Source organism: Erithacus rubecula (assembly GCF_903797595.1).
Source record: "Erithacus rubecula genome assembly, chromosome: 12".
Taxonomy (NCBI): Eukaryota; Metazoa; Chordata; class Aves; order Passeriformes; family Muscicapidae; genus Erithacus; species Erithacus rubecula.
The window spans coordinates 17371539-17513883 of NC_136664.1; the positions used below are offsets into that span (position 1 = coordinate 17371539).

A 142345-nucleotide genomic window follows, 5' to 3' on the forward strand; every position below is an offset into this window, starting at 1 on the left:
AAGCTGTTCAGCTGATGGGTACTGACATGACAGACAGCTCCACCCACCTGGCTGCAGCTGAGAAAAAAATAATGGAAGAAAATAAAGAATAAAGAAAGAATAAAGAGTAAACAATGCAGTGTATTTTACTATAGTACATTCTTATAGAATGAAGAAATCTAAATGTAGTATCTCATACAGTATTAGATACAGCTGCAGCTGAACCATAATTAACTGGTTATCTTATCTTTCCTCCACAGAATGAAAGATAACTTACAGAATCACAGAACACCCTGAGTTAGAAGGAACCCACAAGGATCACAGAGTCCAGTTCCTGGCCCTGCACACACCCCCTCTGAGTTCTTCCTTCTAGCTAGTTTTATTGGATTTGTCTTTGATTAGGCAGTGGTATTGCCTGCTAGGCAATTTAGCTCCTAAAATTAGCAACTTTGTTAGTGATTTTAACAGGACTTTTCTGTTGGTTTTTATTTTTCCTTTACGTCTTAATCTTGCATGTTTTAATAAAAAAACATTTTATTTCTTTCATAAGAATATTTATAAGTGTAATGCTAGCCTTTTAATGTTTTTTCTAGTCCTACAATCAATGGTCAGCAATAAGCATTATGTTGTGTACTTTCTCTACATAGAAATGTACTAAAACCAAGTGGTTTAATGCAAGATGGAAAACATACAGAGCATAAGATTTATGTTTCATCTGAAAGAGATTTACAGGCAAACCAATTCTTTTAGCTGTTAATAAAAGAGAGAATCAACTCTTTTTCCTGTTGGAATGAACTGGAGGAAAGCACTTGTCTAATTAATCATCAATTCTATTTGAACAACACTTGGTACACTTGCAAATATGTTTACTTTTGCTGATCTTTTACTGTCCAAGTAGGTCAAATGGGTTCATATGTATTTCAAATATGTTAATATGTATTTAAAATATCCATAACAGGACTTTTGTTATGCTAAAAAAGTGTTCCTGAGCCACAGAAGGGCTTTTTCATCCATGGGACATAACTTTTTAAAAGTTTTCTTCCAGTGGAAACTGGGCATGGAAAATCACCCAGGAATTTGATTAAATGTAAGTTCATTTGACGTCATATTTTAATGATATACAAATGGCAAAGTAACAGTGTCACTGTCAAGGTGCTGTCCCCCTTTGAACCATGTATTCAAACCTATTCTAAAACAAGAAAATGGGCAGCAGGTGAGGCAAAAGTACAGTTCTAAGACATTCCCAGGTCACTTCAGTGGAAGAACAGTTAGGCCAATATTAAGAGTTTTGAAAATCTTGCCTCTGTTTCTAAGGAATTACCAATATAATAGTTTTTCCTTGTGAAGCTGTTTATTTTTACAAACTCTTAAAACATACTCAAAAGGGCAAATAAAACTAGATGAGGATAATATTGTAAATATTAAATCAGTTCTGAGATTTTATTTGCATATTCAGAGATTCTTTTATATATAAAAATATGACATGAAAGGTTTCATTTTCCAAACCTGCCTTTAAAAACATGAAAAGCTGTGGGTATGTATGTTTGATGCTCTTCCAGAGTCTGCATATCTGCAGATTGGAGCTAGTGTGGAAATGAGAGAAGTGTGTATGCCTGTCTAACTTACCTGAAGAGGTATTTCAGACCTGCTACCTCAAAACAGGTTTTTTTCCAAATTCAAGGAAGACAGGGGACAGGACTGCTTTATGATAGACCACCCCCATGACAATTTCACATATTAATGAGTTATTTAAGACTGTGCTTGAAAGTAGTTTCTGGTTGTCATGTTGAAGCAAGGAGTCCTAAAATAATCAAGTGGAAAAAGCAAGGAGAATGAAAGGATTCAAAGGTGTGCCTCTTGTTAAGTGTCTGGGCAGAGACCAAAAGATGTTGTTAGAGAGCAGTTCTGTTAATCAGTGTCTTAAAGACTATAGCATGCTGATTATCTTGATGACCTGGAAAGGTTGTTGCACTCGTTTTATTGCTACAAAGGAAAGTAATTAAAGCACATTTTAAAATCTCACTTGCAGATATGACTCAGCTACTTTCGTGGTTTCCCATAATCAGGGTAGTATCTGCACTGAGATTCCCCCAGTGCTTTGAAAGTCTGTAGATTTTTAAACTTTGCTCTGTACTGCAGAACCTGGCTTTGAAGCTGTACATCTACCTGTCCCTGAATATCATGTGCTGTCCCCACCCTCTCCTAAATAAAGCTATTCTGCTGGGTCATGGCCTTAACCCTGAAGGAAATTGCTGCAGGAACCTTTCCAGACACAAACATTAGGTATTTCTTTTAGTATTTTAACTTGATTTTCTGCTCCTATTGTTAACTTTGATCAAAGCAAATGAAATTCTTCATTATTTCTAATACTACAGAACTATGAGAGTTAAATGTTTTTTGTATGTATTTCATTATGAAAATTAAGCAAAACCAAAAAGCTGACCCAGCAAGTTATATGTAAATCCAAAACAAAGTCACATCATAGTAATACATACTACTACCGAGTTGATGTGCAATATTGTGAAAAATCAAGAAATCTGAAAGCTAAGACAAATAGACATCAATAATCTAAAGGCATATACAATAACCACTGCTTTAGAGAATACCTTGGGTGGCTTTTAAAGCCCCTGAAAGTGAAGAAGGATGAACAAAACATCTGGAGGAGAGCTGCATCCTGTGCTGGCAGCTCATCCCCTGAGCAAACTAATGGTAGGAGCTTCCCAACACCTACAGGGATCCTGTAAATCTCCACAGTGGACAGTTGTGCATTCAGGCACCAGCAGTTGTCATGAGGATCTTTCAGTCTTGTCTGCTCCACAAATTCTGTCGTTAGGATGACAAGATTTTTGGCACATGATCTAGAAGTCAAGGTGCTTCTTCCTGAGAAAAAGTACAAGCTACACTTTTTTTTTCAGCTTGGATCACACTCTATCTGGTGCTTTAGAGAGAATTTGCCAAAACTTGTCCTTTTAATTTTAACAAGCAATGTCTTGCTGTTGTTTTGTGGCATGGTGTGTGTCTATGCTAAACATCAGGCTGACCAGCTCCTTATCCTCTTAACTACTTGTCTTTACATGTAAACTTAAAGCTGTATCACAGGAAGGAATAGCCTTTTCTTCAAGTAGCAAAATAATATTTTAAGCTGGATTTACATTATTCACAGTACCAATAGAGAATATGCTGTTGTCATTTTGAATACCTTAAAAATACACTAATATTGAAGACAATAAATATTCCATTACACCTTGTTTTGCTGAAAAAGTAAAACTCAGGCACCACGTTCTCTTTATTGGATGGGATGCAGATTGTCATCATGACATTCTTGCTGAATTTCATTTTTAGCAGGGGATGAAGTTTTCACATCACAATAGCTAAAATCATATCCATAAACTAGGTCCTTCTGAGAGTATGGTTCATGAACTGTGGCAACACTCCCCATGTCATTCTTCCTCAGGGATTTATGTAAGAGTTCTCTCATTCTTCTGTTTTCTTTGGTTGTGCATTCCCACATGATTTCAAGTTCTCCTTCTGTTTTCCTAAGAAAAATAATAAGAGAAGTCTTAACTTTAACAATGTTTCAGCAGTACAAAATTACACTATGTGGATAAGCAAATTAGAAATGGCCTGTATTTAAGTACTTGACATTATCTGATTGAAATTCATTCATATTTTGTTTTGAAAAAGCTCATAAACTGTAATGCTAAACAGGATATGACCAGAAAATTTCCCATTATTGGACCCATGTAACAAGTTGGATTAAGTCTGCACACAGAGCAGGGCATGTGAGACCCAAATACTCTGACTACCACTCTCCACTGACTGGAGGTTCCTTGTGACCACAGCTCTGCTTCCCACATCACACTGCCCCTCCTGTCCAGAGCCCTGTCACACTCTGTGCTCAGCTAATGCATCCTCGTGGGAGCCAAACAAAAGTGACATAAACGTAGAAGGTAGACAAAGCCCAAGAGTTTGGGTTTCCTTTGACTCCTAGTGTGGACTCCAAAATACAAACCAATAAGGAAATGAAGATCAATTGATGTGGAAAGTATAGCTGAAGTGATGAACCACTTTTGATAGTACCAGACACAGTACCAGCCCACTTTGTGCTTCACCTCATGATTGGATATACAGATGGGAGATTATAAAAACCTTATGGAGAAGGGCTCAGGATAATTATTGTACCTAATGCTTGGAATGAACTTTTGTAGTGGAGAAGATCAGTCACCACTGAGAATGGAATTAAAGCAAAATGAAGCAGTACAATTGGCTAATAGTTCAAGACTCTATCCAGCAATGTGAGCAGCCACAGTTAATGAGTTGGACCTTTCCATTTCTGCCAAGTCACTAGAAAACCATTATGAAACAATCTCTCATTTTTGAAACACCAAAACAGTAGATGACTTTGCTCTCACAAAATATACTTCTTGAGATGGGAGAAGATTGTCTAATCCTACCAGTGCTCAGAATATGCTTCAAAATGTTTTACACAATGGCATTTACCATTACCCTCAGCCTACCTTTGGGGGAGATATGAGGCATATATATTATTTCATGACTGAACTCCCCCAATTGGCAGTCCTCAGTTTCACAAACTGGTGGAACTCTGTATTGCGATGTTGGAAAATTTTCAGCATCTTGTTTTTAAGTGAACTTGTATATCTTGATAGAGACAGACCCCTGCTATCTGTTGTCCCTTGTCTCAAATAGGAGTCTTCAGGCACTGTGCACAGCACTCTTATGTTTGACAATTAATACAGGAGAGCTTAATTTGGTTTATCATTATTGTAGTTCAGGTCATTACCAGGGTTTATTTCATCTGTTGATTTCTGAAATTGAGACTTCTTTGGCTTTTTAAGGTTTTTTGTTAATGCTTGCATGAGCCTGAGGCATAGAATATTTGAAGTAAGATTATGAAACTAAAGGTCAGCAAGTTCTGAATTATAGTTTAATGCTGCCAGCATGTCTGACAAATAGGATTGACATTTTCAGTCCATACATTCAGTTTAATGGCAACTGCACTGATTTTAGAAAAAAAAATTAGTTCAAAGATGTTAGTTTAAAAGTGTCCTCATGGTTAAAATTACTTCAGCAGCAAGAAAACAGATGCCTTTGAGGTTTAACTGAACTCTTCCTGGAGAGCTGAGAGATGCAGAGCCAGCCAGTGCTACCTGACTTGGCTTTGGAACGAGCACTCAGAGCACATTGCTGCAGAGAAAGTGCAGTGCAGCTGCCCCTGCTGCAAACACAGCACACTGCAGTCACAGGTGAGGCTTTCCAGTGTGGCACAACTGCTTCACAGCCCAGCTGTTTCCCAGGTGAGCATCTGAGAAGCAGCAGTAGCATCCCATGTGTAGTTATACAAGGGGATTGTTGTTTAAAAATTTTGACCCGGTTGAAATTTAAAAATGCATTCAGCAGAATGGGTTGGGGAGAGAGTGTCTTCATTTTTGCTAGTTACAACCTCCCTTTCTTTAAGGAATTTGGATTACAGAGCAGCTTGGTTACTACAGCTGTACAATTTTCTTAACACCAAGATTTCCTTGCCTCTACATCTGGTTTGCCTCTTAAAACACAAGAGGCAACTTGCCACTTGCCATTTAAAACTAGATACATGCTCAGTTTAGACACATATGCTGTTTCCAGGTGTCTTTAGATAAAAGGCATTACATTAATTACTTATTAATGTTGGCTATTATTAATTAAGTAAAAATAAAAATTTCATTCAACCCCTAACCTTGCCAAAATTTTATAACCTGTTGAGAGTAAGCAAAATGCCAGTGCCCCACTGATGTTTGAGGATGAAAAAAATTACTAGAAGTAGGTTCTGAAAGCAGATTCTCCTTTAAAAAAGACAGTTTTCTGCCCTCACTAAACTAAATTCATTTAGCCTTAATATCAGAATTTTATTTGGGCTGGCTCAAAAATTCATTTTTATCTATCCTGTAACAGTTTATTTACATATTCCTTATCATAAAGGTTAACAGCTTTTATTAGGGTTATAATTTTGTATGTGACCTCAGAGGTAAGAGAGCTCCCCCTTGCCTATGCACAACTGCAAAGCTTTTATGCTGTTGACCCTCTTCCAAGGACAGTTTAATGCACTTTCAAACTAATATTCTGCATCCAAAGCACAGCAGCTGTAACTACTTCAAGGTACTGTTTCTCTGCAGAAGTCTTACAAAATCAACTCTGACCTAGAAAACACATAAAGGTAACTGTTCTGTCAAATAAGACTGGAAACATTTATGAACATGTTTTTTTACCCTAGGATCACATCATGAACTTTGTTTATATCTCAAACCTCTTATTTAAGGAAATGTATGTGATATTGATATCTTTTATCACTCAGTGACTAATAAAAATGTCATTATCAGCTGCCTGAAGAACAAAAGGCTATTGCTTTCTCATAGCTGCTTTAGGTGAAAGGCTGCTGTGAATTTGCAATACTGTCTAGCAAAGGCTGTAATTACTGAGAAGATTCTGCAGAGCAGCTTCTAGGAAGGGAGCTTTTATTTATCAAAAGTACTTTTTTTTGTTTCTTTTTGTGTTTCTTTTTGAAAACCAAGTAGAAAAATTCTCATCCCTTGGATGCAATGGGTAAGCAGTGGAACTCCTGATTTTTGTTATGAGGTGAAAGACTGCAGGAGGGGAGAACATTTCAAAGGTAAGCAATTTCTGTTATGTTTGATGAGAGCCCATGCTAGTTTGGATGCAGACTTGTCAAAAACAGAATGAAAGGAACAGCACATATATCTCTGTGTACAGATGACTTCTGACCATGCAGTGAGTGCAGCAGCTCTGCCTCTGGGCACACAGGGGCTGTGCAATGTGCAGTGTGCTGGGACCTGCCACCACACAGCTGTGCTGTGCTCCTGCTCACATTACTGGGGTGGGGCTCATCTCTCAGCAGGGTCTCACTGACAGAACACTGCTCTTTCCAGATCTGAAGTGGGATTTCTCTTTGCTTTACAAGAAAACTTATCAGCACAACAGGTACAGTATGCTTTTATGATGAAGAGTTTCATGGTGGTAGCTGAGTCAGACTTCCTAACTCTGCATTATTAAACTAAATGCAAGAGAAAAAGAAATGATATTAAATATTTTTTCAGTCTTCACCTGCTTAGAGTGATTCATCATACCCTCAGCTATATTTTAAAGTAAACTGGTTTTTCTGATTAAAATGTGGCATGCCACTCTCATTTTCATTATCTAACAGTGAAATTAGGAGAATAAATTAGAAATTAAAGAATATTTAGTGTACGCATTTATCTTAATGTCTATGTAGGAATTGTGCACAGAAACATTATCAGCTAGAAAGTATTCTGGACTAAAAATCTTCTCTGCAAATAGAGCTAGTTACAATAAATCTAAATGTTTGGTACACTCCTAGCACTAAGAACTTTGGTTGCCAAGCTACAGATGATGAGCAACATCTGAACTACAAATAATTTAATAATTTTCCCTTCCTTACTCCAGTGACTTTGTGGAGGGAAGGGAGAGAGATAAAAATAAGCTTTGTAAAATCAGAAATACCAAAGCTGACCAAAATACATGTATAATTTCTGGCTGATAGGCATAAAAGAGCAGATACATATTTGGATTACCTTAGGAAACTATTTTATATTGCAGTGCTTGAGAAGGATAATGGAATATGAAGAAACTAGTTCATAGTTTCTGACTGAATAGTATCAGTCATGGTGCTAGTTGGTTTTATTGATTTTGTTCCATAAGCATAAAAAACTTATTACTCCTTATATAGGTGCAGAATTCAGCTGACTTCTCTGTAACATTTTTTTTTTAAATCTACACTTTTAATATAGTAATCAAAGGAAAATAGTGAACCATCAGGTTCCAATACTACTTGGAAGGTGACTGTAAAAATTATTTTTAGCTTTTAGAGTTGTGTTCATTCTATTATATTCTAACAATCACTGTTAAATTTTAACTATCACCAGAAAAAAGCAATGACTTGTTACATCATTCAGTAATGTTGGAGACTACAGAAATGAAAGCCATATCTTGATGGGGTTCATCTTGGGTTTGTTTCTATAAACCACTTTTCTTCATCATCATACAGTTAAATGGACTACAATGGTGTACAGTTACAGGTACAGATCTTGTTTCTTAAAAGGTAGCTCCAAGTATTAATTGTGTGTGTTTAGTGAAGAAAAAATGAATTCATTTAGACTGAAAAGGTAAAAGTGATTTAGTATATCATATGAAAAGTGTAATTAATTCTTTTACACATCTTTGTTACATCAACTAATTTGCCTGCTTTGAGGTTAAAGGGTAAATTTTGAATGATCCATATTATGGGACTTCAAACTATGCTCTATCCTATGTTGGAAAAGACCCTCTTTATTTAATTGCTGTTCTCTACAGTAAAAAATTGTAACGTGAGCCCAGAGAGATTAAAGTCATTAAATTAGTTTAAAATCCTGGATAACTATTTCCAGAGAAATGTGGATCAGTTCAATCTGATTTTTAATGCAAATATCAGAGATTAATGGAATGTTCATTGTACAACTTTGCTGCTTAAACCTGTTTAACTGCACTGTATAAAGTAACTGAGAGGGACTGTGCTGATATAAGGTAGATGATACAAAGCCCAGTTTTTCTATTGTCTGTTAAAATCTATTTAAATCTATTATTTCACAATGGCAGTGATGACTTGAGAAATGACTGCTTATTCCTTTTCTTCAGTTAACAGTTTTTGTTTTATGCTGATAATGTGAATGTGCTATGAAGCTTTTCACCATCAGAGGGAAAAATACCTTTAAAGGATTCTATATTTAAAGGATATTTCAACACTGCAGTAATAATCTTCTATAAATCTGTTAAATTTTCTTCTATTTATTTTGCACATAGCAAATCTAAATCACTTATTAATAGATCAATAAGATGGAAAGAAAACAGATCTTTGGTGTACTCATTAGATACCCTTCATTTCCTACTATTCTGAAAACTGTTGGGGGTGTGAATGGGAAAGTGTTCAGCCATTAGCAGAAAATGCTATTAAGATAAATTAACATGTATCTCAATTCATAGAATCCTTTCAAATTATCAAAGATCTGTTCAGATTGATATCCTTCTCAAACTGATACCCTTCTTAAGAAATCTTAAGAACAGCAATAGCCATACAAAATATATTCCTCTTTGAAAAGATCTTCCCAGGAGCTGGGAATCATGAGCAGGGTTTCAGCACTTTCAGTACAGCCAAAATGAGTGAGAAAAGCAACCCAGAACATACCACAGGAGACTCTGCTGGAAAGTGAGCACTGGTGCCTGTGTCAGCTGCTTTCCCTTGTCCCTTTACGTGTCAGACCTACTTGGATTGCTCCTGCCTGTGCCCCACTCACCTGTTTTGCTCCAGCACTTCTTTGAGAGTTTCCTGTTTGTCTTGCAGTAGGTGCTGCAGGTGTTTAATTTCTTGCTCGTACTGAGCAATCTTCCTTTCAAATTCTTTCTCCTTCTCAGTCATCTTGAGACTGATATCTCCAAGCTTCCCAGCTGCTTTCTTTTTATACACCTGTAAGTGTTAAAGTTAATAAAAAAGTGGGATTATAGGACAAGTTATTACCAACAAAAGAAACAGTTAGAGATACTGATTTTCAGTTGAATCTTTACATCAGTGCTGCCTTGCTTAATTGTGTCAGGTAGATTGCATTATGGGATTTTTTTAACCTATTTGTTAAACTGAAGTTGTTCATTTTGTTCTGTGTGTATACACAACATACTGTATGTTTGTTTTAAAGTGAACACAGTTACCTGCAAAAAAAGGATTGTTTTCCAAGATACAAAGCTATACTTTACAGCACATGTTGCTTACCACTTGCTGAACAGTCATACTTTTCATACATACCATGAAAAAGTGTTTCTGTTTTGTTAGCTGTTTATTCTTAATACTAAGAAGAAGAAAATAACTTCACTTGCTGCTTCACATAACAGTTCTCTTGTTCAGTGAAGCACAAGTGATTAATGGCTAAAATAACTAAATGGTAACTAATGACCAGTCTCATCTCAAAAATAAGTTATTTTTGCACAAAGTAACTGCTTTCTGAAATAACATCCCCATTAAATTGCAGAAGTACACAAGAAACTGAAAACTGGTTTGTGTATTGTTACACATTTCTACAGACAGCTGCTCTTGACAATACCAAAATCTAGTATTACTTATTTTCTCATGGTTACAAATAGAACACTAAAACTGTTATTCTCTCTGCAGACTATGATGTTTCCTACAGGCTTTAGAAGAGAGTTTTGGGATGGAAACAACTTCTTTAATAAAAATGTAAACTAATTTAATGAAGCATTGAAAATACTGCTATTTATGTCTTGCTAATATAAAGTTTTATTTCAGGTGTCAATCACTAAGGTGTTATCTATATCTGAATCAGTGGAGAAAGATTTCAGTTTGCCTTTTGGAGGAATTTAAAAAAAGGCATTTTTAAATGTGCTGTATATAAGGCTATATAATCCTTTCCACAAACTGTTTCCTTTTTTACTCTTGCAAAACTGTCATTGTGAAATTTAATTTTCTAGAGGTAAGGTAATAAGATAATAATAGATAATATTTACCTATAATATTAGTAATTCAATATTTCAAGCTGACTTACATAGGGTTTTTATCCTAACTTTTCCCTGACTTTTTAGATTCCCCAGACAAGTCTTCAAAATGCAGAATAATATTATGGAAGGCTAAAAGTAAACAAGTTCCTTCTGAACACAAGGTTGTTCAGAGCCAGCCTAGAGGAAGTGCAGAGTATAATGAACAGCTGAACCTTCCCCTCTGTCAGTAAAAGCTCCAGCACTCATTAGGTGCAGGACCTTAAATGCCCTCTGTAGGTTAGATGTCCATGATAATTCCAAAGTACAAGTGAAAACTTCCTCTCTCCATTTTATCACAAGAAGGCTGGGGAATTGTAGCATTGGTGAAACCCTGTTTTCTATCACGTGGTCACTGACCATCCAGCTACAAGGTAGACTGTGTTTTAAGCTGAGGTTTGTGTTTCAAGCTGCACTCTGCCTGAGATGCCTCAGGCCTCTGGCTCCTCCACACCCCACAGCTGCCTCTGGTGGCTCTGCACTCCCACTCTGCCAATTGAAGCTGAGTGCCATGTGCAGAATGGTTGCAAAATCAGAGGGCAAAAGTGCACATTTTTCTTATGGTCATATGATTATAGTCTGAAACTAGGTATGACTTATACATTGTTCTGATCTTGCCTCTATGGACAGATTAGAATTAAGTCTGTGTAAAATGCAGCATGGGCAGGTTGGGATGGTTCTGGGCACAGTGACACCTGCTGCTGGCACTTAGAGATCCTTCACAGCAGGCTACTACCTTTGAATTGTTCAAGATAACCTATTAATGTTCTCTGAAGTGAAGCAGATAGCAGCAAACAGACTGGTGGAGATGACATTTTTCAGGAAGAGGATGTTAGCACATAGGTGGAAGTCACAATATTTTCCTCTAGAGCTGGACAGGGTATGCCATGCCCAAGGTCATGGCATCCCATGTACACAGGAAGCAGGATGAGGAATGATCATGGATGTAGGTGCTGGTACTGCAGAGGATGTAATTTACTCCCATCTGAAGTTGTTTCAGGAAGGTACCCTCTTCATCACCATTGTTCTGTTACACCTTGTGTATTGAATTACATGCTGAAAGTTGGAGAATTCTGAATAAAGAGCCAATAAAACATTATTTCTACAAACACAGGGTGCTGGGTATGATACATGTAATGATCTGGTTATTTGTTGAAATAACAAAGCTATTTTCTGTCAATTGTGTTTTCTCCCATCCTTAACCAGTAAAATCAGTACTGCTATTTCCAAAAGAGAGCAAAGTTCTATCTGAAGAAAACTGTCCTACTTCTCTAAAAAGTGTTGTAAGTCTGATCCTCACAGAATAGCCCTCTAATGTGAGTACTGATGAAATTTTTACTGGGTGCTACAGAACACTTTTCTCCCATGGCACCTAACAACTCACTGACAATTACATTCAGGGCTGTGTAAAAGAATCATATATGTGGGCTGGGGGAGGAAATTCCTTTTCAGTAGTAGACGATACCTACAACCTTTCCAGTATAACTGGACTGTGACTGCAGAAAAGAGACAGCCTATTTATTCAAAAGGTTTGGTGAAAGTTTTGTCACACAGTACTGTGGTGTTAATAGGAAATAAAATACTTCCTCTATTCTCAGTGAAAAAGATGCAGGCAAACTGCAGAAACTTTTTAATTCAAAGCCAACATAATCAATGTTAATTGTTTGAGAAAAAGTTAATCTGTAGTATTATGTGCTATGGTTAGGCTTTCTGTTTTCTACAGACATGGCTGACTCTGGGAAATAAGCTACCTAGTATACAAAATAGTGATATACACCAAAATAATTTTGAAATTATTTGTATACATCATCTAACATCACAAAATGTGAAAGATTTTGAACATATGAAGGGAATGAAGAGAATAAATGGGAAGGGAATGAATGAAGGGAAAACAGATGTTGCAGTATTATATGCTGTACTACATGGGCCCTTGAATTTCCCAATTGGTAACTTGGGACAAAAACAGGGGTGAATTCCTGCCCTGATAATTAGAAGATTTGGGAAAAAAATAGTCAATCCTTAGGACTGACAAAACAATGGAAGCAGTTTCTTAAGTGGCTGCATTTAAAAAACCAGCAATGCCCCATGAGTTTTCAAGGGTCCCAGAGTGGAAAAATCTAGAGTCCAACAAAACACAATTAATACTCTGAACAGAAAAGCCATGTATGCAGCAAGATTTAACACACAGCTCCTTAGTGATCAGGTGTTGGGGCCCAGAATCCTGGGAGTCTTGAACTTTCTGTGCTTTCTGAGAATGACCTCCAAGGGAACACTGCTTTTGACTTGAGGCCCTGGAGAAGGGGCTTCCAAATTTGAGTGACAGAGTTGAATAGAAGTGTGTGGTGTCACATGGTGAAGGGTTTGGAATTTGGGGTTTTTAGAATATAGTAATTGGTATGGGACAAGATATAGGTTCTTGGGTGTTGTCTCTGTTTTCTTCCTTCCTCTTTATGTTTTCAGGGACTAGTTTTTGGTTGGATAGTTAGTGCTGCACTGAGAGTCACAGGGGTTTGGTTATTGGGTCAAAAATATAAATAATATAGATATTAGCTTTTGATTGGTCAGTTTAGCTTTAAAAGACCTTTTAACTTGCTAGTTTCACCTCCATTTTGATCACTTTTAGCTGGTAGCTAGAAGTGTGGCAGAACTCTCTGTACTAAGATAAGATTTAATAAACAACTGAGCCCAAACACAAGAAAATTCATCTCTTGTGCATTCTATCCTGACTCTGAGTTAAGGCAAAAGAAAAAGAAGACAAGCCACTAATAAAGTGGTACAAGAACATACAATCAGGAAGTGTTAGGAACACATCTTTACTGCTTTCTCTTCATCAATGACAATTTTGTACTCTAAATGCAATAGGTAGCAAGATGGCAGGAAAAAAATTAAGGCCAAATTAGTAAACTTGCATGAAAATGAGAGCTGTTATAGCAGAGGATCCTAGATGGTAGGTATCTTCAATATAAAGGTTGTTTCTGTTTTTACTTAAACCTCATGACTAACAAAATTATTATCAAAGATTCAGGATCAATTAACTTGTTGTATTCTCAATTCTTTTTTTCAGTGCTTTCAGAAAAACTGAACAAACTTGACTTAATACAAAGTCAAGTAAAAAAGTAATTACTTGATATATTACTTAAAAGTAATGTATACATTACTTTCTAGATAAAGAAACCAAAATACCAGATATCTTTCTCCTTTCTTTTTTTAAAGATTACTATAAAAACAATTATGGTAGCACCAAAGATGCTGAAACGTAAATGTTTCAATATATTTCACTGTTATATTGCAATTACATACTGTGCTTTTTATTTGTTTAGAGAGTTGTAAAGGTAACTTATAATGTATTCTCTAACTAGGCTGGATGTTTGAACATCCTCTGAATTTCTCAACCTTCTATCTATGGTCACAAGAAATTACTTGATGGTAATTGTACACTTGACATAATGCTTTTAATTCTTCCAAATCTAATTGTAATGGACTTCAAGTTGAAGGAGTAGTACAGACTCAAAAAAAGTAAAAGACAGAATACTTCTGTTACATTATAGAGCAAAAAATTAAATACAAATAATGTTTAAATATTATTGGAACTAGTCATAATTCTCCAGGTAATGATGTAAATGTGATGATCTGGCAGATATGCAATGCATAAATACAATGGAAGAAGACACTAGTGAAAATTATGATGATCTATTTTGTTTTTTCAAAGTTTTTAAAGATAATCTACACATAAGTCTTTCATAAAACATTGACAGTAGATAAACATTGACATTGAAAAGGAGATTAACTACTTTTCTCATTAAAAAACCCCAAACATTTCACAAGAGATATTTAGCTTAGAAACACTGCTTACCTTAACTTTTTCTTCCAATCTGCCTAAGCGTAGACTGCCTTCTACGATTTTCTTGAGAACACCATTATTTTCATCTTCCAAACATGTGGCCTGCAACCATGCAGTACACAAAGCTACATGTAACCATCCTGTTTGTTTGTCAGGGCAGACAAAATGTATACATTGAGGGAGACACAACAATTCCAATTTGAACTCCAACAGTCTGAAGAACCAGCATGGATAAAGAGTGCAGGAAATTATTCTCAAAATGGCTCTTTAACAATTTGTCAACTGACTGTGAATACTATGAAGCAATATTATTCTGAAATGAAACATACTGCAAACCCAACCAATTCTGTGTTTTTTTTCTACAGATATATCTATGCATATATATATATGCAAATGGGATCCCATTTTTATGCATGAGACATCCTTTGGGTCACATTTAGCAATCTGCTTTCAAACAAGCCCTTGAAATTGGTAGGGGTTCAGGCAAGAATATTTAGAATATGATATGCTTAATATTTAAAAGTAGATATCCCAGAGATTGAGACCTAAGAACCAGTTCTCCTAGTTTCTAGGAGACATTTCTTATAAACTGGCATTTACTGTCACTTTGACAATCCTGAAGTCAGTTTGTAGTGGACGAGGATTTGAGTTGTGTCACCATAGCTCCTCTTCTAGAAATAGGAATTAACTGCTGCATCTTTTTATCCAGTGCTGATGACAACCTGTCTACTACCTGAACAACAAGTAAAAGCAACTTTTAACAACGATTTGTGAAATTTTTCAGATTCAATTTGAAGAGTATGAATATGAAAAATTGAAATTGTGCCCAATATCTTGTAAAAGAAACAAAATGGGCTTGCAAAAAGCCCAGAAAACTCCATGCTAGGTACTTCCACTGAACAGAAGTAACAACTTCAAAACTCTCAATCAGCATGTCAAAATGACTGCTAACCAATAAAGAGCAATAATATACACATGCATCCACAGCAGAAGGTTCATACAGATCACTTCAAGGGTAACAGTCTCCTCTTAAGACTCAAAAATAAATATTAAAATTTTATGATTGTATGCTATTTTTAAACACATGTAGTTCAACATCAACTTCTAAAACTAGGTTAAAAAAGAATCTTTCAAACTTGGTAAATGCCATTGCAGACCCTAATGCTCATGTGAATTAAGGCTTAATTATAAGACCTCCAGAAGTAAGGGTAGTTGCTGTTAATTACTCCTCTAGAAAAAAATCCTTCACTGTTCCTATCCTGTTTGCTGAAGTCTACCTAAATACCTTAAACTGAAATTACAGCTTTATTCTTTGATAATTCAGATTAATAATAACTTGTGCCAGTAGCATAATAATTGTGTGAAATATCAATTATGTTAATTATTTAAAGGTAATTACCCAAAATAGAAGATGATCACGTTCCTTAACTGTCTTCTCCACCAGCCCAATAAGGTTTGTTAGATAGTAATGGGCTGCAACTTCTTTTTCCATTGCTTCCTCCAGCTGCACTTGCAAAAGCCCTATTTCCTTCTTTAATCGTCTATAAAAGAAAAAGGGGGAAAAAAAAGATTGGCAATTAGTAATGGCCTTAAAAAACATATATCACATGTGCAAATCAACATGTACAAGTCTCATACAATCATACATACTGCTAAAAATGCACTGGCTCAGAATATTTGCAGTGCCACTACTAGCATGTTCCAATTTTTGGGGCTGTTTCTTCTTTACAAAATGTTCTCTGAATAACAACAGTAACAATCATTCAAAAGAACAGTATGTGCAATGGCTACAAGCTTGTATTTCTTAAGGTATGCAACAATAATACTCTCTTTACTTTTTAAAATATTGTGAACTCATCTCTAAGCAACCAGGTGCATGAGAAGATCTGCAGACCTATCTAACTGCAAATAGTGTATGTCTACTCATTTTCAAATGAGTACACCTAATGATTAATTGCAATAGCTAACTACTGACTAGTAAATTAAAGATATATTCTTAATTTGCATATAGACACAGAAAAGTGAGCATGAAAACATACAAAGGTTAGCAAAACTTGGCAACCACACCTCTAGACGTGACAAAGATGTTTTTAGGAAATAGGGTTTTTTTGTAGTTGGTAGAAAATACACATTATATCAAGTAAGATAATATTTTACAGATATTTATGTTGTTTTTAGAAATACAAGTATTTCTGTAGAAAAAAATGAGACTGGTAAGACCTGTTTGTCTTTTGAGTCATTTGCATCTCAGTTTCCAGCATCTTCTTGTCAGCCATTAAGTTATTTTTCTCTGAGAGCAGTTTCTTGTTTTCAGTTTGCAGTGATGCTATCTTTCCCATTGCAGCTTCCACTTCACTGTGCTTTTTCTCCTGCTCCTGTTGCAAACAGCTGCAGAAAACAACATCATAGAACAGGTCATACATCAACAGATTTACACCAGTAAAATGCTAAGTTACAGGAAGATACCCAAACTGAAGTTATGAAATAAGATACTCCGAGAATGCTCAATGTTCACTGGTAACATCAGACATACATTCTCATATCAAAGTCATTACTAAATTATTCAAGTGATTCCTTCTGACTGCACTTTATTTAAATTATAAAAATATATAGTCCAAATGTAATCCCTTAGTGTTTTTTTTTTTTCCAAAGAAATAACTATCTATGTCAAAACACAAGGTCTGAGGACTTCTGAGGATGGCATTGTACCATGTAACAGTAACCTGCACTATCCAAAGGCTTGAAAACACACAAATTTACAGGATGTCCACAGAAACATTGCTCTGCAGATTATGCTGCAGGAAGCACTTTAGACTTGTGCCATTTTGTGTAATTTCCATATCACAACTGAAGAAACTTACTTCTAGTTCAGAATTACAGGATTCTTTAGACATGTTCCAGTGATGTGAACACAAGAATGACAATGTTGTAAAATAGTGTTGATAGAAGTAAATAGATTTGACAAAAAATAGTATTTTTAATCTTCCTTTTCTACTCTTTAAAATGGAACAATTAGCAGTAGGTACTCTATGGTAAAAACATTCTACTAATGTGTCTAGAACTGAGATTTCCTTTTGTAATTTTAAATGTCTCTAAAACTTCAGATAGTATTTTTCTAATGCTTCTTTCCCTTTCTTTGTGCTTTGGTAGTTACCCTCCTGGATTACCAGCATCAGTTTCCACTGGCTTCCTACCTACAGGATGCAGCTCTGGTCACATGCATGCATGCACCAAATGTAAATTCATACCTCTTTAATTCATTCACCAAAGCCAAGTGCTCCTCTGCTGCTATTCTGCTACCCAGTTTGGCTTTCAACTCTTCACATGCAGAACATAAAGCTTCTAGCTGCTTCTGGTTCTTTGTTATTTCTTTTTCCTGAATCTGTTTCTTGTTTTCTAAGACTACTATTTGTTTGGTCAACTTTGAAGCTTTTGGAAAGAGGAAAAAAAAAAAAAAAGTCAACTGTGTACAGCAGAACTAATTCAACCACCCAGTGAAACTTCAACAAAACCCTTAATACATTCATTCTTAGCTGTGTACAATATTATGTAACAGAGGATTTGTCAGTTTGTGTTTTAACACTTTGGACTTGATTTTTTTGCTGTGTCAAGCAACTTATTTTGGAAAAGTGCAGAAACTTCAAGACTACTTCCTTTCAAGGCTATAAGCTCACTGAAATGTCATTTTACTCTGAAAAATTCTGATTCAATTTAAAGTGCTCTTCAATTATGCAAATGACTGTACTGCTGTTTAACATTTCTTTTCACTTTTCAGAAGAAGTAAGTCAAAACTGAGTATTTTTTATAGTGTCAATAGGTGATAATGATATTTTTTAAAACTATCAGTTGACATCCAGATCTTGATCTCCCATTAATGTTACCTACATTCAAGGATACTTTTTAGGTATATATCAAGTTGCAGAATAAACCCCAGCCAATCAAAACCAAGACTCCAGCAAGCTTGCCAAAACAAAAATTGACAGTAGCAAAAAAAACCAAAAGCTGCAGTTCCAGTGTAGTCCCAATGACTAGCAACTGAAGAATTTTACCTTCTTGAACATGCTGTCTGTGACTATCTTTTGCTTTAGCTTGTTGAATTTTGAGTTGCTCCATCAACAATCCATTTTCTTCCAAGACCAGCTTGGCCTGAGTTTGCAGCAGCTGCCTGCAATGATAACCAGCTTGTAAATAAAATATAACTCAAATGTTATGTCCAAAGAACAAACACAACTGATTTCCAACAGTGCTAACTTACAAAATTGTATTTGAACCTCTTTAAAAAAACAGATTAAAAATCCTTATTGAAAGCAATACCAGGACCAGGGGTAACCAAATCTATAGATATTAACACCTGTATTTCTGCCTCATTGAAAGTATGTCTATGACACTGGGTGATTCTGCAGAAAGACTTAAGATTATGATGCATGTTGTCTCTTCCAAAGTCCTCCTCATGTAGATACTGTGCCATCTGAGCCCTGGCATGCAACTGCTACCTGTGTCATGGGTGCAGGAAGAATATGTCCACTCATACTGGATGCTGTTCCAAAACCTGTTACACTGGTTAGGTATTATCTTCCATTTCCCACTTTAAGTTGGCTGTGGTGAATGAATACCCAGCTGCTGTTCTGGTAACCTGTGCTAAGTACCATAATTGCAGCATAAGAATTTTTTGTATAAGCCATGTCTCCTGTTCCTGCTGCACATAGAGAGAGCAACACTGTCCTTTTTCAGCCTTTGCTGTATCTAGGACAGAATTACATGGGCTTCCAGTGCAAAATTCCACATTCATATGTAATCTTTACTCCAAAATTATTCCAGGCATTGCAGATCAGTGTTGCTCCAATATGACAATTTTGATGCCATTAATTCTTCAGAAAAATAATGTTAGAGGACAAAAATATTTTCCTTGAGGTCTGTAATTTTAGAAGTTTGTATGAGATAACCAAAATAATTTTTAACTTTTAAATTAATTTCTAGTAAAATAACTTGCCATTCTGTAGGGGCAATGAAGTTATTTAATTGCTCATGCAGATCTTCATTCTCCTTCACCAACTCTTCAACTCGTGTTTTAAATTTCTTCATATCCTCCTGGAAGACAAAGGATTTAATATAAAATTCTTTATAATTATTTGACTTTAATTTTTACATCAAGAAAATTTTTTATAAGTACACATGCTTAGGTGCCTTCTAGTTCTTGTAATAGAATGGAATAGTAGCCTCATTACTCATCTCTAATTCAGGTGTGCATATTTGATTTCTAAATTGTTTCATTAATCTAGTAATATTTGATTAAAAATAATACTGATATTGTGCCACATTTTTGCAAGTTGTAGACCCCTAGAAGATGTGTTTAAAAAGCTGAATTCTGAAAATTACTGGATGATACTATCCATTTTCAGTAGGAGTGACATGGATTTGAATATGGTAAGACAATACAGTGAATTTATGGTAACATAAAAAACTCTTGCTGTTTTCTGCTGGTTTTTTATGACTTAATTTTTTGAAAGAAATAAATTTATTTTTAAAACCTAGGGAAGTTGTACTCTGAAGCAAATAGCTATTTTTCAAAGATAGAGTGACAAAAAATACTTCAAAAAAGCAGGAGAACCCATACCACAAGCATCTCCAAGAACAGCTTTACACAGCACTGAGTTCCCAGTATGAATGACACTTGTAACTCACTAGTTTATGGTTTGCTCTATTTTTACAGCACATCTTAGTCATCTCTGTGTAGTGCATGCTCCTAAATGTGAACAGGCTGACTAAAACAAGCAAGCCAAGTAGGATAAGACAGCACAACAACTATGCATGGAAAAGTAAAACCAAGTCACTTTAAATTTTAGGCAGACAACTGGCAAATCCCTTTAGTAAATTCATTAATTCATTTCTGCTTTAGTGTATATTTTTTCTAAATGACAACTTGCCTCATGTTCAAGAATAAAATCCTCCTTTTCTCTTATTCTATCTTCATATGCCAACAGAAGAGGTGACAAATACTTCATATCTAACTTTAAAGAAAGTTTAAAAAAATATGTAAATTAATGACAAGCCATAATTTCATCTGTATTTTTTACTTTAGCTATACATTTTTAGTTTGAAAGCTGTTAAAGGGGTTTCATACATGACTTGCAGACTAAAATGCAGAACTTATACAAGCATGCAGACCACCATATGCACAACAATGCTGCAGAAATACTTCATTAGTGCTGTGTTAGCAGCAAGCTTTGGAAAGGAAAAGACTGCATGCTTCACTTGCATCTTTCTTCTAAAAAGCAGCTTTAACTTATTGCTATATGTAACACAGAAAAATATGGATGCAAATGAATACAAAACAAAATTCAAACACTATAGTGAGTATTATTGCTAAAAAAATTATCCCAGATTAATTAGTAAATAGGAAAGGAATTTTTACACTCTCAAATCTGCATCTTTAAGACTAAATACATACGTATGTGATTACTGGCTATTTTGGCTAAAAAGACAGAGCAGGAGAACTTTCCCATTCTGCATAGCTCTCAGTAACAGTGAGGAAGGAAAATAAAAGATCAAATTAGTATTTCAAGGAGAATTTCAAGGAAATGCATTCCCTTTCACAGACTATTTGCCTTCCCTTTGTCAGAAATTCACAGGCTACTACTGGATCCATTTCTACAATCAGAAATATTGCATTTTCTTTTAGTATAATCTTAAAAGAGTAACAGCACAAGATTGACAACTAAGGTTAACAATTAAGCAACAGACCCTGAAGCAAACTATACTCTAGACAATTCTAAGTGAAGATGGCATTTATGATTCTCAGTGTAACAATACTTTTCAATAGTTTTCAAAAGTTTATGACTATGTGTAGTTTGTAGCTTACTGCACATTGAACTTGAACTGCACACATTCATGACAAAGTTCTGCCACACATATTTTTCTGCAACAAAATAAATGTTTATAATATTCTATTAGTAGGTGATAGTTCAGCAGATTAATATCTGAACACTTTGATTCCAGTAATGAAATTCTACTACTTTACTTAGAGAGGAATGAATATTTAAGTGAAAATATTAGTTGACTTACCAGCCATGGTGGCTGTGGTCCTTTCATGGGTAAGCTTTCCAGCTTTAGAATCTAGGGTAGGTATTTTTAAAAGATACTGACATTATTTCCTGCTTTTTGAAGCACCAGAAGCTGTCCACTGCAGTCACTATCACCCCAAACAAGCTTATGTTTTTTTACATGTGTAACATATGTAAACACACCATATAGAACTGAAAGGTCAGTATCTTACCGATACAAAATGATACTGAATTCTTAATATTACATAGAATTTATGGCAAATTTGGAGAAAAGTCATGAAAACTCTAAGATGAAATAACAGTCAATGGGACACATCAGTAGAAACTGCCTTGATAACCAAGATTCTCACCTCTTCTTGGGACAACGACCTGAATTTAGTTTGATAGCGACTTAATTCTACATTTAAACGATGGACCATCATTTTCAAAGCATCATTTTCATCTACCAGTTCTTGTGCTTGCTGTCTGAGAGAAAGTAGTTCTGCTGCTTCCTCTGCTAAAACAAATATCCAACAAGAAAGTTCCATTAAAATTCAAGAAATGTTCACAACAATTTGTTAATTGTAATAAAAAGAATAAATAAGCTAAAATAATAACCAATAATGTCTCTCAAAATACTGTTAGGGAAAAATCCCATGAAAAACTACTAGCAAAAAGTCCATTATATTTCAAAAAACAAGCAAATTTTTTTCTTATCATGCAGTTATTCCTTGACAAAATTTCTACACGTGTAGAAAATACTGTTTGGAAACTACTACAGCATGCATACTTGCCTAAATCAATGACTTTAATCCTACTGCTAGAGGAAAAGGTTATAAGAAATTAGAAAAATTGAAACAAGATAATTACAGAACAGTTTATATGTTTCTCCCACCTTCTCTATGTGAGTTCTCTGCAGCTTCTTTAAGTCTTCTGTTTTCTTGTTCTAGTTTCTTCAGCTTTAATTGCTGTTCTTCTATATGCTGCTTTGTTCCCTCAAATTGTTGCACCATAGCTTGGTATGCCTTGTTCAGAGACCAGTTTTCTTGTTTCAGTTCTCTGAACTTTTCTTTGCTTATATTTTCCCACATTTGCCTTGCTCGAAGAGACACATCTGTAATGCCACAGAACAAGGTATTTAAATGGTATCCAGACTGGAATAGGAGTTCCAGCAAATTACAACCCATTTCTGCTAATATTAACATTATATATGATTGATACCTTATAAGATCTGAATCAGCTCATGGCTCCCAAGGACAAGACCAAAAAGAACAAAAAAAAGTGGATTTCTCAAGAGAGCTATGGAGTGGCTGCAAGTTCCCATCATTTCTCTCAGACACTAAAAATATTCCTTCTTTTAATGGAAAAAATAGTGTCAGCAGATCTCTCTCTCCCAAACATCAGGGGATGGAGAGGTAAAACTGAAATATCCACTGCAATAAGCAAAGCGTTTGTGCCCTGCATGGACTAGTCACCTTTCTTGATCCCTATAAATTTTAATCACCCACACAATGAAAGCTTTAAATTCCTTCCCACTGAACAGTTTCAGTGTTACTGAACAATTCTTAGTAAAGTAAACTTTTAGATTATCTACAAAACTGTAGATCTATTTTTGCATCCAGTAATAATGGATGTCACTTTCTAGTCTTCCTTTCCATCTATATAAACAGGTGAAATGAAGGCAGAGATTTTAACCTTACCAGCACAACCTAATAGCATAAAGGCATCAATAAAACTCAGTGCAGGACAGCTCCTTAGAATAGCATATATATGAAACCCAATACAGAGCTCTCTCTTGTACTGGTGATGTGTAACAATTTCATATGTTTAGTAATATCTCAGGTAATTCTGGTCACTGTTAAATTCCTGTGAAAAGGTGTAAGATACTTGGACAGCACAAAACCCCATGAACTCAAAATAGGCACATATCCCATCATGAGACACACAGAGCTCAGAGGTCCTGTGCCTGAATTGTCAGGTGGATGCAGAAACACACAAATAAGCTGACTAGACCATGTATCTCATTACTCTATGTTTACAATTTCAGCTGCAATAGGATACTTATAATGGTGATATCTTCTAGTGTATTTTGCACTTAATGTATTGGAGAGGTCCAATATGACTAATTTCATTGCATCATTTCACAATGCTTTATTTACTTTATACCTCAAACTGGAAAATAAAAACAAGTCTAAACCACTTAACCTAAAAAGCTTGAAACTACTGCTTTTATACATATCACAGAGCACTTTCTCATCTCCTGTACAGAAAAAAAAAAAATTACATACACACACACAGCCAAATCAAGCTTAGAGAATATAAGCAGGAAAATGTGTTTTCATGTACACATGCATATGAATAAAGTGAAAATGTGTAGCAAAGTCACAGAAAAATCAAAAGTACCTGGGGATGGAGGAGGTTTGTCATGTATCAGGTTTTCAGCTATTAATTTTTCCACCTAGGAGAGAAATAAAAAATTAGACAATTTGCTTTAACAGCATCCCTGCTGGAGAACTTAAGCAATAAAACTGAAGTTTTTTTTATATGAACAAAATTGAAGGTTGGATTCACTGCTGGTAATACACAACTTATCACCTACTCATCTAGACATCATTTTGTCAATTATCACTGCCATCTGTCACTTGTGGACACCTGACACTCACTATTATCTTTAATAATCAGAAATGTACAGTTCTCAAAGCAATTTTTTTATGGCTGACATAAAAATCACATAAACACAAAGTTTCTTTATGAAACAGGAAGGGTGTTACTCCCACTTGTGTAGTTTGTACAGAGTAACACTTTAAACCAGTCAATTATGTCAGTCCCTGGGTTATCAGCAAATCAATTAAAATGTTTTTCAAAACAGAAGAACTTTGTTCTTGCTTTACTGGAAAAAACCACAAGTATTTGTACATTTTCAGAAGGTTCTTTCACCAGGAAAGAACGACAATGTCATTTATGCTAATGTATTTACTTGTGGTAAAGGTGATATAGAGACTTTCTCCAAGTTTTCATGAAACAGCAGTGAAGTTTTCTAGGGATATGCTGTCATGTTATTTACCACACTGATGATACTGAGTGACACCAGTGACTAAATGAGACAAAACTCATGAACAATTTCAAGGAAAAACATATGTGGTTAAGAACTTGTAGAAAATAATGATGATAACAATGGAAGAATTTATCATTTTCATAAACAATCTTCTGGCAAGCTGATCCGAGAAACTAAATTTTTGGGTATGCATTTTCAAGCTCATGAAAGTGGACAGATCAGCTCAAATAGAAAACTATAGAAAATGCAGTAAAGTCAGACTCAGAATTTGAAAATTAACAGTATGAGCTATCTCATACTATAAAAAAAACCCAATAATTTTTGTATGACCCATTCACCCATATAGACACGTTTTCCTCCAGATTTTTCTCCAGAAGAAAAAGATTCCATAGTGTCAATAAATGAGTTTTCTTAAATGCATCATAAATCAATCTTTATATAAGACTTACCTTTAAATTCAAGTCCAGATTTTGGTCTTCTGTTAAAGAAAAACAGATCTTTCAGTCAATTAGAACAGAAATTATTTTAAGTCCATAAGCTCTAAGGGTTCATAAGGATATGTATGCACACATATTATATATTATACATGCAAATAAATGTAAGAAAATCCTTCCCAAACCACAGATTAGATCACTAACTTTTCACTAACTCTTTCATGGTGTATCAGGACACTGATGTGAGACCTCACTTTACCTCACACTGGATAGGTGCAAGTGTGGAAGAAATGAAGCTGTATTGTTTGGCTTCTGTTCTGAGTTTAGAATTTGACCCAAGAACAAATGAAATATTTTCATTGATTTTTATGGACTCAACTTCTATTGCATCCCTGAACAAAACAAGCGTAATTCTGGCAGCTTTCAAAACCTGCAGCACTTACTATGTAGGAGAGAGATTAGAAACAGTGTATATATCCCTATATTTTTTCAGTTTCATGCCTTCACTTCCCAAATGGTTTTATCAAAGCAACCATTCTTTCTGAATATCATCCTCTATAAAACTTGTCAAATTACTGCACTGAAATTATACTGAAAAAATGCTGGGATCCAACATGAATAAAATTTAGAAAGATAAATTTTTTTCAAAATTGACTCAGTTTTGCTTCCTCTTTCCTATCCACTAGCTACAGAGCACTACCATCTATGGGAGTTTAAAAAATCTTATAGAATAAGGGCCTTAAAGCCTCTGTCCACTTCTGTTCATTTCTGTCACTTCTGCTCACCAGAATGCAAAAAATTATTTGTGAAACTTAACAATTCAATGCTTAGGTTGATAGCCTCAGACTGATGATCATGTTTATTTCTTTGTTCTGAAGAAATATCCTGACAGCAATAATGATACAACTTTTGTAGAAGGTATAAAAAACACTACTACCATGCCATTTGATTATTTAAACATCAAGAAAGTTTTACTACTGTTTTTTAGACATTGCATTTTTTCATACAAGCAAAATAACTGAATAAAAATATTTTCCTCTATCTCTAAGGGTTTTTTCCCCAAAACATTGCTAGTTTCTATAGTTTCTACTTTTTTCCTTTTTTTTTTTTTTATTTTTTGAACACAGTAACACTCCCAAAAGTTCCAGATTATAAACCTGACTGCTTCTGGCACATATATCAACAAAATCATAGTAGAGAATGACTGCACTTGACAAGACAAGAGTTCACAAAACCTTCATCCCTGCCCCCTCATTTTACAGTGGCTGAGAGTTTGTTCCACAGTGAATATAGACCTATCTTTCCTCTTCTGCAAATTTTTAATTTTCTGTAACTATTAGAAATTGCGAAGTATTTAGTAGCATTTCAACTGTCCTTTTGAAAAATAAATATAATATTGCAATACAATATTACATTTATTTTATAAAAAAAAAATTTTCCCAATGTTATTAAAAGGCATGACATTTTGACTTACTTTAAGTTTACTTACCTTCTATTTGCACACTTGACTTATCCACCACCACCTGACACTCAGTTTCATGGGAAGAAATCTCTTTCTTGTCAGAATTAGTAACAGGAGATGATGGAAACTCTTCCTATGTAAAAATAAAAGACAAACCTCTGTAAATCATGAGATCATTGTTAAAACAGCCCATGTGCCTTGATATCTGTATGACACATTTAGTGTGTTAACATCCCAGCCACATTGAGAATTGTTCACTAATATTTTATGATAACAAATTGCAAGATTTGTTTCTTCTCTTGTCATTGTTTTCTTGGGGAGTTTTTGTGGTTTTTTTGGTGTTGTTGTATAGGGCTCTTATGTAAATAAAATCTAAACCTTACAATGATCAACAAGAAGTTAGCAGTATGAAGTGAGTAGTTCACACACCAAGTATTCTCTGTCAAATTACTTGGTTACAAGAGTCAATTAAATTATTTTCTGTTTGGAATAATGAACCATTTTTAATATTACTCTTGCTGGTTTTCCCACTGATCACACACCAGTGTTCCATACATTCCATTCTCTTTTTTCTTTCTTCCCCTTCCCTCCTCCTACCAGCTACCATCTTTTCACCTTGGGGTGTTTTTTTGATTCTTTCACATTTTGGGATCTGTGGTGTATATTCTAAAACTAATGGTTCTTCTTTACTAGTGCTAGATTTTTTTGAAGAGGCATTTTTTAAGAGCTCTTCCATTGCCTTTTTCCTACTCAGGTACTTCTTCCTGTTTGTTAAATTTTTGTATAGTTTTTGATTTAACTTTGAATGTGCCTTAGGAGTATTAAGTTCATTGCTGGTTAAGACAATCCAAAACTATAGCAGACAAAAATTCCCTGGTCTTCAGGATAAAGTTAATTTAATTTGTTAAATGGTGATTCTCCCAATTTCTATATAGGTCTGTGCTCATTAGCACACTGAACCATTAACTAAACTTTCACCATTTAACAGTGAAGTTACTATATACTATGTAAGTACTACACTCAACATAAATTACTGGACATTTTACAAGACTAAATTATGCATGATAATTATATAGTATATCAGTGTGCTCCTAATAACCAAAGAGAAAGACTCTGTGACAACCAACAAACCTACCTAATTCATGTAAATGAACCATAAAAATTAGCATGTAAAATAAATATTGAATACATGTCTGAAGAGAAAGAAGAGAATACAAAGCATCTGAAATATTAACATGCATTAATATATTACAACATGGTAAAGGAACTAATGCATTTAAAAATCTTACCTTTTTAGTTTTGCAGGGAACAGCATAAATAGCATCAGTGCTAAAGCTCCCTTCCCTTTTCTCATCACTCTGACCACTGGACTCTGCCTCTTTATCAGCATCTGACAGGAATGTATCCATGTCCTCATCTTCACCATAATTGTCTGATATTTGCAGGGACTGGAGAGGAGATCTGTCACAACCATCAAGCTTCCAGTTAGATCTGCAAAAAGCAATTTAATGCCTGCTTCAGCACTGGTGAAACCCAACACTTGTAAAGTAGAACCATCAGTCTTACAACATACACAAGTCCAAAGAGACATATAGACATGTAAGCTTCTGTTAGCTGCAAACAAGGAATGGAGCTGTCTTGCTTTTGAGACAAAAACACCCTGGAATGAGTGTTTCCTCTAAAGAGAAAGGGCTTTGATAACTCCCTTTTCTTCTGCCAATGAGAGAAATGGGTATCAGGGGATGAAAGTAAAAAAACTGTTTATTAAAAAAAAAAAAAAAAAAAAAAATAATAAAAGCTAAATTTGAAATTGTGAAACCCTCCCCCCCAAACCCAGTATCAGCCTTCCCCGGGTGCGGCTGTGACTGCACCAGCGGGGCAGTGCTGCGGCTGCAGGGGGCGCTGCGGCGCCAGTCTGCCCTGTCACCAAGGGATGGAGACAGCGCCTCCTTCAATTCCAGGGGAACCAGGCCTGGTGCCCCTCTGGATAGAGAAGGGAGCTGCAGCACCCAACCTCAGAAGCAGCACGGCAAGGCAGTACTATAAACACATGTTATGGTACTGGCACAAATATTCAGGTAAATAATATATGTGCAGTGCTGAAATGGATTTTAAGATAATTTTCTTCAGGAGTACTATAAGCTAATAAAGTGTCTTTGTAATAAGTAAACTACCTGCTTAGTTAAATAACACCCAGTAAAGACACCTACTACTAATATACCAATTACCAGCACCAACCATCTGTAAAAATTGGAAACCACAACCCAAATTAAAACCAATTGAAAAAATAAATTAAAACCACAGTCAAAAAACACCTATGCTCTAAAAAAAAATCAAACTCAAGAAGTAGCTACGTAAAACAGTTCCTAAAATATGGAAAATAGTTTATAGAAAAATTTGAAAAATAAGTCTATGAATATGCAACAGGCTGATGGTACTACCTTTTCCCCTCCATCTTAAAATGCCAGCTTAGACATAGAAGGTTCCTAACTCTACCAAAAAAACATTTTGAAATAATGCATTTAGCACAAAAGAAATATCTTACATGTAAGTTCATCACATTCTATTAAATTGATCATGATTTGACAGAAATAGTATATGATTTTACTTATGACTGTTGTACAATCAAAATCTGCCTCTCTGAAGATTGTATGAGTGACAGTACTTCACCAGAAATGGAATCATGATTGTTAGACATTTCAGACTGAATTTATGATGTGGTAAGAAAATAGTAAGTAGCTGTAACAGCAGGAGTTTGCTGTCACTCTTTGGTAACATTGATGATTGTGATATTTAATTTCTAATTCAAAATAGCAAAGAAGAGAGTGTACAGTACCGTATCCTGAGCTCTGAGACTGTTGCATAGGGTTCCAAACACTCTTGTTGCAAGTAGGTGGAGTCACTTTCAGAGAGCGATCGCTGCCGGGGCTGAGGAATAGCAACAGTGCGCCCGGTTAGTGCTGTGGTGAGGATGGCTGCTGCTAGAGCAGACCTGCAAGGAAACACAACAAAGCAAGGAAGCAACACTGATGCTTTCTCTGTGCTCCACATGTTACATCTTTTCCTTTGCAAAATGTCTTCGTTATTTAATCAAAGCAAAATGTTCACAGTTAACAAGCATAAGTACCACTGGATGCTATGGGACTGGTTATAAGCTGTAACCTCCCAAAGTAAAGCACAAAATGGGGCAAAGCTATTGCAATGCAGCTATCCAAGAGGAAAGTACAGCATCCATTGGTTTTCCCAAATCACATGCATGAAAACCATGGAATATGCTGAGTTACCTTCCCAAAATTCACATCCATAATTTACAGTATTTGGCATTTACTTTAGCCATAACAATACCACCTAGAGTTGTGTTGAAAAGATCTTCCATATCTCCATTTTGTCTCTATCATTCCCTACTTTAAACCTTTTACTGATGACACTGAAACTGTTAATAAATGTTGGCACACTGCAAACCAGGACAAGCAAACAAAAGTGCCTATTTGTGTGATGCTGTGGAGTACAGAGAAGGGTATGATGAAAAGGAAAGTAAGTAGTAACTAAGATTAAAGCAGTGAAATGCTTTAGGAGAACTGAAAAACGAATGACAAGAACTTGAGACCAAAAAGGAAAAAGAAATTAACTAGAATTAAGTAGGAATGTTACAAGCACTAGAAAGACCATGGAAAACAACCAGAAATGAACTAAATGCAGTGAAAACATAGAATAAAAAACTGTAAGAAACTATAACTTAAAAGAAAAATAATTAGCATTTTTCTAATCTAGCGTGGTTTTCCATGCCAGTTTTTAAAGTCCCTGGTATGGTAGCAAGATGTAATTTATGTTTTTTTAATGAGCTAATATTTCCTGACTCACAGCATTAGTGCTGCTGCAGTCCTACACTCTCCTGTAGCAGCCAAATTAAAAGTTACACTAACTTTAAATAGTCCATTTAAATTGGCTCAGATAAGTTACATGTTCATAACAGTTATTGTCCTGAATATTTACCATGCTTAAGAGTGGGGAAACTACCCCCTCCTTAAAAATATATTCTTTTTATGAAAAGTTTTGTAAATATTGTAAAGACATGCAATTCTTCTAATCAGGCTTTTCTAGTATGCTACGATACCTGATGAAACAACAAAACAATTTAAAAATAAAACATCAAAACATACCTGGGCCTTTCTGGAGAAGGGTTTGGACTACGAGGGGGAGGGGTGCGGGGAACTGCAGGTTTAGGAGCTATGGTAGCAGCAGGGACCAGGCCATGAGCTATGTGTTTCTAAATGATTTAAAATAAAATTAGTTGACAATGACTTCAAGGATCACAATGAAAAAAAACCACACAGGACTGAATGTGCACAGAAACTAACAATGCAAAATAATATAAAAAGGAAGAACAATTACATGCAATTAATGTAAATAGAAGACTTGAAATGGCATTTCATTCCCCTTAAAGTTAGAACATCATGTAAAGCTGGAAAGTTCATTTAACATTTATGAACAGCTGGTCTTCAAGGTTAGAAATGTAATTTACATGAGACCCATGAATGCATGTCTTCTATTCATTATATCACAATTTGCAAAAGCATAATTTTAGCATAAGTTTTCTCATCAGTAAGCACAGCAAATTTTTTTTTAATGTTATAATATTAAATACCAGCTCAGAAAAACTGAGACCAGAGCTCCTACAAAAGTTCTGTGAAGGAAACCATACTGATGGAGGTTGGAAGGGAGCTCTGGGGACTGTCTAGTTCCTGCTCAGAGCTGGGTCAACTGTGAGAGGGTTGCTTGATATCCTGTCCAATTTCTCCAACCTGGTCCAGTGCAGAACCACTCACAGTATTTTATTATTATGTTTAACATGAATTGTCTGTGTTTGAGTTTGTGTTCACTCCCTCTTGTCCTCTCTCTAGGCATCAGAAAATACTATGTCATACTAAAGTCCACCACCCTGGGGCAGGTGTTCCATTCTTATGGAGTGAAACAGGCTAAGTTCCCGCTATTTCTGCTACAGATCTTTTTTCCTCCAAGTATTCTTTAATTCACATCTCCAACAGCAGAATGAAGATCTGAACTGGGAAATATTCCTGTTTTTATACGAAGGCACACCAAATAATTAAATGGTGCATTAAAAGACTGTCTTTTTACCCGGTCTTGCAAATGCACCGCAAATGTCTGTCTGGCATGCACCGTTCCGTTTAATACAGGCTGTTGTATGAATGATGCTACCATAACTATCAGAGAACACAGCTGAAGCAAAAAACATTCCACGGAAAAAGCAGGGCAACAGAAGATCAATACTTTCATTCTAGTAATAAAATAAGAAAACCATTTAGCTCCCGGAGCGGCGGCCGTGGATCTGCCCCCGCCCCGCCGAACCCCGGCGCGCCTGAAGGAGCCAGGCAGGCCCGGGACTGAGGAAAAGGAACGCACAGAACGCCCAGACACCATTCTGGTTTTGCTTGGGCTTCATTTTTCTCCCTGATTTTCACTTCAAAGTGCTCAGCGACCACTGCCATCAGCCGGAGGGCGCGGCCGCCTGCCCGGAGACCACCCCTGGTCCCAGCGGCGCACAGAGCCGCGCTGTCCTGCTGTCCCCGCGCTCGGTGCCGGAGCCCCGCGCTGGGCGCAGCGATACTCACGAAGGGGCCCCTCCGGCCTCTCCTGAACAGGAACGGCATTAGGACGGGACGGCTCCGACCAGCGCCTGACGGCCACTTCTCGCCGCGTCCAACGCTTCGCCCTCGCGACCCGCCTGCAAACAACGCGGCGGCGGATTGGCTGCAGGCCCGCATCCTCCAATCAGAACGCGCCTTACTCAGGCCCTAGCGACCTATCCACGGCGAGCCCGCCCCTCCGCTCCCCACCCGCTCGGGCCTGCGGGGCTCCAGCTTCACAGCCCCGCTGTGCGCCGGGCTCGCTGCTCCGGCCTGATCTGCTGCGGGGCTCCAGCTTCACAGCCCCGCTGTGCGCCGGGCTCGCTGCTCCGGCCTGATCTGCTGCGGGGCTCCAGCTTCACAGCCCCGCTGTGCGCCGGGCTCGCTGCTCCGGCCTGATCTGCTGCGGGGCTCCCGCTTCACAGCCCCGCTGTGCGCCGGGTTCGCTGCTCCGGCCTGATCTGCTGCGGGGCTCCCGCTTCACAGCCCCGCTGTGCGCCGGGCTCGCTGCTCCGGTCTTATCTGCTGCGGGGCTCCCGCTTCACAGCCCCGCTGTGCGCTGGGCTCGCTGCTCCGGCCTGATCTGCTGCGGGGCTCCCGCTTCACAGCCCCGCTGTGCGCCGGGTTCGCTGCTCCGGCCTGATCTGCTGCGGGGCTCCAGCTTCACAGCCCCGCTGTGCGCCGGGCTCGCTGCTCCGGGCCTTGTCTCCCGTGGAGTTCCCGGTTCTCGGCCCCGCTGTCCGCCCGCGGCCGCCCCGCAGCCTCTCCCCGGTGCTCCGGGCGGGCTCCGCTGAAAGCCTCCAAGACTCCCAATTCCCCTAAAATCAGAACACCACGTGAAGCTGGCAAACCTGGAAATAATCTCTCCCAGCAGCTACCTTTTAATAATTGGTCTGGAGACTCCCACCAGCTGAGGGATGGAGGTGCCTCTGGAGTCGGCTTTGCCATTCAGGAAGGTTTTCTCTCAGCAAGCGTGGATGCAGGTACGGAAAAGGCAATGTGTGTTTTTTCACCATCTGTGTGTTTTAATTCAGGCGTTTTTCAGCCTGAGTGGTAAAGCTGAAGGTGGAATTTGCAAGCCAACACAACAGTGTTAAAGTGAACAGAGTTGCTGGCTGATTTTAATATGTTCACCTTAACTCTAAGGAAGCTTGAGGAAGGAGATAGCGTCTCTTCCAGAATATTGTATCCTAAGCTTATGATTAAAATTTATAAGCTTGGAACAGGTTTGTAAAATGTCTTGCTAGTTTTCCACATTTCTTTTTAGGGTGTAACTGCTACCGAAGAAGCATTTTAAAGGAGGTGTGATGGCAACAAAAGCAAACTTGCCTGTGACAGCAGGATCTATAGTTGTCCCTTATGGGCATGTGATTGGAAATGAGAAGTGGAGAGGGTCAGAGGTTGCCCAGAAGCTACAAGGTAAGCACAAAGTGGAAGATGAAAAACAAATAAGGCAAAAAATTCCCCTCTGTTGCCCAGTAATGTTAAGAACTGCTGGAATATGCTTTACTCAGTACCTGACTGTCCCATATCTGTGATACAGACTATGGTGGCAGGCTGGAAGGTCCCTGTTTGTTATCTGTGTGAGCAGCTCAGTTCTCATAGTTGCAGAGCACTGTAGGGAAACAGCAGAATCTGCAGTTGGGGCTTTGTGGATATGCATCTCCACTGAACTCTCTTCAATTTGCATGTCTACTCTGCTGGCACAACAAACTAATTTATGGTGATCCCTCCAGAAAAGCATGTGATATTTTTGTTTAAGTCCAGAGTTTATTGAGCAGCTCTACCACTTTTAAATCTGTAGATTGGAACTGCTATTAATTTGCATTATGATATGACTCAGTAGTTGGGACTGCTTGTAATAGATTTACTTAAAGGGAAAGAAGGTTTTTTATGAAGTTCATTATGAAGTCACTAGAATTATTGACACTTTAGGAAAGCTGTGGTGTGAAGTAATTGTTAATGTATTTTTAACTACTGTATTTTTTTCTTCTAATAATTTCATCCTAAGGGAAAGTTAAACTCATCTTTGAAGATGGCTTGGGACTGGTGGACTTTCATCTTTCAAACAGAACTTGCATTTTACTTATTTCTGAAGCAGATTTGGTTGCAGGGGATGAATTCAAACGAAGATTGGTTAAGTTTAGAAATGTAAGTGCTATAAAAAAAGTTTTCACTTGATATTTGCTTATTCCATGCTTCTGAAAACATTCTTCTTGTGTGTTTTTTAAATTCCATTGGAGCTGACCTTTTGGGATAATTTTCACCTGAAAACTGAAAAATTCTGCAGCTGTGCGATAATGCTGTATTAAACCTCAGACTTGTTGCTGCAACTTATGTTCTTCCTCTGATTTGCTATTGGATGGCTCATATTTGAAAGAATTTGTTACGTTGCATTAATTTGTCATTAACAAGTTTTTTCTAATATCTTTTTCCTTTCAATACAGGTCAGCAGTCTTAGGGGAATTGTAATTGTAGAAAAAACCCAAATCAGTGAGCAGTACTACTCAGGAGTACAAAAACTTGTTGTGCTTGAACTTGGAATGGTGTTGCTTCCTGTGGCAAATCAAGGAGAAGCTTCTCAACTTATTATTCAACTAGTAAGTTTTTGTGTTATATTAAAATATGGCATGTATAGGAAAGCAGGTAGATCTCAATGATCATTTCGGAGAGAAAAATAGGATCTTAAAGGAATACTAAATCATTTGAATGTAAAGAATAAATCTGCAACAGTGATACAGTAGTATAGTTCAGTGGAAAGAAAGATCATTTGGGAACAGAGAAAAAGAAGAATATGATCCTGGACTTTTTAAATGTAGTCTTGTACTGAGGTACCACTAGGTAGCATTAAACAAATGCTACTGTCAAAATCAACTTGATATTTTGCTTTCTTAAGGCTAGGAAAACTGTTTTTAAATTGTTTCTTTTTACCCTTTCTCTGATTCCATCAAAAACGTGCCAAAAATAATTGTTTTCATTTGCTGTTGCTATTTAGAAATTGTTTCCTAGTAAGATTTTGTGGGACTGCATGCAGTAAGGGCGCACGCCTAAGGAGGGCGGTTGTTTTTAAGACTTGCTGGGTTGCATGGCAGTGTTCGGGGATGGCGCCCCGCTGAAGTGGGGGCAGAGCTGTCGAGGAGCGCTGGGTGTGGCTGACACTCTGTGTGCCGCAGGTGCGGGAGCAGGGCCGCGATCGCGGAGCCAACCCGTTCGTGGGCAGGCGGCGCTGTCAGCTGGCGGAGCCGGCCCTGCTGCAGGCGGTGCAGCGCATCCCCGGCCTTGGGAAAGCCAAGGCGCTGCTCTTACTGCAGCGCTTCGGGAGCATCCACCGCCTGTGTAACGCACCCCTCAGCGAGCTTCAGCAGCTGCTTGGACAAACTGTAGCACAACAAATTTATACTTTTTTGCACTCCTGACATGCATGTGCAGTCGTGTTCTGCAAAACGAAAACTCGGGGTTTTTCTTCTAAATGACAACATTTTGCTTTTAATAATCACGTGGTATGCTAATTTCTGTATCATGGCTAGCAGGAACTGGACTCTGATGCTTCTTTTTCCATCTGCTCTGTTCATATAGATTAAGCACTGCAAATTGCTTGGAAAGAAGTCTTTCAAGTACTTTGCATCTATCTGGAACAAAATAAAAAACCCAAGAAAAACATCTGTGTTAAAAAAGAGCAATATGCTTACTTTGGTCTTCCAGAAAAAAAATCCCTATGAATGAATATGTGCATAGTAAATTCTCAGTAACTGGAAATATGTTACAGGTGTTAAAAAAGTTAACATATATTGCTTTATAGTAATATAGTAACTGCTTTATATTTTTTGATTTATAACTTTTTATAGCTCTTTATAGTTTTTTTTTTTTATATATATAACATTTTGGAGATCCTTTGGGAATACAGGTTTGTCTTTTACACTAACTTATTTCTCTGGTCCCCCCTCCAGTTCACAGGGTGTTGACAAATTTATTCCCTTGTGCCTTGATACCCAAAATACTGGTTAATTCATGTTGTCCTTTTGAATATAGGTTGACATAATAATAAACTGCAAAATGTTTTGATACAGCCTTTAATATGTTAATTATACTATCAGTTACACTGTAATATACACTACAAAGAATATGGGAAGCTTTGACCAAAAATACTACTCTTCTAGTATTAATAGTTTGAAAATTTGCTTATAGAAAGGATTGGTTTTCCTGACATCTTGCATTTTATTTTAAGTTACATTCGTGTTCTATTTTCTAAGGATAAAATTGCCTTCTTCCTTGACAAGGTGTGTGAAAAACATCTTTCATACCACTTGGGAATTTGGATCACAGCACGAAGGCAGCTGAGTAGTATTTTCCACTCCCTTCTGGGGGATCCTTGGCACTGCTGAAAGTCATCTCTTGTACTGGTTAGCATGGATAGCAGGTAGACCTGTTATTTATATTGATTCTGTACTTGGGATGAAAATTTGTCTGTGACTTAGACATAATTATTTAATTTAGTGAATAATAAACAGCAGAATTTCCAAAAGTGCAGAAAAAGTACTACTTTTTCATCAGACAACTGGGAGTACTTTAAGCTTCTTTATGCATGGGTTGCTCAGATTTTATTCCCTCTAGGGTTTTGTCACTTTGCTATGAAGACTGGATTTCACATCTAAAGGCATGTGGCTGTTATGCTGCAGGATACACACCTTTTCCCCATGGCACATGGCCATCTGCTCAGGGCATTAAATAGAGTTCAGCTGAAATAGTAACAGTTAATATTAATGGAATTACAGGCTGAACTACTCATCTATTGCTGACCTTTCTTTTTAGGGCTTTACAGCAACCTTATACATCCTCATGGTAGACACTTGTTACAAAAACTCCTGTGGTCTGAGCAATATAAAGTCACACACTCATTTCACTGCAAGTTAAGTTAGCTGTTGGCTACCACTCAGTGTAGAATAAGCCTTTAGTTAGCTGACAGAAAATTAGGAGTATTTTTATGGCATCTGAGAGGTCCAAATTTTTACTTGAATTCAGGGATGTGTTTTAAATTTAAAAAGCCAAGCTTTACCCAAAGACAAGTGAGTGTGATGATGGGAAGGGACAGACAGTTATTTAGGAGCTAAGAGGGAAAGTCTTCAGGAAGACTGTCAGAGTGGTTAAAGAGAAATGAAGAGCTGCAAGGGTGATTGGTGTGACTTTGCTGAAGGTTTTGTTACTTGGATAGCAGTTTTAGCACACAGGTAAAGTAAATCTCATCTGCACAGAATGCTGTATGGCAGGGGTGTGCAGATCAGTGTCTGGCTGCTGCTTGTGTGTGTGAAAGAAGCAATATTGCACCAATACATGTAAAAAGTAACTACTAAAGGATAAGAAGTCACAAGTAATTTACAAATTATTATTTCATATAACCTTTATAGGGAAACTAGAAATATGTTTACACTCTTTGCAAGGAAGTTGGTTTTAAACTCTTTGTTGGTAGTAACTTTTGTTAAAAGTTACCTAGATCTCTGTAAGCAATATTAGAGAATGGCACCAATAAACAGCAAAAACCTGTAAATTATGCTTTCTCATCCAGGCTGCAACAGAATCAAAGAGCTACTACTCAACAGCAGCATCTGATTTTTATTCTTAAATAAGGGTCATCAAGATATTTACACCTACTAAATAAGAAGTTAAAAATAAACAACAGCTTAAAAGTTTACACCAAGATGCAGATTTTCATGTAAATTTTAATTATCTATCTACTCTGTAGATGGCGATGTTAATTAACACTACAGTGTTAGCAGTCTTTAATTAATTTCAGGAAATAGAAGAATGTCAGAAATATTCAGCAGTTATTTTTTGTCCCCTTCCTAACAATAGATATAGCTTGCTCATGAATTTTTCCAAGGGCAGAAGGATTTTTTTCTTGATGTGATAGCAAATAAATATCCTGGCACTTAGCACAAGCACTTATTTTTTCATATTTTAAAGAATCACTGCAACTTACATGCCCTTGAATCAATATATTCTATGTCCATTTTGAGATTTGTTTCACAGCTATCCATTTTATCAAGACTAGTGAGATACAAGCCTTAAGATAAGTAGGTTAAATAATGTTTGGAATAAAGCCTGTTCTTAACAATTGAATCAGCAGGCATTTAAAATGTTTCCTAAATCAGAAAAAGAACAGAGTAAAAGCCTTCTGGAGTTCAAAAGATCTTTTCAATTTTAAGCCTTCTAATTCTCTTCCAGAATTAAATAACTTACTCAGTAGGCTACACCTAGTACTCTGAGGAAGCATCTCTATGACACCAGCCCTTAGTACAAGATTAGTTTCTCTGAATAATATTATTCTCTCTCACCTGTGGTTTCTTAAGATGCTTCTTTAAAGTAGTGTTAAGTGATTTACTATTGACTCTAGGACCAAAATCAATCTTTAATGTGGCCCCTAATATTTTCATTCAGCATCAAGTTTGTAATAAATAACTTTCATCTAGCATAGTTACAACCATTTTTATGAAAAATCAGTCATAACTGTATTTTGACATTCCAAAGGAATCCAGTCCTCATGTAAGCAATTCTATAATCTACATCTTGCTACTGCATACCTCCCAAACCACTTTGTTCTAACCCTCAAATACTTCAGTTTTACAGCTTCTGACCATAAGTGGCTCAATGTACAGCAAACAAAGTCAGCAGTATTTGTCTGGGTTTATACATATGCAGACAAAGATAAAATTGATCAATATTTCTATCTACATTTTAAACAAAAGTCACATTAACAGATACTTCTGAAAGATTCAGTACAACGAACTTTCTGAATTCAAAAGTGTGAAGGGAGAAAGCTTCTTCTTATTCTGAGAACTTCCAGCCACAGCTGAAGGAAGGCAGAGTGTACTTGCAGCTTTCTGTCTGTTTTTAGTTCCCCAGCTTAGAAAAGGGAGTTTTAGTGGGGCTTTCTTGGTATGATCAATTTTATCCTCGTCCATGGCTAAACAGATTAAGGAGTATGTCTTCTGCATTCCCATGGAGTAAGTTGCACTCTTGCTATGCTGTAGGAAAAAGAGAAGCATTGTAAGAATCAGTCATCCAAAATGGGTCAAAATTTGGACAATAACAAAAGGCTACTGTGCAAATAGTTTTCCAGGGCAGACTGCAGCAAGCTTTCTGTGCTTCTGCCATTACTAACTGAGCCAAGGCCCTTCAGAGTGCTGTGATCCTGGTGTTTTGCACAAGTGCACTCAAGGGTACACTCTGCAAAGCATAAAGAAACTTGTAACTTACTGGCTGCTAGCATAACTATTTAATATACACACTAACCTCCCTACAAAGCTCAAGTATAGAGTTCTTGCACAAATGGGGAGTTCTTTTGTTGTCTTTGGACAGGTTCTATGTTGATCACAACTGTAAAAGCTCCTGTGTGACACCTTCTTGGGATACCCAAAAGGCACAGCCTTCTCTGTCTTCACTTAGCTTTGCCTTGAAGCAATCTGATTACATTCTAGCCTTTTCTTTCCAGTTGCAACTTGGAATGGCAGATGTGCAATTCCTTACTTTCAATAAGGAAAACCAATTTTAACAAACCAAGAAAACCTAACAGCAGCAGGGGCACCTTAATAGCTTCTCAGGCTAAGACACTTGAGTGTCTAAGCTTGCCAGGGAATGTTAAAAGCATGAACCAGTGGATTTAGCTGAGCTACAGGTTATTTCACACAACTAATAAGTTATTTAGAGCTTAGTATTTTTTAATCTTGTGATGACTTTCCCTTAGTCTAAAGCTTATTCAGTAGCTTAGTAACTGACTAGACTGTTAAAAGTTCACCAAAAAAAAAAAAATACATACAATAATCCCTGGTCTAATACAAAAGTCATCATTTAGAGTAACAGTGCATAGAAAATAAATATGTAGTCTTGGATGTTCTATTTCATTCCATTATTGTTTCATTATGGTTTTGGTTTTTTTCAGTGCTGAGCATGATAATGCCTTTATCCTCTGGGACAAACTTGGTCTTGAAATTTTTCATGCCATTAATCTAAGTAGCTCCACCACCAAAAAAGCCCACCCAACTATTCTAACACAGACAGACTACTGTAGCATGCTAGGTCACAGTGGTTTAAACAGATGATTTAAAACTGAACACACATCTGAAGGCTTTATATATTCACAGGTTGAGTGAGATATCTGACTACATGAAATTAAACATTAATCAGGAACAGAAGGTAGACAAGTGAAAAAGCTCTAGCACACCAAATCTGCAAAACCTATTTGCCTCATTACATACCAAAGATGCCGCTGTATCCTGGCAACTGATAACCTCAAGCTCCACAGGCTGCTTTCCCACACTGTTCAGTTTTTCCAGCACCTCATTCACACCAAGCCACTTGCAATCCATGCCACCAACTGAAACAACGTAGTCACCTTCTTTTAGACCTGCTGACTGTCAAAAAATTGGGCACAGGTTATTATCTGGAATTACAAAGAGCCATGAATGTTTCTCATCATACAGTATCTGCCCCAAAGGCATTTCACTCTTAGATGTTACAAACCCATTCTCTAGCCACACATGTGCTGGAGAACTTTTTCAAGTACACAAATTACCTCTTGAGTTACCACTGATGTGATTCTGCTATACTCAAATATTGGCTGTTTTTTTATTTTTCACTTTTCTCCTTAAGTAAATGAACCATGGGTTTTGCTAAGCTATTTTTTGCATTTTCTGCAGTGTTTATTTCATTTTCTTCATAATTTTTATTTATACTTCTGTGGTTACTTCTGCCTTTTCCAGAAGAAACTGGTTATCACTGCATGCTGCTTTATCCCTTTGGATTTTCCCTGAAAGATCAACATCACAAACCAATAAAACATTCTTACCCCTCTTTCCTTGGGAAGACACTACACCTTCCATTCCCTTCCTGATCCTTATTCTTGTTGCTACTTTTTAAAGCATTTATCCCTTCTAACTTCCTGAATAAGACAGGAAGTAACATTTGCTTTTATTATTTGTGACTTTTTAACTACTAAGAATGAACAGAGAACGAAATCAAGTCTAGTTTCATGTGATGTTGGGGATATGGGATTCTTTAACAATCTGCAGCATGTGCTCAAATTATATGAATTGACTATATGTATAACTCAATAAATACTCCATGCATGAATATGAACAAGCTGAAGGTACATTTTAATGCTAGATTCTGCAGAAAAATTTTTAAATCACACCAATATACTTACTGCTGCAGAACAAAGTGGATCAAGACAATAAACCTGTACTGGAGAACCTCCTTTTAGACTGAATCCAAGCTCTCCTGCTTCAGGGTGGAGGCAAATGGTACGAGGAGCTGTCCACCTCTGCTTGGCTGAGAACACTGTCAGTGGGCCCTGGAGGTCACAGCAGGTATATTATGGCTTACTGTCACTTGGAAGTAAGCAGTTCTGGTTTTGTAAGTTATAATGCTTTAAGTTCATCTATTGTAGATTTTACTCAGGTTAACTTCCAGCTAATTCCCTGCAAATGCTAAGTCCTGTTTCTTGACTGTTCAGTTGGTACTTCAAACTGAGTGGGATATAGGCAACTGCCAAGTTGTTCCAGGATCTCTGTTAAGGTGTGCACAATCTTTTGGCTGCATAGGCTGTAAGGCCCTGTATTACCCCATTTGAGAGGAGATAAACTGATTCATGGAACACTGCATATTCTGATCTTAACCATAACTCCCAGTTGCTTTTGCTCACTGACACACAGAACCACCTGAAAGACTGGCTGTGTCACATGCAAGTCACATGTTGTGCATGCCTGTCTCCACCTACTAGGTGCTTCTCCTCCCCCTTTAAATTGTGTGCAATTATCTGTTGAGACTTCACAGGATTTTTATGAAGACTTTCAACACTGCTGTGCAAGCCATACAGAAATGGCACTTTTATTCTTTGCCTCTCTCAAGTTGACTTATACTTCTAAAGTTAGGAGTGATTTCTCCAATAGCTTCTAGAAAAAGCTAAATTACTACAGGATCATTTTTTCAGGGTAAAATACTTGTATCTATCTCTTCCCTCACCTTAGAGTGAATTTATAGTTGCTACCAACATGGCAGAGGTTGGTCAGCATTAATATGTTACATACCAGCTTGTGAAAGAAGTCTTTAACCTTCACCTTGGAAAACTGAGGAGCAATTGTTTCTATTTTATGTTCTGTTTTAGCTAAAATAAAAAGAAAACAAAATTCATTTTCTTAGTTCAAAGACATCAAAATTTATTTTTCTTACATTCCAAGCTAGATAGGAATTTGTCCTAAATTCTTACTGGGTTGTAGAAAAATTAATTTTTGTGGAAGTATGTTAGATACTAGAACTTCCTAAAAATATCTTCAGAGCTCACAGTATCAATGTGGAAAACTTAAAAAAAAAAAATCTGTCTGAACAAAATTATGCTATTCCCATCTTTAATTTATTTTTCTTTGACAAGTTCTTAAAACCAGCACTCATAGTTTCCTACTGCATCCAAAGAAGAAAAAGTTGTATGAGCTGGACTAAGGTAGAAACAAAAAAGCAGTCGAGTTAACAACTCAGTCTAGAACAAGAGTTGGGCTCAAGAAACAGTTACTGTAGTTTTCCCCCATATAATTTTAACTTTTCAAGCTTCCCTGGTTTTTTGTAGCTCACAAAGCTGGATTCTTAACTAGCCACCATTGTTATCTACTAGCAAAAAACAGCATTGCTAGAGACAGAAATACTGTAAAACAGATCTAACAAAATATATTGACCCAAATATATTGATCTATGATTGAGGAAATATGGAAGGTATCTGAACTCTACAAATGTACAGCACATACATGTACATTATTTATGTCTGGAAGCACATCATGTATGTATTGACATATATAAATGAAAGGCCCATCCCCAGGAAAGCCACATGGTTAGATATCCTTTGTTTCTGGCTGTGCACACTCACGGAGTATATGTGGAGCCTGAATCAGACTGAGGAAGTCATCTTCTGTCTCTTGCTGAGCATATTTGAGCAGGGAGCGTTTATGTGCAGCTGCCAGGACCTCCTGCAGGACCTCAATGTTGCGAAGCTTTTTGCACAGCCCACAGACTCTCAGAGCCTCTTCGTGGTAAACGATGGCTCGGCGCAAATGTGCCTTCCCTGCAAACGTGAAAAGCCACTGCCTGTCACCCACAGGGAATGCCAGGTAATGGTCACAGGGTAGCTGTGTCAAACTGGCACTTACCCAGTTGTTTTCTCTGAACTTTGTCCTTTAAAACAGCAAGAACCATCAGCCCTTCAGGCAGGGAGTCATACAGCTGGGACAAGGCTTTCTCCTGCTGATCTTCATCATCACTGGGCTGCACTGCAATAATGCATAAAAAACATGAACTAGACACATCTCTTGGTCCCCTCTTCCTTTAGGTGTATTATTGTGTAGTTATTTCTACATCCTTTCCCCATGCAGCACATTATTTATATACATGTATATAAATATATAAAATAAGAATTTCAAATTTTTGCTTTGAACATCTACAGTATGCAAGTAATACTTGCATGCCAGAACATATTGATAGCATCTGAACTATTTAGTAGCATATAATGAATATGTAACTTTTCCATCTATGAAAATTAGTTTACTGAATTTTCACATTTTTCTCAAAAGACAAAAAGAGAATGGCTTCATATTTGAGTGGAGAAAATGACCACAATTTAACATATATTGAAGCAACAAAGTTCCTGGCTCCAAGACTTATTCACAGACCAAATTATAACTGTTGGTATATTTAATAATTAATTAATTACTTGTTTATTCAATTCTAAAAATTATTTATTTTTATTTATACAAACATATAAAGAAGTATGATTCTTACATTCATGGTCACACAGAATGGTAGCAATGAAGTAATGTGCCAGAGCTTTGTAATGGTCTGATTTTATTTGTGCCAGCTTAGACCAGGAATAGGGAATATTTTCTTTCACTGGTTCCTGATTCATTGCAGTGTTAACCAGCATGTAAACTTCTCCCACCTAAAATAAAGCAAATAATTGAAGTATGAGAACTTAATATGAGGAATTAGGAACTCAAGAAATGGATATCATAGTCAGGCTTAAAATAATTTCACGTACAATCACATCAAAAAAGATAAAAATATGGTTAGGATGGGTTGAAGTTTGGAAAAAAATTTGAAATGTCTTTTCTGATTTTTCCCTCACAAGAGAGGTAAATAAATTTTGTACAAGAACTGATGAACTAAGTCAGTCCATCGATATGGCTTCATAGTTAAATGAAAGCACCATGAAATAAACATGTCTTCATTTACAAATATAGCTCATTAATTCAGTTTAAAAAAAAAGTAAAGCATATTCAAACAGTATGTTTGTGCTATACTTTTAAACTGTGGAGTCATACATAGCCTTAAGTTTGTGTGGTCTAGTTAAAACTGGGATATTACCCTTTATACAGAGGAAATAAAACAGTTTTTCATGCAGTGAATGCTGCTTTAATGGATCAAACTAATGCAACTGACAGAATCAACAAATCTTTCCCTTGCAGCTGATCAATCCTACACGTCATAGTGGCTTTACAAGGTTGGTATGAAAGGCTTTGCCTGATTTTCTAGTATAGAATAACTTATGTATCTGCTGCTCTGAAATAATTGAGAAAGCACAGGAATATCTTCATGGCACATTTATTTTTTGGTACATCCCTCAATCAAGTATTAACACTACCTTCTGGGGCAAGCCTATCTCACCATTTCCTGACAAGTCCCAAGAAAGCTCCTCTGCAGGTACCAATTTTACTCTGTCAAGGTCCTTCCCTCAGTTACAATTTAGCTGTTCTTTTGGATTAAGCTTTTTAGGTTTGCATACCCTTCCAGCAGCTGGGGAACAAGACAGGTTGTGTTCAATACTTAACAGGGAATCACACAAACAACCCATGGCCTTTCACCTGTAGTTCTGTGCATGAAATCTCTACTGTTTCAAAGACCAACATATAGCTTGTAAAAAAAACTTCAAGTTCACTGCCTATTTCTGTTAATCTCCATTCATTATCAATTAAATAAATTTTGTAACAACTCTAAAATACTATTTAGATTTCATCTGTTCACTGTAAATTTCATCTTCTCACTGTAGTTTGTGACCTACCCCATGTTATTTTTGGTTTCCAGTAATGGCTGTTAACATTCACATTTAATAAATTCAGTTAATACTACTAAAAGCTGTAGTAATAACACAGCACTGTAAACAGTTATTTTAAAGACTAGATTGAAAGTTTTATATTTTACCTTGGCAACTTCCTGTGTCATTTTTACAAGTGTGAAAAACTCGTTGCGTATTCCAGAAAGACCAGTCTTCTCAAAAACACACTCTCGGGCTTGGGCAAGCATCATTTTCACCAGGACATTCAGCATGGCTGGGCTCATATCATAACTTGGTGTGTGAGTAAAGGTCTCCTTTAAGTAACTTAAAACTCCTGCAATTATAAAATGGTTTTGTCAGCATTACAAAGATAAACAAGTGAACTTAATTCTAGTATGTACCATAACAATTAGAATTTAAAGGATATTTTCTAGTATTGCACTACAGCAATCTGAATGAATTCTTAGTGCATAACAAGTTAGACTGACCTACAGGTTTTGCTTTGCATTGCAATCAACCATCCCCAAGTACAGTTGCCAAAATTACACTTCAGAGGAGCAACAGAAACTGCAAGTTTTGAGGGCACTGCCTTCTGATTTGCTTGTAAAGTACTTGTGACTGACCACAAGACTGTGCTGAACTGAATGTGTGGGAGTGGCAGGCTATGGCTTCTACAGGGGACAAAAAAGAGAAAAATCTTCACAGCTATAAGGAGATGAGAGTAGTAGAACCTCTGGAAAGAAGGGAAAGACAAACATATAAGCTTAATTAATTTTTTTTTTCAGATGTTGCTAAGTCATTGTGTGCCCCACTGAAAGCTTTGTTCCATGCCTGTAAACAAGACTATTTATAAATATATTTAACATGGTAAAAATAAAATTCTTCTCTAGATATTTGGTTCCACCAAAATATTAATAATTTCTATCATGTATCAGATTTCCAACACACACTAACTGTAGTGCAATACCAGGTAACAGTTTCATGGATGGAAGCATAACCTTCAGCAGGCATGTCATCCAACTGGTTTAGTGAGTTCAACAGCTTGCTAATGCTGACAGTCCTGCAGCAGGGTAACAGTAAGACCTCTGCCTCTGAAGTATTTCAGCTTCTGTAATCTTATTTTTTTGCCACTACATGCAGTTCTGGCCATGTTGTGCAGTATTTTCCTACTAAATGTTGTCTGTGATTTTTGATTTTCCATGTGACACTCACATCTGAATATTTAATATGCAGTTAAATGAATTTGAAACATGTCCATCCCTACCTTTTTGCACTAAAAAAATTAATCTCATGTCTACCAGGCATATCCCAAGTACTGACGGAGTGCCCTACTGAAAGGAACTGAAAGTACAGGAGGAAAAAAACTTGTTCCCAACAAATTTCTGCTCATGTTGAGGACAAATTCTGTGCAACATCTTTCATTCAGCACTGGGAAACAGTTAAAACAAGCAGTTAATTCAGACTCTCTATCATGCCTCTGCCAACATAATGAAGTGTTACAGCAGCATGCACAGGTACAATGAAATGCCTCCTGAGCACGTTGCTTTGGGGCCCTGCAAAGGTAACTGTGAACACCTTTCCAGTTTTACATCAATTCTGTTCTGCAAACATGTTGAAGTGAAAAGCAGTGATTTTTTTTTTTTTAATGGAAGGAGCAGCAGTAAAATGGAGAAATTTCCCAACTACTGAAATTTCTTTTAGATAAAATACAAAAGTTGAAATATAATTTATTTATTTTAAGTATGCATGAAGAAATACTACACTTTTTTTGACAGCTGTGTATTCAAAGGAGGGGATTTATGAAAATTCAACTCTGTGCTCCAGTTTTTTGCTGATAAAGCTACTCATACAGTGCAAACTAATAGTCACAGATGTTAGTACAGAAATAAATCTTACAGTACATATTAATTACAAAGGACATGTCTTTAAATATTCCATGTAGCACAGATGATGCTTACAAAACAAATTAGAAAATCTATTTAAAAGCCCCCAATGAAATCGAAAGACTTCACAATATATTAGTTCAAGGGATAGGATTCCCTGTATTAGAATTTCTATATCCCCATGTTTGGGACAGAGATGGATTATATTGAACCTGCTTGCCTTGGGAATCTATGGAAAACAGACAACTTCCAATGAATTGCAACTTTTACCGGAGGAAAAAACAAGATTAATTTTTAAGACCCTCATATGCAAAACAAGGCTTCCAGGGTTTATATCAAACCTGTCAGTTGTCTCTTGTAGAGATTTGACACCCATGTGCTATCACTGAGGTAAAAGCAGCTATGCCAGTGAAACAAGGAATGAAGTAGTTAATGCTAGTGCTATAATTCTGACCTTTGAACTGCAGTTCTACAATGATTAACCACAGTATTCACTATCTTATCTGCATGTTCAGACTACAGCTCCAGGTTTTGAATTGAAGCTTCATCTGAGCTCTTCACTAGGCTTCTTGAATGTCCCTATTCCTCCTTTTTTGTGTAATCAGGCCAGTGGAAAATGCAGAAATCTGTACATCAGAATGACAATGGGGACATTTGCATGAAGACCTTTCCAGTATTTTATGATGGTAGGTACCTGCAGCTTTCTGAAAAGCATCAACAGCATTTTCAAGTCCAGCCTGGGTCTGACGATTGCATCTTGTTCCAATCTGTGTGTAGAGAGCTCCAATGTTGAATAAAATACTGGCTTTTTCAAGCAACAGATTTTGCTGACACACTGGGACACCTGTGAAGGAATCATACCTTGGGAAACAAATATTACAAGTGTTAATTTAAGATTAGCAGAGTCCACTGAAGAAACAAGTACTTTCTGTTTTTCTAAATGAATAGTGGAATTCTTAACTGTTCTGCTACAGTGAAAACGAAGATGGACAGAAACACCTTTATGTTCTGCAAGGACAATCCACATAATTAAAGCCAGGGAACACCTTTATTTGGGACAGTTTTCAGCAGGTTTTACAGTAGAGCCTCCATAAGGTCATTGCATTTAACTCAGAAGTGCCCATAAAACATTATGGGGTGAAGAGCACACAGGGAAGTACCCACATGTGCTACATTCCTACTTAGATGCTGCCCAAGATCAACCACTGGCATGGTCAGATCCTCTGATGCTTGTGTTTAAAGTTTTTTACTTACAGTTCTGACTAGGAATTTAACAGTTCCCCTTGGCTATATGGTAGTCATCTTTTTCATAAAAATCTAAAAATTTTGAATTCAGAGTCAAATTTTGTTCACAGATCTAGTAAATACTTTTTTTATATAAAGTTATGTTTCTCCTTTCTCTCTTTTGACCCAAGTGGTGTTCTTGAAAAAATTGAAGGAGGGAAATTAAGGTCTGACTCCACTCCTCCTCCTCACTTTGTACACCTGGGTTCAGAATTCAGAAACATCTGTAGCTGTCCAAAATGAAGATTATTTTTTCTCTTTCTCCCTTGTGCTAACCTGTCACCCAAATCATAATCTAGCCAATGGTTTCTTTCTAAGCATGTAAAAGATGTAATTTATTCAGATTTACTCTTTAAAAAAAAACCCAAAAAAAACCAAACACAACACACACTGCAGGGATTCAAGAGGAGACACGCTGACATACATAGATTAAAAAACAGTTAATGATTAACCAATGTTCGGGGAGGGGGGAAGGCTGAAGAGAAACACAAACTCCACACTTACCATGTAAATAAAACTCCAATGTGCCTGGTGGGTGGGAAAAATCTGTTTTCAACATAACCAAGTTGCAGGAAATAGCTTATCAACATCTCAATGCCAGCTTCATCTCGGCTGGGAGTGCGGCAGGCCTTGAGATACAATGGATTAACATGAAAATTAAAATTAACTGCATTCTGGTGAGTTACAGGATGGGTACTGAAACTCCAAAGACAAAGCTCTGCTTCCCTTGGACTTCTGCATACCACAGAAATGTGTGAGATTTGAGAACAGTAAGCTTAAAGCCATATGGATTCATGACAAAAGTTTTTCAGCTGCACACAAGTAGCACATTTTTTTAAAAAAAGCAAACAGTCTGTTTGGCAAGTCTCAAAGTTAATTAAACAAAGATTGTAGGTATTTATGCAAGCTACAGAGAAGGTTTATGTTTCTAGCATAGTTAGACACAAACAATAGTTAGAAGTAGCCACCATTCTACTACAGTATTTTGCCAGATTAATCCACTTCAACACTCTTCCTGCTAAATTGAAAATACTTAAAAATAAAAAACAGTAGGCAAAAGAAGTCTTGGATTAAGAAAATTTACAGTTATATCAATAGCTCAGTCATTTTGCATAACTTCATCTGTTTCTTCACCAGATTGTAAACATCTTGGACAATGGAGATTCATGCACCATGTCCCAGAAATGAAGTCAGTAAGAGTATAGTAAGCTTTAAGTAAAAATGTTGTATTTTGATTCCATACAAATGTTATTTACAACAGTGTATTGAAAGACCTTGGAGTATCCTATACTTGAACTTACTTGTCTCAGATCCATAAGATCTGCTATTTCATCTTCATACTCTGAACTGTCTTGACTATAATGTTCCAGAATAAAGTCCTAAAAAAAGAAAAAATATTAAAAATTGGAATATCTAAACTTAGTTACAAACAGTATGAAATTGATTCAGTTGTGATTTGAACATCTACTCCCTTTTAGTCAATAGTACAGTAGCACATAACACAGCAGAATTATGATTTGATATCTTAGAGAAATTTCACTGTTATGTAAAGGAACCAAGCATCTGCTACATTAGCTCCAACCAGTTTTAAAACAACAACATTTAGAGGTTTTGAAAGGGATAAACAAACCCTGTTATCTAAAATGACAAGGGGATCAAGGAACCATAAAAACTTTTTAACAGACTCTGCCAACTTCTTTTGAGCTATACCAGGGCAATTCCACTTAAAACAACAAAGCTGCAATGACATGAAGTGGTACCATGATCTGACCATGGAATTTAACCCACAGAAATTAAAAAAGACAAATGTTGCAGTGTACAGTGATACAGATGGTTTACTGTGAGATAAAAATCTATATTGCACAATAGACAGAAGTTCAGAAAATCAGAAGATGGCTCAAGCAGCCAGCAAAGTGTATTAGTCAACCAACAAGCAGTGCTAATGCTGCAACACTGCTTCCCAACTGAGCTGTCCTGTTAGTGTAAGTTGGTGTACCACTGCATTATGCACAGTAAAACCTTCCTTACTACTTCCTTTCACACCTACATCAGTAATCTATACTCTTATCAGAAATAAAACCATGGAAGGAATTGATATTATTTGGATTAACGTTGCCTTCAAAGTGGAATTTCTTATAACATCTTTGGACTTCTTGTTGTAATTAACTAGGAGCAATAACCCAAATAATTGGTAGTTAATTTTTAACATGTCGTGATCTTGGTTTTAGGGCAAAACAAAAAATAATTTGTACCTGAATTACTTCTGTTTCTTTAAACAAATCTGAAATGGAAGTTATTTTTGTTAACTATTCATTCTGAAATGTGTATATAAAGTTTACCTTGAGGGGGAGTGTAAAGTCTACATCTTTGGTTTCCTTTAGGCCAAGAGGTACCAAGGGAATACTGAAAGTCTCTCTATGGAAAAAAAAGCAAAAAGATTCAGAATTTTTTTTCTGCTTCTGTTATAATTGTGTTTTATTTGATGACAGGTAGTTCATACACTGATGGGACAAACAGAAAAGTATACAATTCCTTCCTGCACAAGAAAATCTGCCTAATTGTCTGTACTTCTCAAGAAGAGGGTGAAGAAAGTTACTTGCCTGCACTTTTTTTAATTTAAGCCTATTTTTCCTTCAGGCAAAGGAAAAGAGACTCTCAAAGGCTGCCTTACTGCAATTCAGCTCCACAGCTGCTAGGAGATCTGTCACAGTAATGGCCATGGTAAATACCAAGAGTTATAATCAGTATTGACACACTACCAATGATTTCATATGAAGCAATGTGTGTAACACAGGGAGAAGCAGGGTACAAAGTACACCAGCTTTCACAGGGAAAGGTCTAGGAATAGAAGTCCAAGAACTACTTAGTTTCTAGACAATGCCAGGTGCTAACCTCTAGACAAATCCTCTAGAATAGCAAAGGGCAATAAGGATGAGAACTGTCTTCATAAAATATCATAATTGCTTCCAGACATACAGTTTGTTGTGTAGATTTAACAGATCATTATCAAGCAATTATAAAGTTCATCTAATATTTCCATTTTTTCCTGAAAACAACTTTTTGACTCTCTAATCATTGTTTAGAGCATTTCATTACCAACTACAAAATCCCACATTCATTTATGGTCTTGTCAGCAGAACCAGCTCTCTTATTGGTGAAAATTCCATCTTGAGAGGGCGGCAATAGGAATGCAGCTTCCTAAGCAGAGGAAGAGTCCTTCATGATCCAGAAAGTGGCTCTGCTAGCTTGAAAAGGACTTCCAAGATACAGAACCAAAACACCATTTGAAGTGTGCAAATGATCTGATTCCTGATGAGGCTTTTAGAAGACACCTCAGCACTTTTACTACAGATTATATCAAGGTGTTTTCCTCAAAGGGAAGTGAGACACATGAAAAAAAAATCCTAACTTACTGATTTAACCCATTTTAGTACCATCCACAGTCCCTGTAGATATCAGCATTGGTCATTCATGAGTAATTTTTTTTCCACAGCTAAGGTGCTACACCCATGGAGCACACGTCATTAGAGTACTGAACAGTTAGGGAGGTGATCCTAGACTTCCTGAAGAAGGAGAAACTGAGTAGAAATAGCATCATGCTTCTCAACCCAGCTGAGATGTGTGCAAGTACTGGAAGGGCCAACCCTTGAGATTGTTTGAACACAATACAGGCTAATCCAGTAAACCATGGGTGTGACCTCATGTTGACAACTGTATGCACAATAGTCAGAGAGCAACTATTAATAGCTATTTGCTGTTAAAGGCTGGAGAGCAGTTACAGAGAAATTAATTATTTTAGCTGATGAAACATAAAAAGCATTTAGAGCTTAGAATGAAAAGCATAGGAAAAGCAAAACACCCCTTAAAATAGACTGGGAAAGTAGGATCAGGAGAGCATAACAATATAACAAGAATAACAAGCATGATGCTGTCCAGCCTCAAGATTCCTGCCTGCCCTGGGGCCTGACCTTCAGTGAGAATCCAACTATTTTTAATATTCTTTAGCTAGAAGAAGGAATACTTGTGGAGCTACTCTCATTTCAGCTCTAACTGCTCTCCGTGCATCTGTGCAGACCAGTAAAATCTGGAACAAGAAACCCAAATCTCAAAAACAAAAAAACAAAAAAAAAAAAACCCAGAAACAAAAACCCCAAGATGTTCTTGCATCAAGTACTTATCAAAGTTTGCCATGGGGGTGGAGGGCAAGAAATTTAGCACAAGTTGCTGTTTGAGAAAACTACAGCATAGATATGCATCAAGTCAGCATTCAGTTGGAAATGACCTCTCTGAAAATGTGCTTCATCCTTTTACATTAAGAATTTAATGTAATCCACCTGGAAGTTTAACATCTAACTGAGAACAGTGCTCAGAGGAACCCAAAATTATACCTCCATCACATGAAGCATTTCAATTTGTACCTTGAGCTACTTTTAATCAAATAGTAAATATTTAGTTTTAGGAGCAACAAGACCTATAACTGATACAGAAATCATTTCAGTATGCAGGCAATGAATACTCCTTAACTTTCAAGTTTTATATTTGAGGAATCCATTGCAATTTAAAAATTAGTATGCTCTTCAAAGTGGAGAAAAACATCTTGGAAAAAATCCAATTTCATTTACTAAAAATGCCTCTGCTTTAGCCATGGAATTTGTGTTCTTCTGTCACTGAAGATGACCCAGTCTGCTCTAAACATCAAATCAGCATTGTGTTTCTGTTCCCCAGCTGCAGAGGACTGCTGGATGCAGCACATCTGAGAAGAGGTATTACTGTATCACTGAGTTTGTTCACTCCAGAATGCAGGGAGCCAATGAGCCACTCCAGTACTGGAAATTCTGCTAAGTGTCAGCTGTTTGCAGCACAGCCCCATGAGCTTTCAATTCTCATGATACTCTTCTCTTCAAAGGAACTCCATATCCAAGGATTAGTGGCACATACATTTCTCAAGAGAAGGTCAAATATGCAGACTAACCCTTAGTCAACAAATCTACCATCAAGTATGTTCCCTTCCTATCTTCCTATCAAGCTCTCTGCTCTTTCACACGATTAGTGTCCAACATTCACACTCACCTAGAAACAATTTTGTTTCCAAGGGTAAACAGAAGATCTGTTAATAATTGAATAACTTAGCTTTATACTTACTCTGCATTTTGATAAACTTCCACTGAGATATTAAGTCCTTCCAATTCTTCCTTTAAGATCTGCAGGTCTGAGTTTACAAAACTCAGTTCCAGTAGTACCTGCTCTCGGACTTTGTTGTTGGTGGTTGCTCTGCAGAGACATAGCAATTTGTTATTGCTGAGGAAAAGGCTTTCTGCAAGCTTGCTTCACCCCCTTCAACCTCCCATGCTAGCATTCTTAGCATTTTTAAGATTTCTTTTTCTCCTTTAAGAGATGATACAAGACCTCATGTCTCAGAAGTTATTAAGTTTTTCTGTCAAGAGAATGCCTGGGATAGTTTCCAGATAATAGCATGCAGCCACAAAAAATTTCCTATATGCCAAATTTTCCATGTATGACTAAGGGCCAAGCTTATTTTCAGATACATTAATCAAGAAAACTAAAGCATCTTAAAGAGCATCACTATCCTATTTTCAGATTATGCGATTTTTTTTTTTTTCATCTTAGAACATAGGTGGATGGAGGTGTGAGGAGTCAGGAGACATTCTTCAACAGAGACTTCCCCACCTTATAAAGTGAATAAAGATCTGTTGAGATTTCTGATCTTAAGAATAAAAGAAAATAACTTTCCCCCAACAGTTATTACAGAAAAAAAATATATCCTTCAAGCAAATCTTTTTAATACAAGACAATTTTCACTATAATTTGATTTTGTTGGATGTAAATATGATTTTGTTTGCTTGTTTCCTTTGCCATGTACGTATTTAAATGGCAACACTTTGAACTGCAAGCACAATAGATCTTAGCATTTAACACTCCCTAAGCATTTCTGTGTGATTACTTTTTTGTGGATTTATATCACAATTTCTAACCTGATTCTCCATCCTGAGAATTTTATTAGAGAGTTACTCTTTTCAAGATACTTAAATCATCTGTATCTATAAATCCGCAGATATGATCTTAAGATAAAAGGTCTCCATGTTTAAGATATTATATCCTTAGAGTCTGAATTTTAAGACAACAACAAACTTAAATTTGCAGCATTTTGCATTTACCTTTATGTTAAGACAAAATTCACCTTCATAAATATTTAGGAACAGCTATCTCATAAATCTAGGCTCCACTTGGAGCAGTTCTCCAATTTAATGGAGCACCTTGATGAAGAACTAATTATTCCAAGACTAAAATTATAAGTTTGTTTTTCATATTATGAGTTATCTGTGATTTTTCTATACTGTACTTTATTCAATAATCTTGGATTGCTTAAATTAAGCAATGTTAACATCTGTTGCCTTCATAAGCCAAACTGGATACAAACATATGGTGGGATGGATCTTACTTGATAAAGGCAGCACCACACAGATAAATGGGCAAGTTTTAATGCTACAAGCACTTTAATTATGATATATCAAGGCTCCATGTTTGGTCTAGCTTACCATCCTCCATAGGAGGGATTTTAATATCTTTTTCAGAAACCCCAAAGTTTCATCCAGATTGACTTCTCTATTTGCTCTATTGCTATGAACATCCATGTTAATTTAATTTCATTATCTTTTCATGTTTTCTACACTGCAGACATACTTTTTACTAACAACCAGCAAAAGACAGCTACAGGGGCAATGTGACATTGTAAAAATTCATATTACTCTAGACTGAATTTCATTTTAATTCAACTTCCAGAGCAAAAGACAATAATAAGGAGAGGGTGACTTTTAGAAATTCTAAGTACGGAAATCTTTGCACTGTATGGATCATGTGTTTCAAGCCTAGCACTTTCAGCCAGAAGTAAAGAAACCTGCATTTCCAGTTTTTTCTCAAATCCTACTCCAAGAAGCTTCTTGTGGACAGCAGTTGGTTTGTTTCTTTTAGAACTTAATGAAATTCAAATAGAATCTACAAACATAAAGCTTGTTTACATTGTTCCTTAGGAGACTATAGACACAACCAGTCATGTGAACTGTCCAGGGGTCAGTTTACATTTAAAATTGTTTCTTTCAAAGAACTAGCAAGTTTTAATAGTTCAACAGGTGTAAATCTTAAAAATAAGTCTGTTCCTCTACTCTTAAGTAGATTTAGTTCCCACTCCTATGAACAGCAACTTCAGTATTTCAGCAGTTAATACTGGCATCATAAACTGAATTTTAGGATATCTAGGTTAAACATTACAAATTTTCACATTAGATATTACTCATCTCTTTAGCCCTTCCAAAAGTCTCCTGAATCGACAAGCAGAAACATTAACTGAATGAAGCACTCAATTTCAAAAGCATTTTGGTAACCATGCAAAAAGTAGTACATCTCTAAGTCTCACTTCTTAAGTCAATTACCAGAAAACAAAGCAAAGTTAAGTCAGTTACAGAGGCTGAATATCTACATTTTCAATCTGTCACATCTCTTGCAAGCGTGGAGATAAAAGCAGGTAACAGACAACAGGAAACCTACTGAATGATGACAAGTTTAAGAAAATTTAATTTATCCAAGCATCTTCACATCTTTAAGTGTATTTACTAGATTTTGGTTTTGAAGACTCATTGATGCTCCAGTTGCAGAGAAACAGACACTACAGGAAACTACTGCAGATGAGAACTGGGATAATTTTCAGATTTTCTGTGTAAAGACTAGAAATCTACAGGCTGTTTACCAAACAGTTAATCACAGGATGTAACAGCCTTAAGAGAGAGTCAGCATAAGGCTATTCCTATGGAGACAGCCACAAACAAAAGCATATTCTAAAGACATGCAATAGATCAAGTTACCTCACACTGTAGGAGAATTTGGTGGCAATGGGGACAACCCAGCCCAAATTACATGTGTGCTGCTTTGCTATTCCCTTATCATTATTACATGGAGTAAAGAAGGCAATGGGCAGTCCTTTCTAGTGTGCAGCTCAGAAAGGAGCTTGGAAAAAGCCAACAGCATAGTGGCAATATCTTGATTTGATTTGAGGAGTAAAGGGACTCATTATTCATCATTCAGCAAGGTTCACTTGCCATTATCACTAGCAATAAAGCTGAACAAAGAGAGCAACCTAAGTGTAACATTCAACTAATTTACTGTAACAGCAGTACTGAAAGCACACTTGAAACCAGGTAATGACTGTGTAGAGCTTAAAAAAAGTCAGGGAGATTCACAAGAGTGAAGAGATACAGCATGTTTGGGGGGGAAAAGGAGAAAAAACAATAGCTAAGAGACTTCTACAAAATTAAAAGAAAATTAAACAATTGTTGTTTGGGCAAGAAAACATGACATATACCTTAAAAGATTTTCAGCACCAGCTCTCATTCTCACTGCTTTTAAGATCTGTTGGTTTAGAACAGCTCGTTGATTTTGCAGTTTGCTTCGTCCAGTCTCAGCAAGAGGATTACACCCCTAGAATTAAGAAAATAAGGTTTTTGTTACTGTTAGAAAAAACTTAAGAGGGGCTAACATATATTTTAAATGAACTTTAAAAGTTCATTTAAATTAAATGTTAAAGGCATAGGTTCTGTATGAATACAAATTAGCTATTTTGACATCAATGATGATCTGACACCAATGACAGAATTTCTTGTCTCAAACTTGGTCATGAAAATCAAAAGAGACCATGACCAGTACATTTTAAAATCCAGACAGAAAATATTTGTTTTAAATATTAAATACACACATGAGCCAGTCTCTTCTCCCCTAAAAACATTTTCAATACATTTTTCAAATGCAACCAAATTTGACAGAATGTTATTAAGTTTCTAAGATTTTATGAAAGCAGTATCTGGTAAGACAGAAACTCCCATCAAAGCTTCTGCTTAATCCTTGCAAAATATCAGAGTTCCATACTGGGATATATGCAGCCTTGAAATGAAACAGTGTCCAAAACAGACTGTGGTGCTCAAAGTTTGAGGCTCAAAAAGCTGCTCCCAGTTTTAGGATCTCTGATCTTTCCTTCTGGTGGCTCAGACCTTCAGTACAATTCCTATCCCTCCTTCTAGGATCCTCTCTTCACATCTCAAATCTACCAAAATAGAGCTTAACAGGGTAAAATGATTATACTGCCAGACTCTTATCAAATTATGCTCTTAAAAAGTAAAGTGTGAAATCTGGAATACAAAAGAATGCTCCATACATGTGCATACCTTACACAAGTACAAGACTCAAATTGCTGAAACCTGTGTTTGAGCAGGACTGAGCCATTGTATTCTGAGCACTGATAAGCTAAAACTGTTACAGATGAATAGGGCAGCATGTTTGTTTAAGGGAAACTCAATTTTAACAACTTTTAAGGTATGTTAGAACAGGCTCAGACCTCTCTTAGTCTTCTTTCAACTACTCCAGCCACTAAATTATGCACTATTTTGGACCTCTCCCTCTTAGTTTGACTAGAAAAATTTGATTTTGCTACAAGAGCATTTAAAATTCTATTAACAAGCTCTGCTTATGATGGTCAAGCAATGACATACCAAAAGTGGGTATTTAAACAGAACATGAAATTCTCATTATCATATTTGAAGTTCAGTCCTTGGTTTTGTTGTCAAGTGAAAGCAAATTGACTTGACAACAGAGAAATGAGCTGATCAAAAAAGATCACACTAGTTCAACTGAGAACACACAGCCAAATAATGTTAATTTTACATATCTCGTTCAAAAGTTTGTAATCCTGCAAGAATCTTTGAATTAGTGGAACTTGTTGACATTGGTAGCTACAAGCAGGAGGTTTTCCTCTATTCAGAGGAGAGGAGGAAGTGAGGACGTGCAAGGGAAAACAACATGGCAGCATCAAGGTCAGTGGAAAACAAAAAGGGGAGAAGGTGCTGCAAGTGTTGGATCTGATACTGCTCTGCAGGCCACGGTGGGGAGCACAGTGAAACAAACTTGTGCTGCATGAAGTGCAGAGGGGATGCACAGACCCACTGGCAGCCCGTGGGAGAAGCACTCACACTTGAGTGGGTAAAGCTGTGAACTAGCGAGAGACCCAAACACAGAGAGGGCTCCTGCTGACAGAGCTCATGCTTCCAAACTGGAGCAGCCTGTCTTTACAGAACTGCACCTGTGATGAGCAGCACAACAGTTTTGGGACTGTTTGGCCTTGGGAGGGATCCCATGGCACAGCAGAGTTAAGACTCTTCTCCCTGAGTGAACAGAAAAAGATCTCGAGTGATGAACTGACCCTGTCCTGTCTCCCTGCGCAGTCGGTGGGAAGGAGGGAGGGGCTCCAGGGGAAAAAGGTGTTACAAAGGCTTCTTTTACTTCTCATTATCCTCCTCTGACTCTGTTTTTTGCCCTTAGAGTGTTTTCTCCCAGTCCTAATCTCAGCTGATGAGCCCTTCGTTAATTTTTTTTCCCCCTCTCCTCTGCCCAGCTGAGAGCAAGGGAGGGTGAGCAAAGGACATTCCTGGGTGCCTGGCATTTGGCCAGTGTCAAACCACGACAGATAGAAGATTAACTTTTTACTGCAGGGAATAGACACATGCAGGAAACTCATTCATTCATCTTAGATAAGAAGAAGTCCTTTAACTACCAAATACTTTATGCTCCTTTACACACAATTATCCACAAAGACATAAACAAGGTACACTTTGTGTATAACATTGTGTTGTAGACACAAGCTGCTTTCTGCTTAGTCTGGTTCTTTTCCTTTGCTATTCCTTCATTTTGTGTTGTACAGTCTCTTATACTACTGTTATTCAAAGCCTGATCTCCTTTCATGCCATTTTTCGTTTGAACCTCACCAATTATTTCCTCTTGCTCTTACATTCATTTTAAGTATTGGATTCTCATCTCAGACCTGTTATTTCCATATTTATGCACAAGCATTTTCTTCCAACTTATGTCTTGACCACTTAGTTCAAGTATCCTTCCAAAATGTATCCCTGCCTTGCCCTTCTTTTTTTGTGTAAAGCTGCAGCTTCCTCCACATAAGGCACAAATTCTGTGTACTAAAAAGTTATTTAGCAAACAGGTCCAAGCAAGTGTTTAGTTTTTTCTTCCTCCATGTAGAAGATCCCTTTCCCAAACAGCATTTCTACATGGTTCACATCAGAAACCAGTCATGATGAATGCAAAATTCATGACTGTTTGCCAAACAATGAGTAATAGCAGTAAGCATTCAAAATTAACATAAATATGACTTACAAAGTAGTGGTTTGAGCTTTTAAGATGAGCCACACTGTCTGAAGGTGACATAGAGTTGAAACTGGGTGTGCCTCCTTACTTGAAGGAAAACAGTCCTTTCCAGCCAGTGCAGCCTGTCAAGCCCAACAGTGTACACAAATGGCCATATCCTCCAGGTATTTAAACATGTATGCTTAAACAACAAGTATGTATGGAACTTATGCACACAACTTCTTGGTTCTGATAGCAATCGTAGCAAACAGTGTATTTCACACCAGCATTTCTAGAGCTGATCCCAAATCCTGCTAAACTGTCATCTCCTTACCTTCTAGCAGAACTATAATAAATGTCTCTTCTTGCATGTTATTACCACTAGCTCAGTTTTGAAAATCTAGCTATATACTGCAGGTCTTTCAGAAGCACAGGTTTTATCTGAGTGCTTTGTTGTTGTTTTTGGTTTTAATAGGGATGGGGAATATCTGGGCTTCCAGAGCCTGGCCTACTTGTGCCATGAACAAATGCCTGGCCCAAAGATTAATATAAAGTTAAAGAACTAATCATTGTATTGGACTCCAAACATGTATTTCCTACATGAGCTCCATCTTGTCATAGCACTTACTAAGCAAAATTTAACATTCATATTTCATCAGAGACATCTGTCTCTTGACTAACCAAGTTTCAGATGATTCTTAGTTTCACATGAAGGCCTACTTTCTGTTATAGGTTTTATGAATTTGTACATAATGAGTGGATTTTGGATGACAAGGGTTATGAATCATTGCTATGTTGTTTCTGTCCTGCCAGACAAGTGGAAAGAGAACAAATAGCCAAATAAATATTCCTGTGTCAATGCTAATGCTGATGGTTGCCTGGCTACTAATGACTCAAAAAGAAGCCCATGAGCTAAACCCCAGTGGAAGGACAGGTGTGGCAGGTCGGTAAACTGATACATTAACAACAGGTGGGGGGAAGCCCTGCAGGAAAAAAGCCCAAAAAGAGGGGAAGGACACAGAGTTAATTAGAGTAGTGCTGATTCATGAGCTAGTTACCATACCCATCATCATTTTCAGTCTGGTGCTTCACTTATGGAGCTGCTTGCTTCTGCTTTTAGCCTTCCCTAACACAGAGAACTAATACACAGTCATTCCTTCTGAACCAGCTTGGTATATCTGATAAGTATCTAGCCTCACAGATGGAAACAAAGCTTTAAGAAAGGGGAAAAAAATTACACATCTTTGTTCAACTGATCAGAATCTAAAGGTTCATTAAGCTAGCTGTGCTGCTGCTCTGCCTCTGTGTAGCACAATGGACTGCTATCCAGAACAACCAAATTGAGGCCAGGATGCTTCAAACTGAGCCAGCCAATTCCTAGAGAGCTGCAGAAATGTTAACCTTGGAAAACTAACCATGGCTTTTTCTTACCATTTGTTGCAACTTTCCGACTGGTGAGAGGAATCTGAAAATATGGCCAGTGTAAGATGTTACAAAGCAGTAAGCCAAGGTGGGAAAAATAGAGTAGAAAGAACTTGCTAGGCATCCCTTCCTTGCTCTGCTCCTACCCACCAAAAAAGCAAACAAGAAAAACAAAACCAATAAACACCCCCAAACAAACAAAAACAAGGCAGGCATAGCCCTACTAATAGGTCATCACACAAGCACTGGATCCCATGACTGCATGAGTATTACACTCTAAATATCCTGAGTTCTGTACATTGATGTGTCTCAGGGATATTTACTTTGCAAAAGCTTACTGGTTAAATGGGGTGGTGTGCTGCAAAAAAAAAGAAAAAAAGAAAAAGGACGCTGTTTCCCTCATAAGAATTCAAAGGTAACTAAAACAACCCAGGAAAACATTTGAGAGGCCAAGCAAGCCACACAGAACCATGGCAGGTGTAAAAAATAACCATGGCTGGGAAAAACATCTCATGTAAGCAAAGCAGCACACGACAGCAGACCTGCTTTAATTACTATAGGTCTGATGAAAAATACTTCCTGTCTAAATACTTTGCTCTACTTTTAAAACAAATTGTTCTTCCCTCTTATCATTAGTTTTGTCATTATTTTCATAGAGAAGAAAGCCTGGGGGCAGAATTTGGATGATGTGTGGGATATGCATTGTTGAGTCACAGATTGCTGTCAGTAACAGTTAAAGAATGTGAAACTCCATACAGAATAGGTCAAGTTATGAGGCTCATGGTCCAAGAGCACTCACACCATCTAGAACAGGTACAGTGTGCCCTGGCAATGTACACTGAACTAAGCCAAGGTAAACACAACAGCAGCAGAACCAGTTCCTGGTACATTATCTCCCCAGAAATTAAAAAGTTCCAGGCAGAAGCTCCATCTCCTTTTGGATGGAAAATAAGGTGCTTCTTCCAATTTGCCATACCCTCCTCAGGACACCAGCAAGGATATTTTTTGTTGTTGTCTGTTTTGCTTTTAAAAGTAAAATTCTTCTCACAAACAGCTCAAGAGGGGTGATACAAGAGCAAATGAAGAGAGGCAACAGTGACAGAGTTAAGCATACCCTGTGTGGCTGCACCTGTAATTTCCTTAAAATCAGATTATTAAAAAAGAAAAAACACCAACAAAAGACACACCAGCATTGAGCCAGCTGAAAGCATCTTACAGGTTTAAGGAAAATTTAATTTTACATATATAAATGATAGGTCTTTGCCATAGGGAAAAAGGAAATAATGGAAGAAGACAAGATAAGTGAAAAGGGGAAAGGTCCTTCCAGAGCAGCTCTGACATCACTGGAAGGGAATGTGGAGGGTAAATCTGAGAAAGGGTGCAAGTGGACTTCACACCCATCACATCTGAGACTCACATGACAGAGTCATCTTTTAGTGTGACAACAGAAGTCAAAGCAGAGAACAGATCTGTGCATCAGTTTCCCCATCTCTGGACAGTCATAGTTTTACAGGGCTCCCTCCCTACACCAAAAAAAAAAAAACCAAACCAAAAAACCAACACCAAAAAAAAAACCAAGCAAAAAAACCCACTAAACAAAAATTATGTAAGAAAGTTGCTTTCCATATTGCATCTTGGGCTGCTTTCTGGTATGCTGTATTTAAAACTTCAAAAAGCATAACTCACAAAAGAGCAAGACAGGCTTTGAGCACACTTCAGTGCATCAAAAGAAATTATCAAGAGTCTAAAACAATTGGATTCTGTATGAATTGCCCAATTTTTCTCAATTATAAAATTTCATTGTGCACAATATTCTTAGAGAGCACAGGAGGAAACCTCACTGTGCAAGTAGTGCTTGGAAGCCATTTTTGAGCAGGACTGATGCAAAGCAAGTGTTTTCACCTTGCTACACAACTTACAGAATAAAAAGAGTCAATTAAGTGTCTCTTGACCTAAAAACACAAGGATTATCCTTGGAAATCGATGTGATTGTGCACCAACAAAAGTGATAAACCAGCCCCCAAATCCTTTCAGGAAAACAAACAGTGTGATTTAGATAAGAACGAGAAAACAACACCAAGGTAACTGAGAGGGGAAGGGGGGGAAACCCATGGACACCCATCAAAAGCTCTGTCACCAGTTTCAGTCACATGAAATCACCAAGTCTACCAGTCAAAGGGACATGTAGATACCACATTTAAAGCATTCCTTGGGCTCACAGCTTGTACCTGTTAGAGATTCCAGGAGTGGGATTGTTTTGGTGCTTTTTTTGTTGTTTAGTTTTCCCATCCCCTTCACCTAAAACTTCTAAGTCAGAATTAAAGCTCTGACTTTTGAGACCATTCAACTAATATATAACAAGATATACTATTTTCCTTCTTTTAGGGACCAAAGGCTTTGATCATCTAGCCTAATCTGAAGTTAATAACTTTAATAAAGACTTATGAGCTGGCTGAACCTTTCCCGGATCTGAGGGAACAGAGAGAAGAATGTTTCACTGCAGCATAGGGCTCACTCAGATTTTATCAGATTCCCACTTTTTCATTACTTATGTCTTAAAGCAGTAAGTAACAGGAAAGATTAGGTATTATTAGGTATTAATCTCACTGTATTTTCATATATGAGAAAAATTTCATTCCTGTCCAATAGGCTGTACACTGATCTAATACTGTTTCAGTCACCTTAACTTTAACATACAACTCGATTTAAAATAAACTCAGTCGTTTACAGAATAGAAGAACTACACTTACAACCTGAGGTGCAATCTGGCTACTAAGCCTCAGCCCTTATCAATAAAAACAGATAAATGGAAGAGTTGATTTATTTAACTCAAGTTTATGAAAAGTCAACTTTTTTTAGTAACATGCCTTAAGGCAGCCTATATGCTTCCTACAGTGCTGAAAATACAGCTATGAAAACAAAGTAATTACAACTTGGCCACATTGTATGACTGGGACAGACGGCTCAAGACTAAAAGTCCTGCTAAAGACTACTAAGAAAAAAGTGATTTACTCACCAAATATTATAGCAGTATTACTCAAATGAGGAAGCCAGACAAGATTTGATCCAAGTTTTGTCTCAGTCTGTCTATTTATTTACAAGGTGGTGAATAACTAGAGGTTGTGATTCCTTGCAGTACGGCTGGCACAGGCTCTTTTCAGCTAGAAACAGTTCTACTAAAGGGCAAGGTTGTTGTTCAAGCTTTCACAGGCTTATGAATTCGATAAATACTATAGCAAATAAAAAATCAAACAGCCTGTAAAGAGGGCAACAAAGCAAAGCATATGTGCCTCCCTACCACGTAATCCAGGTGGTTGCTGAAGTGCATAATGGGGCTGGTTTTATGCAAACAGCAACAACCTGATGTACGCAGCTTTCCTTTACCCCCTCCACAGACTAGACAGCTCATGGTCCTGGATCTGGAGTCCACACCAAAACCCCCGTGTACTACACGGTAGACAGGTACTTGAAAGCTTGGGGATGGAATACAGGCTCTGAGAACTTACAAACAGCAAGGGAAGGCCGAATCAAAGCTCTCTGCAAGCGGCGCTTACTGCCCTTTACCTGCAGTGAAGTTCACAGGACCCCACAGGGCTGCATTACAGGCAGCACTTAACTATAATTACTGTTGTGAAAAAAGAACTCAGGTGCAGGTTATGGCATAAGCCGCCCAGTCAGTCTGAAAAGTAATTAGGGCAGATGTTCATTAGGAACTTCCTAATGAATCTGTTAACTTCGTTACCTTACTCCAGTAAACTTTCTTACAGGTACACAAGGCAATTTACTAGAGAGCGCGCGAGAAGACGCAGCGAGTAGCAAACGGGGAAGAGAGCAGGAGGGAAAAAATAAATAAAAACAGCGAAAAGAAGGTCGACAAGTACAATTTGACTCATTTTGAGAGCCTACGAGGTCTCCCGTCCTTCAGGACGACGCCCAGCTCATGAGCAGGGGAGGGCTACCAGGGTCCCCGCGCAGCGCTCCGGCAGCTCCAGGCTGTGCGGTGACCGGGCACGGAGCCCCCAAGGCCGGGCACGGGCACGGGCACGGGCACCGCTCAGCCCCAAAAGCCGCGCTCACTCAGGGCCAGGTCCCCATGTCGCCTCCCCACCCTCGTGGGGCACGGAGCCCGCGACGCTCCGCCGGGAGAAAGCAGACCGCGAGAGTCGGAGAGCAGACCCGAGCGCTGAGCCGGCTCGGGAGGCGCTGTCCCGGGCACACAGCCCGCTGTGCCCGCAGCCCGCCCGCGCTGCCCGCCGAGCCTCCCACCTTCCGAAAGTAGCCGTCCCCCGCCGGCTCCGCCGCCTGGCAGCCGCGGGGCAGCAGGGCGTCCGTCATCTCCGGGCGGGCCGGCCAGCCGTCCTTCGGACACTGCCACCAGACGAGCAGCTGTCCGCGAAACCACGACCCCGCGGAAATGCCGCCGCTGCCCCACGGCACGCCCGGCCCACCTCCGCCGGTGCGGGGAGGAGCTGCCCCGCCCCACGGCGCTGCTCTCCGCCCCCGCCGCGCTCCGCGCCGAGCCCGCGGCTGCTCCCGCCGGCGCCGTGCGGCTGGCTGCGCTGCCCGCTGCCCGCCCCGAGGGCACTGCTCGCCTCCGGCACCGCGGGCCGCCCGCAGCTTTCCCCGGGACGAGCTTCCCGCGGCTCGTTCCTCGCAGCGGGGCGCTCCTAGCCCGCTGGTGCCCAGGGCCCGCACGGGGTGCGAGTGGCGCTGCCCGCGCTGCTCCGGCGCTGGTCTCTCCCTGCGCCCCCGTGTGTGAGTGCGGGAGCCTCGGAGAGCCCCGCGCTATCTCGGTGGAAGGCAGGGCTCTGCTCCGGGAAGCTGCTGCGGCACCAGCCCCGGCACTGGGAGTCTGCAGAGACCACCTGAAACGCTGCCCGACCGGTTTCGCAAATGTTATTGGACACCTGCGCGAGAAATTCGCCGATATTGGCTCCTGTTCCTCGTCACGCCTAACCTACAGAGCACGTTTAGCATTGACAGATGCAGTACTTCTATCGCTATTACCAGACTTACCTTCCTCACCACCTCCCCGGCCTTATTTATCGTTTTTTAGCTTTCTTTTAATTATGGTGTGGTTGTGTCAGGCAAAAAAAAAAAAAAAAAAAAAAAAGAACATTTTTTTTATCAAAGGAAAAAATACCCTTGGAATTATATCCTTAATTGAAACATTTCTTTGAAAATACTGGGATATCCAAAGTGTTCTACAGGGCAGGCTGGTTAAACTGTGTCTACTGCATGTTTTTAAGAAGAATGCTAGAGTCAGCAGCTCAGAAATTGAGACCCAGAGATTTGCTGTCTTGAAAGCAGCTGAATTTTATTCCTTGTGACTTTGCTTACTCTCACCTCGCTATTTTTTCCCCAATAATTCTAAAGATACTGGGTGAATGTATCAAAATACGTATTAAATATAAGTAGGTGAAAGTAGAAAACTTGCTGCATTTTCTGATTTGAGTGTGTAGAAATGTTTTAAATTTTCTACTATTAGAAAAGGTACTTACCTGACAAAAAGGATTTTGAAATTTAAATCTTGCAAATCAAGGTAAACCTCAATGCAATACATAGAAACTAGTTTAAGGTAAATGAGTAACTTGCCAGCGGAGGCTGCGCTGATACAATCTGCCAATTAAAATAACATTAATGTAACCCTCTTTTGAGTTTGTGCTGCTGTCACTGGCTTTATGGAGAGCTGATCTCATTGAAAGGCTGCAGCTATTACTCCAAATAAAGTCGTGGTTATGTGTAAAACGCAAATTTGCGGAATTGTCCGCCTGGTACAACAGCCAAGACACTTTCTAACATTTGCCGGTGGCAGAATGCAGCCTTTCTTCGCTGCCGATGGATTCTCTGAACAAAGTCAGCAGTTTCTGCAGTAAACCCGGGTCGGAGCAGCAGCTCCCTGCCCGCTGTTAGTGCTGGGGTGTATCGCCGGCGCTCCCCCCGCTGCCGATCAGACCGTGCCTTCCCCCCGCTCCCATAAAGGCTGTTTTACCACGGCTGGGTAGCACTGAAAGCTGTTTCTTAACTGAGTCACTGCAGCTTTGTGTGCATGTAGTGAGCGCGTGTTTTTTTGCGAAAGGCACATATTTGATTGCATGGTCTCAGCTGGATAATGACTGAGTAGGAGTGCTCTCTGACCCTGCAATGTAAATTGCAGCTTAGAACATTCCAAAACTTGATTTGTGTTCAGAAAAAAACATGTTCCTGCTCTTCTCATCTTCTCTCCAGTAGCTTTTTGGTTGCTCTTAGAATTCCTAGAGTTGGATTCATACCACGAACTTCCTCATAATTTCTGCCTGAATCAGAAGGCTTGGTTGCTGCATTGTAAAGATTGATAAATATAGGCTGGAAATACACATTAATGCATTCAGAAAATGGGTTGTATAGATACAGCTGTTTACTTGACATTTATTTTAAATAGTAGCAGAGAGGGAATTCTGTGATCTGGTGCACTGGACACTATCTGTAAGAAAACATAAAATGCTTAGGAATTTGCATCTAAAGAATATCAGTATGTTCTTCACGTGCTGAGGCCTGAGCAGCAGGCCCAAGCCAGAGTTTACTTGTAATCCTGGGCACTGTGTGACTAACACTATCAGTATTCCTTAATTAAAAATAAATGATCAATATGCTTATGCCAGCTCTTTAACACCAAATGGGCTGCTTTAGAAACTTTCCCATTATCTTGTGTAGTTATCTGCAAGAAATGTAGCATTTTAAGAAACTTTCCCAGCTGACATTAATAGAGGTTTGTTTGTGTGATGTTTTAGGGAAAACCCACCCAGCCGAGGCTTGGGCTCTGGCTCAGTGTGCCATCAAATCCAGGTGTTTGTGTGCTAAAAATATAAATAAGTCACTTTGACTAGCTGGTTTGGGTCTATAACAGCTGGACCCTGTTTCAGGGCGAATTCAGAAACTTCACCTAGGGGTGGATGCACCCTGTGGGATTTTCCAATTGACAGGAAGAATTCTTCAGGTCCTCTCTCCAAAATGGGGTTCACCAATAGCAATTGAGGACTCTGGATGATGGTATTTAGGCATTTGGTGATGCATCTTTCTCAACCACTATTCTCTTTCTTGTATAGTAATGATTAGGTGCATTACTTGCTTATTTTTGCTTGTTGTTTAAGCAGAATACTAAAGCTTATTGTTTTAAAATTAAATGTATAATTTTACTTTGCCTTACTCTTCATAGTAAAATAAGACCATTATCTCATTGGTGTCTGTGTCCTTTAAGTTGCCCTATCAATTGGCAAAACAGTTCTGCATGAAGTGTTGAATCTGAAAACAATGATTCTTTATCTCTGCCCCATCTCCCTTTAGTTTTGCAGAACTAGGTGCTAACTGGCTTTGTGCATTTTCACAGATAAAGCAGTCAGGTGATCTAGACAATGACCATGCTGGAAACATGTAAATACAATAGTAAAGGTAAGAGGGATGAGAACGGGGACCAGAATCTGAACACCCTTACCACAGACACGTATATATGATATATATCTATATATTTCTTATACGTTTGTATCACTCCACTCGTTCTGTTAATGCTCTCCTCATTCTCCATCATATGAAAAAAATATGTAAATATAAGAAATCCACAAGTCACTTCTTTGGCTGCTGGGAAATAGTCCCAGTGTGGAAGATTAATTTCCTTCTGGGGTACCAGTGGCTGTATCATTCCATACCCAAGACAGGAATCTGGCTCCTCTCTGGAGCCTTATCTCTGATTTTACATGTTCCTTATCTCTGATTTTACAGTCCTCTTGGGTATATGGTGGTAGCAGGTGCCTGCAAGACATTTTTTTTGTCCCAGAGAGACCCAGAGGCTTACCAGCACGTTAGTATTAGACTGTATGAAGAGTAAAGTGTGCATCAACTCCTGCTGTTTCTCAAGGTAGGTTTTGGAATTTTGAACTTGACTCATGGTTACACATTTGTTCCTATTGTTGGTGGCTTTGCATATTTAACTTAGGTTCTGATCAGAAAGAAAGATTTTGTCAGTAATCCTGACAACTTCATGTCATTAAATTCCACTGCCATGATTTACTTGACTTAATATTATCCTTTATTTCTGAAGATTGCAGTTCTTAATGAGCAAATGCCAGCCTACTGTATACAAATACTAGGTGAGGAAACATGATCATAGGTCGATTTTTTTTTCCACTGCCTTTCCAAATAGTATTTGCGGAGAGGGGGAAAAGAAAACAGATTGCAAATTGCAAAAATAGGGCATGAGTCACAGTAGCAGCAGTGATGTGAATCTGCTTTGAGACTGTTACAAATACAGGATGGAGTAGAAGATTTCCTTGCCAAGAAATTACTGAGCAGCAATAAAATGATATGAAAATAGTACACAAACTCAGTATCAGGGCTTTGGATAAGCACGATATGATTTGCTGTAGGTGCAGTGCTCCACCGCTGCTTTTTCACCTTAGATTATTAACTGCACATATTAACTACAGCATTACCTTCACAGAAAAAATCCTATTTCCTATTAAATAACTAATTTGTTTTCCCTATTCTACTGTGAAATCACATTGGAAACAAGACATTGCCGTTTATGTGGAAACTAAGACCAAACATGGGCAAAATCACCACTTTTCCCAGGTAATGCCTTGCCTTTAACTGAGATCGACAGATAAAAATCTGGGTATTTAAGAACAACATGTGTTATCTCTTTTTATTTTCCAGTCCTTTAAAAAATGAAAAGTAGCAGTTTGGAGAAGCTAAAGCAATGCCTCAGGGGCTGACCTTCAGGTGACTGTTTGGTCAGCCCCGAATTGGCAGGATGAACAGTCAGGGAAACATTCCCATTGCATGCAAGAGATGAGTTTGTGTCTTTTTGTTGCTTGTAAAAATATGGGATTTTTAGACTTCCCGTGCTTATGATTTTGGTTTTCCCCTTAATGTGATTTTAAAAAGCCCTTTAAATGAATCAAGTTTTCACTTTTTTTTCTTTTATATATGGATTTTACCAGTTTTAGTCTGAAGTTCCAATGATTCACATGACTTAAAACTAATCAACAAATCTATTTGAAGAAGTGATTTTAAACAATACAACAAAAGACATAATAAGACTCTCCTGTGCCTGATCTTCTTGATGAACCAATACAGAACCAGATGTTGAAAACCATGTACTGCAAAACAAAAGCCTGAAGACAACCTATGGCTTTAGGGCTCAATTTCAGCCTTATATCCACTAGCAAATATGTGAAATTTCTGTCAAAAATCCAGATTTTTTTTCTCACAGACAAATGTCTGTTAAAATAATTTGAAATTAAGCTATTCAGTTCTACAAATATTTTAGTTTCATTGCCATTTAAAAAAATAGATATTGGAATTATTGTCTTATATAACAGCTACAATAGCAATTGTCACCTGGTTTAATAATTGTAATTGAGAGAATTTACCATGGAGAAGGAAATACCACTGGCATGCAAAATTAATTCTAATCTGAGGAAAACCTTAACGGGAAAAAAAGCTTCAGTATTTGATTACCCCAACTCTTTGAGTTGATCAGACAAAACACCCAAAATATTTTAGCATTGTACAAAAAAAGGTTTATTTAAGCTGATGTGTTAAGTCAAAGTCACATAGTATCAACTATTCAGAACAATTATTTCCTAAATAAAGATAAATAGCAAATATGCTAATAACTCATTTTGCCACTGTATAGTCTAACTAAGTGCTTAGTAATGATGAGAAAAGATAATGCATGTAGAGAGTGTTTGTGGCTTCTACTATATTGTTTCTAAGTGAATTAGAGACTTAAATTAAACAGAGCACTCCCTATTTACATGGAACCGTTTAAATATTTCCAAGGAAACCTGAAATCACATCAACTCTGGCAGTTTCACTTTGAAAAAATCCAGTTCCATGTAAAGAAATGAAGAGGAATACTGGGATAGAGAATACACAGAAGCCTTACCTGTTAAGGAATGGAATCTCTGAAGATTGTTTTGATTTATTTTCAATTATTTCAAAGAAACTGGTGATACTTTAAAAAGTTGTGGAGTGATAGAATCTTCATCGCAAATTAAAGTGTTTGGTTTTTGGGTTTTTTTGGTAGGGAGGGGAAGAGGGGGGGAATTAAAATCCAAATTTTGAACACTTGTGTCCTACAGGTGAATACTGGACTTTGTACAAAATACGATCAGTAAAGGTTTCTCTGTCGATACAGGGAGCTACAGACACCTCCAAGCGTTCAGGGATGGAGCTCTTTGAGGGAAGGTTTGAACGACCAGACTTCTGCCCTGATTTCTGGGCAAATTCTTCTCGAACAGCACGTAAAAAAACCCGTGGTTGGGCACATTTTGCTATGTATTTGCTTAAGTGTACAATGAAATCTGCAGCTCCATTGATTTTGATTCAGGGTGGAGCGCACTTCACACCTTGATTTATACAGAATGTGTTTGTCGGACAGAGTCGCTGCCGCCCTTTTCCCAGCCCTGAGTCCGAGGGGGCGCTCGGTGAGGTGCCAGCGCCTGCTGATGGCCCAGAGTTCAACATCATGTTGATGTTGGTAATTTTTAAACACACCAGCGTTTCAGCCCGTTGATGTGGAGCCGCTTGTGCTCCAAGAGATGCTAGATTTATTTGTTTGGGCTTTCTGAAAACAAAAGATACTTCCATTTCCTAAGGTTAATTTACATTAAGTTAATTGTATTATTTAATGTTATCTTAGCCAGGGGCTTTCTCTTGCTGGTGAAGCTCTGTATGAATCATGGCAGCAATGAAGCAACTCTCTGCTCATAGGCACGAGAAAAAACAGCACAGTTCCTTTCAGCAGAGGCAGTTTAGAACTCCTTGGCATCATCAGAAGTCATGAAAATGTCTTGCATTTTAAACCAAAGAGGAGAAGAAACGAAAGCATTGGCAGAGGATTTGGCAAAGCCAATATATGCCAATATGACTTATCCTGTTGGCTGCTCAGTTATTGCAGCCCTTTGCTATTTACCATTTGTCTTGTTCAGAAATCATGCCCAGACAATTCAGGGATGGGTACAACAGAAATTAAATAAATCATAGCTGATCATGAAATAATACAACTTAGGAAAATTTACATGGATTGTCAAGTATTTACCTTATGGGCATGACAGTCATAACATAGAGAACCAAATTAGCCCTTTGAACAAAACTTCATCTATATCCCTGTTTCTCATGCCCTACTGTCCATTTGTTTGGCTGATGTAGTGTCATGTTAAAATACTGTTCAATGTCTTTTACTGTTTAAACATTGCAAGCAGGGAATAATTCCTTATTTTGCTTTGGTTGCATGTAGAGTTTGCTTCCCTTAATAATCTGTCTTTATCTGAATCCACAAGTTTTCTAGTGCTGCTCTTCTGACTCTGCCCCACCCCACTGCAGAGGAGAGATGAGAAAGTCTATGGGGTTTATCTGCCTGTCAGAGTTAACCTACAGCAAAATCAAAACCAGAGCTATTTTCTTTTTATACTAGTTTTCATAAGTAAATTCATAAATTAGGAAACATATAAATTTTCCTAACTTAAATTAGGAAACAGCATATAAGTTGTTGTTGGCACCTGATGGCTCTACACAAACCATAAAATTTTACACACAGACAAACTATTTAGTCAATTCAGAGCTGGTGTTAAATAACATTGTTTGAAGGGGAAGACTTGCCTGTTAATAGCAGGTCACCATAGCTTAGTGAGCTCAGCTTCAGGCTGGAAGTGCTCTTCTGGCTCACCTAGAAGAGCTGGCATTTCTACTTGTAACCCACCAAATCCAGAACAACGGAGAGAGGTTCAGAACAAACAAAGCAAGGCACTGAAGAACTGGAGGAGGCTGATGACACACAGGAAGAGCCTCTGAACATTTAATGACTGAATGCTCAATACTGAATACACTGTAACCCGAAGTCAAGATCGAGCACTATACATTGGAGTCAAGAAGTCAATTACCCTGAGAGCACAATCTGACAAGCATGTGATCACAGCTAAAAATCCCCATTCCTTGGCACAGCTGACATGTCTGCAGTTAGTGTGGAGCCAGAGAGCTGCAAAAATGGGTGGCCGTGGGGATGCTCCTCTTGTTAAACTCAGAAGCAAAATGGCACAAGTTAGAGCAGTGGTTTTGACTTTAGAACACCTTTGTCTTTGGGAGTGCACCTCATGCAGGTTGCTCTTCTGGCCTTGAAATCCCATGATTGATGGGAAAGTGTCCACAAGGTAGAGGAAGAGCTGCAGCATCAAGCCAAGCCTTGCACCTGGCAAGGAGCAAGAGCTGAAAGGCTTGTGCCACCCTCCCCCTGTGCCACTTGAGCTCCTTGCACACCCCAGCAGGCTTTCTGATGCTTGTGTCTGCAGATCCAACTAAGATCCAGTCATGTCCAGAGATAAGATCCTCAAGTAGCTCCACAGGTGCTTTGATGCTTTGTCTCTGGGAGTTCTGCAATGCCAAAGACTGTAAATCTGTAAATTTCCAACCAAACCTGCTTACATTATAGCCCTTTAGACCTGCTCATATTTTATACTGCATTGGCAATATTTAGGTACTGAATTAGCCACAACTTTAGTCCTAGTGATCCACATGATCATACACCTCACGCTGGACCAAGAGTTCTCTCTCTACGAGTCTGCCACAATCCCCAGGGTTATCTGGGCCAAAGTACCACCAAGGTAATGCATTGCTAGGAGATCATTGTCCATGATCATCACAAGGGTGTCATGGGCTTCATGATACGGGTTTAAGAGTATTGGCTGTCCAATTCCAGTGGCAAGGGACACGGTGGGACTTCAAGTCATAGTTAAGGCTGGCTATAAAAGCTCCAGGTACTTCACAGAGGTGGATAGAATCCAGCTCTCTGTCCCTAAAAGCTTCATCTGGAAGAAGAGGAAGACTGTGCAGGATCTCATGTAATTTGCACCATGTCTGGCTAGAGAGCTCAGCAATCACAGATTTCTTCACATAAGACATTCCTTTCCATGCTTTATTGGTAAACAAAATATGCCAATGCCAATCCTCAAGGTTCTTATCACACAGTAGGTTCTTCAGTTCATTCATTGAATCCTTCAGAGTAAGTGAATTTCCATGTTGTCACATGTCAAAGAAAAACTTCCTCATGCAGAGCTTCCCAGCTCCTGAAAGAATTTCAGGACTGAACTTGTCAAGCTTTGTCTTCTGAAGAATATTTGGATGATTCGGTTTCTTAATCCTCATCTGATTTCAAGAGGTCATCATCAGCACTGCAGAAGAAACCACATCATTCCCATCATACAGGTATAGAAATAGGCAAAGTTGTTTTGTTTTTTTTAAATAACAATTTTTTTCTGCTTAAGGTCTGTATTCCAGAACAGGAGAGAAATGCTTAATGAAATCATACACCAACAACAAAAGTAAATGGGGGCTGTCATGAAGGAGGCCTTTTGGAAATCACAAAGTTCACCAGTTCCACTACAGAGAGGTGGTAAAACCATGTAAGGGCAAGAGCAGTAAGAAATGAACCTGGGGACCAGGTCCTCTGCACTCTGAGGGGTAACCAGCAGCCAGGAGAAACAAAGGAGATGGCAGATGAGGTGTGTGAGATGAAGGCAAAAGGTTATTGAGTTAAAGAACGAAAGCTGTTGGTTCTCTGTGTTGTTGTTTGGGTTGTTTGGGTTTGTTCAGGTTGGTTTGTTGGGTGTTGCTGTGAGCTGGGAGAGGGACAGGTTGAAGAGCTGACCAAAAGGAAGTGGGACGAGAGGAGAGGGGACAGAAAAGCTGGCGGTCGGGAGAGAATGTGAGTTCCCCAGGAGCCATCCAAGGGGAGAGGGGACAGGGACTGCTCTGGCCGGGTGCAAAGGGGATCAAATGGAGTCACTTTGTTGAAGGGCGTGCGTGTGTGCTTGGCTCTCGGGGAGGGTGGAGATGGGCACTTTATATCAGCTTGGATGCTGGACATATCTCTCCAAGGTTGTATTCGAGCCCCAGAGCCAAGAAAGGAGCTGAGAAGGGGAGAGAGCCTGGCACTGAGGCGGCCAGGAACTCAGTGGCCATGATTCCAAGACAAGGAGCTGTGCCAGGAGAAGCCTGTGCTACCTGAGGCCTTCAGTCCATTTCTTCCACATCCAGTTGGTAGCCAGGGGCGAAGCCTCCCCAGCCACCACCACCTGGTAGGTGGGGCCTCCCTGCACGTGGCACAGCGCCGTGGTACGGGCGACGATGTTGGCGTGGCCAAAGAAGGTGAAGGTGACCGTGTGGCTCTCTCCCGGCTGCAGCTCACCCCACAGGGGCCGCACATCAAAAACCTGCTTGGGGAGAGATCGAGGTGCTGAGTGTGCAAATGGATGCAGAAGAGCAGCTGTGCCTTGCAGTAAAGCACAGTCATAGCTGGAGTGGCCTGTTCTCCAAACAGCCAGAATCACCCTAATTTCATCCTGTGTCCGTGCCACTCACCAGGGCAGGGACCATGGGGAAAATCTTCTCCCATTATCACTTATCCATGAGTAAACACTACATTAAAGTCAACTGGAATGTCTCTCGGCAGCAAGAAATTCTCTCTGCTGCAGAGCTGGTCTTTGGAAACACTTCTCACCGCCCTCAGAAGAACAGGACACTTGGAGCTGGGATCCCTTGGAGCTGGGGAAAGGCTTATCTGACTTCTGAAGCTTTTCCTTCTCTCTCTGATTTACATGCTGCTCTCTCAAGCAGCTACAGCCAAAATTTCCCACCAAAGTTTCCTGTTGACCACCTGATGAGCTCAATGGGAGCAATGCCCTGCACAGGAGCTGCACAGGAGCTGCACAGGGAGCATCCTGGGACAGACCTACAAAACTGCCCCCATGGCCTCTCCAGTGACCAGCTGCTTCAGCAGCCCTTTTTGTGATGGGCTTGGAGGGATGTGAGGCCCCTCTGTGGCCAACCCTGAGGGCCACCAGTGGGAGTGGGGCTACAGAACCGCTTTCCACATTGGGAACATGGACGTGAGACCAATCCCCACTCACCTCCTGCATGCCAGGCTTGGGGCGCTCCACCTCTGAGAACCGACGCCAGGCTCGCTTCCTCACCGGCCTCTGAGGCTCCACAGCAGGGCATGGCAGCACCTGGAAAACAAGCACCATGGGCTGCAGTCACCAGCTGGCTGCTCTGAGCAAGATCCCTCTGCTGCAGGCTCCACCACCTCACCACACCAGCAGCAGCTGAAAAGGGACCTGGGCACAAACCAAGTGTGAAAATGTCCCTGCCATCAGTCGAGTGTGGCTCCAAGCTCACCCACAGATGAGACCTGGGCTCCATCTGCACCTCCTGCATCAAACTTGCCTGAGGGAACTGGGTGTACCCAAGCACTCAGGCAGGGAGGGTGGGAACTACGGAAAGTCCCTTAAAGGATTCTAGGATGGCCACTTGGATTTCCTTGGTTTACTTGTGCATACGTGGCAACAAGTGGGAAATAAAGACGATTACTTTTATGCTTCTATCTAAAAACATTCAGCCACACTCTTCATTGCATCTCTCCGCCTTTGTTTCCCCCGATTCAGAAAAACTGTGCAAGCTGAGGAGACAATGCAAGCAGTAGGTGCACAAGAAAATCTACCTCTGCTTCCGGGGAGTCCTCTGCATCTGCTGGCTTCTGGGCAGAGTTCTGTATTGTTTTGGGGGTTTTGGTTAGCTCCTCCACACTTTCAGCCTTGGAGTATCTCCTCAGAAACTCTCCCTCCTTCTTGGAAGACTGGCGTTTGAATTTAGGTGGTGAAGGCTTGAACCTGGAAAATAACACAACTGTGAGCATGGACTTGTAGTGGGAGAGAGAGATGCCTGCAAGAGCAGCTCCTCAGTGGGATGCAGCCCCTGGCTGGTGTGCTGAGCTCGGGAACAGCCACTGCAAAACCAGGTTGGAGCGGGTCCGTGCTGGAGCAGCACAGGCATGATGCACACACCTTATGGTGTTCAGCTGGCGGTCTGTCAGCAGTGACCAGTGGTACTGGGCAGCAATTGGGCCGCAGTTGGTCATCTCCATGCGCAGCTCTTGCTCGGTGTCATTGATGATGCAGCCAAAGTCCACGAACTCGGACTCCAGATCGAGGTTGGGGAAGTAGACTTCTCCCCGAACAATCATCTGCTCCTCATGAGGATGCTCCTTGAAGCGCATCCTGAGCACCCTCTCTGCCACCCGGCTGTGCAAATCCTTCTCATAAGCTGGGTTAAACTGGATGCAGAGATTAAGTTCCTCGCCTGCATCCAGCCTCACGGGCTGCAAGGAGATGAAAAGCATTAATCACCTTTGTGATCAAGTCCCAGAGTGTGACAGCAGGAAACAGTAAATGCTCAAAGTGCCACCCCAGCATGGGCTTCTCAGTCCACCCTCCATTCTTTACAACGAGGATCTGTCTGCCCACTCCAAGATTCTCTGCTCCGAGATTCTCTCAGGCCCGTGTTTCTGTGCCCAGCAGCAATACAAGGGGATGCTGCTGGAGAGCTGGGATGCTTTCCAGGAGACACCTTTAGTGCATGGCTTGCCCTGATCTGCTTTCCCACTCCCCTCTCCTCGTGTTTTACAGCCACCATGGATGGTACCAATTCAGGTAAGATTTGGATTCCCTCGGCAGCTCTGCTGATGCAGCTCTGGCTGATTCACTGCTGACACTACAGAATAAATTTCTCAACTTGAGGGCCTCTCAACAGAAGTGCACCCCACATCCCTCCTCTTGAGACCCCGCTGAACACGCCCACAGACTCTCACCTTGGAATCCGCAGGGATGGGCTGCTGGTCCTTGCTGCAGATTCGGAACGGGTGCTCCAAGTGCAGCACAATGCTGAACGGCAGCGAGCAGACGTTTTTCACAGACAGAGGCTGGTACTGCAGCGTCAGGACATCGCTGGGTTGCTAAAGAAACGGGAGACAAGGGAAAACAACCTCAAGTGGCCATAGACCTCCTTCCCCTTCCAAAGCATTTCACATTTTTCAACCCCAGAAGTGCATCTGTTTCTATTTATTTCCAGACAGTTTAGGATTTACATCTTTAAATGCCTGCATGGAATCAGGAGACCTACCTTTTCTACACGGAAGGTCATTGCTGTGGAAGATATTTGCACAGCAGGGCAAATGAAGCTGCAGGTGACATTCACTTGCATGATCCGTTTCTTTTCTATCTCTTTCCCTACTGTAGCATAACAGAGCAGCCTCTCCTTCACCTCCTGCATGCAAGAGTCACTTGTCACCCAGTGTGTACTGGCAGGCCAGGCTCCCCACACTGGCTTGCCACCCACCCAAGGGCCCCATTCCTATCACTTATTCTTAGTGACTGTAATTAGTCTCTTCTCTCCTCAATAGCTCTCTTTTCTTTCTGTGCTATTGCCTATTTACTCTAAATATCTGTGCCCAGGGCTCCAGGAGCCAGGGAATGCACACTGGACTTAGGTGGCAGCTTCTCTGCAGAGTTCATTTCCCCTGGAAGGAAAGGTTCCAAGCCTCTGCTAAAATCTCCCCCTCTGTGTTGCTTTCCAAGGGTGCTGCAAAACCCGGCTGCCCCTGGGACACCAGGGCTGGCTGAAAGACTGGAGCATGCAGGAATAGAAAAGTAGGAAATAGAAGTCAGTTTGTCAATTACAATGATTCCTGGGAACAGTTTCCCGCCTGGGTAGACATTGCACTGATCATTAGAGCTGGCACGCTGTGTTCTCCCTCTCCAGGACTCAGGGCTAGACCAGCCTTCTGCCCATGTTTGTCTTCAGAGGAAAAGCAATGCTGCTTCCAGACATTCCTGCCATTCACAGGGCTCCTGTTTTACTCCCTGCTTCCCTCAGAAAAAAAGCACTTGACAGTAGTTTAATTTACTTCCTGCCTGGCCTTCTAGTCTGAGCGCAACTTATTCACTCTGCTCTTCCTTTCTGCCTCAGCACACGGCAGCCGAAACCCCTGTGTGCCCGAAGGAGCAGTACCTCCTTCAGCCCGTATTTTGGGAGCAGCAAGCTTTATGGTAGCTATGGAAACACAAAAGAGCCCTAGCAACTGATGGTGGCCAGCAAGCAAAGCAGCTGGCTTTAAAACAGTTTGTTGAAGTCACTGGCTCCTTTTCCCAGGCAAAGGTCCAGGGGCTGCAGAAGGAGCCGCCGTGGGGGGAACTGGCAGGGAAGGCTCTGCCCTGGCAGGGGCCTCACCTGGGCAGTGCTGGAGCAGCCTTTCAGCACCATCTCCGCACTCTGGCCCGGCCTCAGGTCCACCTGCAGCGGCTGCACCTTGAACACTGGGCTGCCCCGCCTGCGGCTCCGGGAGGCGTTTTTACTCCTTTTGCCACGGAGGGCAGGGCCGCCAGTGCTCTGCCCGGCCGTGCTGACACTCTCTGTGCTCCAGTACAGCCGCTGGGCGCGGCGGCCTCTGTTGGTCACCGTGAACCGGCAACAGCAGGGACTGCAGCTAGGAGAGAGGAGAGATGGAAAATGGCACGGCAGCTGCTACTGCCCTGGGCTCACTCAGCTTCAGCTTCACCCTGACGCATTCCCCGACTGCACCTTCTGCAATAAAACCTCCACCCAAAAGGCTGCCCAGGCTCAGAGCTGCAGCCTGGCCAGGCCTTCCAGCTTTTCCATTTCTGGGGCTTTCCAGGACATCCGGCGACTCTCGGCTGATGTATTTCTAAAGGAACTCCTGTGGCTTCAGGGAAACACAGCTGGGGCCTTGAGTATTGAAGAAGAACTAGCCTGAAGGACTATGGAAAAATTATTCCTTGCTGAACCCACAGAAGCGGAAGCTGAGAGTCTCCTACCTGAAGTGGGACTTCAAGTTGAGTTCCGAACGCAGATTTTTGTCGGTGACAATGGTGGTGCCAATGCCCACAGCCCGGACAGGGATGATGATCGTACGGCCGTTCTCAACTAACACCTTCACCTCACCCTTGAATTCCTTGGTGTCATCCAGGCTTGCTGTCACAGTTACCACCACCTCAGATGTAGGCTGGATCACTGCTTCACAGGGCTCAATCCTCCAGCATGAGCCTCTCCCAGCCTGTAAGACAAGCCAAATATCAACTTAGGATGGGGGGTCATAAACCCTGCTCTGCTGTGAGGTACAGGAAACAGGAAGGCTAAAGAGATGAGTGTAAAAACTCTAAACATTTATTATTTCCCTCAATGTGAGCTATGGTGTCTGGCAACAGCAATCCTCCAAGAATTTATACAACCTGTATTTTAGCTTCTTTTAACAGAGTGAGGTCATTAGCCCCGTTTTGCTCAACCCAAGGGATGCTCCTCCTCAAGAGAAGGTTATTTCCCCTGCCAACTCTCTTTGGAGGGCTTGCCAAGGAAAGCTATTCACTCCCTCCTGGCTTCCCGACAGTGGAGCTGGGTCTGCACAAAGGCTCAAGGCTGGAGGAAGCCAGGACTGCTCAAATCCCAGCCCAGCAGCCACACAGCTGGAGGACACTGCTGAGAGCCTGAAGAATAACTCTGCAAAGCCAGCTGAAAAAACCCAAAGTCTCCTTTCTCTAGGGGCCATCAGTGCTCCTCAACATCCCCTAAAGATCTGAAGCCCTCATTCCCCATCCATCATCAGCTGTGGAGAGGCCCCCCAGTGCCCTCTGCTTTGGAAAAGTCACCTCTAAACTGTTATAGCAGAGCAGGAAAGCAAGAAGCAGAAGAAAAACACCTGCAGGACATGCCCTCTGGACATGGCATGGCCTTCCCAAGCATCTCATTCTCTGCTTTCTCATGGACCTCCCTCTACAGATGGGTGAGAGAGCTGCAAGTGCCCCGGGGAGGGAGGAAAGGCCTTGCACCAGCTCAGCTGCACAGACACAGCTCTGCAGGTCCGGCCCTGGTACGAGCATGTGAAACCCATCCTTTACATGCCGGGCCCACCCAGCCAAGCTGCACTGCTCCCTGAAGAGGCTGAAAGCAGAATTGTATTGTGCAGTTAGACACAGCTAACTGTCCTGGAAAAATCCCCCACTTCAAGGCTGCATTATCCCCTAAACAGCTGGAAAAGCAGCAAGAGGAAAATTTGCCCCACTCCTCCTTGGCCCAGGAGGCTGAGCCTGAACTCCAACACAGCACCCGATGCTTTATCCACAAACACAAATGAGTCCACAGTGTCAGGGCTGGCTTTAACCAGCTCCAGAAGTTGAACCCACCCAATATCTTGAAAATCAAATTTTTTTTAAGCTGTTTTCAAGCCCCTCACAGATGCCCCCTCCAGCAAGGAGCACATCCCACTCAGCCCCAAGCCACAGATCATTCCTGGCTGCTTCTTGTGCTCCAGAGGAGCAGCTACAGATCCAACCCTGCTGCTTGTCCCCTCTGTGTAACCTCCACCAATGAAACGACCTTTCTGTGCAGCTGCTCTCCAGAGATATTCTGCAATGCTGCAGAGAGCAGGGGGTGCACAACCCTCACAGTGCATTTGTGTGCAACAGCCCTATGGGTCTGAGCCACAGGAGCTGTGAAGCTTGCCTTCCCACGAGCCCTTTGAGGGCAGATCTCACACCCTGGTTTCTGCCATCAACAGAACGTTGGCACAAAGCAAATGCAGATGGAATGGGGAATCCATGGGGACATCCATGCCCTCTCAGAAGCAGTGGGCCACAGGCTTCTCTTGATCTCCGCCCCCCAAAACCATGACTTGCACAGCTAAATATCTTCACAAAATAGAGAATTGCAAACATCATCCAGACTCATTTGTGCTCCAGCCTCTCTGCAAACCATTTCACAGAGGCGTGCCTGAGACTCTGGCATCTCTTGCTTGCTCTCGGATGGAATTTCTTGCTTCCACTCACACAGATCAATACAGAAACATTGCATACAAAAACCAAGTCAAGGGCTGCTGCTAAACATCCATTTTCACTGGAAAACAGCCCCACAGACACTTACCATCTCTACCCGGAAGGGTGCAGGAATCTCACTGTGATTCTCAATGTGGATCCTTTTGGACTTGTCTTTCAAGACTCGGGTAGTGCCAAAGTTTATCTCCCCTGGTTGGACACAGACAACTGGTCCATGGCCAATGCACTGCAAATGGAGTTCCTGTTCCAGGAAGAAGGTAGGAAAGGTCAAAGAAAAAAGAATCTCAACAAGGAGAGTTTGAAAACATTAGCCAGCTCCTAGAGCATTCCTAAACTGGGGATAATGATGGCCCTTTGAAGCTGTCAGTGATGTAGACTGAAACAGAAGGCCTGGAGCAAGTGTGGGGTCTGCAGCGATCCCACCTGAGAGCCACAAGCTGCTACTCGTGCCACCCATCCCTTCTGTCCTTGTCCCCACCAGCCATACAGCACAAGTTCCTGAAGAATCCCTGTCTGCTCTAGGCCCCACTGCCAAGAGCTGCTGCAGGCACACATCTCCCCTGGCTCTCACCAGCGGGGATCCTTCTCTCCCAAACACGGCCACCTCAGCAGTGGCCTTGCACTCTCCCAGCTGCTGAGCCTCGAGTGTGATTGGGATCTGCACCGAGCCGTGAGCCTCGATAATCCCAGACGGCTCAGAGCTGGAGTACCATGCAGAGGCCTTCTCCTTGTCTTCCTACAAGGGACAGAATCAAAAGCAACTTCAGAACTGAGGAAGCATTAAACTCCTTAACATCTACCGCAGGTGTGAGCAACTCACACGCACTTGTACAAATTCTCAGAAGAAAGCAAAAAGGCAAACAACAAGATACAAGGTGTAGGTGCTGAGCATCCCCAGGGGGTCCAGAAGTTGCTGCGTCCACAGACAGCCACTTCTGTTCTGACAGCCTCCTTGCGTCAGGTTTTCACTGCCCTCTAAGCTCTCCCACTTGCAAACAAGTCAAAGACTAGGACATAAACATCTTCCTCAAGATGTTCAGCTGTTTCCTGAAGTTTGTATTCAGGTTTCTGTTCTCAGAAAACCATGAGGTTTGAATAGAAACCAGCAAGGTCTGATCCAAACCCTTTTATTCCCCTAATAACCCCCCCAGTAACATTGGAGGGGAGGAGCTGGAGGCAAGGCAAACCTGAGAGAGCAGACGGTAGCAGCCACGAACGTCGCTGTCATTCACAAGCGTCACCTTCTCCGTGTAGGGGAACTTGAGGCAGCAGGGGCCGAACCACACGACAGGGTCGAGCACTCGCAGGGCAGGAGCCATGCACCTGGGCAAGGAAATGACCCCGAGGCAATTGACATACTGAGAGCACTGACACCTTTTGTCCTCAAAGAGAATGGAACGGAGCAGAAGGCATTTGACAAATCCGACTTTTCACTGATACACTGATACAAATTCAGTAGTTCTACAGTGACAAATCACCTTGAACTACTTGTCACTCAAACGCCTCTTGGCAAGGAGGGACAAACCCTGAGGCTTTGCACTGCAGAGGCTTCCAAATGCCCAAGCACAGCATGTGCCCTGTTCTCGAGTGTCCTGGCAGTTTTGCCCCTTCTTTGCCCAAGGACACTTGCAAGGACTCCTCTAACAGTCCCCAGGCTCTGGGGAAGCCTTTCCAAAGGGTACCAGTGCCCACCAAGGTTCAAGAAACACAAGACTCTGGTGTATCAGTGGAAATGACTCCCTTTTCTCCTACAGCACCCTTGTCCTGCCTGAAAACGGAGTCGTCTCTTCCAGCAAGGGGTGATCAACCCCTTCCAGTTCCTACAGCTCCCTCGGTTCTTTGCCCTACGTGTCTCTACCTGACTGTCCCCAGCTGCACTTGCTTGACAGAACTGCAGCCCAGGCACTGACTGGATGGCTCTGTCTGGGAGAAGGAACAGCACCAGGGAACTGCATCTCTCTTGTCATTCTACTGACACCCACAGCAGCATAGCAGGAGAGAATTTTACAACAGCAAGACCAATCTTTGGCCTCAGCTCTGAGAACATTACTCAAAAGACCAGAGGGAAGCAGCAAAACCTGAGCTCACCTGCCACATCAAGGACTATCTTGCTCTTTGCAAGATCTTTTGCCCTCCCCACTCCTGCCTTGGGCCTCTTCCCCACTGCACATGCACTGTTGAAGTGAACCAGACCCCAGCTCTCAGCAGGCTGCTCACTGTGTCCCAAAACAATGCTGCAGGGTGCTCACAAGCCAGCACAAGTTCACCACTTGCAGGAGCAAGGACAGGCAACCCTTGGGAAGTTTGTTACATCTCAAGCACCAAGCCCCAGGCCAGCAATGAATGTTATTCTGGCTCCCTTAGAAAAAGGCCTAGGGTCATGCCTGGCTGGGAGCAGGGGGGCATCTCACCATGGGCTGCTTTCCTAGCACTCTGCTCGTGTCTAGATGGGCAGATGCAGCTCATTAAGCAGCACTTCTCCTTGGGAGCTGCAGCCAGGCAGAGTGCTGGCGCTGGATGCACGAGGAAAGACAAGAGGCTGCGAGGAAAGCCTTGGTACCTGGCTGTGAGGGGCAGTGTCAACCACTTGAGGCCAACACCAATCACGTCCACCACCAGCTCCAGCTTGTACTCTCTGGCCGTGTTGGAGCACAGCGTGATCTGGTAGAAGAGAAAAGAAGTGCAGCAAGGATTTGCTTGCTCCCAAAATCTCATCACCCATGGGTGCTGTCCTCCAAACCTTCTTCCATGCTACAGAAAGGGAGGATTTTGCCTTAGTTCCTCTGCTGGTCCATAAGTAGAGCACAGTCTTTGGGAGTAACAAAAACCTTCTAGCCATATCAGATTTGTTCAAGGGACTAAGTCAGTTTTCACCTGGCTGCAACAATATCAATGCAGAAGTCGTCTGCTGCCTTGAACACAACGAGTCCAGCTTTACAGCAGGAAGCTGAGGGCAAAGTGTGGCCCAGCACATGCTGGGCAGCTCACGACTGCAGAGTCTTTCCTGTCGCCACTGAAGATCCCTGCACTGAGTACACTCATCTGCTGCCCAGGAAATGAGAAAGGAGACCAGGAAGAAAACTACTTTATACAATGATATCTCTCTCTTGAACAGCCAGCTTCTGTCCTCATCCTTCCTCTGCCCACCTGTCATCAAAGAAATTGCTCACAAAAACACATGAATGGCTGCAGTACTTGACCACCTGGTGTATGATTTCAGCTTGTGATTTTGGAATCCTTGAGGAATATCCCGAGTAACCCAGCTAACAGGGGCCTCAGGCCAGTGCAGATCTCACTGCACGACGCCCAAAGCTGGCAGCAGAGCTAAAGCCCTCCCACACTGCAGTGAAGCTTCAGCCCCAGCAGCTGGACTCTTCCCTTACCTTGATCAGCTGGGATTTCAGGGCACGGACAGTCGTTATGCAGGGACTTACAGCAAATTCCCTTGGCCCCACAGAACCTCGAGCTCCCTCCCTCCAGAAATGGTTACTGAGCGTGTTCTTCTGAGTGAAGCTGTCAACGCTCAACTCTCCCAAACCATCCCCAGCAACACGGAGCTCCACAAGCATGTGTGCCAGGGAGGCGTTGAACAGGCGACACTCCAAGGTGTGAGGAAAACCTAAGGAAAGGACACAAATATCCCGTTAGGCATCAACATCTCATGAATCCTGGTGTCAATATCCTGGCAGGATAAAACCCTGCTTGCATTTTGCCTCTTTGTTAGCCGAACTACAGCTCTTTGCAGAGGATATATGGTTTGGCTGGCCAGCTCTGTGTGGAGGGGACATCTCCCACAGCCTTCATGCCCTTCAACAGTGATCACTGCCAGCTCCAGCAGTGACTCCAGCGGGGAGGCAAGCGAGGCACAAAAAGGACAAAGGGCACAAAACAGGCACCAGAGAGGCACAAAAAGGATGTCACAATCTCAAATGCCATTGAGGTGACAAGATGTAGACAACAGGCAGCAGCACAGTTACAAGAAGCTATGATAAAACAGCTGCCCTCAGCTGAAGAAGCCTTAGGAGCAAAATCAGATGAAGCAGGATGCATCTGCTGTTGCAGAACCATATTCCTGCCTGCTGCCTTTTTTTTATTGTGCCACTTATTCAACAGGAAATGAGAAGTGGCCAAACAGCGATGCTGACTTTCTATTCCTTTGGTCCTCTTTGACCTCACGATGGCAAAAGGGTACCTGAGGCACCAGCAGCCTTGGAATGACCAGGCTGAAGAGGCTGTGCTGGAGGCACGAGCGCTCCTCTGTTCAAGTGCTCCATTCCAGCAGCACACAAAGCGCTCCCGCTCTGGCGCCAGCCCAGGGCACACTCACCAAAGGAGACGTCACCGAAGTGCAGGGCGGGCACGTCGAAACGCAAAGTGGGTCCCACGACACAGCCCCTGCAGGACAAAGCAAGGAGGAGTGGCTTTGTTCAAGGGACTCGCAAAGGCTCGGGTGTCCTTCGGGAGGGCGTGGATAAAAGCTGCTCTCAGAGCCACCCTGGGTTTCAAATCAAGCCAACAGCCTGTGCCCAGCACAGCAGCCACGTGGACAGGAGGCAGCTGACAGACTGCTGGGGACAAGCCCTCAAAGCTGCTGTGCTCCTGAGAAGAGACTTGGACTTCTCCTGTCTCACTTTTCTTCTTTTTTTCCACCATTACCCTTTGTTGAGTGAGGATGTTAACCTTTGCAATGGCACCAGCCCACATCCTTGGGACAGTTCCTGCTGCACAGTTCCCTGTCTCCCACATCAGCCCTTTCCTGGCTGGGGAAAGGAGGCACCAGAGCACTCTCTGCACAGGAGCTGGCAGCACAGCTTGTCCCCCACAGCGTGGCCATGCGAGGTGAGGGGAGGCTGCTGCTGCCCATCTGGGATGGATTATTAAGGGAAGTTTTTAAAAGCACTGCTGCTGGTGCCAAATCACCCAGGCTGGCCCATCTCCAAAGCCCTGGGGACCTTGCTGGGTGTTCAGGTGGGACATCCCAGAGCAGCTACTGCCCAAAGCTGATCCATCCCACTGCCTGCCACAGCCTAAGCAGGAGACATCCCTGCAGGGAGTAGTCACTCCAGCTCCTGGGTACCCACACAGGGCAGCAGGCACCCCCACACTAAAGGGATGCCAGAACCAGAGGCAGCTACAGATGTGCCCAGCAAGCTCCCAAAGCTCTCCTCACCTGATAGTCAAGGTGACAGGCTTAGGGGATCCAGTCACATGGAAGTAGAATTGCTCCTGGAACTCGCCCATGGTGGTTGGACAGAAGGAGATGCGGATGACCTGGAGCCTCTTGGGTGCCAGGATGCCCTCCTGAGGCAGGAAGGTGAAGCAGGAGCCCATGGTTGTGGCTGGAGGGTCAAGCCTAAAGGGAGCCTCAATAGGCCCCTTGTTGAGCAGGATCACCTGCAGCAGCAGAAAAGCCAAATGCAAATACGTGAGGAATCTTCCTTTCCCACAGAAATCTGAGGTACTTTGGAATTAAACGATTCCCACCTGTAAAAGGCAGAAGATGCCCTGTGCTGCTGCATGACACAAGCAAAAATTACAACTTTGAAATACAATTTTGTATGGCTTTGGGGTTTTCATGCAAAGCAGTGATAAACTTCACATAACCACATAACCACTCTGGGGCTCCCCCACTGGCACAGAGAGGCCACTTTGACCAGCAGCACAGAAGAGCTGCTCCTGGTGCATTCACCAAGTGCATTCACAGCCTTAAGGCCCTAAGAGCAACCCTGGGCATTGCAGCATTCCCAGTGAAATCAGCATAGAGCTGCTGCTGCTGCTGCTGCTGCTGCTGCTGCTGCTGCTGCTGCTGCTGCTGCAGGTGTGCCCAACCCCACCATGGGCAGGGCATGTTCAGCTTCCATTGCAGTCAAGCTGTTTATTGCATGTGGGAGCAACCAGAAACCAAGAGGTAAAAAAGTTCCTTTTCTTCCTTCCCAGAAACATTTTGCTCTTTCTAGAGAGATACACCATGGCTGAAGTGTGGTGAGGGACTGGTCAGCAAGGGAAAGCACTGCCACACACTTTGACCAGTACTGGGCCAGGAGGGTGCATGGCTTTCCTCTGACTCCCAGGAACAGGCAGGAGGGCCTTGACTGAAAACTCTTTGCAATGGACTTGAACTCAAATGCAGGCAGCGTGTTCCAGGTGCTTTTGGACAGCCTAAGCACAAAGGTGATTTCTGTCTGTGACTGGAACAAGAGCCTCTGAACGTGCAGCTTTTAGACCCGCTGCTGCTTTCACGTGTCAAGCCGATTTGCAGCAGGCCTCCCAGCTGGTCCCCAAGGAAGGCTGCCCAGAAGAAGGGATTGGGCTTTCATGAACAGCAGACCTTCCTGAGCCCATCAGCAAGATCCAGATTCCACGAAACCCCCCTATGTGGCTGGTATCTCAGCTGCCCAAGTTGCCCAGAATTGCAGAGCTCCACTAGGCTCACTGCCACCCCAGGAGCCAGCAGGATCCAGCCCAGCCCTGCTGCTCACCTCGTATTTGGGTTTTGCTCTGACACAAACGTTCTTGATGTTCAGTTCCTCATATTTGAAGCGGAGCCAGGGCCCGAGGCCTTCCCCTATGAGGTGCAGGGGCAGCCTGTTCTCACGGCCTGGGGAGAGATTGCTGTTTCAGCCCAGTAATTCCTTCTGCTACCCTGCATTCTCCAGGCTGCCTTAGTGCTAGTCCCTGACTCTGAGCTGCATGAGACCAGCTCCTGGTGTTCCAGGAGAAGATACGGACCCTTCTCTTCCCTCAGGAGATATACCCATAGAGACCATCCTTTCTTCTACCCCTCTGTTGATAGTGGAACTTTAGAGAATGCCAGAAATTGTGTTCTTCCTCTTTCTGGGTGCACCTCAGAGAGTGTTTTTCCCAAGGGAGGAGGAGCACGCTAAATACAGGAGGCATTCAGAGGAGCTGAGAGGGAAAAAGTCAAACGAGAGGGCATGCCCCGGCAGCTGCAGGGACATGGGATGTGCCAGCACTGCCCTGCTGAGCAGGACCCTTCCCAGCAATCCCACAGGAGCCCGGGGAGCTGGGGGAGCGTTTGCACCTCGCCTTGGCTGCGGAGAGAGAGGCAGGGCAAGGAGCCGTACCTGTGACCTCGCAGTAAACTGTTTGCTCATAGAGCTGGGCTGCCTGGGGCTTGAACAACACGCTGATTTCAGCCCAACACTTGGGCCTGATCTCGCCCTCCTACAGCAGCAGGAGACAACAAAAACATTTCCCTTCAAAATTCCCATTTCTTGTTTTCAACCACAGTCCTGCAAGCCTTTCTTTAGAGCATCAGGGACAAACAAGGAGTGAGTAACACTCATCAATGACCCTGATAACAGAGTCTGGAAGCTTTAGTCAGCCTCCTGCTGCCTGCCAGGAGCCTACAGGGCAGAAACGCTCTTTGCAACCAGCACTCTGAGCTCAGCAGAATGCAGATGACTTCTCTCTTGGCACACAAAGCCAGCTGAGGCAGGGATGGGTCAAGTGACCTTCTTCAGGGATGAGGAGGAGGAGGAGGAGAGAGAGGAAGAGAAGCAGGAAGGGAGGTTCTCTGCCATCACTTACCTTAGGCCAAAGGGAGAAAATGTCATCAGAGAGCAGCATGGGATCTTCTCCCACCTTTGCCCTCTCACTCTGGAGGCTGCGGGTGACAAGAGCAAAGCGTTCTTGGCCAGTGGCGTCCACTCCGCACTCCGTCACAAAATCAGACAACTTGTCCTTTTCCTGCCTACACAGCCTGAGATACTGCCTGCAGCCACAGGAGACACAAACCCAGCAGCTTGTTTCGTAAGCCACGTATCTGCAGAGAGAAGTGCAAGTGCAGGAGCAGCTCCTTGCCATGGGCTCCCAAATGGACCTGAGGACGGCTTGTTGTTCACTCCACACTCTGCACTCCACTCTCCACACTTGCAAGCTCAGGAGAGCTTTCCAAAGCCAGCAGCCCTCAAGAGGACCTCCTGGCTCAAATCCTCTGCCATAGCTGAGGGGGAACCCACCAGTCACCTCAAGAGGCTTTTCCAGATGTGGAACTGCTTGGGGGAGGCAGGTAGAGATGGGATGGTTTACTTACCCTAGGCCATTCAAAAGCACCAGTATCACCTGAGGCCATAGGTTAGTTTGACCCCTTGGGCAAGGTATGTCACCACAATGGATCTTGCAAACCCACCTCAGCTTCAGGTGATTCTCCTGTTCCTGAGTGCCGACAGCCTTCCACTGGAAGCACGTTGTGACATCACTCTGGTTGTGGATGAGCACGGTTGCGAGCTTTGACTGGGTGATGTATGTCTTCCCAAACGCCAGGGTGTTCCTGTCCAGCCTGATGTCCACATCCACAGCTCTTCCATGAAGGCTTGTGTGGGTATCTTCACCTGCAACAAAGCAAAGGGGAGTCTTTGCTCAGCTCACTGGCTGATGGAAGCACAAGGGTCAGAGCAAACCACAGGTCTCAGGAGAAAGTGTCGCAGCTTTTAGCTGAATGAGCAGTTCCATGGGTCAGTGCGTCTGTCACAGCCTGAGAACTGCATGTGCACAGCATGAGGATGCCCTGGACAACCTGTGCCAGCATTTCACTCTCTAGAACAGTGCCCTACCAAAAGCTGCCTCATTTCCAGAGCTTTCAAACCTTCGTTATTCCCAACCAATTCCTGGGATTCGTCTGGGCTCAGATTCAGTACCAAGTTCACCGTTCCTGTTGAGCTTCCCAGGTGAGTGCTTCCCAGGCCAGGTGCAAACAACAAATATCAGACATGCTCTCTAGAAATGGCATTTCCATGGAGCTCGACTATGGTGTCAAGATGACAAACGACTACAACATGAACACCATGAAAACTATCATCATCTCCATCTTTAAACCCATGGTCATATTGGCCTTTCTGCTTCAGAAAGGACTCTGCTCAGAGGGATGCAGGGAGTGCCCTGTGCAGTGCCCAGCACTCACCTGTGTCGTAGTGCATGACAAGGGACGTGGAATAGTCACCAGTCCACATTGGCAGAAATCCCACTGTCACCTGCACGCTGTCACCGATGCCCAGAGTTCCCGTGGCCGGAACGACAGAGAAAGGGCTGCAACACAGAGATATCAGGACTCTTGGGGGACATCTGGGCATGTTATCCCTTTTGCAGTCCAGTTCACTTCTGCTCGCTTGTGCAAGCAAGGAGCAAAACCCCCACCGTCAGCAGGAGACAGAACAGACAGGATCAGAAACAGCGACTGGCTCCAGTGCGAGGAGACCCAGCCTTCCTTTGCAAGATCCCGTGGGATAAAATGACCTCGTCTCCCCCATACTCTGCCTCCAGCTCTCTGCAATGAGGCTCAAGGGTCATTTGCATCTTGCTTACTCTCTGCAGACATCAGCTCCCCTTATTGACAGAGCTGGGCAAAAGTTATAGACGTGAGGATAGCAAGGACCTAGTACTCCTGACATGATTTACAAACAGAGCTGACAAGTGAGCAAAGCTGGCAACTTTGTGAGCAAGACTCTCAGTACACCATTCACCTGCACTTTTGGTAAACACTGTGTGCAAGGAGGACGCAATCTACTTCAAGTCCCATGGTACAGTTACCTGATATAACCAAATGTTCTTTTGCACACTTGTGCCTTCGCTGCCATGATGACATGATTTGATTTTGGGAGAATCGATCTCATTAAAAGCTGCCTCTCACCCAAGGAAGACAGAAAAGTTACTGCTAATTCAATTACCTCATCTGTCCACTAACACCTATTGCAGGAAAAACCCCAAATATCCTCTCATTTTAACATGCCTTACTTTTTAGTGATGGTGTAAGAGCTGAAGTCAAACAGCTTTAACTACTTTAATAAATCCATTCTGTTAGGTTCAAGCAGCCATTACTCCATCTCTATGCTGAAAAATTCTGTACAGAGTCAGAAGATCACAAGCTCCATCTTTCCCTCTGTCAATGCACCCAGGCTCTATTTCATCTACTGCAATATTTGATGCAGTAATTGATACTGCAATTGATGAAGTTCAGAAACTCTTTAAATCCCTATCAAGCAGGAACCAACATGCTCTGGAGCACTTAGAAGAACAGCTGGCAAGCACATTACAAAAGGATACCAGACTTTATTGGGTATCAGTTTTAATGGTGACAAAACAAAGTCTGGAAATCCCAGAGAAAAGCTGCGCATGGATTTACAAGTGCCTGCCTACACATTTGCACAGTCAAAAGCAGCAGTGTGTTTGAAAAGCATCTGAGGAGCCTGCTTAAATAACTTGGGCAGGCTTTGGTGGAAGCTCCTCTCAGACCCTCAAGTTTCAGAGCAGAAAAGTCCATTTGTCTTTGGCCTCTGTTTTGCCAGGGAAAAAATCAAAACCACTCAGCTGTGCCAGGTTAGACAGCAGGTCTGTGCTGCATTCCTGACCTCAGCTCCTACACCAAGATCTCTGGCATCAAGTAACCCTCAACTCGCCACCAGCCAACTGAACTGGTTTCCTTGCAGATACCATGTCAAAAATGCATTATCTTCTCCAGCTCAGCCAACAGGAGAAACAGTTTGATTATCTTCTGAGACTGCCAGGAACAGCACAGGCTGTCCACAACACAGCTCACGCCGAGCATCTCCTGAGAGGACCACGGGAAAGCCACGTGCCCGTGGCCTCCCAGAGAAGGGCTCTGTTTGGCTGACAGTGGTGAGTAACCATTTCAGAAGCTGCTTGTGCCCAGGAGGGTGCAAGCCAGCTACCAACATGTTCCAGCTGCCTCCAGGAAATCTGGACAGAGAAAGCTCAAAGGCTGCATCCTGCATAAACCATGAGAAGCAACAGCAAAGCCCACATGTCCTGCCCATTTCCAGCCAGGGCTGCGGGGCAGCAGCTCCCATGCTCTGCTTCTTTTGTTGCTCTTTAGCAGCTCTGTTGTCACCCAAAGGAGTTTTGCACAAGGACAGATGAGCTGCCTCACCTCTGGGTGCTCAGCTGGAAATGAGCTTCCCGGTTGCCAACATTGCGCAGCAGCGCAGTTTTCTGGGTGATGTACTTGACCGGGCACTGTGAGAAATCCAGCTGGTCAGGGAAGTTCAGGATGGCTCGGGCACCAATGGCCCGAATTGGCACAATGAGCTCTTCCCTTTCAGTGACACAGATGAGCCGGTGGAAGTAATCCTGCAGGAAAAAAAAACTGTCTCAGCACAGGGCATTTATCCCCATCATCAGCATGGGCAGAGTATCTCCCAGCTCTAGATCCAGTGCAGTTCCACTGAAACCAGCAGAGGTCCTCAAAACCCAGGCCAGATGCTCTGGATGCAGCCTTGCAGGCTCACTTTGCAGAGAAGACTCCAGTCTCTGGGGAGCTGCAGACTCACCCGGTTGTGCCCAGGGGTGAAGAGGACGCTCACAGTCTTGGAGAGGCCCGGGGGCAGCTTGCGGTACACGTCATTGGGGTCCAGCAGCTGGAAATAAGGGGAGCTCTCCAAGGTGACCTTCACCAGATGAGAAACCTGCGGGAAAGACATGCAATGATGGTTCTGCCACTTGTGGAGGCAGGTGGACATGGCCCGGTGCCATCCTTCAGCACCCTCTGCACTCTCCTCTTCCAGCACAGTGTTACATCTCCACGCGCCAGCACTTACCTTGTCCGTGTTTCTCAAAACCACTGGCACTTCACAGACCTCACCAGGGCTGTACTTCTGAAACACCACCTCTGCTGGGCAAGGCTGAAGTAGGCTCTGCTTTGGCTCAGCTGCTGAGACCTGCAAGGAGAGGCAAGGGAGAGCAAGGAGAGAGAGCTTCAGCTGCTGGCAGGAAGATTCTGCTCTGATCCTCAGTGAAGTACAGACTCTGGGTGAGTGCATCTGCCCAGGTCACACTGGGCAAACAGTGGCTCTTCCACCTCTGCCCTGGCCTGGTCAAACACTCCTGGACCACACTGAGCAGGCTCAAGCCAAGCTGCTCTTTTGGCACCCCCCTCAAATATCACATCCAACAGCAAGGGCACGGAAAGGCTACCTTGTCATGGCAGGCTAGAGGCTGGACAATCGGAGGCAGCTTCTTAGCTCTGGCCAGCCTCTGCTTGGTGGTGAGAGACATCTCCTCCTGGAAGGCAGAGGGTGTCAGCTGAAAGGCAAAACACCAGCAAGAGCCTCAGAAATGCCCTTGCTCATAGAGCCTTTTCTTGATCACTTGCAACTGATCAATAATTGCTGATCTCATTGGCTAGGACAGTTCTGGAAGGCCTGGAAGTTACCTGCTGAAATACTTAGCATCAGTCAATGAATAATCCAGAGTGCAATGCACATACTCCAAGCACATGGCTCTGTCTCATTACCTTCTCCTGGATTTGATGGGACATGTTTGGGCATTTCTGCTCTTTGGGCATTTGTTTCCTCTTTAGTGTCCTTGCATTGAGGCAGTGACCTTTTCAGGAAGTGGGGAGCAGCTCTCAGAACTCCCTTAACTCCATCCCTGCACAACACTCAAAACTCACAGCGAGGATAGAGCATTGCTGGATGCGTCCAAGAGATCCAGGAAAGCAAAGTTGGACCAAGAGTGAGGTGCACAGAAATGTGTCCAAGTTGTAGCTTTCTCTGTTAATTAGCATTTGTGTTCTCCTTCTTGGCTCACAGACCACTCCACAGGAGAAACAAAAGGGTTCTCCTTGACAGAGCCTCAGCAGTGGGGCATCTTCAGTCAAGTGAGCTCCAGACAGGCAGGGACCTTTGTGGCCCTGGCTCCACTGCTGCCTGCAGGGCTGCATCTGTGCCCCACACAGGAGATGAGAGAGAGCAGCTGCTTTGGAACCTCTTCTAGCTGGGACCAGCTGTGTCTCCCAGGGCTTTGGGCAGAGTTTGAGCTTCTCCCCCTCCCTCTAATGCCCAAGGGCAGAGTGGTCAGAGCAGCACAGGTGAGTGACCAGCCTGACAGAAGGAATTATTGTGGGAAAGGGAAAGGGAAAGGGAAAGGGAAAGGGAAAGGGAAAGGGAAAGGGAAAGGGAAAAAGAAAGGGAAAGGGAAAGGGAAAAGGAAAGGGAAAGAAGCACATGCTCAGGGCTTCAGCTTTACATTGACTGAACTTGGCCCGGTGGCACAGCCAGGCAAGGTGCTGCACTGTCCCTGCAGCAACACACGGTGCCCCTGCTGCACCAGGACAGCCCCCACCCACAGGAGCACTGTGGAGACCCAGAAAGTTTTTGCCTTTGCCTCTGAACCATGGACTGTGCACGCGCCTGGCTGAAATAAACATTTCTGTGAAACACCTGCAAAGGCCCTTCCTGCTTCTTTACCTGCTATCACCCCAAGCAACACCCAGATTGCAACAGAGCACGGCACAAAGGGGTGGGGAGGGGGTCTGCAGCTTTGCAGTGCTGCTGGACAACAGGCAGGGCAGGGAGAGGAGGGACACGAGGGGAGTTTCCAGCCTCAGCACTGCTCAGTGAGAGGTACTCACAGTCAGAGGTTTCTCTCTCTCTCTCAACAGCATTCGAGTACGAGGTTCTGCCCCTCTGCCCTGGAATCCAGAAGCCATTCTGGACAATGTCTTGGCTCGCCTGCAAGGAGCAGCAATGGAACTCTGAAAATCCAGACTCCCATTCACGGCACACCCAAAGGATACACTGCTGTTCCCAGGCTGTGGCATCCTTCAGAGTGAAGGACATGAGGCCACCTCACCCTGATTCATCATGAGACCATATTTAAGTGGCTGAGTTTACACTGATAGAAGTAAAACCCCAGAACAAATAGACCCTGAAGCATAACAGCCTTTTGCTTTGGGTGCAGTCCCATGAGCCACTAAGACTTGTCAGAGCCTTGTGGCACTTCTCATCTCCCACCTTTTCCATCACTTTGGGAATCCCATTTTCCCCAATTATTAACCAAATCTATATTAATATTCACACTGTCCTTTGTTATGCCTTACAGTTTTTGGTGGGAACGGAAGGAGAGTGAGTGCCACATGGCTGCTTACCTGGCTAAAATATCTTGACTCCTTCAGATGCTCCTCAGACTTGTGAGGAGGCTGAACAGGTAATTCCCTTGAACAGGTAATCCCCACTTTGAGAATTCTCTGCTCACTGCTCAGTCTAACTGCTGGAAATCAGCTTTCAAGTCAGCAAAGGCTGCTTGAAGGCTGCACACAACCTGCAAGATCAGAGTCCAGGCAAGGATTGCCAATGTGACTGACTGTGCTGACATCAAGGCAACAGCATTATGACCTTGTTGGTGCTTCCACTGACATCAGCAGCACTGAGAGACAAGGGATGGAACCCAGGATGGGGTCTGTGCATGCACAGAGCCCGGGCACTGAGTGGGCAGAGCTGGAGAAGAGAGAGCTCAGAGCTTGGCACTGGCCAAAGCACTCGGGGGTCTCTGTTCCTGAGCTCCTGCTCTGCTGCAGGATGTGCGAGTCAGTGCTGCTGCTGAACACCACAACCTTCCCAGTGGGCACCTGCTTATTTCTTCTATTGAAGAGAAACAGCCAGTGGTGTCCCTGTGGGGAAGTAAGATGGAAGATGAGCCCTTGCTAGATGGGCCAGAGAAGTCAGTGCTTGGGTTTCTCTCCAGAGAAAGACAAATCCTCTCCACACCCCTTTGGCAGCTCCAGCTGCTTGGCTGCAGTGTATTTAATCTTAGTTTTACATGAAATGTGGTCATGGGTAATCTGGAGACGTGAAGACTGCTGTGGGGTTGAGGAGGGGCCAGGGCATGGGCTACTAAGTAACCAAGTTGTGAAAGGCTCACGGCCCCGCCGAGCAATGTCTTTACGCAGGTTACGGAGACTATCGTATGAGAGGGACTCGGTGACAATCTCAGCCTCTGGCTCCCTTGCTGGTTGTGACAACCCTCCTTGCTGATCCCCATTATCTCGGTGCCTCATTTGAATCTTAGATTTTCTAGTTTCCACAGGGGCAACTGCTGCTGGCTGTGGCTGCTCCTGTGATCCAGCTGGAACCTGGACAGATACAACATCTACGGGTTCCACTGCAGCACCATCTGACTCTCCCTCTTTAGGGAAGGGGGAGGGTTTCTCACCAGCTGGAGAAAATGCTCCTTCATCATCTGGCTTTGCTCCGTCAACATTTGGCCTATATCCTTCACTAGAGCCCTCATCCACTCTGGGTGGTTCATTTCTGCGGTGGGCTGTGGGGCAGCATCAGGCTCTGGGGCAGCATCCCTAGTCCCTGGGGCAGAGGCAGGTTCTGGGGCAACATCCCTAGTCCCTGGGGAAGAGGCAGGTTCTGGGGCAACATCCCTAGTCCCTGGGGAAGAGGCAGGTTTTGGGGCAACATCTCTAGTCCCTGGGGCAGAGGCAGGTTGTGGGGCAATATCCCTAGTCCCTGGGGCAGGTATCAGAGTTGTTGTCCAAGGCAATATTCCCTTGCTTCTGAATGCTAAGTAGAACAGGCCTATCAGCAACACCAGCCACTGTATAATAACACTGGCAATTAAAGCAGATCTGAAATCCTTGAGAAGCAGTGGGGTAGCCTCAAAAAACTGGGTGATGGGTTGGGAGAAAATTCCTCTTGCACTCGTTACCTCACAGTTAGTACCATTACTGAAATAACTCCAGAAACACACAGTTAGAGTACGATAGCTCCGGATCCATGCAACCGCTTCCCAGAAAAAATTAAAAACCCATGAATTCCTGACATAATCAATCCACCAAACGAATAGGATAATAGCTACAGTAACTTTGGTGAGGGGGCCCAAATTCAAAAAAGGGCTTACAAATGGGAGGGACATGGCTGTGACCACATGGAACACAAACCAGATTAAACCAGACAACATATTGCCACTTAGGAGACCTGTTATTCCTGTCTTAACTCTCAACTCAGTGCTCACAGGCCTCACGTTGGTCGCCAAAATCTGTCCTAGTTTGAAAGGACAGGTGTCTGCCAGTAAGGGCAGAAGTTTCCCTTTGAAACAGAGACTTTGCTTCCACTCCCACCAAGTATTATAATTGTTTGAATCAAGGATTCTGAGGCAGAGATAAGGTGGTGGGAATAACAGCTCTTTTACTAATATATGTAACCGTACAAGCAGAAAACAACAGCAGTTGTTAAAATTGCTAACAGAACAGAATAGATAACCCGGTGTCAGTGCTTTTAGATAAAAGCACGCTGTCTCTGTGCTTAGTCCACAGCCCGGAGCTGCCGAGGGCAGGTGGGGGGCTTAGGCAGGAGGGGAGGCAGCGGCCATGCCGGTCTCGGTGGGAACGGGCTGCAGCGGTGGCTCCTCACTCACCGTGTGTGTCCGGGTGATCAGCTGTGTCCGCAGAGGCAGGAGGCTGGAACGGGGCAGATGCAGGGCAGGTGATCACAGAGGGTCTGGCTCTCCTGTGCTCCGAACGCGTGGGCTGAAGATCCCAGGCGTCCTCCTCCCAGCTCGCCGGAAACGCGAGTTCCCTCCCGGAAGCCTCAGAGGCCCCTCCGGAAGCTGTTCCCACCCACCCCCTTTTGTCTGGACTCATCAGAGACCCTGGGTGTAAGCCAGCCAGCTCCATTACCATGATAATGGGAAAAATTCTTTCAATTGACACAGTAATAGAAAAACACTCAACGCCCAACAGTGTGGGCACCATCAAATTCTTGGGGTCATAGAATTCCCTCTACAGTGGCAGCATTGGCCTTTGAAGGCCAAGGACCTGCAGTAATTCCTTCAGATTTAACAAAATTAATTGCATTAATGCTTTGGATTAGAACAATGTGAAGAGACCTTGATGGGGTGTTAGATTTTGCAGGCTGCCAGATTGTACAAGGGACTTGCCCTGGGCAGAGGGAAATGGATGTGCTTTATCTGGATCAGTGCCTACTTAGAGGTGTGTTTAAAGCTTCTTTCCTTGCAGGACTGGCTCAGTATAAAGCACTGTCCAAACAGACAGATGACCGAGGTGGGCTGTTGAGCAGGAAATTGGCAGCAAGAAACATGTAACACACTGGTTAAGGATTGCCATGGAGAGGGGCCTTAGGAACACCTCAGAGAGGGGCACAGCTAAGAGACAAGCGTGTTGCAGCCACTCCCTTAAGGAGATTGTGTCTCCTGTGGAGTCACACAGGAGACCTGCTTGTGTCTGGAGTGACAGCGCTGCGGCTGGAGAAGACAGACAAAGCAGGGGAGAGTTTTCTCAAAGCAGTGTGTCTGCTCCAGAAGCATTTGCTGCCGTTGTGTCATTCCAGATGTGCCTCCACAATGGTATTAAATAAGATAGCAATAATAGATTACAAGAAAGCACCCACTTAAAGCTCATGGGAAAATGAGATAACAACTCTACTCTTACCCAAGTTGCTGAGAAAAGAACTGAACCTTATTTCTCATTCAGCATTCACCTTTTCACCGACGGTTCCTGCCACATTGTGGGGATGAACCGGAAGTGGAAAGCTGCCGTATGGAGCCCCACACGACAGGCTGCACAAGCTACCGAAGGAGAAGGTGGATCGAGTCAACTTGCTGAACTCAAAGCTGTTCAGCTGGCCTTGGACATTGCTGAGAGGGAGAAATGGCCAAAGCTCTGCCTTTACACTGATTCGTGGATAGTAGCCAATGCTCTGTGGGGTTGGCTGGAAAGGTGGAAAAAGGCTGACTGGCAACGTAGAGGAAAACCAATCTGGGCTGCTGATGAGTGGAAAGACATTGCCACTCGGGTAGAGAAGCTACCCGTGAAAGTCTGTCATGTGGATGCCCATGTTCCCAAGAGTCGGGCTAATGAAGAACACAGGCACAACAAGCAGGTAGATCAGGCTGCACAGATAGAGGTCTCAAAGATAGATTGGGAACACAAGGGAGAAGTGTTCCTGGCTCGATGGGCCCACGATGCCTCAGGCCATCAGGGCAGACAGGCCACCTATAAGTGGGCACGAGACCGAGGGGTGGATCTAACCATGGACAGCATCTCTCAGGTTATTCATGACTGTGACACGTGCGCTGCCATCAAACAGGCCAAGAGGGTGAAGCCCCTCTGGTATGGGGGGCGATGGTCCAAATATAAGTACGGAGAGGCCTGGCAGATTGACTATATCACACTGCCTCAGACCCGCCAGGGCAAGCGCTACGTGCTGACCATGGTAGAAGCCACCACCGGATGGTTGGAGACCTACCCTGTGCCCCACACCACTGCTCGGAACACCATCCTGGGTCTGGAAAAGCAAGTCCTCTGGAGGCATGGTACCCCTAAAAAAATTGAGTCAGACAACGGGACTCATTTCAAAAATAGCCTTATAAACACCTGGGCTAAAGAACATGGCTTTGAGTGGGTGTACCATATTCCCTACCATGCACCAGCGGCTGGGAAAGTTGAACGGTGCAATGGTCTGCTTAAAACCACCTTAAAGGCACTTGGTGGGGGGACTTTCAAGAACTGGGAGATCAATCTACCAAAGGTCACATGGTTAGTGAATACCCGAGGTTCCACTAACCGAGCAGGCCCTGCCGAATCAGAGCCCTTGGGAACATCAGATGGAGATAAGGTCCCAGTGATACACCTGAGAGGCATGTTAGGAAAAACTGTCTGGGTGAACTCTGCTTCCAGCAAAGACAATCCTGTTCATGGGGTGGTTTTCGCTCAAGGACCAGGTTGCACTTGGTGGGTGATGCAAAAGGATGGAGAGACCCGATGCATACCCCAAGGGGACCTTGTTCTAGAGTGAACTAACTGTGCCTATAACTACATGTATGTACAATATACATGTATATACAATTTAAAGGTTTCAATATGATGTAGCATGTTGGCATGGAAAAAATTCGGGGTGGATAATGTTGGGGATTGAGTGTTTTTCTATTACTGTGTCAATTGAAAGAATTTTTCCCATTATCATGCCAATGGAGCTGTCCAGGTTACACCCAGGGTCTCTGATGAGTCCAGACAATAGGGGTGGGTGGGAACAGCTTCCGGAGGGGCCTCTGAGGCTTCCGGGAGGGCACTCGCGTTTACGGCGAGCTGGGAGGAGGACGCCTGGGATCTTCAGCCCACGCGGCCGGAGCACAGGAGAGCCAGACCCTCTGTGATCACCTGCCCTGCATCTGCCCCGTTCCAGCCTCCTGCCTCTGCGGACACAGCTGATCACCCGGACACACACGGTGAGTGAGGAGCCACCGCTGCAGCCCGTTCCCACCGAGACCGGCGTGGCCGCTGCTGCCCCTCCTGCCTAAGCCCCCCGCCTGCCCTCGGCAGCTCCGGGCTGTGGACTAAGCACAGAGACAGCGTGCTTGCATCTAAAAGCACTGACACCGGGTTATCTATTCTGTTCTGTTAGCAATTTTAACAACTGCTGTTGTTTTCTGCTTGTACGGTTACATATATTAGTAAAAGAGCTGTTATTCCCACCCCCTTATCTCTGCCTCAGAGTCCTTGATTCAAACAATTATAACACTGGGGGGTGGGGAGTGGAAGCAAAGTCTCTGTTTCAAAGGGAAACTTCTGCCCTTATTGGCAGGCACCTGTCCTTTCAAACCAAGACAATACTAATTCAACAGGTTACATTAATAATTTTAAGTAAAACTTTTTAATCTCATACAAGCCTGTGCTGTGACTTGCACTGAATGCACTGACTTAGAGAGTCTTTGTTTTAAAGAACTAATTGCCTCTCAGAGCAGATCAGTCCCAGCAGGGTGCACACTCCTGCTCAGTTTTTTTTGGGTAATTTTTCAGTTGTCCCTTTGCTTCACTTTATAGAGATGTGGGAGTGCATTTGTGAAGGGAGCTACTCTTCCACTGTCTTGCAGTAATTTCAAGCATTAATTACAGTGTGTTACTGTTATGATAGACCAATATATGTCCTACAGTAAATCATATGTTCTTGCAGTCATTATTTTGTGTATTAATGTGTATTTTTAATGTTTAATGTTAGCTGGCTTTCTCCCTGATTTAGAAATTGGTTCAGAAGGACATATGAACATTTCTGTAGCTTTAAGCATTTAAACGCTATTTGTATTAGGCAATTCTATTTTTTAATTATTGAACTGCCCTGCTACTCACTTTAACAATTTAATCAGAAGCTCTAAGTGTCCTGCCAAGCAGAGGCCTGAAAGGGAAGCAAATGGCAACTTTGTTAGATCTTAGTTAGCAGCAGGATTTGAAAAGCATTCATCTCTTGTCAAAGCCTCAGGGAATCATGGAATGCAACTGTGAGCCTGTTCTGTGCTTTCTGAGAAGGCTCCTGAAATATCTCCAGCCTCCTTCACTGCCCAGGCTGAGAGCTGAGTCACTCTCTCTCACCTGCCCCTGTCCCACGGAGGAAAAAGAGACAGGAAAGCCAAAACAGTTTCCTTTTCAAGCAATCAAAATCAACAACCTGGCCCGATGAAAAGCAAATGTTCTCTCCCCTTTCAATGCCCCCTGTAAGCATTGCACAGCTCCTCCTCCCCTGGGGGAAGGGTGCAATACACCAAGGGTCAGAAGCAGAGTTTGTGGCTGTCCTCTTGTCCCCTGGCTCAGGGACACCAGGTGCTCCCTACAAGTGGCCACATCTCCTTCCCTGACCAGGGAAGATGCCACCATGCCCTGAGCTCTTTGGTACATGCAGCATGATTCAAGCCTGTAACACAGAGACAGGTGTGTGAGACCTTTTTCAAGACAAGTTCTCTTGGTATGTTTGCTTTTTCCTCTCCCTAATCTTCTGATGTCCCCTGGAACTTCTGGAATAAATCAACTGACTTATCTAAAGCATCCTGTCAGACATTAAAGGATACTGTTCCCTACTAATCACACTCCAGGCACAGATGAGAAGACAATTGCTATAGTTACCTCACCACCAAAAATATCTATCAACTTAAGAAGGCCACATAAACAAACTGAGATAATACACAAGAGTAAAGGTCCTAGAGAATTTTCTCTGACTCCATTTATTGTAAAAGCTGCAGGATCCTCCTAAATAGGACTGAGTAGCCAGAACAAAGAACCTCACAAACACTTCTGAAGCAACAAGTTCTTTTTCATAAACTGCCTGAAGCAGTTAAAATAATGATCTTGCATAATGAGAAATGAACAATTAGAAACTTCTAGTCCCACGGGGAGCCTATTGTCTCATTAAAGTGTTCTGGAATTTCTCTGACATTTAGAAACAAACTGGACAGATTCCCCACTTGCTGAAAGTGGGGAAGGACATTCTATCTATTAAAGCAACAGAACAAAAATAACTTTCTGTAGCAGCTTCAGTGCCAGTTTTCTCTTTATTAATGAAGATCTTTGAGAGAATGATGTGTTTGATTGAAACTGGCAGATTTTTCAAAGGACTAACAGACAGATTATTAAAGTCACACAGACCCCTCTGAAATCTTTATGTCTGCTTAGCAGAAAGAAAAAACCCCCCACTCATCTTCAGAGTGATATTTTACCTGGAAAACCTATCAGGCACTGGGAAAATTTCCAATTCTTGTTCTTCATGCTCTTCCCTTACAAGAACCAAGGGGCTGTGTGAGGTCCTCTCCCCTGGGACAGTGATCAGCATCCTGGCTTGCAGCCCAGCCCTGTCTCCCTCTTACTTACAGTCCCCCTGGATCCTACACAGCCCTCCATCCCTTACTGCCCAGCCTGGCTGCTTTTCCTGCATGTCTGGTCTTTCCCTTGGAAACTCTGGTTTATTTAACTACTTAGCAAGGGATGGAGCTGATTTCTCCCTGTTCTCCTGGCAGCCAAGCAGGATCCATCCTTCCTTTAGCTTCTCTCAGAGAAGGTTTGGAGCAGCCACAGCAGAAGATCAGCCAAAAGCTGCCCACTGAACAGCTGGGATGACAGAGGAAGCCAGCAGCTCCTTCCAGGAACAGCCCAGCACAGAGGCTGGACACCAGAGCAGAAGATACGTGAAAACTGGCATTAACAGAGCATTACCAGTCCTTCAGGAAAAGGAGGAGGAAGTAACAGAGGAGAGGGAGGTCAGAAAGAGAAAGAAACAGAGAAATCCAAAAAAGGAGGAAGAGTTCAAATTCTCTGGATACCCAGGTACGGGCAGGGATTGCTTTGGGGCTCATCCTGTATGCTCAGCCTAGACAGGATCTGCACAGGCCAGGTGGCCAAATGGCCTGAGAGCTACAGCTGAGACTTTGATTCCAGTAGAATATTCCCCTGAATGTGTGGCCTCACGTTGCTTTGAATTCCACACGAAGAGGTTTCACACCACAGAACAACAGTCAGCCATAACACTCTGGGCTGTCCTGAGCATAATACGATTATAAATTCCGTTCATTTACACCAGTGTTCCAGCAGCACCGACCCCTCACTGCCAGTGGGATTATGGTTAGCTAGAAATACCTACACAGGGAGCTCATGAATTTATTCCTTTGATTACAGCCTTCATTTTTATGAGAACCTGAAAGAAAGGCTAAGGGCACAGAATTAAGGACAGCGTGTTTGGGGCTGCCCACCAGACCTCAGTAGAAAACAGAACATTAATTTAGCACAAATAAGGCATAACAAGAACACAGAAAAGGTACTCCAGTTTCAAAGACTGCTATCTGTTAATGGTCTCAGCTCATAAAATCTGTCTTGTGAAAAATGACTGCGTAATTTCAAACGGAAACGAACTCCCCAATCGATATTGTAATATTTTGCACAAAAATTTAATACACTCCAAAGGATAGAGATTTTCCTAAAAGATACTTCAACACAAAATGCCAACTCTTTATTTCACTGTGTGGCCTGGTATTCCCACAAATTCACCTTTGTCCATGCCATACAATGTCTGCTCAGGAATGATTCAAACTACACATGCAGCAGCCACAACTGGCTACAATTTCAAATTCGTAGCTTTTCCTCAGGGTTCTCATGGAACTTTTCATTGCTTTCAATCCCTCTGCAACAAAGGGGTAAAGAAAATCTTTCACAGTGAAAGCATCACACACATTCACACATCATGTGTGCAGGAATATTCCAAGAAGGACATTTACTATAAAGAAGATTATGGTTACCTACAAATACCTTTTGCAGGGAGCTTATGTGTTCCTTTCACGACACCCTTCTTTAACATAGAAGTACAATATGTGTAAGTTCAGGAAAGCAATATTTGGGACAACACTTGTCCTGCTGACAACCAACTGAGGTTTTTCTCATTAGATTTTTTCATAGAATTTAGAGCCATAACATTTTAATTTCACCAAGAGCTCCTGCCAACCATTCACATCAGCATTTTGATGGGGAAACAGATGCCGTTCTCCCAGTGCAATTCCTCACATTTAGGAATATCACATCAAACTGAAGGTTCTGCCTCATTTCAGGAAGCATCAGGCTTTCAGTGACAGGAAAGGAAGAAAAGTTCCAACTTACCACCCCTCCTCCTGCTGAGTGAACCAGCACAGACATGCCTTCTCTCAGGTTAGCAACCTCAAAGAGCATCATATAGGCAGTAACAAAGTTCATGGGAAATGCAGCAGCTTCAGAAAAACTCATGTCATCTGGGATCTTGTAGACAAATTCTACTGGGGTACACACAACTTCAGCCCAGGCATTGTAGTTTACAAAAGCCATGACTCTGTCTCCAATCTACAAACAAGAAAGAAAACAATGCAGAGGATCTGACTGCAATTGAGACTGTAGAGAGCAACCTGTGAGACAACAACCAATTTTGTTTAAAGAGAAAAAAAATGAGGCAAAAAAGTTATAATTATATTGATGAGAAGCATGGAGTAAAGAAAATGCAAGTGGGATAATGTTCACTTTGTTTTCTCAGACCTCACACTAATTTAGAGCTACTTTTCCTCTCTGTGGATTGAGAAGGAAAGGCCTTGTGCTTTGGCAGATGGATGACATGAAAGGGTTGCAAAAGCTCTTGTTCAGCAGATAACACCATCTGTACCCACTCTTTATTTTTATCATCTTATTAACTGATTCTACCAAGACGTATCCATGATTGTAATCTCCACAGCCATGTGTCACATGGAATTTGGTTCTGCAACTTCAAATAAGTCACCTTAAACATCAACAATATACCTTTGGATTTTAAGGCACTGCTAAGTCTACAAAGTGAATTTGACAGGATTTAAAGGAGCAATGAACTATGATCTTTCAATATAACATTTCTCAGCTCAGTTTCTTCTGAAAATATATGGTAGTGAAAGAGTAATTCACTATGGAGAAAAAAGGCTTTCTGTAAACATTAGATACAGTTGGCTGCTCCTAGGAACCCTTCAGAGGTCCAGGTGCATCATCTCTTTGTATATGGCCTTCATTGAAGCTTCAGGTTTTCAAATGAGAGATACTGACTCTTCTCAGATGGGCAAGAGTAACAACAAGGCACAAGAGGCTTGGACAGCAACACTCACCCTAAAGCAGAAATTGGGCTGCTGGGTCTACAAGAACAGCCACACTGAGCAAATGTTTGGCCAGCATGTAGTAAAATCTTCACAGGCACAACTCTTACAAACTCTCAATAATTTTTTGCCACCAGCAACCCCTTGCCTTAGACCCTCTGCCTTTCTAGAACACACCAACCAAAACAACATCCTTAACCATGAGAGGAGCTCTGCAATGGAGCCAAGGGTAAGACAGGAGTAGCATCAAACTCCATGCCTTTGTGTTTTAACTGAAACTAACATTCCTCTAAAATAACTTTGCTTATCTGCCTGATGCTCTCTTACATTCTACCAATGCTCTCTAATTCTTTAGAAACTACAGGTATGGAGTAAAGCACAACACTTCTGCCTTCAGGCAAATGTTTACAGCACAAATACATTTTGGTCTCCTGAGCCATCACTTTTGCTTTGGGATATTGCAGGTTTGCTCAAAGCTAAGGTGCTGCTGACAGTTCGGAAGGGTTTGTCTCTTTTAGAAAGAGAATGCTGAAACAGAGCTGTCATTCCAATTTCTCTGAAATGCCTCCTCCTTTTGAAAAACATTCAAATTAACAATGCCTCACTGGTAATCACTCTGTGGTTTCCTTTTGCTCTTAGAGAAGCATCTAAAATAGAAAGTCTGCTAGGATTAATTAGTGCAGATGTTAATATGCCCTATATCTTTGCCATAAATCATAAATGATTACCAAAAGGAGTGCAGAGAAGTCCCTCTTGGTGATTCCCAAAGGATTTCTTGACGACATTAAATTCCACATTTTATCAGAGACGCTGTTCAAAGCCTGCCCAGATCAGACCTCACTTCCTGAGAATCATCCCCAAAACTGGAGAGAGGTCAGGCCTGATACAACTGTCATCACCAGAAAGCATCTTGTTCTTTTAAAGGGAGAAAGAATAGGCATTACACCTATTTTAGGAGGGCTGGAACTGGAAGAGATCTACCCAGGGAAAGGAGGTCAGAAGACACAGGGTGCAATCTTTGCTATTACTGTAGACAGAGGTAACAACGTCGAGGAGACACCAAGCATCTGGTGTGTCCCTACTGTGTGCAAGAATTCCAAAAAGAAACCAACAGGACCTTCTTCCATCATCCTCATGGCATGTTCTCCTGCTGATGGATTCATACCCCTGCACAGCTGTCACTCTGAGTGAGGACCCTTTTCCAGGGCCCATGACTATGAAGGTTATATGCAAAAAATAAAATAGTATGGCTTGTTTCAATTACAGGGAGTACACCAGTGCACAAACCTGCTCCACAGTCAGGACAAAGATGTCACTTTAAAAAGAGACACAGTATATTCAGTTGGGTGCATTCAAACAAGCACCATATGCTGTGGCCTCATTATGCCCTTTCAAAATAGCAAGAACTTTCAAAATGAGAGTGCTGATCTGGAGCAGAGGCTTTCTAGACATCTTTCAGAGAATATTCTTCAATATGGAGCACAGCCATGAAGTACAGATGCTAGAGCAGAGCTACTGAAGCAGCAAAGGTTTCCAATCAGCAAAATTATCATTCAGTTGTTGTTTGTAACAAAATACATTGAAAGATTACAACTTGTTTCAAGGCAGAGATGGGGCAGGAAGGGAACTGAGACAAATCCTCAGAGAAGATCTCATCACTGAAACCCTAGCTGAAACTAAACTGGCCATTATCTTCATTCAAGTGACAAATTTTAGCTGTTTGAGAAGAGAAAAATTTTGTCTTTAGATAAAAATATTTATATCTTCTTAAGATCCAGATATAATAAGAATTCAGAAAATTTGATTACCTTTTGACATGACTGACTCTGCAAATAACTAAGATAGGATTGACATATATTAACTCAGGAATTATTTCCAAAATTTTCAACCTACTGAGGCAATAAAATGTAAGTTTGCTGTGAATATAGATGTTTAATATCAGGAATGGAATAGGAGGCAGGACAAAATGTTGCTTATATGCATGAAGAGATACCAGAGTCCATAACCACTTATGAAGGCTTTATTATATACATCAAGTATTTGTCACTTATTACAACCTGTCAGATAAAATAGATACTTTTCCTGAGCAATCAGACTAAGTCCTATATCCAGAATCAAGATCCTAATTTAATCTGCACTTTCTTAATGCACACAGTTTTAAGAAGCAATGTTTACTGTAAACAGGGTTCTGTTAACTCGAGATCAAAACCTGGAACCAGAATCAGCAGCACCTGGGCTTTGAGGAAAAGAGCAGTGATGACAGGAAACAGGGCCAAAAAAAGAAACTTAACAAGTTAACTTAATTTCTTTCACTTTTACTAAAGGACATCGCTCATGCTTTCCAGCTCCTATTTAGCCATCAGGATGTACACATGGCACAAGTGATTTCTCAGGAAGGGCTTGAAGGAGATGACAGTGGTGGATTCAGAAAGTAATTCAAGAGGTCATTGTCATGCTTGGGAAGCAGCAAGGAAAAATTAACCTTTTAAACCTCAACAGGGTGGTGAAGGCTGCTGTCACTGGCAGAGCAGAAGGGATTAGGAAGTGGTGATTATTTATATGAGACTTATAACTCTCACTTTGAAAATAAAATATATTACCTCAAATCCTTTCACGCTGTCTCCAAGAGCTTCTACAATTCCAGAACATTCAAACCCAGGAACAAGTGGTGTCTTGGGAGGGTTGTCAATATTCCCCTGCCGCACCATCAAATCAATAAAGTTCAAACCACTGCAAAACACAGGAAAAAATAAAATCAAGACCACTACCACAGATCAAAGTAGAGGAGGAAAACTTGACCTGAGTGATGGGACAGCCAGAAAGCTCCAGGGCAGCATTAACAAGTTGGGCTTTGCAGGGTAAGGGGACCAGCAGATGTTCCCACTGCTGGGATGCTGAGCCTTGGGCAGAGGCTGCACGTGCCAGGACACCACAGCAGCTCTGAGCTGACCAGACTGCTCAGCAGCCACACAGGGCATTTCAGAACTCAGCACAGTGAAACACTCTCATTTCTATGAATGCATTACTAGCTGGCAAGTAAAGCCAGGTTAATTTAAGAAGAAAACCCCAAGCCTCACACATCATAGTTATTTTGGGCTAAGAGCTACAGGATCTAACTGTTCTAACCTTTGATGTGACCCCAGGGGTGCACCTTGTGTTTGCTTCAGGCAGCAGCCCAAACTCTGGCATGAACTTACTAAGTACTAGATAGGCTTTTCTTTTAAAACTGTTTCTTCCTGGATGATGCTTGCACGTTTTTCAAAAGTTATTAGGTCTTTGAAGTCCTCAGGTTTGTTGCTCAGAAAAAAATGCAGGTCTTTCCCCACAGTATCAGCTTTGCAAAAGTCCTAAAACACTTTTGCATTGCCTTTTGAATGCTACTCAGTTTTACTAAGGAAAATGTTGTGGCTTTCTAGGTGGCCAAAAAAAAAAAAAAAAAAAGAAAAAAAGAAAAAGGAAATAAAAGCACCATACATCTACTATGTGCATATATTGATTACTGGCCTTAATGCCATAGTTAAAAGTTTAAAACTCCTAACTAGCTGAAATACACTTCAGCATTAATCCATTGTTCCAAAACTCAGCCCTGTTTTTATGGTTAGCCAAGCACAAAGCCAGTTCTACTCACACATGTGAGTGTCCAGCAACTGCCTGGATACATTGCACTCCTGATGGGCACAAGGATCTGTTAGATGCAGCCTTACTCAGATGCTAATCAGGACACAGACAGATTTAACAGACCCAACAAATTAACAGACAGAGTAGACACCCAGCCTTAGCATGAGGACAGCATGGCACTCATGGGATGTAGGTCACTGGGGAGGGGGAAGGAAATCCCACCAAATGTGAGCATTCATAACTGTGGGGGAGGGTTTCAGAGCAACCTGAATCCACAACTTTGACCATGCTCATACACAAAGCTTATATTATCAACTATATAGGAAGTTAGGTTTCCAACACAATTAAGTTGGAAAATCTGAAATTATTTTTGAAAGGTCATTTCTTATCCAGTGGGTAAGACCACCTCCTACACTGCCACTGTGATGTTGATAATGAAAGAGAAATTCCAAATAGCAAAATGCCTGCAAGGCAGACATGGTGTGGGGAAGAGGAGCAAACAAACAATCAGACAAAACTCCAAAACAAACAGCAAACCACAAACCCATAAACCTCACAGCACTGCTGGTAGCAACCACTGTCTGTGTGCATTAACTTCAGCCATGGTCTTTTAAATGCATGTTTCCACACTGCAAGCATTTTACAAAAAGTTAACTTTTCCCTACATCCCTGCAAGAAAAGGCAGCTGGAGGCAGGACTGTGATGTGGGAATCTGGGCAGGAACACACCCTGTGGTATCAGAACAAGTCATAACAAGTAGGCAAGAAGGAGACAGGGGGATATGCAAAGGCCATTGCTCTTCACTAATGACAATGATCACAGATTCCTTCTCATAAAGTCAATTGTCAGACAGATTTTGAAAAGTCACACGTTCAGTAAATGACATAATAATGACATAATAATGGCACTTCAGTTCTGTCTTAGTTCCCTTTCTTTTTCACCTGTGTTTTCCCCAAAGGTGGATAAAGAGCAGCAAAATTATATTGAGAGTTCATCTCTTACAATGAACTTATAAGATCTCACACTAGAACAGGTGTGATAAGGAAAGAAAAAAACGACACAAAGTAAACAGTAATCAAATCACGTGTTCCTACCGTTTTAATTACTAGTTGAAATATGGAGTGTTGACCAGGCTTTCTAATAATTTCTAGTCACTTTATAGAGATTTCTTCTTCATTCACTTTCATCTCCTGTATTCTTACAAGTTGTGCCATCTCTGCTATTCTTATACATGCATTTATTCCTATTCCTCTCCCCTTTTGAGGAAGAACATAAGTTTTATTTTACCTGAGAAATTCGAAGACCAGTAGATCTGAAAGTTTCATTAGGGTGTATTGGTCATACTGGTCACCACAGCTTTTTGGGTTTTTTCCCTAGAATAACCAGGAGGGCCTAAAGATGGATGGCAAGTTTTGTAACTACACCTAAGACACCCAGCTCTTCCATTGGGATTCAATCAACAGTAGGAAAAGTGGCTGCATAGAACATCACAAGGAAATATGTCTCATGAAGAGTGGTGGGTTTAGAGATTAAGCACAATTTATTTCTTGTACCAGTGCAAACCAGCATGACCTGTTCAGGTGTGCAACCAGACAAAGTGACTCCTGAACTTTAAGTAAGGGCATCTGTCGAGGGAAAAGTGTAAATGCAAAGCAATCCAGTGACAAACAGTACACAGCATGTTTTTAATCCCAAATCAAGAGCTGGATGCAAATGAAGACAGGGAAGGATCTGAATTACCAAGATCAATACATTGACACAGGGCTTCTGCAAGAACCTCCCTGGGGCAGAGCAGGGATGTCTCTGTGACCTGCACAGACTGCATTAACCACGCATTACTGGAGGCAGAGTTTATCAAATATAGAATTATCCTTGAATCTGATTTTCTCAGTCTGCAATGCTCTACCTTAACACCAGGTCCTTTTGAGAGCCTTGAATATTATTCTCTATACTTGAGGTTTAGTTTTGCTGCATTTTTATTTCCCTTAAGCGTGGAAAGCAACAGTCAACTTGTTTCTCCTTGTTCCATCCCACACACTCAAAAATGCCCAGTACCCTCCACTGCAAAATCCCAAATCATGCAGACCACCCCATGACACTTTGGTTTGGAGAGGTGCTGCTTTTGATCTGTCTTTCTTATTTCATTGTAAAACTCCACTGAAATTAATTACTCAAATTAATGGGATGCCACAGAGCAAACAAGAGGACTCCTGAGTTTTGCATTCTTAAAATCCTTTCTCTTAACCCCAGCCAGCAAACTGCCCAATTTTCAAAGTAAAAAAAAAAACAACAAAACCAACCATATCTCTACATAAAGGAGAGGTTTAAAATTATCAGGTCTCATGCTTTTATGCAGAAACCAACACCCTATGAACAAGACTGCCTTTAGGAGCAACACCAATTCTCTGTCTGCTATCTGTTACACTTAAGATTTCTTTTATCTGCTCCAGTTTTTTTAAAGTGCTGTTATCTCACAGTCCCAGAGTCAGAAGGGTCACTTCTGCCTCATTCCTCATGACGCACACGTACAGCAGCACAAGGAAGAAATAATTCTGAGAGAGAAAAGAACAATAGAGGGACATAATTATAGGACACCATTTCTTATTCACACAACCCATCCTAAATAGTTTCCGTTCATTCCAGCTTCTTGGTTCATCTTTTAAACAGTCTGTATCCCAACATTCTGCTGCCTGCAAATTACAATACAAACAAATACAGGACTTTCAACTGCTTCATCATTATCAATCAAAAATTATTTCAGGAAATATGCAGAAGCTGTGACTCAGCTTGGACATCGATAGCTGTTCCATTTCTTAGTCACTGAATGAGCCTAACACATGACTCATCTCAGCTGACACATTTTCCATTGGATCACTGATATTCCAGACCTTCAAAAGAATTATTTATCTGCCTTACTGCTCATAGCAACTTATCCTTCATCTCCTCCATTTCTAGTACCATACTATGAAGTGCTTACATACAACTTAATGGGTCGAGACATATGATTCAATTGGTTTTACCCACAGGGAATTCAGAGACCACACAGAACTTGCTCTTCTACTGGGTTATACTATGGATCAAGCATGTGCATATCCTTCTTAAAATAAAGCTGATTTTTCCCCAGCAATCTGTCAAGTCAAATAATACTAATAATAATCCTCTCTACCGGTGGTCAGCTACAAAACTGATTCAAGAGAAAATGTGATTTGTAAGACTACTGATTCTTACATCAATGTACTGTTGACTGGAGCAAGCCATCTTGGGTGTGTTCAGCACTGCCTGCATCAGCATGTGCACACTGCCCTGGGCAAAGCCAACCCCTTTCTCACAGTCCATCATCATCCCAATCAATCCTCTGCATTTACAGCCTTGGGTCAAGAGGATCAGCAAATTGATTCTGCCTTGCCTGGAGGCACACTTTGGTGACCCGGTGACATTTCAGCCCTATGGCCATTTCCAGGAGTGACAGGCAGATGCTCTCCAGCCTGCAGGCTCCTCTGGCACAAAGGGAAGCTCCCAAAACACACGGGGCAGTGTGCAGGCTGGCAGTTACCTGTGGAGCAGCTGAGCAGGTCTGCTGATGTCAAACAGCACATGTGCAACTCACACAACCCTATTAACACTGCAGCCCTGGAGAGCAGCAGCAGCTGTGGCTGCACAATTCTACTCTACAGCCAAGTGTTCTTGCACAGGGAGCTTGCTATTTGTGATACACACCCAGCTGTTGGCTTCATGAAAATGGAGTTCTTACAGGTACTGGAAAATGCTGTCAACCCCTGACACATTTAGAGGAATATATCCATGTGCTAATAACATTTTAGTTTTGCATGCTAACTTTTGTTAATCCTATGGCTGGGGGAAAAAAATCACTCAGGAAACAAGACAGACTGTTCTCAAATGAAAATAGAGCCCTGCTTGATAGCAAAATGAGCTGCCCAACAGCTACGATGCCACCATTAGTTCTATTCACTTAGCACTTAGTGCATTTCCCACTGTGATTACTAGTGGGAAAAAAACCCTAATACTAAATGTGAATGCAAAATATCCCAGCCCATTATTTACTACTACTCACGCAGATTAATGGATATCACCACTTTTCACAGGCAACACCTTGGTAGAGGGAATACTCTCATGGGTCACAAACCTTTTGAGCCCCATTAAGAACAGGACAGAAAGAACAGCATCTGAACAGGTCAGGACACTCAGCTACATTAATCTATCAGGATATTCCAAACTTGAAGCAGATGCACTGATACAGGATTCAAAACAAGCTCAGTCCCCCATAACAGTAACATTTTTAACACAAGTTACTTCTAAAGTAAACAACTTGGCCTTCACCTTGGAATTCATCTTCTGTAAGCACCATGTTTTCACACAGCAGAAAAGGACAACAGAAGAGAAATCCTTGCCTAGGCAAAATTAATTCAGTCATCGGTAAACATCAAGTTGTGTAGTAAAATCCTAATGTAGCTTCTGTCACTCAAAAAAAAAAAAAAAAAGTCCTATTTTCATGAAGGAACATGTGCATTAAGAACCAGCAATCTAGGAAGAACAGTCTGCTTGGATTGTCTGGGAACTAAAAAATAAATAAAATAAATAAATAAATAAAATCTAGGAAAGCTCGTTTCAGGATGCTGCCAGACTGTAGCCACTTGTCACCTGGACACGGGGACTAACACTGGATCTTCAGCTCGCCCTCCTGCGGCTCCGGCATGGCTTTCTTGGACACGCGGAGCTTGTTGAGCCCCCCGAAGGCGGACAGCACCACGGCTCGCATCTCCTTGGCGTCCCCGGCGCGCAGGCTGCCGCCCTCGGCCGCCTCCCTGCCGCCCTCCTTGTCGATCATCTGCTCCGTCTCCTCGGCTCGCTGCGCTCCCTCCTTGGCCATGGCGGGGCTGCGGCGGCTCCCGCGGTGCCCGTGCGAGGCCGGTGCCGCCGTGCGGAATGGGTGCGGAATGGCCGCGGAGCCGCGGGCCCGCCCGCCGCACTGCACCGGCTGCGCAGCGCCCTCCGCCCGCGCCGCCCCCGCCCGCCCGCGGCTCCCGACAGAGAACGCACCGCGCCGCCCCAAGGAGCTCTGAGACCGCACAGTCCGGCCGTGGGACCCATCCCCACGCTGTCACCCCGACCATGGCACGTCCTTAAACACCTCCAGCGCGGGGACTCCACTAACCTCTCTGGTTAGTCCATTCCAATGTCTAAGCATCCTTCTGGGAAAAAATTCTTCCAAATGCCCAACCTTAACTTCCTCTCGTGCAGCTTTAGTAAGTGGTATCACTTGTCGCCTGGGAGAAGAGCCCGATCCCCACCTGGCTCCACTCTCCTTCCAGGTACTTGGGGAGAGAGATAAGGTCACCCCTGACTGAGTCTCTTCTCCAGGTTGAACAGCCCCACTGTCACCTTAGGCCGGCACAGAGCCCGAAGGCTGCCGAGCTGAGTGTGAGGCCAGGCTGACTGACTGGACCAGCCACCCTCTGTGCTCCAGAGCTCATGGCATCGTGGATTAAATCTCCACTGGAGAAGCCCGAGTCTTGATCCTCACTGGGGAGCCCAGTGTGCAGAGTCACTCCTTCCCTGGAGCTCTTCTCGGGGCCAGCTCTGTGAGCGCTCCGCGTCACAAGAACCACACAGGTGGGCAGCTGCCTCACCACTCACACACACCTTTGAAGCAGCAAACCCAGGCCTGAGACTCAGCTGTAGAGCACTTTTAAGCCTTTATGCAACAGATCTTTACGTGGTGGTCAGTGCTGGTTTTTGCTGGCTCCGGCAGGGAGCTAAATCCTTTAATATGAGCACAGGGCGTTCTGCAAACCACCCACCCACCAGAGCCCCCTGGTACTGTTCTGGTTTGGGTCCCTAAGGAGGATCAGGCATCAGCCCCTTAGCTCTGTGTTAATGAGGGTCAGAGCCTGCAGCCTCCCCTGGGGCAGCTGAGCATGGATTTGGGGGGGATCACTAGTTCTGGTTCCATGGATGTTGACAGAGCATTTGTTGAATTCAGTACTAGATCCCTGTACCAATTTGTGGATGGCCCAACGGTTGGAGTAAATCAGCCTAAAATGATGCCTGTATTTATGTGTCCTGCGTTGCAGTATAGGATGTGGCCAGCAATGTGTATTCTATCACCATCTCTTGCAGACGTGTGGGGCAGTGACCCTTATCTCCTGGCACATATTATCTGCTAATGGGCCATCTTTAAACCAGCTGGGGCAATCATCTTTATCTTTTCCACAACCCATCCTCCCTCCAGGAAAATATCATCTGCTGCTGGCCCATTGAGTCCCAGTGCATGACTGATAAAATTACATCATCCCACTGGGAGATGCTCCAGCCAGGGGAGGAGCCAAGCCTTTCCCACCCAGATAAAAACTAAGATTTTGGTCAGCAAGGTACCTTCTTTCCACTGGATTCCAGAGGAAAACTCAACCTTTCCACATCATCCCTGGAGCTTCAGAGGAAAACTGCACCTTCTCCAGGAGCACTGCTCCAGCTGAACCACATCTTCCCCTGCAGGAGGATGCAGCCACCATTGAATGGGACTGCTGCCAGCACCCTGACTGACTGACGGGTGTCAGCTTGGATTCTGACTCTGGCAGGGTTTGGGATTGTTCTTTGTAATGCTGCATTTCTATTTCAAATTTCCTAGTAAAGAACTGTTATTCCTAATTCCCATATCTTTGCCTGAGAGCCCCTTAATTTCAAAATTATTATAATAATTTGGAGGAAGGGGGTTTACATTCTCCATTTCAAAGAGAAGCTCCTGCCTTTATTGGCAGACACCTGTCCTTCAAACCAGGACATTATGGAGTTCCAAAATTCATTACAGCATGCTGTGTGTATGGCAAGTGGTGCTGCAGACCTCCCCATGGGTACAGTTCTTCCATCAAACCACCCCTGCCTGCTGCAACTGAGTTCTTAAGAAGCTTCAGGATCTCTCTGTCATGAGCTGGGGATTATGACCACTCTCTCTTTAGGCTGTGGGATTGTAGTGGTCATCAATGCTCCTTAAATACACAACGTGCATTTATTTCATCTTGGGTCATGTGTTCAGTGTTCAAGTGTTTGAAGGAAGCAAAAAACATTGGAAATATCTTAACCATACAAGTAATAGGGTAAAAACATTGTCATTAACAGTAACTGAGATAGTGGAGGAATGGAGAGAATTTTCACATTCCTTTGCAATTTTGGCGGGTTTTTTTTTTCTCTCTAGCCTGTGAAAAGTTTTAGACAAAGTATTTTTTAAAGGCCTGAGAATTTCTGAGGATTTGTCATCTAGGCATGTCATAAATGAAGCAGTAAATAAATACATGTTAGGAGCAAAGGAGAAATAGTGCTAGTCTCAGGGGAGCTTCACTAGGTTCATTACCTCAAGAAGTTCAAACAGATTTTACCAAAAGTGAAGTCTGATGCCTCAAACACCACTTAAGCTGTCCTTAAGATATGTTTTGACAAAGACTCAGAACCAGCTCATTAATGTCATCAAGAATTTGATGTCTGACATATTAAAGTGATGCCATCCACTTCATTGCAACTCTCAGTGTGTGGAGAGATCTAACTGTTTTAAAGACCAGGAGCCTTTTTTCCTCCCTTGTCACCCTGGCAATACCATGAATATCCCCTCCCTGTTGCCTACGCTTGGCTCTTTCAGTGCTGTAATGGGGAATACAAGGTTCTGTCACTTTAGATCTGGCCATTTGAATGCATGACCAGGCGGGCAGCAGCTGAATAAAGAATAACATGCACTTGTCTCCAAATGATTCACTCTGCTGGCATCTTGTTACAGTTCTAACTCAAATGAATGGTGAAGTGTAGAGTGACTGGGGGACTTAAAGCCGATAACATATGGCAACTAAGTGGCATGGAGAATGATGAAGAGACTAGGGGACAGCTCATTCACATCACCCCAGCAGTGTGAACAGCCAAAGAAGTGACTCTTGGCCTTCAAAGTGCACTCGCTTTGCAATGGTTTGTGAGCCTTCTGATAAAGCCTCCCCATATTGATTTAAAGCTATCTCTATTCCCCCTTTTGTCCTGAACGAAAAGTAATTTATCCTAAATACCTTAACCGTGTACTGTTTGCAAGTCAAAATATTGAAGGTTGGTCATTTTGTAGAAACATGATTATGGTAGAACCAGGTCAGTTGTGGCAACTGAAATAATGTGTAGCGGATGCTTTTCCATAATCATGATTCCATTAGTTTGATTTAATTCCTGAGCACTTCTTTAAGAATATTTGATGATGTAGTACAGAAGCATACACTGATGTAAAAGCAGGATTTATTCTGACTGTGAATTTAACCACTTTAGAAACAGACTGTGGGATGACCATTCATGTCACTTGAGGCTTCAGTAAAAGCATTCCAATGGTGGCTTTCCACTGACTTTGGCAGCTGGTGGATGGACCTGTAAAGGTGAAAACACAGAACTTGATTTGATGAGTATAGACAAGCGGTGACAATATTAATGGACATGCTGTGAGAACCTGAGCAAAAGGGAATGAAGAGTTCTTTCATCACCATCTGTACCTGCTGGTCAAGCTGGGGATATCTCTTCTTTGAGATAGTGATGTTTAAAATGCTGTGCAGAAAGGAAGGGGAATGGAACAGTCTGCTTGTGGATAAATGCCGGCAGTGGCAGTCAACATTTCCTCCCGGTTCAGATCTTTTATTTTCAGAACATAATGTTCCTTTGTTCAGCAAAGGAACCTATATATGACTACATTAGACACTGTTCTGAGGCCTCAGGCCTAAATTTCATGGAGGGCAGCAGCCATTCAGGGTAAATCTGACTGCAGTATTGCCATCCTTCTGGAGGAAGGTAGAGGAAGAATTTGAAGTTGCTTCTGGAAACACAGACCCGGTGGAAGGTCAACCAAAAACTGAAGTAGATGAGTTAAATGCAAGGTTTGATGCTGTGTGAAGATCAAACCAAACCAAACCAAACCAAACCAAACCAAACCAAACCAAACCACCCCTGGACCATTGTGCAAAAGAAATATCCCCCACTAGGTACTCATTACGTACTTAACACTTGACTTCTTTTTGGAAGACAATGAGATTTGTGTCCAAGAAGGGCTTGATGTCTTTGTATCAGTTTCCCTTCTTAACAGCAACACGAGATCTGAATAAGGGTTAATCACTTTGCTCAAAGGAAGTAACACATAAATGGCCAAAACCAATCCTCAGTTCGGATGCAATTTTTATCTCAGAAATTTTCTCTGGGGCGTAATTCAAGTTTTATCTTTAGAATAAAGTATTATAAATAGTTTTGCTTCATTAAATGATTTATTTTTCTAGTAGTTATACATTAAATTACAAAATCATATTGATGTATGTTCTGGCTGCTTTAATGCATACTCAAGGCAGTTTTTAATACATTGAGTTCCAAAATATCGGTTTTTTTTACACTTGATTGTCACCAGATTCTGTCTAGTCCCAAAAAGAAATCGGAAAGAAATTACATTTTGAAAACATATTCAGAGCACCTATTTCAGCTGTTCTTATGCCCTATAGTCCACAATATCTCTTAATTTACATGAAGATAATTGTATTATTTCATGTTATCTTAGCCAAGGGCTTTCTCTTGCTGGTGAAGCTCTGTATGAATCATGGCAGCAATGAAGCAACTCTCTGCTCATAGGCACGAGAAAGAACAGCACAGTTCCTTTCAGCAGAGGCAGTTTAGAGCTCCTTGGCATCATCAGAAGTCATGAAAATGTCTTGCATTTTAAACCAAAGAGGAAAGGAAACAAAAGCACTGGCAGAGAAGATTTGGCAAAGCCAATATATGCCAATATGACTTATCCTGTTGGCTGCTCAGTTATTGCAGCCCTTTGCTATTTACCATTTGTCTTGTTCAGAAATTGTGCTCAGATAAAAGATGGGTAGAACAGAAATTAAATAAATCATAGGTGATCACAAAATAATACAACTTAGGAAAATTTAAAAGGATTGTCATCATGATGATGACACCTATCACACAGAGACCAAAATAAGTGCTTTTAACAAAACTTCATTTACAACATTGTTCCTCAAGCCCTACTATCCATTTGTTTGGCTGTTGGGGGTTGAGTGTTTTTCTGTTACTGTGTCAATGGAAAGAATTTTTCCCATTATCATGCCAATGGAGCTGGCTGGGCTACACCCAGGATATCTGATGAGTCCAGACAAAGGGGTGGGTGGGAATGGCTCCCAGAGGGGCCTCTGAGGCTTCTGGGAGGGCACTCGTGTTTCCGGCGAGTTGGGAAGAGGACGCCCGGGGATCTTCAGCCACACGTTCGGAGCACAGGAGAGCCAGACCCTCTGTGATCACCTGCCCTGCATCTGCCCCGTTCCAGCCTCCTGCCTCTGCGGACACAGCTGATCCCCCGGACACACACGGTGAGTGAGGAGCCGCCGCTCCAGCCCGTTCCCGCCCGGGACCGGCGTAGCCGCTGCCGCCCCTCCCCCCTCCCTCCTGCCTCTGTTCCCGCCTGCCCTTCGGCAGCTCCGGGCTGTGGACTAAACACAGAAACAGTGTGCTTGCATCTAAAGGGACTGACACCGAGTTATCTATTTCGTTCTGTTAGCAATTTTAACTGTTATTGTTTTCTGTTTGTACAGTTAGATATATTAGTAAAAGAGCTGTTATTCCCACCCCCTTATCTCTGCCTCAGAGTCCTTGATTCAAACAATTATAATACTTGGGGGGGGGGGAGTGGAACCAAAGTCTCTATTCCAAAGGGAAACTTCTGCCCTTACTGGCAGACACCTGTCCTTTCAAACCAGGACATTGGCTGATGCGGTATCCTGTAAAAATGCTCTTCGATGTCTTCTACTGTTTATACATTGCAACACTTTTGTTGTGTTTTCTAAAAGCTCAGCACTTTTTACTTTGAAAAAATATCTATTATTTTCGTAGTCACATTGAAGTTCTGTGTTTCTTTTTGGCACTCAACTGAAAAAATGAAGACAATAAAAAAGATTAGAAAAAATTGCAGAGGTGGATAATAGATCACCTACAAGGAGCAAAGTTACAAGAGATGAGTACATTACTACTGCCACTGCTTAAGAGCATCTCTCACAAAAAGAAAACTGGTTACACTGTCCCAGCTCCTTCATTTCAACTCTCCATGACTTGTTTCCTGCTTTGTAAAGCTGAGTTGAGCCATTTTTACCTGATATAAATAACAACTAGTAACACAACTTACAGTTGTAGTACTGCACCAGCACTAAGTGCAGTAGAATTTTTCAGGGTATTGCAATGCCATTCCTGAATTTAAATAGTTTCAAGATATTATTTGTAGCTTATTCTTTTAGACAATTTGTAGCAAAAGTAAAAAGTGATTGCACATGTTGAATCTCTCTTGTAAGTAGTATGGTCATTAACTGGACTGTTATGTGTATGGGGATGCACACAATGATTGATGTACTGCTTCATTCTGTGTGACTGCAGGCTTTGAGAAAGAGTAATCCCACTTGGCATTTTGACTCCATTTGGTCTCAGTAATTATGGATCCAGAGTAACTTGTTAGAAGCTTGTGAAAAAAATGTCTCTGAAGTTTACAGCAGAGCTGAAGTGTACAGAAGAATGAGAATTCAATGAATACTAAGAATAAGTTTAAAGCATATGCAGTTATCCTACTGGCTCTGTCCAGTTGTTATCCACTGTTACAGGGCAGTGCACAATACCGCCAGGAACATTGTGAATGTTATCTTCAGACTGATCTAATAACACATTGTATTTTTCAGCAAGGTTACTTTCTACAAATTACCAAGATGTTTTGCCTTTTTGAAGATTTTGGGTTTTTTTTCTTGTGGAGTATTTACATGTATAATGCAGGCAGCTCCTGAATCTGCTCAAAGAAACCAAAGGGAGCTTTTACATTTTCTAAGCTGATATCTGTTTTGCCTGTTTCTCAAGCTGCAGTCCAAGAGCAGTGACAGAAAGGTTGCTGCTCTGGGAGCAGGGATCCTTCTAGCTTGAATTTAAACCTGAAGGCATTGTATTAATTTAGAGCTCTTACAAGAGCTCTGTCACTGCACAGAATTTCCACAGACTTTGCAATACAAAGAACTCTCTTTGCCCCACAAGCTCTTGATGCAGCTTTCTGTACCACCCTGGTTGTGCCCTCTGTGATGGACCTTTGCAGAAGGGAAAAGGATACTCTTTAGCATAACTGTGTTTTCTGTGGAGTGCTTTATCATGGTCTATTAATATTCTCTTTTCCTCAGCTCTATAGCTACTTACTGCTTTCTAACTCATTGATTTTAATAAACCAACTGAGCATGCTGCTGTATTCTCTACTACTCTCCCTATGGAGGAAAAAAAAATTACCCATAAAACCAAACATAAACACCAGCTTATTAGGAGATTGGTTTCCTCTGAGCACTCTTAAGATACTAATGGAACTGCTCATTACATAGCTTCTAGGTTGGACTTCACCTGGGCTGGTAGAAACAGCAATTTTCACTGAATTGATGGGGTTTGCAGGCAAGGTTCAGAACCTATATTCTGTTTCACTGCAATGGAGTTATTTCTCTTCATAGTGGCTGGTGTGATGCCATGTTTTCGATTTGCAGCCTCAACAGTGCTGATAACACAGCAGTGGTTTCCTTGCAGAGCAGTGTTTACTCAGTGTCAAGGCCTCTTGTGCTTCTCCCACCAGCCCAGCAGCAAGGAGGAGCACGGGGAGCTGGGAGGGGACACAGCTGGGACACCCCACCAGAGGGAAGGGGAATCCTATGGCACATGGCATCTTGCTGAGCAAGCACTGCTGGGGCAAGAAGGAGGAAAGGGGGCCATCTGGGGTTGTGGCTGAGGCCCTGCTTTCCTGGAAATGGCCAAACATCTGCCAGCCTATGAAGCAGGGAATAATTCCTTATTTTGCTTTGCTTCACTTGCTAATCTGTCTTTATCTGAATCCACAAGTTTTCTCAGTGTTGCCCTTCTGACTCTGCCCCACCCCACTGCAGAGGAGAGATGAGAAAGTCTGTGGGGCTTATTGGCCTGTCAGAGTTATCCTACAGCAAAACCAAAACCACAGCTGTCTTCTTTTTATACTGATTTTCATAAATAAATTCATAAATTAGGAAACGGGCCTGAAAAACCTTCATGCCATGTTCACCTAGAGAAGTAGTTCCTTATTTTATAGTTAAGTGTGCTAGTGAAGTTCTTTGGATAAGCTTGCACTATTGATAAAGGCATTTCTATTAATGATAAATATTTATAATAACACTAGGATAGGTGTTCCAGTTTTATGACTTTGGGAAGACTGAGAGAATTAGCAATATTCAGTCTGGAGCAGCTTCAGGGCTACCTAACTGGATCTTGCCAGTATCTGCAGGAGCTCCAGCAAAGATGGAGAGAGCCTGTTTGCAAGGGCCTGGACTGACAAGACAAGGGGGAATGGCTTCAAACTGACAGAGAGTAGATTTAGAATGCATATTAGGAATAAATCCTTGACTGTGAGTGTGAGGCCCTGGCACAGGTTGCCCAGAGAAGCTGAGGCTGCCCCACCCCTGGAGGTTTCCAAGGTCAGCTTGGACAGGGCTTGGAGCACCCTGGGATAGAGGAAGATGTCTCTGCCCATGGCAGGGAGTTGGAATGAGGTAACCTTCAAAGCCCCTTCCAAGCCAAACCATTCTGTGATTCTGTGATTCTATGGACTTATTCCATCTGTAGCTGTATTTCTCTGTACTGGAAGATAATGGGGAAAAGGCATTGTAGTCTGAAATTGGAGCATTTGCTGACAGCAGTGCAACTACACAAGAGGACAGACTGTGCCACTGTGTTTCTTCTCTCACCCAGTGTGGGCTCGCTGCCCACTGCACCGTGCCAATTTGCACACCAAGGTTTCTGTTTTCTGCTCTGGTTTGTGCAAAGTAGGGAGCTGGGGGATAAGCCACAAGAGGCTGTCTCTCTAACCATCAGAACTAAACAGCATTTTAGCAAACCAATGCTTATTAACTGGTATTCTGCCATTGCTTGCTTACATGATTCTTTGGCTTCCCATGCTAATTATTCCTATGCTCAGTCTTTCTCTCTTCAGTCATTGGGTTTCTTGGGTCGGTGGCTGGGAGTCGGTGCTTGCAACATTCCCCTGCCTGAATTACCCAGCTGGAGTTGATTTTAGCACGCTTGCTGAGTTGATTTGGTTTGTTTCTTCCTTATCTTGGCACTTCTGCCAAGTGTCCTTGTGGCCTCTGCACTCTCTGTGCCCGCTATCAGAAGCACGTCCTTCTTCCCAAGCTTTGCCAACCTCCCCCAGGCCTGAGATCATTGAAGCCTGTCAAGCTCAAGACTTAACAAAGCAATTCTACCAACAATTAATTTATGTTTCTAACGCCTGGGCATCATTTAGGGGCTTTGAAGAAGTACTGGCATCATTTCAGATGTGCTTTTCAATAATAATCAGCTAAATCATAAGATAAAGGCCATTCCTGGAGACAAAAGTAATGTAAATGCTGCATAGCAAAGCTTCCAGGCTGCAACCAAGACAAACAATTCTTCAGTGCTCCAGTTTTTTCATAAATCATATCCGGTCCAATAAACTCCAGGCTTTGTCAGTGTGTTTGGAAATTCTGAGGGAAAAAGATCAGGAGATGAGAGCCTATAGAGCATTCTCAGACTTCTTCCACTGTGGCAAAGTTTGCATTTTAAGAGAAAACCTTGCTAGCAAGGTAGGATGTGGCTGCAGATGCAAGACAGGCAATGCATCTTGTACAAGGGCAGCACTCTTATTCTTCTCCCTCTAGAAACTGTGCAGATGGATTAGAGTGTTGGTAAGTTGTGAGAGCAGCATGAACAGGTGATCAGGGAAGGTATTTAAAGGTGAATGTCAGAACTTGGCCACGTGAGACTTTGAAGTCCCAGTTAGGGGGTGTAAATGGGAGCAGCTCACTGCCACAAGGTCCTGGCATTGCCTGACCGTGATCTCTGCACATTTTAAGAATCTCTCTCTTTTTGAGACATCAGTAGAAGGCTCGAAATTCCTCATAAAATAATCTTCCTCTGTGGAAGTTTAGATCATACCTGCTATCTCCCTGTATGCCATAACATACTTGGATACCCATGTAAACTACCATTTGCTTGCCTTTTTTTATCCAGAGTATGAAAACCTGTCTGAAAACTTGGGCATTCTGGATAATTTTTTCCTTTCAGAGTGAAATGGAAGGGCCACACCTACTTCCTGAGCATGCAGTTTGATTTCCCCCTCATTTCAGGTAATTCTATAGCTAAAGTCCAGCTGGTCAATTTATCAGATGATTTGAATTAAAATTGGAAACCATTTTAAGCAAGAGTTTGAAATTCAGCATGAATGTCTTTGTAAAATCACAGTACAAGTGCTGGCATTTGCCTTACTCTTTGAAGAAATAATTCAAAAGGCAATTTACATCTACAGTCAAAAATGAAAGGAAGAAGTAACAGGGGAAGTGAAGTCAGGACAAAGGAAACTGAGGTTTCAAGGGAAAGTGGCATTTTGAACTATAAAAAGAGATTCCTCCCATCCCCCTCAATGTAAGACAAATATACAGAAGCCTTATGGGTTCATATTTTAAGCATGAGCTAAGCAATGTCCTTTCATGGTAGGTAACGAGCCAGCCTCTGTCTTTAAATGTGGAGATGCTGACTAGTATCTGGAATCTCAGCTGGAGAGGGGGGATTGTGTTACTAAATCAGATCCAAATACCAACACTGTCTTGGTTGAGCTGCAGCATCAGAATTCTTTCTGCTGAATATCACCCAAGTTTCCTCAGAGACCTTGACATCAGTGGGATTGTTGAGCATGCATAGTCCAAAAAAGAATTTCTGCACTAAGAGCCTGGATCTCTGATCACCTTGAAGACACCCCCTTAGGAGGAAGATGGAAGAGGCTTACGCTGCTTTCAAAACTTTAATTCAAGGCTTTCATTTCTCAGTTTAGAAAAGATAAATTTACTGTTGGGTTAATCAAGTTAAATAGAAGCAATTACATGCTAGAAAAGAGCAAGAGTACTCCAGAAAGTCAACACTGCAGGATAGTTCTCTTCTTTTAGTAAGGTGGTGGTGGCAAGGGTGTTGAACGTTCTCTGTTCTGAGAGAGAAGCGTGGGTAGGAACATGAAGAAAAGGAGACAAAAGGCAGTGCCCTACAGACTCCCCTAAAGGAAAGAATCTGGTATCAGCTCACAGGAAGCAAGCACATCAAAAGAGAAATCCACGTGAAGCTGTTCAAAAAGGTTTGTGAGTTCCTTTGGAAAGTGTGTGCCCTATCCAAATAAAAGATGCCTTTAGGACAGCCAAGAAGGCTGTTCCGTGGTCACTCTCGGAGGTGCTGCGGGCCAGAAGCGTCAGGGACACAGAACACACTGCCTGCAGTCATGCTCCAGCTTCAGGGCTACAGAGCCTGGGGGCTGCAGGAGACTTGGAAAGCTGCACAGCAACAACTGCACAGCACAACCACCAGACAGCTCCTGAGTGAGCAGGCAGACATGAACAGGGCACCACAGCCCTCCTCAGATAAATACAGAGCCAAGTCTTGCCCAGTTTTACAGGGAACTGACCAAGAATTCCAGCCAAGATTCCCATGGACAGTTACAGTGATCACATCCCCTGCTGCTGGTGAGCAATACCAGCAAGGGAACAAGTGAAGTTGACAGGGAGGAGGTAATCTTAAATCATTCAGACAAGAGAAAAGTGAGGCCTTTAATTGGGAAAGTGTGGCACAGACACATCAGTGTCCAAAGCAGTGACAGCACATTACCCCCTGTGAGGAGCCCATTGGCTTTGGATTTGTCTCTGCCCTGGCTGTCAGAGACACGTGGGGAAGGGGCTGCACAGGGCTTGCCATGTGCAGGAGGCAGCGAGGAGAAGATGGAGCAAAGCCTTGTTTCTCAGGAGACTTTGCCTGGCAGCCAGTTCATGTCTGCCATGGGACAGCTGTGAGCAGGGGAAGGGAAGCCCCAAGAGCCTGTAGCCCAGAGACACTCTGCAATCAGACAGCAGATGGTCTCTGCCCATGGGCTTCAGTGGGACACTGCACTGGGCAATGGTCTCCTGTCAGCAGGCAGGCTTTGGGAGGGGCCAGGGGGCTTACAAAGGGTCTGCACCATAAGCTGGGGTGTTTTCAAACCTTGCTTATTGAGTGAGTGGCTTTGGAGACCGTGCTTTTTGCTTTTGGGGAGGCTTTGAGCCTGGCTTTTTGAGTCTGCAGGCCTTTTGTGTCTTGTGTTCCTTCTTTGACTCCAGCCTGCTGAGGACCTGGCTGCATCTTGCTCACCCTCACATGTGTCCTGTGTCCCTGTGTCCCTGAGCCACCTGTGTCCAACCCTGCTTGCCTCCAAGCCAGGCCTCTCTCTTTCCCCCTGCCAATTCTTTTCCCATTTTTCTTCCTCTTGCTCCATCTTTTCTGGCTCTCTTTAGTAGAGTCACTCCTATTTTAATTTTGTTTTTCCATTACCAATAAATGTTTGTCTCTGTTGCCTTGATTTCATTCCTGACCATCTAATTCTCAAAGAGCTGCTGGCAGTGTCCCTCAGTGGAACATGACACCCCGATCCAGCTCTGCAGCACAAGAGGATGCTCCTGCCAGGCTCTGATTGTTCTGCTCCAGCACCTCAGAGCCAGGAGCTGGGAGCAGAGAGATTCCTCCACCAGGAGAAAGCCACTGGCAGAGGATTAGCTCTGTCTCGGGGCAGCACCAGCTTATCCTGAGCAGAGTGCAGGAGCTCACGCCGCGCTTGGCCCCGGGGAAGCTCTGCACGGTTTCCTGAGCTGCAGGAAGCTCAGCCTCTCTCTGCAGCAGACAATGCCATCGTGTGGCTGTTCCTGCCTCCTCGGCTGCCCATCCAGCCTAGAAACTGCTGCTTCTAGCCTGGAGTTAACCAGCAGCACCCTCTGTGCTGCTGAAGTGTTTCCATAGCACGAGGGGACCCCTTAGCAGGATGCAGGCAGGCTTCCTACAGATCTTTCTCCAATTTCCAACAGAAGTATTTCAAAGGAAAGCCGTTTATGGGAAAGGTTAAACCAAGCCCCTGGAAGCTCCTGACCAGTGGACTCGGTCACCCTCTGGGGCTCAGCAGAGGCTGAGGGATTCCAGTGGCAGCAGCTTGAGGTGGGATGTGTGACCAGGACTGTGTGCCACAGTAGCCCATGCCCTGGCCCCTCCTCAACCCCACAGCAGTCTTCACTTCTCCAGATTACCTATGACCACATTTCATGTAAAACTAAGATTAAATACACTGCAGCCAAGCAGCTGGAGCTGCCAAAGGGGTGTGGAGAGGATTTGTCTTTCTCTGGAGAGAAACCCAAGCACTGACTTCTCTGGCCCGTCTAGCAAGGGCTCATCTTCCATCTTACTTCCCCACAGGGACACCACTGGCTGTTTCTCTTCAATAGAAGAAATAAGCAGGTGCCCACTGGGAAGGTTGTGGTGTTCAGCAGCAGCACTGACTCGCACATCCTGCAGCAGAGCAGGAGCTCAGGAACAGAGACCCCCGAGTGCTTTGGCCAGTGCCAAGCTCTGAGCTCTCTCTTCTCCAGCTCTGCCCACTCAGTGCCCGGGCTCTGTGCATGCACAGACCCCATCCTGGGTTCCATCCCTTGTCTCTCAGTGCTGCTGATGTCAGTGGAAGCACCAACAAGGTCATCATGCTGTTGCCTTGATGTCAGCACAGTCAGTCACATTGGCAATCCTTGCCTGGACTCTGATCTTGCAGGTTGTGTGCAGTCTTCAAGCAGCCTTTGCTGACTTGAAAGCTGATTTCCAGCAGTTAGACTGAGCAGTGAGCAGAGAATTCTCAAAGTGGGGATTACCTGTTCAAGAGAATTACCTGTTCAGCCTCCTCACAAGTCTGAGGAGCATCTGAAGGAGTCAAGATATTTTAGCCAGGTAAGCAGCCATGTGGCACTCACTCTCCTTCCGTTCCCACCAAAAACTGTAAGGCATAACAAAGGACAGTGTGAATATTAATATAGATTTGGTTAATAATTGGGGAAAATGGGATTCCCAAAGTGATGGAAAAGGTGGGAGATGAGAAGTGCCACAAGGCTCTGACAAGTCTTAGTGGCTCATGGGACTGCATCCAAAGCAAAAGGCTGTTATGCTTCAGGGTCTATTTGTTCTGGGGTTTTACTTCTATCAGTGTAAACTCAGCCACTTAAATATGGTCTCATGATGAATCAGGGTGAGGTGGCCTCATGTCCTTCACTCTGAAGGATGCCACAGCCTGGGAACAGCAGTGTATCCTTTGGGTGTGCCGTGAATGGGAGTCTGGATTTTCAGAGTTCCATTGCTGCTCCTTGCAGGCGAGCCAAGACATTGTCCAGAATGGCCTCTGGATTCCAGGGCAGAGGGGCAGAACCTCGTACTCGAATGCTGTTGAGAGAGAGAGAGAAACCTCTGACTGTGAGTACCTCTCACTGAGCAGTGCTGAGGCTGGAAACTCCCCTCGTGTCCCTCCTCTCCCTGCCCTGCCTGTTGTCCAGCAGCACTGCAAAGCTGCAGACCCCCTCCCCACCCCTTTGTGCCGTGCTCTGTTGCAATCTGGGTGTTGCTTGGGGTGATAGCAGGTAAAGAAGCAGGAAGGGCCTTTGCAGGTGTTTCACAGAAATGTTTATTTTAGCCAGGCGCATGCACAGTCCATGGTTCAGAGGCAAAGGCAAAAACTTTCTGGGTCTCCACAGTGCTCCTGTGGGTGGGGGCTGTCCTGGTGCAGCAGGGACACCGTGTGTTGCTGCAGGGACAGTGCAGCACCTTGCCTGGCTGTGCCACCGGGCCAAGTTCAGTCAATGTAAAGCTGAAGCCCTGAGCATGTGCTTCTTTCCCTTTCCCTTTCCTTTTCCCTTTCCCTTTCCCTTTCCCTTTCCCTTTCCCTTTCCCTTTCCCTTTCCCTTTCCCTTTCCCTTTCCCTTTCCCTTTCCCTTTCCCTTTCCCTTTCCCTTTCCCTTTCCCTTGCCCTTGCCCTTGCCCTTGCCCTTGCCCTTGCCCTTGCCCTTTCCCTTGCCCTTTCCCTTGCCCTTTCCCTTTCCCTTGCCCTTGCCCTTGCCCTTGCCCTTGCCCTTGCCCTTGCCCTTGCCCTTTCCCACAATAATTCCTTCTGTCAGGCTGGACACTCACCTGTGCTGCTCTGACCACTCTGCCCTTGGGCATTAGAGGGAGGGGGAGAAGCTCAAACTCTGCCCAAAGCCCTGGGAGACACAGCTGGTCCCAGCTAGAAGAGGTTCCAAAGCAGCTGCTCTCTCTCATCTCCTGTGTGGGGCACAGATGCAGCCCTGCAGGCAGCAGTGGAGCCAGGGCCACAAAGGTCCCTGCCTGTCTGGAGCTCACTTGACTGAAGATGCCCCACTGCTGAGGCTCTGTCAAGGAGAACCCTTTTGTTTCTCCTGTGGAGTGGTCTGTGAGCCAAGAAGGAGAACACAAATGCTAATTAACAGAGAAAGCTACAACTTGGACACATTTCTGTGCACCTCACTCTTGGTCCAACTTTGCTTTCCTGGATCTCTTGGACGCATCCAGCAATGCTCTATCCTCGCTGTGAGTTTTGAGTGTTGTGCAGGGATGGAGTTAAGGGAGTTCTGAGAGCTGCTCCCCACTTCCTGAAAAGGTCACTGCCTCAATGCAAGGACACTAAAGAGGAAACAAATGCCCAAAGAGCAGAAATGCCCAAACATGTCCCATCAAATCCAGGAGAAGGTAATGAGACAGAGCCATGTGCTTGGAGTATGTGCATTGCACTCTGGATTATTCATTGACTGATGCTAAGTATTTCAGCAGGTAACTTCCAGGCCTTCCAGAACTGTCCTAGCCAATGAGATCAGCAATTATTGATCAGTTGCAAGTGATCAAGAAAAGGCTCTATGAGCAAGGGCATTTCTGAGGCTCTTGCTGGTGTTTTGCCTTTCAGCTGACACCCTCTGCCTTCCAGGAGGAGATGTCTCTCACCACCAAGCAGAGGCTGGCCAGAGCTAAGAAGCTGCCTCCGATTGTCCAGCCTCTAGCCTGCCATGACAAGGTAGCCTTTCCGTGCCCTTGCTGTTGGATGTGATATTTGAGGGGGGTGCCAAAAGAGCAGCTTGGCTTGAGCCTGCTCAGTGTGGTCCAGGAGTGTTTGACCAGGCCAGGGCAGAGGTGGAAGAGCCACTGTTTGCCCAGTGTGACCTGGGCAGATGCACTCACCCAGAGTCTGTACTTCACTGAGGATCAGAGCAGAATCTTCCTGCCAGCAGCTGAAGCTCTCTCTCCTTGCTCTCCCTTGCCTCTCCTTGCAGGTCTCAGCAGCTGAGCCAAAGCAGAGCCTACTTCAGCCTTGCCCAGCAGAGGTGGTGTTTCAGAAGTACAGCCCTGGTGAGGTCTGTGAAGTGCCAGTGGTTTTGAGAAACACGGACAAGGTAAGTGCTGGCGCGTGGAGATGTAACACTGTGCTGGAAGAGGAGAGTGCAGAGGGTGCTGAAGGATGGCACCGGGCCATGTCCACCTGCCTCCACAAGTGGCAGAACCATCATTGCATGTCTTTCCCGCAGGTTTCTCATCTGGTGAAGGTCACCTTGGAGAGCTCCCCTTATTTCCAGCTGCTGGACCCCAATGACGTGTACCGCAAGCTGCCCCCGGGCCTCTCCAAGACTGTGAGCGTCCTCTTCACCCCTGGGCACAACCGGGTGAGTCTGCAGCTCCCCAGAGACTGGAGTCTTCTCTGCAAAGTGAGCCTGCAAGGCTGCATCCAGAGCATCTGGCCTGGGTTTTGAGGACCTCTGCTGGTTTCAGTGGAACTGCACTGGATCTAGAGCTGGGAGATACTCTGCCCATGCTGATGATGGGGATAAATGCCCTGTGCTGAGACAGTTTTTTTTCCTGCAGGATTACTTCCACCGGCTCATCTGTGTCACTGAAAGGGAAGAGCTCATTGTGCCAATTCGGGCCATTGGTGCCCGAGCCATCCTGAACTTCCCTGACCAGCTGGATTTCTCACAGTGCCCGGTCAAGTACAGCACCCAGAAAACTGCGCTGCTGCGCAATGTTGGCAACCGGGAAGCTCATTTCCAGCTGAGCACCCAGAGGTGAGGCAGCTCATCTGTCCTTGTGCAAAACTCCTTTGGGTGACAACAGAGCTGCTAAAGAGCAACAAAAGAAGCAGAGCATGGGAGCTGCTGCCCCGCAGCCCTGGCTGGAAATGGGCAGGACATGTGGGCTTTGCTGTTGCTTCTCATGGTTTATGCAGGATGCAGCCTTTGAGCTTTCTCTGTCCAGATTTCCTGGAGGCAGGTGGAACATGTTGGTAGCTGGCTTGCACCCTCCTGGGCACAAGCAGCTTCTGAAATGGTTACTCACCACTGTCAGCCAAACAGAGCCCTTCTCTGGGAGGCCACGGGCACGTGGCTTTCCCGTGGTCCTCTCAGGAGATGCTCGGCGTGAGCTGTGTTGTGGACAGCCTGTGCTGTTCCTGGCAGTCTCAGAAGATAATCAAACTGTTTCTCCTGTTGGCTGAGCTGGAGAAGATAATGCATTTTTGACATGGTATCTGCAAGGAAACCAGTTCAGTTGGCTGGTGGCGAGTTGAGGGTTACTTGATGCCAGAGATCTTGGTGTAGGAGCTGAGGTCAGGAATGCAGCACAGACCTGCTGTCTAACCTGGCACAGCTGAGTGGTTTTGATTTTTTCCCTGGCAAAACAGAGGCCAAAGACAAATGGACTTTTCTGCTCTGAAACTTGAGGGTCTGAGAGGAGCTTCCACCAAAGCCTGCCCAAGTTATTTAAGCAGGCTCCTCAGATGCTTTTCAAACACACTGCTGCTTTTGACTGTGCAAATGTGTAGGCAGGCACTTGTAAATCCATGCGCAGCTTTTCTCTGGGATTTCCAGACTTTGTTTTGTCACCATTAAAACTGATACCCAATAAAGTCTGGTATCCTTTTGTAATGTGCTTGCCAGCTGTTCTTCTAAGTGCTCCAGAGCATGTTGGTTCCTGCTTGATAGGGATTTAAAGAGTTTCTGAACTTCATCAATTGCAGTATCAATTACTGCATCAAATATTGCAGTAGATGAAATAGAGCCTGGGTGCATTGACAGAGGGAAAGATGGAGCTTGTGATCTTCTGACTCTGTACAGAATTTTTCAGCATAGAGATGGAGTAATGGCTGCTTGAACTTAACAGAATGGATTTATTAAAGTAGTTAAAGCTGTTTGACTTCAGCTCTTACACCATCACTAAAAAGTAAGGCATGTTAAAATGAGAGGATATTTGGGGTTTTTCCTGCAATAGGTGTTAGTGGACAGATGAGGTAATTGAATTAGCAGTAACTTTTCTGTCTTCCTTGGGTGAGAGGCAGCTTTTAATGAGATCGATTCTCCCAAAATCAAATCATGTCATCATGGCAGCGAAGGCACAAGTGTGCAAAAGAACATTTGGTTATAGCAGGTAACTGTACCATGGGACTTGAAGTAGATTGCGTCCTCCTTGCACACAGTGTTTACCAAAAGTGCAGGTGAATGGTGTACTGAGAGTCTTGCTCACAAAGTTGCCAGCTTTGCTCACTTGTCAGCTCTGTTTGTAAATCATGTCAGGAGTACTAGGTCCTTGCTATCCTCACGGCTATAACTTTTGCCCAGCTCTGTCAATAAGGGGAGCTGATGTCTGCAGAGAGTAAGCAAGATGCAAATGACCCTTGAGCCTCATTGCAGAGAGCTGGAGGCAGAGTATGGGGGAGACGAGGTCATTTTATCCCACGGGATCTTGCAAAGGAAGGCTGGGTCTCCTCGCACTGGAGCCAGTCGCTGTTTCTGATCCTGTCTGTTCTGTCTCCTGCTGACGGTGGGGGTTTTGCTCCTTGCTTGCACAAGCGAGCAGAAGTGAACTGGACTGCAAAAGGGATAACATGCCCAGATGTCCCCCAAGAGTCCTGATATCTCTGTGTTGCAGCCCTTTCTCTGTCGTTCCGGCCACGGGAACTCTGGGCATCGGTGACAGCGTGCAGGTGACAGTGGGATTTCTGCCAATGTGGACTGGTGACTATTCCACGTCCCTTGTCATGCACTACGACACAGGTGAGTGCTGGGCACTGCACAGGGCACTCCCTGCATCCCTCTGAGCAGAGTCCTTTCTGAAGCAGAAAGGCCAATATGACCATGGGTTTAAAGATGGAGATGATGATAGTTTTCATGGTGTTCATGTCGTAGTCATCTAGTTTGTAGTCGTTTGTCATCTTGACACCATAGTCGAGCTCCATGGAAATGCCATTTCTAGAGAGCATGTCTGATATTTGTTGTTTGCACCTGGCCTGGGAAGCACTCACCTGGGAAGCTCAACAGGAACGGTGAACTTGGTACTGAATCTGAGCCCAGACGAATCCCAGGAATTGGTTGGGAATAACGAAGGTTTGAAAGCTCTGGAAATGAGGCAGCTTTTGGTAGGGCACTGTTCTAGAGAGTGAAATGCTGGCACAGGTTGTCCAGGGCATCCTCATGCTGTGCACATGCAGTTCTCAGGCTGTGACAGACGCACTGACCCATGGAACTGCTCATTCAGCTAAAAGCTGCAACACTTTCTCCTGAGACCTGTGGTTTGCTCTGACCCTTGTGCTTCCATCAGCCAGTGAGCTGAGCAAAGACTCCCCTTTGCTTTGTTGCAGGTGAAGATACCCACACAAGCCTTCATGGAAGAACTGTGGATGTGGACATCAGGCTGGACAGGAACACCCTGGCGTTTGGGAAGACATACATCACCCAGTCAAAGCTCGCAACCGTGCTCATCCACAACCAGAGTGATGTCACAACGTGCTTCCAGTGGAAGGCTGTCGGCACTCAGGAACAGGAGAATCACCTGAAGCTGAGGTGGGTTTGCAAGATCCATTGTGGTGACATACCTTGCCCAAGGGGTCAAACTAACCTATGGCCTCAGGTGATACTGGTGCTTTTGAATGGCCTAGGGTAAGTAAACCATCCCATCTCTACCTGCCTCCCCCAAGCAGTTCCACGTCTGGAAAAGCCTCTTGAGGTGGCTGGTGGGTTCCCCCTCAGCTATGGCAGAGGATTTGAGCCAGGAGGTCCTCTTGAGGGCTGCTGGCTTTGGAAAGCTCTCCTGAGCTTGCAAGTGTGGAGAGTGGAGTGCAGAGTGTGGAGTGAACAACAAGCCGTCCTCAGGTCCATTTGGGAGCCCATGGCAAGGAGCTGCTCCTGCACTTGCACTTCTCTCTGCAGATACGTGGCTTACGAAACAAGCTGCTGGGTTTGTCTCTCCTGTGGCTGCAGGCAGTATCTCAGGCTGTGTAGGCAGGAAAAGGACAAGTTGTCTGATTTTGTGACGGAGTGCGGAGTGGACGCCACTGGCCAAGAACGCTTTGCTCTTGTCACCCGCAGCCTCCAGAGTGAGAGGGCAAAGGTGGGAGAAGATCCCATGCTGCTCTCTGATGACATTTTCTCCCTTTGGCCTAAGGTAAGTGATGGCAGAGAACCTCCCTTCCTGCTTCTCTTCCTCCTCCTCCTCCTCCTCATCCCTGAAGAAGGTCACTTGACCCATCCCTGCCTCAGCTGGCTTTGTGTGCCAAGAGAGAAGTCATCTGCATTCTGCTGAGCTCAGAGTGCTGGTTGCAAAGAGCGTTTCTGCCCTGTAGGCTCCTGGCAGGCAGCAGGAGGCTGACTAAAGCTTCCAGACTCTGTTATCAGGGTCATTGATGAGTGTTACTCACTCCTTGTTTGTCCCTGATGCTCTAAAGAAAGGCTTGCAGGACTGTGGTTGAAAACAAGAAATGGGAATTTTGAAGGGAAATGTTTTTGTTGTCTCCTGCTGCTGTAGGAGGGCGAGATCAGGCCCAAGTGTTGGGCTGAAATCAGCGTGTTGTTCAAGCCCCAGGCAGCCCAGCTCTATGAGCAAACAGTTTACTGCGAGGTCACAGGTACGGCTCCTTGCCCTGCCTCTCTCTCCGCAGCCAAGGCGAGGTGCAAACGCTCCCCCAGCTCCCCGGGCTCCTGTGGGATTGCTGGGAAGGGTCCTGCTCAGCAGGGCAGTGCTGGCACATCCCATGTCCCTGCAGCTGCCGGGGCATGCCCTCTCGTTTGACTTTTTCCCTCTCAGCTCCTCTGAATGCCTCCTGTATTTAGCGTGCTCCTCCTCCCTTGGGAAAAACACTCTCTGAGGTGCACCCAGAAAGAGGAAGAACACAATTTCTGGCATTCCCTAAAGTTCCACTATCAACAGAGGGGTAGAAGAAAGGATGGTCTCTATGGGTATATCTCCTGAGGGAAGAGAAGGGTCCGTATCTTCTCCTGGAACACCAGGAGCTGGTCTCATGCAGCTCAGAGTCAGGGACTAGCACTAAGGTAGCCTGGAGAATGCAGGGTAGCAGAAGGAATTACTGGGCTGAAACAGCAATCTCTCCCCAGGCCGTGAGAACAGGCTGCCCCTGCACCTCATAGGGGAAGGCCTCGGGCCCTGGCTCTGCTTCAAATATGAGGAACTGAACATCAAGAACGTTTGTGTCAGAGCAAAACCCAAATACGAGGTGAGCAGCAGGGCTGGGCTGGATCCTGCTGGCTCCTGGGGTGGCAGTGAGCCTAGTGGAGCTCTGCAATTCTGGGCAACTTGGGCAGCTGAGATACCAGCCACATAGGGGGGTTTCGTGGAATCTGGATCTTGCTGATGGGCTCAGGAAGGTCTGCTGTTCATGAAAGCCCAATCCCTTCTTCTGGGCAGCCTTCCTTGGGGACCAGCTGGGAGGCCTGCTGCAAATCGGCTTGACACGTGAAAGCAGCAGCGGGTCTAAAAGCTGCACGTTCAGAGGCTCTTGTTCCAGTCACAGACAGAAATCACCTTTGTGCTTAGGCTGTCCAAAAGCACCTGGAATCACGCTGCCTGCATTTGAGTTCAAGTCCATTGCAAAGAGTTTTCAGTCAAGGCCCTCCTGCCTGTTCCTGGGAGTCAGAGGAAAGCCATGCACCCTCCTGGCCCAGTACTGGTCAAAGTGTGTGGCAGTGCTTTCCCTTGCTGACCAGTCCCTCACCACACTTCAGCCATGGTGTATCTCTCTAGAAAGAGCAAAGTGTTTCTGGGAAGGAAGCAAAGGAACTTTTTTACCTCTTGGTTTCTGGTTGATCCCACATGCAATAAACAGCTTGACTGCAATGGAAGCTGAACATGCCCTGCCCATGGTGGGGTTGGGCACACCTGCAGCAGCAGCAGCAGCAGCAGCAGCAGCAGCAGCAGCAGCAGGAGCAGCAGCTCTATGCTGATTTCACTGGAAATGCTGCAATGCCCAGGGTTGCTCTTAGGGCCTTAAGGCTGTGAATGCACTTGGTGAATGCACCAGGAGCAGCTCCTCTGTGCTGCTGGTCAAAGTGGCCTCTCTGTGCCAGTGGGGGAGCCCCAGAGTGGTTATGTGGTTATGTGAAGTTTATCACTGCTTTGCATGAAAACCCCAAAGCCATACAAAATTGTATTTCAAAGTTGTAATTTTTGCTTGTGTCATGCAGCAGCACAGGGCATCTTCTGCCTTTTACAGGTGGGAATCGTTTAATTCCAAAGTACCTCAGATTTCTGTGGGAAAGGAAGATTCCTCACGTATTTGCATTTGGCTTTTCTGCTGCTGCAGGTGATCCTGCTCAACAAGGGGCCTATTGAGGCTCCCTTTAGGCTTGACCCTCCAGCCACAACCATGGGCTCCTGCTTCACCTTCCTGCCTCAGGAGGGCATCCTGGCACCCAAGAGGCTCCAGGTCATCCGCATCTCCTTCTGTCCAACCACCATGGGCGAGCTCCAGGAGCAATTCTACTTTCATGTGACTGGATCCCCTAAGCCTGTCACCTTGACTCTCAGGTGAGGAGAGCTTTGGGAGCTTGCTGGGCACATCTGTAGCTGCCTCTGGTTCTGGCATCCCTTTAGTGTGGGGGTGCCTGCTGCCCTGTGTGGGTACCCAGGAGCTGGAGTGACTACTCCCTGCAGGGATGTCTCCTGCTTAGGCTGTGGCAGGCAGTGGGATGGATCAGCTTTGGGCAGTAGCTGCTCTGGGATGTCCTACCTGAACACCCAGCAAGGTCCCCAGGGCTTTGGAGATGGGCCAGCCTGGGTGATTTGGCACCAGCAGCAGTGCTTTTAAAAACTTCCCTTAATAATCCATCCCAGATGGGCAGCAGCAGCCTCCCCTCACCTCGCATGGCCACGCTGTGGGGGACAAGCTGTGCTACCAGCTCCTGTGCAGAGAGTGCTCTGGTGCCTCCTTTCCCCAGCCAGGAAAGGGCTGATGTGGGAGGCAGGGAACTGTGCAGCAGGAACTGTCCCAAGGATGTGGGCTGGTGCCATTGCAAAGGTTAACATCCTCACTCAACAAAGGGTAATGGTGGAAAAAAAGAAGAAAAGTGAGACAGGAGAAGTCCAAGTCTCTTCTCAGGAGCACAGCAGCTTTGAGGGCTTGTCCCCAGCAGTCTGTCAGCTGCCTTCTGTCCACGTGGCTGCTGTGCTGGGCACAGGCTGTTGGCTTGATTTGAAACCCAGGGTGTCTCTGAGAGCAGCTTTTATCCACGCCCTCCCGAAGGACACCCGAGCCTTTGCGAGTCCCTTGAACAAAGCCACTCTTCCTTGCTTTGTCCTGCAGGGGCTGTGTCGTGGGACCCACTTTGCGTTTCGACGTGCCCGCCCTGCACTTCGGTGACGTCTCCTTTGGTGAGTGTGCCCTGGGCTGGCGCCAGAGCGGGAGCGCTTTGTGTGCTGCTGGAATGGAGCACTTGAACAGAGGAGCGCTAGTGCCTCCAGCACAGCCTCTTCAGCCTGGTCATTCCAAGGCTGCTGGTGCCTCAGGTACCCTTTTGCCATCGTGAGGTCAAAGAGGACCAAAGGAATAGAAAGTCAGCATCGCTGTTTGGCCACTTCTCATTTCCTGTTGAATAAGTGGCACAATAAAAAAAAAGGCAGCAGGCAGGAATATGGTTCTGCAACAGCAGATGCATCCTGCTTCATCTGATTTTGCTCCTAAGGCTTCTTCAGCTGAGGGCAGCTGTTTTATCATAGCTTCTTGTAACTGTGCTGCTGCCTGTTGTCTACATCTTGTCACCTCAATGGCATTTGAGATTGTGACATCCTTCTTGTGCCTCTCTGGTGCCTGTTTTGTGCCCTTTGTCCTTTTTGTGCCTCGCTTGCCTCCCCGCTGGAGTCACTGCTGGAGCTGGCAGTGATCACTGTTGAAGGGCATGAAGGCTGTGGGAGATGTCCCCTCCACACAGAGCTGGCCAGCCAAACCATATATCCTCTGCAAAAAGCTGTAGTTCGGCTAACAAAGAGGCAAAATGCAAGCAGGGTTTTATCCTGCCAGGATATTGACACCAGGATTCATGAGATGTTGATGCCTAACGGGATATTTGTGTCCTTTCCTTAGGTTTTCCTCACACCTTGGAGTGTCGCCTGTTCAACGCCTCCCTGGCACACATGCTTGTGGAGCTCCGTGTTGCTGGGGATGGTTTGGGAGAGTTGAGCGTTGACAGCTTCACTCAGAAGAACACGCTCAGTAACCATTTCTGGAGGGAGGGAGCTCGAGGTTCTGTGGGGCCAAGGGAATTTGCTGTAAGTCCCTGCAGAACGACTGTCCGTGCCCTGAAATCCCAGCTGATCAAGGTAAGGGAAGAGTCCAGCTGCTGGGGCTGAAGCTTCACTGCAGTGTGGGAGGGCTTTAGCTCTGCTGCCAGCTTTGGGCGTCGTGCAGTGAGATCTGCACTGGCCTGAGGCCCCTGTTAGCTGGGTTACTCGGGATATTCCTCAAGGATTCCAAAATCACAAGCTGAAATCATACACCAGGTGGTCAAGTACTGCAGCCATTCATGTGTTTTTGTGAGCAATTTCTTTGATGACAGGTGGGCAGAGGAAGGATGAGGACAGAAGGTGGCTGTTCAAGAGAGAGATATCATTGTATAAAGTAGTTTTCTTCCTGGTCTCCTTTCTCATTTCCTGGGCAGCAGATGAGTGTACTCAGTGCAGGGATCTTCAGTGGCGACAGGAAAGACTCTGCAGTCGTGAGCTGCCCAGCATGTGCTGGGCCACACTTTGCCCTCAGCTTCCTGCTGTAAAGCTGGACTCGTTGTGTTCAAGGCAGCAGACGACTTCTGCATTGATATTGTTGCAGCCAGGTGAAAACTGACTTAGTCCCTTGAACAAATCTGATATGGCTAGAAGGTTTTTGTTACTCCCAAAGACTGTGCTCTACTTATGGACCAGCAGAGGAACTAAGGCAAAATCCTCCCTTTCTGTAGCATGGAAGAAGGTTTGGAGGACAGCACCCATGGGTGATGAGATTTTGGGAGCAAGCAAATCCTTGCTGCACTTCTTTTCTCTTCTACCAGATCACGCTGTGCTCCAACACGGCCAGAGAGTACAAGCTGGAGCTGGTGGTGGACGTGATTGGTGTTGGCCTCAAGTGGTTGACACTGCCCCTCACAGCCAGGTACCAAGGCTTTCCTCGCAGCCTCTTGTCTTTCCTCGTGTATCCAGCGCCAGCACTCTGCCTGGCAGCAGCTCCCAAGGAGAAGTGCTGCTTAATGAGCTGCATCTGCCCATCTAGACACGAGCAGAGTGCTAGGAAAGCAGCCCATGGTTGAGATGCCCCCCTGCTCCCAGCCAGGCATGACCCTAGGCCTTTTTCTAAGGGAGCCAGAATAACATTCATTGCTGGCCTGGGGCTTGGTGCTTGAGATGTAACAAACTTCCTGTCCAAGTTTGGGACAAATTTTAGGAAAAAAGACCTCCAAAGGGTCCCCTCCCCCCTTACAATTCCTTCCTTCACTAAGCTCAGAAAGAATTTTCTTCAGGGGAAAGTGGAAAAAACTTTTTATTAACAAAATACAAAAGAAACACTTCCCAGCACAGACCCAGATTGAGATGAACTCGGCAGATCTTCGCCGGGAAGGGCAGCAGAGCTTCTTTGGCAGACTGCCAGAGGTGGTCTCCGAAGTTCAGATCTGTGTCCTCTGGAGCCGGTGCAAATCTTAGGGATGGGGGGGGGGGAAAGGGAGAGGGGCAGTTTAGGCAGCTGGGGGGGGAAAAGCAGCTGAGCAGCTGAGGGGAGGGGGGGCAGGGGGGCAGCAGAAGCAGCGGCAAGCAGCAGCCAAAGCAGCGAGCAGCGGAAGCAGCGGCAAAAAGCCCCAAAAGCCGAAAAACACCCGGCTAGATAAAACAGCCCGGGGGAGGGGCCGGCAGCTCCATGGTGGAGGGTAGGGAGAGGAGCTAGTCAAAACATAACCCATAACATTCCACCCCTTATCCCATATCGTGATCATTGACACACGATTGGGATACACACTTACTAGGCACAAACTTTCTCTGACTTGCTCAAAACCTTCAACACTTACACATCTCCTCCTTCTCACTTGCTCAGGCCTTTGTCACTTACACATTTCCTTCTATTCATAAAATCTGGCATACAATGGTAGTGGCACTCAACAATAATATTTGTGTACAACTTTATCCTATAATCAGATCTCCCTGAGGTACACAGCAGGTTGTTTCATCCTTCTGCATAATCCACCAAGTACATCCTGGTCCTTGAGCAAAGGCAATCCCACGAATGGGTTTGCCTGTACTCGAGGCAGGATGAATCCATACTGTCTTCCCTAGCAACCCTCTGACATGGGCCACTGGGACTTTATCTCCATCTATCACATTAAGGCCTTCAGACTGGGCGGGACCTGCTCGGTTGGTGGAACCTCGAGTGTTGACTAACCAAGTGGCTTTTGCCAGGTGCTGCTCCCAGTTTTTTAGAGATCCCCCACCCAATGCCTTTAATGTGGTTTTCAACAATCCATTGTACCTCTCCACTTTACCTGCAGCTGGTGCATGGTAAGGGATATGGTACACCCACTCAATACCATGTTCCCTAGCCCAGGTGTTGACAAGCTTATTTTTGAAAGGAGTCCCATTGTCTGACTCAATTCTCTCAGGCGTACCATACCTCCAAAGGACCTGCTTTTCCAGGCCCAGGATGGTGTTGCGAGCAGTGGCATGGGACACAGGGTAGGTCTCCAACCATCCGGTGGTGGCTTCTACCATGGTCAGCACATAACGTTTTCCCTGGCGGGTCTGAGGCAGTGTGATGTAATCAATCTGCCAGGCCTCCCCATACTTGTATTTGGACCACCGTCCACCATACCAGAGGGGTTTTACCCGCTTGGCCTGCTTGATGGCAGCGCAAGTGTCACAGTCATGAATGACTTGGGTAATGCTGTCCATGGTTAGATCCACCCCTCGGTCTTGTGCCCACTTATAGGTGGCATCCCTACCCTGATGGCCTGAGGCATCATGGGCCCATCGAGCCAGGAACACTTTTCTCTTATGTTCCCAATCTAAGTCTATCTTTGAGACCTCTATCTGTGCAGCCTGATCTACCTGCTTGTTGTGCCTGTGTTCTTCATTAGCCCGACTCTTGGGAATATGGGCATCCACATGATGGACTTTCATGGGGAGCTTCTCTACCCGAGTGGCAATGTCTTTCCACTCATCAGCAGCCCAGATTGGTTTTCCTCTACGTTGCCAGTCAGCCTTTTTCCACCTTTCCAGCCAACCCCACAGAGCATTGGCTACCATCCACGAATCAGTGTAAAGGCAGAGCTTTGGCCATTTCTCTCTCTCAGCAATGTCCAAGGCCAGCTGAACAGCTTTGAGTTCAGCAAGTTGACTCGATCCACCTTCTCCTTCGGTAGCTTGTGCAACCTGTCGTGTGGGGCTCCATACGGCAGCTTTCCACTTCCGGTTCATCCCCACAATGCGGCAGGAACCGTCGGTGAAAAGGGTGTAACGTGTTTCATCTGCTGGCAGCTGGTTGTACGGTGGAGCTTCTTCAGCCCGGGTCACTTGCGTCTGCTCCTCTTCCTCAGCGAGACCAAAATCTTCACCTTCTGGCCAGTTCGTGATTATCTCCAAAATCCCAGGGCGATTCAGGTTGCCAATATGGGCGCGCTGGGTGATGAGGGCAATCCACTTGCTCCATGTGGTGT

General features: G+C 43.1%; 6 protein-coding genes and 2 long non-coding RNA genes across 11 annotated transcripts in view; 3 read left to right on the top strand and 5 right to left on the bottom strand.

The window, feature by feature from the left end:
• Positions 1 to 3115: 3115 nt before the first annotated feature.
• On the bottom strand, positions 3116 to 32198 carry CEP89 (centrosomal protein 89). Of its 4 annotated transcripts, XM_079315807.1 has the most exons (19): positions 32047 to 32198; positions 30577 to 30683; positions 29253 to 29408; positions 27706 to 27907; positions 26444 to 26549; positions 24970 to 24998; positions 23869 to 23923; positions 22361 to 22579; positions 21837 to 21979; positions 21488 to 21538; positions 20350 to 20433; positions 19412 to 19513; positions 18475 to 18586; positions 17674 to 17854; positions 16646 to 16813; positions 15825 to 15966; positions 14438 to 14527; positions 9339 to 9508; positions 3116 to 3515 (listed from the first exon to the last, which is right to left on the bottom strand). In XM_079315807.1, exons 1-19 carry the CDS (start codon positions 32083 to 32085, stop codon positions 3266 to 3268), a joined length of 2406 nt encoding a protein of 801 aa, XP_079171933.1. In that variant the 5' UTR covers positions 32086 to 32198; the 3' UTR covers positions 3116 to 3265. The 4 variants fall into 4 exon arrangements, with proteins under 4 accessions (XP_079171933.1, XP_079171934.1, XP_079171935.1 ...); XM_079315808.1 differs by lacking the exon at positions 20350 to 20433; XM_079315809.1 differs by lacking the exon at positions 30577 to 30683 and having other exon boundaries at positions 32047 to 32160.
• Positions 32199 to 32748: 550 nt separating this feature from the next.
• FAAP24 (FA core complex associated protein 24) lies at positions 32749 to 36123 on the top strand. The gene is made up of 6 exons (XM_079316094.1): positions 32749 to 33044; positions 33329 to 33480; positions 34073 to 34212; positions 34509 to 34661; positions 35235 to 35867; positions 35917 to 36123. Exons 2-5 carry the CDS (start codon positions 33369 to 33371, stop codon positions 35475 to 35477), a joined length of 648 nt encoding a protein of 215 aa, XP_079172220.1. The 5' UTR covers positions 32749 to 33044; positions 33329 to 33368; the 3' UTR covers positions 35478 to 35867; positions 35917 to 36123.
• A 2308-nt stretch (positions 36124 to 38431) lies between these two features.
• Positions 38432 to 65296, bottom strand: RHPN2 (rhophilin Rho GTPase binding protein 2). The gene is made up of 15 exons (XM_079316088.1): positions 65197 to 65296; positions 56687 to 56802; positions 53455 to 53583; positions 50652 to 50727; positions 49614 to 49691; positions 48817 to 48941; positions 47723 to 47889; positions 45292 to 45479; positions 43876 to 44032; positions 43248 to 43367; positions 42968 to 43162; positions 42141 to 42217; positions 41258 to 41404; positions 40311 to 40466; positions 38432 to 39080 (listed from the first exon to the last, which is right to left on the bottom strand). The coding sequence occupies exons 1-15, from the start codon at positions 65263 to 65265 to the stop codon at positions 38829 to 38831; spliced, it is 2052 nt and encodes a 683-aa protein (XP_079172214.1). The 5' UTR covers positions 65266 to 65296; the 3' UTR covers positions 38432 to 38828.
• An 8704-nt stretch (positions 65297 to 74000) lies between these two features.
• Positions 74001 to 84371, bottom strand: LOC306806930 (hydrocephalus-inducing protein-like). The gene is made up of 13 exons (XM_079316087.1): positions 84202 to 84371; positions 82829 to 82964; positions 82213 to 82377; positions 81730 to 81882; positions 79632 to 79870; positions 79027 to 79282; positions 77920 to 78063; positions 77609 to 77752; positions 76806 to 77119; positions 76463 to 76631; positions 75873 to 75971; positions 74968 to 75176; positions 74001 to 74135 (listed from the first exon to the last, which is right to left on the bottom strand). The coding sequence occupies exons 1-13, from the start codon at positions 84354 to 84356 to the stop codon at positions 74099 to 74101; spliced, it is 2220 nt and encodes a 739-aa protein (XP_079172213.1). The 5' UTR covers positions 84357 to 84371; the 3' UTR covers positions 74001 to 74098.
• Positions 84372 to 84511: 140 nt separating this feature from the next.
• On the bottom strand, positions 84512 to 93136 carry LOC306806817 (hydrocephalus-inducing protein homolog; the record flags this gene model as incomplete). The annotated part of the gene is made up of 11 exons (XM_079315882.1): positions 84512 to 84553; positions 85025 to 85260; positions 85969 to 86036; positions 86812 to 87035; positions 88121 to 88239; positions 88727 to 88826; positions 89193 to 89376; positions 89794 to 89995; positions 90565 to 90689; positions 92548 to 92747; positions 92948 to 93136. 11 exons carry the CDS (start codon positions 93134 to 93136, stop codon positions 84512 to 84514), a joined length of 1689 nt encoding a protein of 562 aa, XP_079172008.1.
• Positions 93137 to 93237: 101 nt separating this feature from the next.
• LOC306806797 lies at positions 93238 to 95730 on the bottom strand. The gene is made up of 3 exons (XR_013775580.1): positions 95029 to 95730; positions 93591 to 93698; positions 93238 to 93334 (listed from the first exon to the last, which is right to left on the bottom strand). It is a non-coding gene; the product is annotated as an uncharacterized lncRNA (long non-coding RNA).
• A 32816-nt stretch (positions 95731 to 128546) lies between these two features.
• LOC306807170 lies at positions 128547 to 130764 on the top strand. The gene is made up of 3 exons (XR_013775648.1): positions 128547 to 128795; positions 130294 to 130401; positions 130658 to 130764. It is a non-coding gene; the product is annotated as an uncharacterized lncRNA (long non-coding RNA).
• Positions 130765 to 130855: 91 nt separating this feature from the next.
• LOC306807048 (hydrocephalus-inducing protein homolog) overlaps positions 130856 to 142345 on the top strand; it is a gene marked incomplete at its 5' end in the record, with an annotated part of 25702 nt that continues 14212 nt past the window's right edge. The window contains 11 exons of the mRNA XM_079316301.1: positions 130856 to 131044; positions 131244 to 131443; positions 133302 to 133426; positions 134011 to 134212; positions 134630 to 134813; positions 135174 to 135273; positions 135761 to 135879; positions 136966 to 137189; positions 137965 to 138032; positions 138742 to 138977; positions 139700 to 139800. Of these exons, the coding sequence (XP_079172427.1) occupies positions 130856 to 131044; positions 131244 to 131443; positions 133302 to 133426; positions 134011 to 134212; positions 134630 to 134813; positions 135174 to 135273; positions 135761 to 135879; positions 136966 to 137189; positions 137965 to 138032; positions 138742 to 138977; positions 139700 to 139800 (1748 nt within the window). The remainder of the gene's footprint in view (positions 131045 to 131243; positions 131444 to 133301; positions 133427 to 134010; positions 134213 to 134629; positions 134814 to 135173; positions 135274 to 135760; positions 135880 to 136965; positions 137190 to 137964; positions 138033 to 138741; positions 138978 to 139699; positions 139801 to 142345) is intronic.

Bases quoted from the DNA above. Each gene is read 5' to 3' on its own strand.
- RHPN2 (XM_079316088.1), bottom strand. From the start codon at position 65,265: ATGACGGACGCCCTGCTGCCCCGCGGCTGCCAGGCGGCGGAGCCGGCG. The intron at 45,480-47,722 runs GTACCTACCATC...TTATAATTGCAG, and splicing joins TGCTTTTCAGAAAGCTGCAG to GAGTTTTAAGTTACTTAAAG. The intron at 43,163-43,247 runs GTAAGTGCCAGT...TCACGTTTGCAG, and splicing joins AGTTCAGAGAAAACAACTGG to GGAAGGCACATTTGCGCCGA.
- FAAP24 (XM_079316094.1), top strand. From the start codon at position 33,369: ATGGCAACAAAAGCAAACTTGCCTGTGACAGCAGGATCTATAGTTGTC. The intron at 33,481-34,072 runs GTAAGCACAAAG...TTTCATCCTAAG, and splicing joins GGTTGCCCAGAAGCTACAAG to GGAAAGTTAAACTCATCTTT. The intron at 34,662-35,234 runs GTAAGTTTTTGT...TGTGTGCCGCAG, and splicing joins CTCAACTTATTATTCAACTA to GTGCGGGAGCAGGGCCGCGA.
- LOC306806930 (XM_079316087.1), bottom strand. From the start codon at position 84,356: ATGAGATTTTGGGAGCAAGCAAATCCTTGCTGCACTTCTTTTCTCTTC. The intron at 82,378-82,828 runs GTTTGCCTTGCC...TGTCCCTTGTAG, and splicing joins GCTACCGTCTGCTCTCTCAG to GAAGACAAGGAGAAGGCCTC. The intron at 79,283-79,631 runs GTAGGAGACTCT...CCTCTCTCCTAG, and splicing joins AACTTGAAGTCCCACTTCAG to CTGCAGTCCCTGCTGTTGCC.
- CEP89 (XM_079315807.1), bottom strand. From the start codon at position 32,085: ATGCCGTTCCTGTTCAGGAGAGGCCGGAGGGGCCCCTTC. The intron at 30,684-32,046 runs GTGAGTATCGCT...TAAATCATTTAG, and splicing joins GAGGCCGGAGGGGCCCCTTC to AAACACATAGCTCATGGCCT. The intron at 29,409-30,576 runs GTATGTTTTGAT...GTTTCCTTGCAG, and splicing joins CCTTCTCCAGAAAGGCCCAG to GTCTGCTCTAGCAGCAGCCA.